This window comes from Anticarsia gemmatalis, chromosome 13 (assembly GCF_050436995.1).
Source record: "Anticarsia gemmatalis isolate Benzon Research Colony breed Stoneville strain chromosome 13, ilAntGemm2 primary, whole genome shotgun sequence".
Taxonomy (NCBI): Eukaryota; Metazoa; Arthropoda; class Insecta; order Lepidoptera; family Erebidae; genus Anticarsia; species Anticarsia gemmatalis.
This window is the reverse complement of record NC_134757.1, coordinates 7,553,413-7,697,591: the sequence shown is the minus strand read 5'-3', so window position 1 is coordinate 7,697,591 and position 144,179 is coordinate 7,553,413. Positions and strand designations below refer to the sequence as shown.

Sequence of the window (144,179 nt, the reverse complement as noted above, 5' to 3'; positions counted from 1 at the left end):
CATCACAGGTCAATAGACAGACTGACACACAAACGATTTATTAAAACTGTATGATTGGTTATCACTTTACACTCCCATCACACCTATAGCAATCATTATTAAATATATTTGCTTCACTATAAAACTCAATTTTAAATTATTATTCCGTATTTTTACTTTAAAACTAATAAAAACATATCGGTCAAATGTCGTTCCGTAAAGTTACAAAGGTTTTTTTTCATAATAGGTATATTTTACGTCTTGTACACCACCACGGGTTACCATGTGTACCGTAACGTATTAAATGATACTACTTGCTACGATCCCAATAAGGAACTGTAATTCATTCGAATAATGTTATATTATTGTACTTATTACCATTTAAAAGTAGTATAGAATAACGTCGTTCGCATTTACCTGGTTTCAAATGACTTATTAAAGCCAACGCAAAACGCCCATCTTTGTATTTTTAACGTCTAATTATAAAAATAGATCGCATTTGTACCTGCTGCGACTTCGACCTTTCCCAGCTTTTGAAGTGCTCTCCCCAAATTAATATAAATAGTAAGATAATTACAAACAAGCAGACTTTGGACTTCAGAATAATTATTGACGTTTTAATACAACAAACAAGTGAACAACAGGAATAACCGGGAATTCACACAATTATTTCCTTAAAATTTTTAAGGAAATATATTACTTAACAAACTGAGTTGCATGTCACGAAGTGTGAACAATATGAACATTTACGCACTCACGGTTTTCCCGTTCAGGTATACGTACGTAGATTGTTGGAATGGAATATTACACGTTATTAGAATTATAAAGTTTATTTATTTTATAGAGATACTTAGAAGACGTAGGGGGATGATTGCACCGCGGTCGGAGCGTGTGGAGCGTGGAGAGCGCGCGCCCGCCCATTTGCCGGCCCGCCCAGAGCTCACGCACCGGATATATAAGCGCGAGGCAGCCTTCCAGCGGCACAACGCACCACAACCACCGACACTCACGAGCTCTCTCATCCCCGACAACAAACGCTCACAGGCAAGTACTAATATATATTTATCATTCATTTTCTAAAACATTATTTCTTCTAACGTTTTGTATAATTTTTTGCGAAATAAAATAATTTGAAAATTTTGTTAGTAAAAAGTTTAAATTCGTAATAGTTCAAGTACGTTTTTTTGTCTTTAAATCCTTAGGTTAAAGAAATAACTTTATTTGAAAGCTTAATTTTTCAGTCTTAAATTGGATATTTAAATATTTTATGTTTAAATAAAAAGAGGACTAAATAAACTTCATTTAGAATTTTATATTCATAGTTTCAATTTCATTTAGGCACCGTATACAAAGTATACTTAGAAAATTTCACTACTGCAAAATAAATAACAGCATAGAACGTATATTACTCACAATATTGAAAAAGAAAATAAATATACGTAGTTTTAAGTACCAATGCTATTCAATATCGAGTCGAGTTTTCGCAACGTCTAAAAACTTTCTTAACTAACTGTTGCTTTCAACCGAACAAGGTTGAGCTTAAATATAAACAAGTGAATTACACGTGTGCCACTGGGCCCTCGTTACAAACCTCCGGCGACGATAACTTCCGCATCCGATAACAAGCCTTATTATCGTCAATGATCTGTCATTCTACTTTCTTTATTTTCCCTCTTAATTTAGTTATAATGAGGTTTAATATAACACGATTCCTTCCTTAAATTACTTGCTAATACGTAAAAAACCTGTTTTCGCTTGCCTTATATATTCATTGTAGATACATCTATTGACGATTTAATAAAACAATGTGATAAAAAATTTAATTATTGTCGTATACACACATTTTTTTGCAACGAATCAGCAGCTGAAAAAGCAAAGAATGCAGATATGAATTAATATTCTTCGCTTTGCTTTGCCCGAGTCACACGATAACATTCATAGAATAGATTAATTGTTCAATTTAATTATACAATATTGCATTTCAATACGACCATCTATTTTTCTATGTCGGAAATGAAGCATGAAATGATAGTTACTCTTGTCAAAGAAAGTGTTATCCTTCGTTTTGTCTTCCTCTCGGATGCTCGGAGTAGGTTTGTAGTGAAAAAATATTTAATTAAAAACCCGCTTCGTAATCAGTAAAGTACGGTACCGTCCTTTACTGATTAAAGGAAATGTTTTTATATCCGTTCTCATGGATAATTACAAGACAGAAAAGTTGTAAAACTGTGTAATATGCTCATGAAATAATTATGCAGTTGCCGTGTTCTGAACATTTCAAATGACTTTAGTAACAGGTGCAACAAAAACTCTTTAAATGTTTCCAAAATAAATCTATTATTATCTATTTGTAGAAAAACCTCGGCCACATTTCTAATATTATCTCTATATTTAGATTAAAAATTGCTTCATTCAAAGGCTTGATTGCTTACACGTGTAACGTTGCCACGTTTATTTTCTACTATCGAAAGTTCATCAATACACGGAATTAAGGCAACATGATTGATACAACTCTTTTCACGTCCAGCACATGACACTGAATGAAGATAGTTTGACCTCAATACAATATTTTTATGTCATATTTATTTGCTGGAAAACTTTATAGTAACAGAGCATAGGAAATCAAATTTTTAGTATGTGCGTTGATGTCTTTTTGGATTCATTGCTGTTTTTATAATAAAGACGTTAAATTTCACGGAACATAAGTCCTCATAGCTTCCTACAGCATTTGTATTATCTCAAATTTGATCCACACTTTAATATATTTGGCAGATTATTTACTGAACAATAAACTTATCTGCAATACGTCATCTTGAACACTTTTATTCACAAAACCGTTTTTTCTTTGACATACATTCCCTATTTTCATTTTCTATGAGACAGGTAATTCAAATTGCTTTGCTCATCTTCAATTACGTTATCCACAGACTCAATAATACTTTATTCAATATCGTAGGTATAAAACATATAGAGTTTAATGAAAAGAATGTATTTCAAACCGCACCTTTTATTACTGTCGTATCATAAAGCAAAAGTCGATGCAATTTTACATTATTGCATTTTATACGATCTCTGTGCGATCATTTTATTATTAGGTAACTAGTATCTGTCTAGCGACGTACTGACTTTCAGAGCTTTGAGATAATTACAATGAGTTATAGAAATATCGCCTATAAATCAAAATGCGTTCAATTTGCTCACTAGAATAATGATCGTACTTTTCGACGCATCAGCAAAAGGTATTTCGACAATTTATTGAATCTTAGCGATATTTTGGTATCATACGAAAACTCGAATATCAGATTGAAAGAATTGAGTTAGTCTGAATCAGTGGAACTTTCCTCGTCCTTATAGTGTCGAGGGAATTTATTAAGAGAGTTTAGTAAAGCTTCTAACAAAGTGTAACATTTAGTTAGCAACTGACCGCTACTAATAGAAGATATGCTTGTTCGTCGTAACACAGAGTATGCTATAAGTTTATGTTATGTTAGTAAGTTTTGAATGTTTGTGCAGGTGCAATGATGCGAAGTGCCGGCGGAGCGCTGGCCGTGGCCGTAGCCGCGCTGCTTGTCTGCTGCAGCGCCGACCCTCACCAGGTATGAACAATGAATAACAGAAGATTCTTATTTCCACTTCCTCCACAATTGCTATATCTTACCTACATTTAATCTCTATAATATTTTACCAGAGCAACACAAAAAGCTCGCCCTCATTAAAAAGAAAACATATCTCTTTTGTTTCCAAAACGCAAACGGTTAGCCATGCTCTCTTTTGTTAAAGCTCCTGTTATCAAGAATTTAAGGATTATCGTTGTACACGGCACAAAAAACACATTCATGAGAGTCGAAATTCTCTGACTTTTCAGCATTTATATTTTCATTTTAAGACAATTAAATAAGTAAAACATTGTGATTTCATATGATAATCAACCAGCACACATTCCTTTTCGCTCCTGTGAGAATACAACTTGAGAGGCAATAGTACCAATAGTTTTGAAATTATGCATATTGAGAATCGGACGGAAACAGTTCCCACTCAATTAGATTCTAGAGCCATTACTAGGGGCACTCAGACCAGCCAGCCGTTAAAATGGCATCATTTAGTCAAAGGAGATAACGAAATGTCCATTTGTTAAAATTGGTCTTTCTTATTGCTTCGCGTCATCTTTTACCGCGGGTCCGGTAATACCCCACAATCACAACCCTGTCAGAATCTTAATTGACGAAACAAATTACAAATGGTCGTCTCCCAACGAAAATATAATCGCAACTTAAGCTTCTAATTAAACACTAAACGTTTGGCAATCGAAGTCTATTTATAAAATGTTATAAATGAGACAATTCAAATTTTAGAAATGAACTGCCTGCTCTTGTAAGAATTATTTATAAGCGACCCTAATTTACGATAGAACAAAATGGTTAGTTTGTGTTATAGTAAGTCTAGTTTGAAATGTTTCTAATTGCTTTTTCACAAGTAATATTGAATACCACTGAGTATTACACAGCGTAATATTAAATGTTGTTTGTTGAAAGTGATTGTGAATGGGTTAGTGTACTTCAATCTTAGATACTTGAATAGTTATAGCAGTTTTCGAGTGAGGAATTAAAGGAACTTGTATTGAATAGTGCTATACTTGCCTCCGACATATTGCGCTATTCTTTGACAAAATTGTATTAAGTGTACTTGTCAGAATTGAGATACCAACTTCGTAATTTTATATAAAAATATTCTTTATAACTCAAATAGATCATCAAGATCACTTTCATAGGAATTATAGTGCTATCGGCTATACGGGCTTTTAAACGTTATAAAATAACCAAAGTAATTTGTTTACAAATCAGTATACTAGTATTTTAATATATTCTATTCAAATGTATACTATTTAGGTAATAGTCATCTAGGGCTCAATGGATAGTGTCTGAGAGCTTTTTTACTCATTGACCGCCTCTACTTATTCCACGCTCGTAGGTATTTCCCTGAGGAGTTCGACAGTGGTGTATTAAAACTAGTTTTCTTTACCCGTGCCATTTTAATATTATAATTACAATCACCACGTTATAGGTCTGTTGTATATGTACCCTAAGCGTCGGTTCAAATAGTTATAACATGTTAGTATTCATTGTAAATACTATTCTAGTTCAAGCCACATGTAGTAAACATGTTATTGAACAATCATTGGTTTGCCACCAGGAACAGGATGTAAGTGGCAGCGAGCACAACTCTGGGGAACGCTACGACGCCGCCGGTAAGTTTACTCTCTGACATTCGCACAGAAGTGCACACATCACGAACTTCGACACCGTTCAATATTAAATTTATACGCACACAGAATGTTAACACGGTGATACTATACCTGGCACGTCATTGCGCAAACTTTACCAACCACAACGGTAACTTGCAAGTAACACGATCAATATTGGATTAAACTCAAAGTACACATACTTACGTCATTTATCCGAATAATATAAACTTCGTACGAATAATTAATATACTTAATAAATTATTTAATCCATACTTTGATTGTGTAAAGCACCAAAACTTCGCACCGAACACAAAATCCCTACCACCAAAATTTTTTCGCACTGTTCAATCAATAACAAATGTAGAAAAACGTTATGCAATTTCACTCCACCAATGTATTCTTATGACGTTATAAAATTAGCACTCTGTTAAAAGGTATTCCTCACTTGCCTGCACACGTACCAACGATTAATACCCTCCACTGTGTTTTGTAAGTACAACGGAAACTGCACTTAGTTTAACAAAATCCTCCTTGCGCACTAATATTATTATGGTGATGGAATATTGCACCAATCACAATGTACGTCTCTGCACAAGATTGAATCACGACGCTTTTGTTCACGGTGATGTTGTTTCTTGCACATCGCGTGGTAAGTACGAATTTATTTTAATGCACAGTCATGTTTTATTTCAAACACTGTCATGCCTAAATATGCTTGAATTTAAGATTGCTCGAATTGTTACAGATTACAAACAAAGAGAAGAACTGGAGGATTTCGTACGCTTCCTCATGCAATACGAAAATAAGCTTGAAGGTCGTAGTGGTCTAAACGGTATCGGGGGTAGCACACTGCTTGGAAGGAACCTTAACGCTTACGGCGCCAGGAATGGCCTCGGTGGACTAGGGGGCAGCTCTCTCTTGGGTAGGGGCTTAGAATACGGACGAAACACTCACAACCTCGGGGGATCTGGATTGCTAGGAAGAAACTTAAACGGGCTCGGTGGTTCCAGCCTTCTGGGTCCGAACTTGGACTCGATCGGGGGTTCTACCCTTTTGGGCAGGGATCTCGAAGGAGGAAAAAGACTGCACTCTAGATTCATTGACTCCCTCGGCGGCGGCAACTTTGTTCGTAACTTGGACTCTATTGGTGGAGGGAATTTTGTAAGGAACCTAGACTCTATCGGAGGAGGGAACTTCGTAAGGAATCTGGATTCTATCGGCGGCAGTAACTTCGTCAAGAAAAACCTTGACCAGCTCGGCGGACCCAACCTTATCAAGAGGAACTTAGATTCTTTGGGCGGCGGCAATTTTGTTCGCAATCTTGATTCCATCGGTGGAGGAAACTTCGTCCGTCAACTGGACTCCATAGGAGGCGCTAACCTTGTTTAAATAAGGCATTACTACTAGCTATTTTACCCTCAGTAATATTTTCCCAAATTGTACAACGTAATAAAAATGTGATACCTCTATAACATTTTATTTATCCAATTCTGCCATTATTTATCATTTGGTGTTGAAGTTTTCAAATAAATACATTGCAATCTAGGCATTCCTGTTTTACTACCATTTACAATACGTATTTTTTGTGACTAAATAATTTATTTACTATGAGTTACTTCACCAGGTAAGCTAGACTAAAGTTGAATACATTAATATAGCATTTTCAATTCAATGTTTTCACTTGGTTAATTTATGTGATTCACATTTAGGCCACAAGACTCGGACCCTAGAGCCTCTGGGCGGCGGCAACCTGGTCCGTGAGGTGCGAGAGATCAGACACTCGGGATATGTGCCATATCTCATCTCCAGACGATACGATTTCGGCAGGTTGGTTCAGATTCTTTTTTTCATATTTTAATTTTTTTGGCCCGTGTCGTAACCTGGCAACAGAATTTAGTTGCACGGATCTTTTCAACATTCTAAAGGTCGTAGTCAAGTATAAAGTCATTACTATTTTCTTCAATAGCCAATCTACATTACCTATCGGGGGGTAGAATACTTGAAGACACGGACGTCCTGGCGCGATCGCGATTGACTTAGTGCAAAGTAGATAAACATAATAGTTGAACATGAACTATTACAGCAATAATACAATCTTCTACAATTACGGCTTAATAACTTTATTTGTAAATGCCTCAATCACCTTGTTCACATTTACTTTCTTAATATAAAATTCATAAACCTGATTAATCTTTTTTAAAAGAAAGATTAAACTAAATTAAACCTCCGCCTTTATAAAGCAAAGTCAATTAGTTTTCCGAGACTATTTGAAAGTGTAGTCAAAGTCAAAGGGTAATAAGGTAAGGTACTTGGCAGCAAAGCTTGCATGAATCTAAAATAAGCATTTGGCGGCAGTCCGTACGGAGGCAAGCGAGAGCCGTGGCCGTTGGCGCCGGTCGAGTATGGCGGATATTACGGAGATGGACTTCCCAAGCGCAATTTCGATGAAATCGACAGGTAATACTTACACTTTTTCTTCTCTTTAACTTCTTCATTGCGAGCCGTTTAGTTCAATATGTATAGATTAAATGCTAAACTCTACTAACTGTATGTACTTTCCTAACGCAACTTCCAATTTATGAAATAACATTTATAGTAGGTATTTTTATTTTTTGCTCGTACAATAAAAAGTAAAGAGGCGATGAAAGCCAGTTTCAAAATAAAACCGTGTTTGCACAGTTCGGTTCAGTTGACCGATACCGATAAAATTGCTTTGACATTTTATTTTAAAAATGTATAAATATGTCAGCGCCGTTCCTTTCATAATCAACATTCAATGCAATTAACGATACCTACCTGTCCAAGTACATATTATTACGTACGTATTATGACCATATATTGTTTTTATTACGCATTAGATTTTAAATCACGGTTGTGTATATATTTTTGTAAATGCTCGCGGCATGAAAACTTTTTACTGTGGACTTTAATTATTACGGGTATGACTGTGTAGTACGACTACGAGTAAAATATACAAATTGGATTACCTGCGAAAACTGCTTACTGTAGTAACCTCTATATACAAAGTTAATAAGGGAAAGGTAATTTGTTTCATGGAAAATAAAATTTGCGGTAATTAAACATTGTTAGGAAGTTGAAAGATTATAAAGTTATTAAAATGTTTTTTAGAAAATCATGTAAGCGACACGAGCATAATATTATAATTATATGTTTAGTGTAGTACCTGTATTTTTTACCACAAAGCTTCACAGTAGGCTTCATCACGCTACCAGCGGTATTTAAATAACTAAATATTTCCGTTCCACCTCCTTGAACAGCAAAACCACGGATTCCTTTTTTATGATGTTAAGTTACGTGTAAAAATCGTCCTAATTTGTCAGTTTTTAAATGGTACTAACTCGAACGCAAACATTTGGTTTAAATAGCATTTGATTTCTGTTACAAAATTCCTTGTAGACCAGTGGTTCCCAACCAGTGGACCGTGGAAGTCAAAATATGGTCCACGAATGATTTTAAAATTTTAAATTTTCCGGATGTTATTACACTTTGCAAGTAAAACGATCCTAATGTTATATTCATAACAGTCGTAGCCACGGTATCTTCGTTCTTACGCCGTAATACAATATACTTACATAGTGGTCCCTGCCAGCAAAAATAATATAAAAGTGGTCCCCGACTAAGAAAAGGTTGGGAGCCCCTGTTGTAGACTAATTATTTCGGAAAAGAGAAACAGACCATTTCTGGTTGTAATAGGTAGGTTGGTAGGCTGGTATGAAAAACAAAGCGTCTTAAATAAATGAGTGGAATAACACGATGTTTGTTCGTAGGTCTGGACTGGACACGTTTGTGAAGAAGCGCAACTTCGATGAGATCGACCGGTCATCAATGCCGTTCCCATACGCCACCAAGCGCTTCTACCACCTGTACGGAACCAACTACCTTGATCTTGATACCCCTGTGTAAGATGTGTTGACGACCCTAAGTACTGACACAACACAATGACATAATACTTTCAACACATTTTTCGTAAACAAAAGACTCTAACAAAGCTAATCTAAGAAAATTATATTATTTTTTTATAGCCAGTGTGAAATGGTTACATTTAGTTTGGTTAATGATCACTGAAGGCATATTTACTCAGGTATAAAGTGCTTTAAACAACATTAATCGATACAGTGTAATAGTTCATTGATTTTATATTGATAGCTTAAAGTTGAAACGTCTAGAACAGTCTCGTCATCAAGTTTTACAGACAGAAAGATATCCTAAAACAACACAGCTTTCATAGAAACGATATCTTAACATTCCGATTTTATAATAATATTAACTCTTACTCAACAGTTGAAATGATAAGTGTTGGCAAAGTTTTAACATATTCCTTGTGTTACAGTTCAAGCTTCGACAAGAAGAGGTACAGACCCGACTACCCCATGGACGAGATCGACCTCTCCCACTTCCCCATCGGGTCCAAGCGGTCCCAGGACAGCTACCCGCTGGTGCCACGCAATATACTCTAAACAACGGAAACAAGCTGCCGTCCTATTTCAATACTCTTTATCCTCACGTAGTCTCTGGAACTTTGTGATTGCCTAATAAAATATTTTGTTCAGTGTTACTTCATGTAATGGTCTTTGACTTGCTACAATACTAAAGTTCTTATTTTTCTAAAAAAAGTTTTAATGAGATCTCCAAGACTTTGTTCTGAAGTTTAAGGCTCACAAAACTTGACGGTCACACTCACGTGTTAACATTTCATCGTAGTATTTGTCTCATTGTTCACCAAAGATCTCGTTCCAGTTACATTGTTAGACTTAATATATTATGATATTGTACATTTCTCAGATATTGTAGATTATATTTAAAAATTAAGGAGGGAGAGGTTTAGATTCTTATCTAAATGTTATATCAGTATTATCTATTACCCTAGAATATTGAATTAAAATAAAATCGTACCTGTGAATTCAGTTTCTCAGTTGTTACTAAAAAAATATTATGTATTTATTTAAGTTAATTTGATTATAAATTATTATGGAATAAAATAAAAAGATTATGAATGTTCATGGTGGTTTAATTTCTCTGTACATTTATCTTACTGTGTCATGAAACATGAACCAAAATATAATTTTACACAAGTAAATATAATTAATGTTTAAGTTTGCCCTGCAAAATACATAAAGGATCCCTAATCTAGCTACGGCGGTTAGACAGGGGAGCAAAACAGCGGGTAATAACTCGCCGAGGGCTGTCAACACTCTATTTAACAAGCAAATAGCTTCCTAAACACATTATTTTTCTTTTAAACGCGTAAATGACAAAGATAAGCCATTCATTTTAACTCTTTAAATGTAACGCGACGTATGTTGTATCTAAGGCCTTATTTATTGCTTGAAAGAAAAACGTTTTAATATAATGTTGTCTTGTTAGAGGCTCGTAAAATTTTGTAACTGCCTGTAAGACGATATAAATTGGCAATACTCTCGACACGTACCTATGGTTTATGTAATTTAATTCAATAATTTTGTTATATAAGCCATTATTGTCACGAGTACCTAAAAAGTAGTATAGTTAGGAACAAAATCAATAAAATGAACACATCATGATCTCTGGTATCGGTCCCTTTCTAGAACCAGGATCGACGAAAATACAAAGAAATTTTTGAGTAAGGTTTACTCAAGATTTTTTTACACCCATAAAAAATTGCACTTGTTTCTCCCTCATACAAATACTAAGCGAGTGGTTAACAAGTGCTATGGCTGTGAGGGTTAAAATGAAAACATTTACCTGGTGTTTTCCGTCGCTGTGCTATTATATCGCTAATTTGACATCGGAATACATGACATTGCTAAATTAAATAAACATATACTATGACTTGTCTTCCGTTGTTACAAGAAACTCTTTGGCAATCGTAGTTCGTATCACGTTCTCTCTATGATTGAAGGTACTACCCACTTGCGTGCTGTTTATATAAAGCCCTAAAAGTAAACGTTTTACTGAAAAGTTCAGAAAATAAAATGGAATCGCCACCTTAAAAATAGCGTTCAAACCCGACCTTAAAAATAAAAAATCATTTTACGTTCAAAGAAATTGGAAACAATCATACGGAAAGTATAAGTGAATCAAAGCCGACGAAACGACTCATAAAAGTAAGGTGTGTCTCGAGTGTGCGACAAATGGCGATGACTAACGTTTCTAAGTAATTAAAGTTCGCGTTGTGTCGCCACGCAATCTAACTAAACAATCTAAACTGTGACAAATAGCCACCGCTACGGCCACATTCGATTAAAAACTCGGAGAACTACTTCCTGAGGTAAATCAACACTAAAACATTGCACGCCAGCGATCTATCTGTTCACTGCGTTTGCCGATCTCCACCGATATTCCTCAGTAAAGCATTGTAGAAAATGCTCAGTTAAAACTTTTCAAACCTTTATTTTTCTGGGTCTCTCGTTTGGTAATCTTATTTTTTAATTTAGGAATATTCTTTTTAGTGAACATTTCATATAATAAACTACGTAATTACATAGTACGTAGTACATAAAATCCTATCATTGTATGCATGTGCATAATAATATATTGTTTTCTGGCTTTTATAAAATAGTTTCGAAATGAATAAAAGTAAAGAATCATTCAATCACAGATTTGATGAATGAATCAGGCACAGAAATAAAGTGTTTTTGTATAAATATGTTGATTTGCAGCTCGATGAATTCTAGACTTGTAATTCCGCTACATCCCTGCAAAATTGAATGCAGCTTAGCGATGTTGAAACGGTTATATAAAAATGTAAAACAGGAAAATCGTTTACGCCGTTAAAATAACAGATTACCTGCATTTTTTATTCCGACAGCTAGTTTTATAAATTGCTATGAAAATAACTTTTACTCTCATAATTTTACGAATGTTTTAGAGACCCAAGATAATCGAAATAAAATCATAAAGACACATCTAGTTCTATGAATATATTGTAATTTACTAGTTTTATTAATTAGTGTTTAGGTTTTTTGACTTCGCAATGTTATGTGCCTTCATTACAATTTTAATATGAACGTGCATGTAAAGAGTAAACCAGCCTTGGTATGGACGAAATTGTTCGTTCTATTTACATAACTTCATACCCAATTATCATAATGAAAAGTTGAATCTGTCCGCTGGAAATCGATTCACACAAATAGATTTAACCAATTAATTTCACTTTATTAATTTGCATGTCAATAAGCTACTTACACTAATTAAATCCCTTTCATCCATTTTCCATTGATTGTCAAACAATACAAGACCTGGGACGGATACAAGCGAATAAACGATCGTTTACATTAGCGGTTGTGGTGGCATTGATCGTGCAATCAGTTGGTGTAATGATCAAATGAGACTATGGAGATAAGTTAATACATACAATATATTTATGTTTATGAGCAAATTCGCACATACAGTCAGATACGCTCTTCTGTAAGTCTGTCCTAAGTAGCTGTCTCTACCACTTATCGCAAAGTATTGTTGATTGTGGATCACTTTACCTATGCTTTAGGTAATAAAGGCAACATCGTACTAATGGTCCTAATAAAGTTTTTGAGGTTTAGACTGAACTGATTATAAAATTTGGTACACAGACAGACTGTTTATAGTCTAGATTTTATACCGAGATTTTTTTTCACGCGGATGAAGTCACGGGCACACCGTTGTATGTTATAATCATCAACCAAAAGAGAAACACGCATAAGGCACATTGACTATGTAATGTCAAATGTATTGGCTTGGATGCATAAATTAATGACAAAAATTGGCTGCTTAGCGAAATTTGCTGGATTCAGAAGGTTTCATAGGACCAGATAGGCCCAAGACTAACCATATAATTGTTTAAAGTCTGACAATAAAAATAAATACAATGTCAGTAAAAAATAAGATATTAGTATTCGAAACGACCGCTTTTTGGTTACGAACTTGCCCTATTTTTCACATAGCACTGTGTTTAGTTTATTTTATCATAGGTCAAACGATTCAATTGAATGATAGGCTCTTTAAATACAATTTTATCCCCTTCATGCCTTTGCATCTAATTAGGATCGCTAGTGCATTCACAAAGCGACAAAGCCTTATGGTTCGCTTAGCCTAACTCTAGCTCTAATAAGCGCACGTAGAATGACGTAGTTAGAGTGCACTAACGTAAATTTCGGGTAAAAAAGGCATTTTTTTAACAAAGCTTTATAGACGAGTCAATTTTTAAATAAATACACGAAACATGCATTGCATTGACTATGGGTGAAAATGGATGCCATATTTAGCAGTGCTTGTAATTTATCGGAATCAAAACGGCCTGAAATATCTAAGTAAGTATTACTACATAGGAATATGATATTCTACTTAATGATTAAAAGCAAAACGGTATGTAAGAATGCGGAAGGCTCAAAATGTCGGCATTTGCTAAGCTTCTGAACGGACCACTAAATATAAGCCGTAATCGGGGTATATGTATGAGGCTTTACCGACGTTACTATTGAAACTTTTAAGCATAAGTAATCTCACATTGTGTGTTATTTTGATTCGAGTTGGCCATAATAAAAGCCACCCACACGTACTCTAAAAATATAAGTTTGTTGTGTCCGTACAGATTAGATTTATATTTTGACAAACTTTAATTTAATGTGACTTGTTTTAGAAAAGTGTAGGTATAATTCAGGTCTATGTGAATTAATTAGTCGAAAGTTCATTAAGTAGGTGTCTATCTTCTATGTAAACGAACCTTGCCGGATAATATTTTTTATTGTGATCGTTATTTTCAAAATATTCAAATTCCGGCGAGCATGAGATCGGTGGCATACCTATTTATTTCCTTACTTGAATTTATTACTAATAAATAAGATTATTTTGCAGCACAGAACACAACTTATATAGTACAGAACTTATATAACTAAATATTTACATTAGATTATTAAAATTAAAACTATATATACACATTAACGAAAAAAAACAAAAATATAAAAAAATAATAAAGAATATAAAAGAAGGGAAGCGCGCTACGCGTCGTAGTACTCCTCCACATCGCTGTCTACCGGGAACGTTCCCAGAATTCTTGAATTCCTTACTTAATGTTTGTATGCAGTTTTAACATAAGATACCCAAAAGCCGAACAGAAACCCCCACGATAAAGGAATTAACCGGGTAAAATTTTGCTAATTTCTCGGACGAAGTCAGTGAAATAACACTAGTTAGGTATACAATATTCAGTTTAATTCCAATTCAAATAAAAATGGATGAACTTAGAAATGATTTGTTCAAAATTCTAGGTAATTCAACAGACGTATCTCGCATATAAGGTAATATTTGAAAATATTAAAGTTCAATACGAGGTCTGCCCCAGAGACTTACGTGGGTCGTACGCGAGCTAGATCTATTCGATACGGATAATCTCAGATGGCCTTTATTACTGCGACGACATATCGGTTCCTTTTAATACAACATAATTATACCACGTTCTTTAAAGGTAAAGCGATATTATCATCAATTATTTTTTTAATAGAGATTACAATACATATTATTTGATTTATATTGTTGTACCCAAAGGTGTAGGCAAAGTAGGTTTGCCAGATGGCCGGGATTTCCGGGATTGTCCCTAATTTTGTGTGTGGTTCCGTGTCCCGTAATTGTACTGTGGTCTAAATTCATTGTTATACAAAAAAATACTTGTTTTACTAAGCTACGATTCTACAATTTCTTTTTATTATTCCTACTTTATGTAGTCTCGGATCTGAGACCAAAAACTCTGATTCTATTCGTGTTGCTATTGACAAATATTCTGATATAAATAAGACGTGACCAATAGTACTTTACCCGACCCGGGGAACGAACACGAGACTGCATGATCAGCAATCGCAATTATTTCGATTTATATACGGCCCAAATATGCCCTTTAGAATAATGAACAATACTTATCAGAAATAGATTTTTGCACATATGATAGAAAGTCTACAATCAACTGAACCAACGATAGAATAAATTAATGTCGTAAACAAACCATTGGGCAAAACTTCTGCTACTCAATCGCATTGTTCATTAAATTGATTTGGCTAGCGTGTGAAATGAAGATATTTAGTTAATGTATTTGATTAGCACATAGACTACCTATTTTCCTCTTCATCTCGCAAAAATGTAGTTTCCCATAAGAGGACAGATTGAATTTAAAACGTACTGAAACATTTCTCACCCCCGGTTTCTGAGGTACATTTAGCGGTAGTTTATCCATTAAATTTTAAACTCATAAAAAAACGCTATTGAATAGATAAACTACCGCTCAATGTGCTCAGAAACCGGGCATCATATACATTCACTTAAATATTCTATACTTATAGCATTCGTGTTTTTAATTATATACTCTACTCTTAATGAATGAAGGCGGTTAAAAATGTCATATCTGTTACGCACTGCTAGGGAATTAATTAAAATAATACAAGTAATTTTATTACACATTCCTATTACGAAACACGTGTCATGAATATATCAGAATATTTAACAAGTCTATTCTATGGCTCCTTCGAGTAATTTTAAAAGCATACAATTTTCAGGGTTATTTTTATTTCTTTAAAAAATAACCGTTTTAGTTTTATATACCGCAATATGTTTAAGTTTCTACAAAAGCTTTAAAACCTTTTATTACTTCTCTGATGAAGATCTGGAAAATATTATCTAATGCGCCCATTCATCACAGTATTAAGCTCTCCAATACGGACGAAGGCTACATATAAATCCATTTCCGCGGCTCATAGGAACTAGTTAATAACAAGGATAAGCGTTATTTCATTACCGCGAGATCATTTTATAGAAATTTATCGAATGTCACATAATACCTGGTATCAAGGGCTGTTAAAACATACATGTCACTATGAATATCAAAATTCCCTGTTCTGTCATAAGCGTCTGGTAGATGACCTCAATATGAGCTGCTTATTATGCATCGTAAGTCCGAACTTGTTGCAAGGGACTTACACTTGATCTCGAGCTATCAATCATGAATTCAACGGTTAGATTGGATTTGGGTTCGCATAAATCCTGTCCACAAATTGCCTCCAACTTTGCCAAACTTTATTCAACAATGCGTGTAGAGCGTCAACTTTGAATCGAAATGTCGAAAGCAAACTCGAAAATTAGCGCCGGCCGATACGAGTAGATAGTCTTTGTGAGTGGTTTTTATTAAGGGACGATTGAAATTATTAGAGAAAGTTTTTTAATCAGGAATATAATATTGCAATTAAGTACTTAATAAAAGTTATTACGTTGTGATTTAATTACTTTAGTTAATCTTTTACTCGGGTTTTACATAAATGTTGACGTTTTAACGAGTAGGTTGACATTATGTAACGCAACAATAGATTAGTATCCAGTTGGCCGGGATTTATACATTGTCATATTATTTTCGTTTATTTCAACAAGAACTCCACGTTTTGTTAAAACATTTGTGTCTACAATTCTTTTAGAATAATAGCTTTCTAAATATTATACGTGCCCTTTTAATTTCTTGAAACTTTAGAATCCTTATTTAAGACGCCCTCAAGCGTTAATTGGAGCTAAATTGTAATCTTGCATGTCATAAATTGTCATATAAATCAGTGTAATAATTTCAAAATCCATGAATCACGTTAGTGATTTCTTGCAATGAGGTCAGATGCATAGTACTCTTAATCATGACTCGTATGACGAGATGTATGGATGTGAATGAAGCAAGGGAAGATTGTAAGGATCTATCCAAGTGGTGTTACTTGGTCTCTACCTACCCCTATGAGAAAATGACTATGTATGTAGGTTATGTATTACAATAACATCATAGTGTGATATACCAGACAATCAAGCTCGCCTCCATTACTCGATCGTCTATCTATTCAATTCAATCGACGTGCGATTCAATTGTTTTCAATAATATACACCGTCATGCTGGTGAATGGTTGCTACATACGATACACATAATATACACTACATATCGGCCATAGATGCATTATCACCGTGAGGCACCGACTCTAGCACAATGAGCCAATATACAACGTAATTATCAATCTATCAATCTCACACGCCACTTGCTTGCAATCAACTACAGTAAGTACGTACGTAGTTATCATGCAATCTGCATGTGCATTTGTATTTGTCTTGTAAACTTTTGCATTTTAGGCATGTAAATGAGTGATATAATAATGTTACAGTCATTCATCTAGAAGCTATTTTGAAAGGAAATAGGCCTCAATTATTAAATCATTTTCAAGTTCTACTGATTTATTTGGTGGAATTTGGATCTCAAAGCTTGCTACACATATATTCGGTTCCGCATTAATCGGCCTAGCCGGGCGGCAAAACCGAATATGTGTAGATGAACCTGAAAAAGTGAGTCTAGCGGGTTTTGTTGTTCGATGAATATTGCCGAACCGAACGTGTCTAACCAAATATGTGAGTAGCAAGTCCCTGTTTCTCAGGAACACACTACACGATATTAATTTTAATATTGTGCCTTTTATTAAGTCTTAAAACTTTGTAAACTTGTGAAATAATTAAAATATTTAAATTCCGTGGCTCTATTATTTATTACGCTTTAGCTCTGACATGTAACCACGGTAGAGCATTTAATTTCGAGTTTCATACTGTTAAGGACAAGATACATGCTCATTAAACATTATTATTACTCTTAATGAGGGTCTTGTTTCAACATAAGCATATTATTAAGTAAGGAAATTAGATATTTCAGAAAACATTTGAAATGAGAAACATATTTTTCCACGCTAGTATTGTTAAGGATAGGACTTATATTTCGAGTACTTAAAAACGTTCGATTTGTTTTTCCCATAGGAATAGTAAGATATATCACTTTTATAGTGAGTATTCGGTCTTTAAAATTCTTAAAGATTTTAAAACATTTTACGGTCATATACAGCCGTGATGCTTGAAATCTTTCTCAAATGGAGTCGCTGCTGGAATGTCTTCTTTATCTAAATATTTAAGGCACATTAAAGCGGTCGCTACGTGACCATCAATATTTAATGGTTTAATGGCTTTGACTGGCCTGAACAAAGTATTACAAATATCTATATATTTTTTTTTATCCGTGTCTGTCCCACTGCTGGGCAAGAGTCTCCTTCCAAACGAGGGAGGGATAAGGCCTTGAGTCTAGTAAATATAGACTCGCCGCTTGAAAAACAAATTAGGAAAATGTTGGTAAACTATAATGGGATCAAGTCAGAATATGAAAACTTGCAAACAAACACAATTGGGTGTTTAAGTGGTACTTTCCAGTTAAAATGGCATAAATCATGTACGTATCTTTCGAACAGATTGACATGATTCAATAAAATAAATGTTACAGCCGTTTCACCACTTCCGAGTTACAGTTGCTATCGACTATCGAGTAATTTTTTAAAGGTTATTATTTCTACATTTTCACTTTTTTACGAATTTAATCTGTAACTTGTGGATCTGGCACTTAATAATGAATATAATAATATGGGGTTTAGAAGGTAATAACTATTCGCAAACTTAAGCCCACTTTTAATAAGCGATCATAATTGCAAACTTCGTGATTTTATAAAAGGGACTTTATTCCAGTGGAAAGAACAGAAAACTTGTAATGTTTAATTCTCTGCTTATAGCAAAACCAGCGAGTACCATCTTTAAAAAAAATGAATCACATATTTTCATTGAAATTAATAACGTTTTCTAAACGACCAGCGGGAAGTCCCGGCTTCACACGGACCGCCAAATTTTTAGTAGGTTTTAGAACAGATCCTTATTTTTTCTTGCAATTAAAATAGCCTATATTAATCAATCAGCATTCAAATAATAAAAGAATTTTTAAAATCGGTCAAGCACTTTTTGAGCCAATTCATTACAAACATACATACTTATATACAAATCTCTTCTCTTTATAATATTAGTACCTATAGATAAAATATCCAGTTTTAATATTTCATCTCTTCTAGTACCTACATATATTTATGTCTACATATTTATATTTAGCTTTCAAGTTCAAGACAGTTATAGCTTTCTTTTTACGAATCCTATTGAGATTTATACGACATCGGAATCTTCTTGTATTATGTTACATTAGTTATACGTTTATATAAAACTCCCAACTGAGTTATTTTAAGCCTCCTATCCACTAATGGAAGTTTCACTTTGTTGTGTCAACAAAAAGTTACGTGGTGTTGCGAAACAAATTAAAACTACAAACATATTTTGGTTTTTAGAAACTTTACGTCAGAGATATTTTCTTATTGTTTTTGTTTATAAATATAGACAATTGTGTTGTCTGAGCTATAAAACATCGAGACGATAGATTGACTGGTGACTGTAAATAATAACCATGGTATGGTATGTTTCCTGCCTGCAATAAAGTAAAAAACATGAAGTAATAGTCAAACATAATGTTTTCTTTGTCTTTTATTAATGTTTTAGTAAAATATTTATCACTAGTAGCCCGGAATACGGTAGCCAGCCCGATATTTAGCAATAAATAACAAAGAACGAACATGGTTAATCGCAAAACGTGGGTTTATGTCATACACCTCTACTTATATCTTCGGTTCTAAAAGAAGGTATAAGGTATGTATGTCACCTAATGTTGAAATTCAAATTCATGGTCTGTCGATGGGTGACCATCTTATACATATCTAGTTCCCCCGTGATTCAGAAGGCACGTTAAATTGTGGGTCCCGGTTGTCATTTTCGAAGGTCTTTTACAGTCGTTAACAGTAGTCACAAGCTTGAAAGTCTGACAACCAGTCTTACCGAAGGGTATCGTGTTGTATCCCAGGTAACAGGGTTTTGGAGGTCAGATAGGCAGTCGCTCCATGTAAAACACTAGTATCCAGCTGCATCCGGTGAGACTGGAAGCCGACTCCGTCATAGTTTGGAACAAAGGCTAAGCAAATATATATACCTAATGTTTTCTGAGATACGTCAACCAGGTTAAAATACAATAATATAATTACCACGTAGTCTTAAAAGCCATCCCCGCTCTTGGAAGTAGCCAGGGACCTTATGCTTTTAAGTTTTGAGTAGTTGCATTACTTAACTAGTGGCCACATTACACATTAAAGCTCTCTCAAGACGAAAACGTGAGTCGCACTGACCTAGTTTTTCGGTCATTATGCAAATGTATGTCTAGTCTAGGCGAGTGCAATTATACAGGTGTTTGTTAGTGTTCGTTAATATTTTATTTTTTCTTAATGATCACTAAAAAAATATAAATATATAATGAATTTAACCCTACGTCCATTACCTAGTTCCTTTATCTGTTATGTCCAAATTGTCTAATGATATAATTATCATTACATACTGGCCCACCACTGCCTGGGCAAGGGTCTTCTCCTAGAACGAGGCAGCGATGAGGCCTTAAGGCCTTCCACCGTGCTGGCGAAATACGGGTTGGGAACATTGTGTTCTCTCAAAAACTGTTTTTATAAACCTTAAGGTTTCATCGTGATTTTTTCGTACACCGTTAGAAGTAGCGATAATAATTTATCAATAATTTGTTCTAAAAAAAATTGGAAGAAAGAAATACAAAGATTAAAAATCCTATAATCACCAAATGTTGTTTCTAATTGTTCCATGTTACATTATAACAAGTTGATGCCCATGTCAAAATGTGTGTTAAGATCCTCAATGTTTTTCCCAACATCTTTCTTAACTGACAACTAATTGGGTGGTCGACAACAGCGAAAATTCCCGAAGCCGACCATGTTCCGCATTCGTTAACTTTTCTTCGAGTCAAACTTAAAAGAAGCTTTCTTTTCCTTTTAACTTTCTCAAGATGTTTTTCTTAAAAGCGGTCCCGCACTTGACAATGAATTTTAAAGCATTATTTACCAAGTAGGCAAATAGGTATCTACAGATATTTTTTTCTTTTTTAAAATAATTCCACCATGTAGACAGTAGCCATAAACGACATCAGGCATATAGCTACTACATAATTTTTCATAAAGCTCTATATACCTTCTGATATTCTGAAATACATAAATTCTCCTGATATTCTTCTACCTATATAATAGTTTTTTATTAACTATGGAAATAATCTCTTCTGTAAGGCTTTATAATACAAAGATGACATAGAAATATAAAATGAATTTCCAAAGTTTATTTTCGTGTCAGTGTCCACATTATAAAGGATTGTACACCTTGAGATTGTTGCTTTTGCACGAAATTTAATTAATTTTCTCGACATTGTTTGGATCTTGTTATCTGGGTCGTAAAAATAAATTCTGTTCTAATAATGAGGTTTTAATATCTAGTCCAGTACTCTAGTACGTACCTAAGTCTGTATTCTTAAAAAAAAATATCGTGTTTATAAATCACTACGAATGACTACGATTCTAAGAATTAAACTTAGCTAATAATCACGCAAATTTCAAACGCAATATCAGTTCACTTTTACGTTCAACTTCTAGGAAAAATCTTATAACTCTTCCTGATAATTTTGTACCACTAATTACCACGATATTTGCAACACAGCAATTACTTTCTAAGTGTGGGATGACCTCCCACATAGTCGGATGATTACAATGACATGTCCGAGAGAGATGTCGGACACGTAAGAGCGACACGTTGAAATACTGCACTGCACGCCGAGACAAAGGAAAAAATTGCATTTTTTAAAACGCGTCAGCTGCAGGCCATGCTTGTTACCTTGTTACGAGCGTAACATGCTTTAAAGATGTAAAGCCACAAGAAAAGCCAATGCAAAAATTGTTAATTTATTTCTAGTGATAAATTTTCGCAGTCAAAATTTCATGATCATCACAAATACGAGTATATTTATAAGACTTTTTTTTTGACGGCCTCCGTGGCGCAGTGGTTAACGTGGTCACGATCCACTAATCATTGTTTCGGGTCTGGTCGTATTTTATGTCCGTTGTTTGAATGTTTGTAAAAGTCCCAGAGCAATTCTTAGAGCGAGGGTTGTCTTTATAAAAATATACTTTTACCCAATCCCTTATTTTTGTACAGTCCGGTAATTAGAAAGAAATACATCATTAAGTCTTACGGAGGTTTGTAATGTTAATAACAATGAATATTGTAAAGCGTGGTAAAAAGTTATGACAGTAAACATGTCTATCTCGTGAATACAAGAGCAATCTTAAGATATCATTATTTGAATTTGCCATTGAAACTGAACTGTTAGCCACAAACTAACCATTTTAACAGATTTCCAACAATAATTAAATATTTGACAAATGTAATCATGTACATATTCATGTTATATGCAATTATGTGAAGGTAATACTCAAATGTAGAAACAGGTTTCATGTCGATTCTAGCATAAGCGGAATCTATAAAGGATTCAACCACTTGTTACTTGTTGTTCCGGACAAGTGCAGAGATGCGAATACAACATGCTACGTAGGTACATCGCCCGCCATTTTATTTTATTTTAATTTTAACGAATTCGTTCCATCACGGTAACTCTAGCCCAGGAAATATTCAATTAATTTCGATTTTCACTTTCACGTGTTCCCGTTCCCAAAAACGGCTTATAAATAGTTTGGCGAAATATGTTACATACGAAACCTCATATTTGTAGATTCATTTTCTTCTAAAGATACGATAAGATACAGGTACATTCCATACGCACATTATGCCTATATACTTGTTCATAAAATCACTCGTTTTTCTCATAGGGCCTAAACGGAGACCAAAGAACACCACCTGCCACGATCCCAAACTTTTGCATCGTTTGCATTCATATATTTCGTCATACAGGATGTGAAAAATAAACACAGACTAAGTATATTAATAATGTAATGTCTTATTAAGTAAGACACAACATTATTAAATAAGCTTATCAAAATAATATAATGAAATAATTCTGTAATATCGAAACATTTTATTTATTCACTAAATCAAATGAATACACATTAATCGGCACAGTCAATAAAATACTCAGACATGAGAAATATATCATGTTACTATTCAGCAATATGTAAATACGTATTTACAAAGAATGTTTCAAAGAACCGAGGGCATCCTTAATTTGATTTGTTAGAGTTCGTCTCACTTACAGCAGCGATGCTACGATCCCTTAAGTTCAGTAGACGTGAGAGGGATGTACAAATTCACGGGGCTAAACACCGCGTAAGCTGTTATTTTTCTAGCTTAAACGATGTTATACATATTTTTAATAACTAAGCCATTTGTTGTTAAACGTACGTAGACAAAAATAATGCTTAAAAAAATCTGAGTAGTTATACATGGATGATGCTGTTTGTGCCATCAGAGACCATGAAGGGACTGAAGACTGTGGTGCTTTCTGAAGTCCAGAAAACAGTTGTGAAGATAAGCGTCTTAAAAATGGTATAACTTTTACCAAATCCGGTATGAAACTCATTGTATATCTTAGCGAAACATTAATAATTTCGCCTTACTCGATACAATGTCATTATAACTTTCCGCTGTGTGGTTTACGATGTTGGCGTAGAAGACACGTTTTGTCGCTTGTTTACTGTACGCAAACCATGCCTTTAATGAATTAAGAGAACGTCGAGTCTATGAGTATCAGTTAGTACTTATTATTCTGTGGTATCAGTAGTTAAGTATTTATGCAGAAAATGGTCCAACTTTCAGGTCAACGTTTAAAAGTGGTTATGTTTAGTATTGGAAACATCGATATAAAATTCCTGTCTCAAATATTGATTGTCGTTCAAAAATATCTTCCTTCATATTCTGTAACTAAGATTATTTACGACAATAAAATAAAAATTCCACCATTAAAAGTAAAACGCCAACAATACAAACAAATTGACATCATCAATTGAATTTTGAACCAAGTTGATTGCACGCGGTGTCATAAAGGGACAAATTGAACGATAAAGCTTGTAGAAGCAATAGAATAAGATAGACATTGGACGTGAAACAGCATTATTAAAAAAGTTTATTGTACCTAATGTAACGAACGGACAGAAGAAAGAACAACAAGAACATATTCTTATGAAGGGCACGAAACTTCAGTGCGTTCAACACATGTCACATGTGTGACTTCCTAAATAATTGGACGACCGGCGAGCTTTGTCTTAGACAAATTGATTAAGCACAAGACTGTTAGGGAAACGTGGTGAGGATTAAGCATTCTTTTCTTCTTTGTTGAGAACTTTTTAATTCGATTTTCGAAAGATATACAAAGTAAAACAACGGCTGAAGTATAATAAAATAATTTTGGTATAATACACCTACATATGTCAAATGGTACGATTTTCGGGTCATCAATTTGCGACTTAATTTTAAGTTTGTTATCCAAAAAAAACAATCCTGAACACTTTTATATAAAAAAGTTGACTTCAAAGTAGCTAGCAGAATAAAACGCGAGTCCAATTTGTAGGTAGGTATCTAGGTAGAAATATTTTGGATATTTTAACCAGACAGTTAGAGAGGTAAATCCCTAGACATATTTTAATGATTAATATTTCTTATTCACTCGGTTTCCTTCGCCCACGGAACAGGGCTGATCTTGCAAATTGTAAGCATTGTACGTGTAGTAGGTAGGTACGTTGTATTAGTTATAATTTATCTGGAATATCTATACTAATATAATAAAGCTGAAGAGTTTGTTTGTTTGTTTGTTTGTTTGTTTGTTTGTTTGAACGCGCTAATCTCAGGAACTACTGGTCCGATTTTAAAAATTCTTTCAGTATTAGATAGCCCATTTATCGAGGAAGGCTATAGGCTATATAACATCACGCTACGGTCATTAGGAGCGGAGTAGCAACGAAAAATGTAACAAAAACGGGGAACATTTTGACCCATTCTCTTAGGTGACGCAAGCGAAGTTGCGCGGGTCAGCTAGTAATATATAAAACTCTTCAATTACTTTACTCAGTCACGAGAGAGTTGGACTGATGGACAACGCAAAGCCGAAACTACTGAGCGTGAAAGATAGAAATTTGGTATGAAGATTCCTTAGGAAGTGAAGAGGGACACTAATAAAGGACTTCTGGAAATTCCGGAAGAAGGTCAAAATGGGGAACAGCACATAGTAAGTCGGTAACGCGCGAAAGAACTTGCGCGTATCTACATTCTAAACTCGCCCCTTCTGGACACGGTCATAAAGTCCTCTTTTAAAAATATTTTTGCAACGTACTTTTGAGTGCATAACTTTTACCGCCACCAACCCTGCACTAAATGCCGTGGGTTCGGTTTTATTCTATCAGTAATTAGATACCTCCTGACCAACAACCCAAACAACACTTTGAATAATTAGCCTAGATCTCTAAGGCATCAATCTTGACCCAACTTTGAAGTAAGTATATGGATAGATTCAGATGAGAAAGGGTAACTAACCAAATAATTCCAACTGCTATCGAGTACCTAATTTGAGTTAGTATCTGCCTTAACTTTAAAACTTTTGCGTTGCTTGTAGGTACAAGCAACGCAAAAGTTTAAAAGTTAAGGCACCTATGCAATAATGGAATAAATAACGGTTTTTTATCTTAAGAACTTTGTAGTTAAGCGGCGTTAGACGGGCTAAGACTAAGCATAGATTTTGGATTCACTTTTCGATTTCACATTCAATATTTCATGGTTGCGTAGAATGGTATCAGTTATCCTATCGGATTGCGAGAATGCTCAATGTAAATAAATAAAAATAGCGGGAATGTTGTTGAACGAATTGCAATCATAAAAGTTTTCTAGTTGTAAGTCTGTGAACAAACAGCTTCTTCAGCTCTGCTTAATCGCCGTGACATGCAACGTAATATGAACAAATTTATGTATCTCATGATACTGCAGTCATTAATATATAATGCCCGTTCTATTTAAAATCTTTTTTTTTTAAACCCAGTGGTTATCGTTAAGCCATTTTGATAATTCTTGATAGGTACTTTTGAAACTAACACGTATCAAAGCTATGGTTTAGCACCTCAACCTATTATTTTCCCTTAACAGTTTCCGAACGAAGCGTGGTTGGCATTGGCATTTTAATCGTATAACCCGTTCAAATTAATTTGACATGACTGACTTAAACGAAACTATCGGATCTCTCTTTCTCTCACGTTGTACACAAATAACTAGTAGCGCCACGGAGAGATTGTACACATGCCAACTTGTTAATACTTTACTTACTATATTTAACAGTATTATAGCAAATGGCATCGCGTGAAAATGACAGTTTGTTCTGTGAACGATAAAATTAATTCTAACGAATTAAAATAAAGGGATAATAAAATATTTTTGTAAGGATTGAAATCGAAATTTGCTCATAAACTTTTATAAATCGTATAGTGAAAATAAGTGAAAGAGAAAAAAATATTACTGAACTGAAATATCAGATGTTCTGTGATTGCTCTTGTGTTATCATTATTTTGTGTATGTTTAAAGTGCTGCTATTAAAATAGAGAAAATGACGGACAGTAGTACTGCAATTATGGCTTCTGCAAATGGATTGATAGACAAATCCAAAGAACTCCAGAAGGAGATTCTGATGGAAAAATTGAGGTCCAAAACATCACAGTTTAAAAACTTAACAGAAACATCCAAAGGGGTACGAATGGCTTTGCTGGTATGTATAAATGAATATTGTATTACTGTTATCACCAAATTTATTTACCATCAAGTTACAAGCACACTGGTTTTGTAATAAGCGACAAATAACTTTACTTACTTTTAGGCACAGGATGTTTGTATAACAATCTTGATAAGGCATACTAGGTAGTTGTTATGTTATGATGTGCAAAAGTTAAACTTATCAGGTGAATGCAGATATGTCTAATAAACCGATGAACCCATTTCCCTTGTGCTCCAGGGCTGTGACCTACTAGAACAAGTAGTCTTTTCCACAATGCTAGTCCAGTATTAGTTAAGAACTCGTTTTACTTCAACAACTGCTTTAAAAATGCTTCCTTATAAAACTCACACATATCCATGGGTCTACTGTTTGTGAAAACTAAATTACAACAATACAAGTAACCAAAAAAATTCTTAGGTTACATTACATGGTTTACACTGCATTACCACAGCTCAAACTTTGGAAAAAGCAGCTTTTATTTTTGCTTAGGATATACTCTTCTACTGAGACACGAACACATACCTGGCGCACTACAATATCAAAGCTTTAATAGTCTGTGGTGAGACTAATTACACATATTTTAGAATTTCATGACCAAAAAATCGAAAACCAAATCATTTATTCATTTCGGTCAAATCCTGAAATACCAATAACTCTAAGACCTTTGGAGTCTAAAATGTAATCTTGCCAAAGATTTAGCTATATTTGGCGCAGTGGTTTATGAGGTCACCTTTCTGTAATAACCATAGTGTTGCATGTGATGGGTTCGAATCCCACCTGGAACAAATATTTGTGTGTTGAGCATGAATATTTGTTCTGAGCCTGGTTGTAAATTTGTCTTCACAAGTATGTATTTAGAAGTACATATGATAACTATGTTTAAGTGAAGTGCTACTAACATAGTCTTAAGTTTTATTTACTAATAACAATATGATATACTTAATATATATGTTAGTTTGTAAGGTATCTATGAGCCATTGTAGCTTGAAAATAAAATGATTTATTATTATTATTATCAGTTGTCTGATTACTATAGTACTAGCTCTGCTTAGTTTCAAAGCAGATGACTGAGTGCAAGAGTATTTATAACTGTTGTTAATTATTTATTTAAATAAAGTTTTTGATATTTGCCTACAGGACAAGAGATGGGGAATCGACAGTGCAGATCGTATGATTTTACAAAAGTGCCTTGACAGTTTACAGCACTGCATCAAAATTAGTTCATTACAAAGTCTTATTGAAAGACTTGAGTGCTTATCTAGACAACTTGGGTTTGTAACACATTTAAATTTCAGTAGAACATATTATTTTGAATCAATCCCTTAATGAAAATACAAGTTTAATAGACAGTTTTCTACCTTGAGAATATAATTTACTTACCTGATATATAAAGTGACAGCTAATCTATGAAAACAACTGGTGGTGTTAAGATGTGGTAAAAAGGTAGTTTTGTATTCAGTATTACTAATAAATCCACTCTCAACCGCTCCAGCAACCACTAGGGGGCAGTATCGCCCACTTTAGGAACCTATGCATCAATGAAAATATTGAATCATCAGAGAATACTTTTTGCAATAATTTATTATTTTACTGGTGTAGGCATAGACACAGAGTGCCAATATTTTGATAAGTAATGCTTCTATAATGTTTCAGGCTGAAGTTTGTTGTGGGAACTTCAGGAGTGAATCTGTTCATATCATCGGACATGTTCTATTTAGAGATACTGGTGGAGTCTTCAGGAGCTGTGAAAGATGTCAAAATTCATCATGAAGGAAAAGTAAGTTGACAGTAGTTGATAAACTTGCATATCCAATATCATTTTTCAAAATATTTCTCTGATATGGGATATTTGACTTCTAACTGTCCTGGACTATCACTGAAAATAATGAAATGTGGATGTTTCCATACACCTTCTGCTTATTCCTTAAGATAAAACATCTGTAATGTTAAAATGTTATTTGAACAACCTTAATTTCCTTTTTAGATTGAACAACAAAGTTGTGAAGAGTTGGTGTCGTGCATATCTCGTGGGGATTTTGCTGATTTCACAGCACAGTTGGAGGGACTTACAGCTGTCTACCAACTTAATGCTGAGAAGAAAGTAAGATATAAGCAATATAATAGATGGTATTATGCACATAATTCTACTGTAAACTAGTCTTATATGCTATTAATATTGAAAGGTTCACACTTTACGATAACTTACTTGTTACCCGACATTTCGATTGAGTTACACTGGTCCTGGTCATTGGCAAGCACTAGATTATAGAATCTGCAGTAGAATTATGTGTACAAATCGTGACAGTTTAAAATATTGAGAATTTATTATGCAATTGATCTCAATAACTATAACTAAAGTTTCATTTCTTAAATCATAAATGTATCTTGCAGGTGAAATGCAAAGCATTCAGTGCTCTACAAAGTTTAGAAGAAGATCTGTGTACAATGAGAATGCTCCAGAGTTTCATCAAAGACCCATGGACACAAGTTCATAAAAGTCCTATTGGCTTTTTACAAAAACGGAGAGGAGGTATGTTTCAAAACTATACATATAAAATTACTTGTCCTAACTGACTGATAATCATCGCACAGCCTAAACTATAGAAGTTGGAATCATGATTTTTGGACAATGGGTGCCTTTTGTGATGTAGGCACCCATTAAGCAAGAATTTTTTAGTAATCCGCCCTTTAAAGGGTAAGGGGATCAAAGTTTGTATGGAAGATCGAAATTTTCTAGAAGTTTAGTAAAAATATATTACTAATAAACATAGTGCCTATTGAATGTTTGAAGAATAAGTATTGTGCTATATATCCAACACATGTAATACTGATAGATAAATATGAAAAAGTCAGTTAATACGCAATCTGTTATGTGTTGGTAAATTTGATCACTTTACTTCACATAAGCGAAGAGCGAAGTAGATAACTATTACATTGACGAAATGACATATCACACCTTTGCCTATATCTTCAGATTTAATAGGCATGGTAATATGCATGGATATCCTACTAATATTATAAATGCGAAAGTTTGTGAGAATGTATAGATGTATGTTACTCTTTCACGCAAGTACTACCGAACCGATTACAACGAAATGTGGTAGCTGAAGACCCAGCATAACACATAGGCTACTATCGCGGATTTCTCGAGGGATTGGGATTTACACGGGACGGGTTTCCACGCGGACGAAGCCGCTGGTGGCCTCTAGTAAAGAAATAACATTTTAATATATCCCTGTCATAAACTCTTTCAGGTCATGCAATGCGTCTCACGTATTTTGTATCACCATACGAGCTGTTAGACAAAGAGAAAGGTCTTCAACCATTAAGTACAGAGCTACTAACGACTGGCAAACCTTCAGCGTCGAGCGGTCTCGCGTCACTGGTCGCCCCTTCCCATACACCTATAGGACACTCGGCGACTGTTCTGTTAGAAGGTTCTGCGGCCAATAAACTACAGCTATCACCAATAATATCTAGGTCTGGAAAAGGGTAAGTTTTGTACCATAAATTCCAATGTTATGTCAATTATATATTATTATGTTGATGTGTTCTGTGGCATCTTTACTTTGTCATGGTAACATTACTCATACATTATTTAATTATAATATGTTAAAGTGTAATGATGAAGTGCTACTAAACCATGACTTTCATAAAAAATATGACTTATGATAAATTATGCATTTACCAAATATACATACACAGTAGAAAATACCTATATTTTTCAGTTGGTAAAGTTAATATGGCAAAGTAAAGAGGCCGCAGTTGACAGTACTAGTTTGGCCCTTTTTAAAACTAAGCACTCTACAACAAGAAACAAAAAACATTAAGTAACCATATTGGTTTTGTTTAAGAATAATTTCTATAGCAATTCCGTTACTGTTGGTCTTTCTTCTTTATCGTATGGTTAGTGGTCAACCTCGTGTCAAAGTTGTTCAAGCCGCCCGAAGGCCTTTGACGTGGCTTGACGACTGTTATCGTAGTCGATAACAACCGGGACTGACTTTTTACGTGCCCTCCGAAGCACGGAGACGCCACGTTCAAATACCACTATGCGGTCACCCATCTATGGAATGACCGCGCCAAGGGTTGTTTAACCCACAGATCGTTAACCGACCGGTTACTGTTAGTAATAAATTGTAAATATTATTTGTAGGGGTACTGGGCCGATATACGCTCCGCTAGTTCCACAGAACAGTGCGATGTTACCAGCTTGCTTCACACTCAAGTTATCCACGCCAACTCCCCTCTGCGCCGGACTTGCCAAGCTTATACATGCCACCACTGAGGTAAGATCCAAAAAATAATATAATTTTGGTTAATAATATACGTTTTATCAATATTAAAAAAAAACTCATTTGACATGCCTTTACTCAGTCAGTTATTTAGTCAGTCTATCCAGAACTGGTCAAGATTTTTTTGGACAATGAATTAAAACTATATTTATAAATTTCCCAACCCACACCACTAGGCTAGTGTAGTGAACCCCTCCCCCATTTCGGGGGACACTCTTGCCCAGCAGAGGGACATTAATGGGTTAAATATATTTTTATAAATTTATGATTATGTGTATTGTTTTCCTGATAAGTGTCCTACGTTTTTTTAGGTCGAAGTTGCTGGTGATTGGGCAAATGCGAAACCCATGTTGGGTTTAGTCGCTCAACAAGCTTACAACAGATTAACACCTGGAAAAAATATTGAATTGAATCTCAGCAAAGGACTTTTTGTGGTATGCACCATTTTCTCGAAATAGTTTTTTTGACTATATACTTAAATACTTAAATCAGATACTACTCAGATACATTTAATGTAAAAAAATATTTGTCTTCCTTACAACTATCTTAACAGTTTTGTAGCCAATGCGGCACTGTCGCACACAGTCACAGTCACAAAATCGATTTTGTGTTAAAATCCTGCAATGCGACCTCGCGAGCTTGCTTTTCTATATAATATTTTTATTATAATGGCAAAATTAGACTGTGAAATACAATGTTCGATCGCGTGTCAGAATCTCCCGGACCAGACGCAGTGCTACTTCCTGTGCGAGGCGCGCGGGCTGGAGGGCTGCGTGGTGACCAGCGTGCCCTTCACGCACCCGTCCCACGTGCCGCCGCTGCTGGCGTGCCTGCGACAGCAGCAGCTCTTCAACACGCTCATCGACAGCTGCGTGCGCACACAGTCCACCAAAGGTAACCTGACATCCTGCTGTCCTCGTAACCGTGTAAGCCGCAAACATTAAAAGTACACAAAAAATACGCAAGAGATTTTATTCTATTCAGCACACTTCTTTCCTCTAATGAGCCTCTCTTTCTATACGCCGTTTCGTACCGACGACCCGTACTAGCGTCATAGCCACAAGAAATAATTTAGAAAATATGAACTTTTAACGAGTTCGCGCGTGGTCGCCAGGTGTGGACCTGGAGAACGTGCTGATGTTCGAGGTGAGCGCGCTGTCGTGGCAGCACATCTGCGTGTCGCTGGAGCACCCCGGCGACGAGAGCATGGCCACGGTGGAGCTGGAGCTGAGCGAGCCCGCGGCGCCGCGCGCCTCCGTGTTCACGCTGGGCGCGGCGCCGGCGCCCACGGAGCACGTGGACGACTACATCACGCGCGTGCTGCAGGCCACGCACTCCATCCCCGTCACGCTCCGGTACCCGCCTGCTCATCTAGCGTAGCCCGGTATCATGGTTTAAACGATTTATCGAAAAGTTCTATCTAACGAGACGACTTCTTATGCAGGTCGCTCATTAAGATTTGGGAACGGGAAGCGGCCAGCAAGCAGTTAAACGGCGGCTACTCCGCTTTGGATCCAAATTTTAGCTGTGGCCTTGGGGGACTCGACCCGGGCGGTGACCACGTGAAGCACGAGCCCGGGTCGATGCACTCCCGGGCTATGTATCCCACCAACGTCAATCATCCGCATCAGGGAGGTAATTTGACTTTACTATAAAGTACGTCCTACACTGAGCCTCCTGTTGCGACTTTCTTAACGTGCACGTATTTATTTAACAGGAACGTATCTCTCGGAGCAACAGCATCACTTATCCGTGATGTGTCAAGATCCAGGCGCTGCGGATATCAAACCTCAGATTGAGGAGCGTAAATCCAAGAAAAGAAAATCCGAAGAGATGTGGTCATCTAGCCAGAAGAAAGGCAAACAGGGGATCACCGAGATGATGGACTCGGAGAGCGAGAGCGACAACTCCGATGAATACGTTAACGAAGATGAGAATACAGTTAATAGTAATTCTACGAATGAGGACGAGGGTCGCGAGTCTTCGGTGTCACAGAATGAGTTCGCGTCCGACATGGAGTTGTCTGCCATGGACGCGACCGATGCGCTCGGTGCACCCGATAATAGGACCTCGTCTGATATGGACAACTCGAACGATGGAGATGTTGATGATATTATCAGGTTTGTATTCGTATCAACCGTTCTCACTTTCCCGTGCACTGCTGTTCCAGTTCAAATGATCAAATACAGAAATAACAGGTTAATCTAGTGTCTGTTTCATCACGTCATTATATGTTTGTTGCAGGAATTCTTTTCAGAAGTCTGATCACAAAAGGCAAAAACTTAAAAGCAAAGATTCAGAGATCCGCTCGGGCCGAAGCTCGTCTTCCCTCCTCTTGGACTTGACTGAAGGTAAATCTTACATGCCATCTTCAGTTAGCATCACTCCAATAGGCACCAGTACCTCGAACCCCCCTAATGCTGGGTCAGGGTCCAGTATCACGTCGATGCTGTGTCTGGACCGACGCCCCGGTATTGAGATAATCCCCATCACAGCTGCGGCTCCGGCCGCTCTACCCAGCTCCATTACTATAACACCGATAACGTCATCACAGATGAAAAACCTTGATGACCGAATAAGGTCGGAGAAGAAATCCAGTAAATCCGGAGAAGAACGCAGCAAGGAGAAGAAAAAGAAACGAAGGAGAGACGACTCCATGGGACCACCTGAAAAAGTGCCCCCGAAGCAAGACCCGCTCACTAAACCTGTGTCGGTCAGCATCAAACCTACAGACGGCTCCCCTTTGCGTTCGACGTCCCCAAACTCGCTTATTAGAAAATTTAGTCCGAGCCCGACGCACGGCAGGTCCGTGTCAATCACTAAATCACCCAGTCCGAGCACTGTCAAGGGAATGGGGAAACCGTCCGGGACGTCCAGCCACCACAGCAGTCCGAGACATTCACCAGTTCAAAATAGTCCTAAACATCTGCCCGGTTACTCGAGTCCAAAAAACCACAGCATTTCTTCACCAAAACATAGTTCCTCAGGCTCGGGAAAGCCAAGCATGTCTGCTCTAAAATCAGCAACTAGCGGTTCTCCGTCTGGTAAATCAGGAACGACAGGGTATGATCTCACAAAAAAGATATCCAAAGATAGTTACGGATCGAGCTCGTTGACATCGAGGGATAAAGAAAAGAAACATTCCAGCCTATCTTTTTCCAGTTCCGATAGAAGTAGTCCTAAATTAAAAAACCCAATCAAATTGAAGCAGTTAGAAATCACCCCAGTATCTTGTGACAGTCCCGTGACTGAACCGCTCATATCTCCCCCCAATGTGGAGGTAAATAAATCTAACGCGCCGAGTCAGGCTCGCAACAGAAAAGGTTCTCTCAGCGCTGTGATAGATAAACTCAAATCCGCCCAACATTGTGGCACCGACACTGAAATAGGCTCCAAGTCTGGTAGCTCTTCCAGTAGCACCAGTAAGTACTCAGATTCAAAAAACAATATGACCAGTAGTAGTGGTAAAATTAGCGAAAGTAAAAACCAAGAGTATATGGTTAAACCGAGTTCAGACGGCATGAAAATCACAATAAATAAAACTAGAACCAAAGATTCATCTAGCAGTAGTTCTAAATTAAACTACAGCAGTTCTAGTTCCAGTAAGCAATCGTCGCCACAACTCACTCCGCCGAGCCAAGGGTCCCCCAAAACTCATACAGGATTGAAACCAGGAGTTATCAGTGGACCAGCATCGAAAAAGACTCAAGCTATGCAATCATCTAAATCAAGTAGCACTTCTTCGGGCTCCACGCCACCTAAAGCTAATATGAGCCCTTCGGATTCTTCTGGGTCGAGCAACCAAAACATGCCCAAAGTGCCTTACTCTAAATCATCGAGCACAAGTAGTACAGGAATTAACTTATCTAAGTCTGCTTCTAAATCTAGTTCAGGCTCACCCAAGAGTAGCAGCTCAGATCTAGCTAAAATAATAAGGGACCGTGAACGTGAAAAGGCTAGAACTAAACTCATGAGCAATTCAGAAAAATCAATATTCTCTTCTAAGTCTGAGCGCCACTCGAGCCCTAGTAGCTCTAGAGATGATGTCGACGGGGACAGGTTCAAAACCTCAAAGGACGCCAATTTTCTAGTAGAAGGCCTGATCAAACCACTCGATACGAGTAAGTTTCAAATACCGAAGTTAAAAAACCAGAACACCCCAGATAAAAACAGTCCGGCTTCCCAGTACGATAGTCGCTCTATGGTCAACGATTTCGCCCGCACATTAGAGCAAAGTAAATATCAGTTTCCCCATTTTGACAACCCAAACGCTAGATCAAGTGATTCTCTGCAAAAATCAGCGTACCCTTTAAACGTACCGAAACCTCTGCTGAATATGGGCAGCATGAGCCCTAAAACGTTACAACCAAATAAAACCGATCAATCGGATCGGCCTCTAGAGTTTTCGAAAGCCATATCAGATAGTATGTCTAAAGGAGAAAGCCCACAGAGAAATAAAGATGATACCAAAGACGGGTACCCCGCGTCCTTTCCTTTGATGCCTCTCGACTTCAAAACCGACATGGCAAAAGGATTTGTTGCGCCTAAAGGCAGCTCGGAGGACAGGAAAGGTGCCGACTCTTGCATGAAACCCCCCGCTAGCGGGTCGGTGGCACGCAGCGGCGCGACTACACCGCAGGAGGCGGCCGAGATGCTGTTAGATTTTTCGTCGTCGTCAGGAAGCAAGGTGTCAGGCATGGTGGCGGTGCGGCCCGTGTACCCGTCCTCGCCGGCGCTGGCGCTACAGCTGGCCAAGAGCCCTGCACCGTCGCCGCTGGTGGCGCCCTCCCCGCACTCCAACTCGCCGTGCATCACCGACGACGAGCTCATGGACGAGGCGCTGGTGGGGCCGGGCAAATGAGTACGCCTGTACCCGCGCAGCGCCTGCACGAATCGATACACCGCACCACTTGTAACTGCGTACAAACCATATAACTAAAGTTGTCATGTTGTTCTAATCGAGTGCTCGTTGACGATTCTCTTGTAATTTATTAAGATTTAATCGATATTTATTTATTAATTACTCTTAAATCTCTTATTGTAGAAACTTGTTTACCGTTTATAAATTGTTTCATAATTTAATGACTTGATATTATTTAAGTGTAAGAGAATACTATGTGATTCGAGTATATATTTTAGTAAACCGAAAAGCATATTTGTGTCATAGTTTACATATGTAATGTAAAAAGACGATTTTAATAGTCCATGTATTTGTTGTAAACGAAGGAACCACATAATACAACTGCCATGAGTATAATACAATTTAGTGTACAATATTTTCATAATATAAGTGATGCAGTTATAGAATGCGACAATTTACAATAATTGTAAATATATAAATTGATATAATACTATTGAAATAATTTCGTTGGTAAGGCAATTGTGCTTATGGTTAGATTTTGTAGAAATAAATACAATGGAAATCAATAAATAATTACGTTTATTTTTTATAAATGCAATACACCTAACCTATCATAATGAAATAATAAAATACAATAAATTAATAGAATCTTAGAGAGCTAGGACGATAAAACGAATAGTAAGGATAAACGAAGTGGAACCTTCTGTATGGAGAGTATGGATACCTATTAAATTGTCTTCGGATGGTGAACCGACGTCGAGGTTTTTGTTTTCTCTTAAACAGCGGAATTGGGGCGAACCCTTTGGCGGCTGCCATTATTTCATCGTTAATATTGTTCGCTAAAGCTGTTCTGTATAAGTAGTTTGTCATGGAGAATTCGTTTATATTACTTAGAGGCTCCGTATCCTCCAAAGGAGTAGTGTTTTCTTCAAGTACAATGTCCATTTCTCCATCGCCGTATGTCTGGGGTACATTTTTATCTAATGCTTCAATTTCCTCTTCGTTCTTCGATGTCGTTTCATCTTTGTCTAATAATACTTCAACGGGTTTAGCTTCTGATTCACTGTTTTCTGATAATGGGCAAGGTGGTTTCTCGTTGTTTGATGACTCGCTCGAAATAGGATTTGCGATGACACTAGCAAGCCCTAACGTCAATATTAAAAATAGTGTCTTCATTTTTTCTAAAAAAGAAACAAATGTTGTTGTTAGTTTAGAATATTATATGAAATGTGGATGGATGCCGATGACATGGTCTTATATTGCTGCACATCTAGGTCAAAGAAAGGTGTACAATAGTACAAATAAGTTAAATAAATATGAAACTTCGAGGAAAATTGTAACGTTATTCCCCAAAAATAAACCTACTTTGTATGTTAATTGTTTGTCTTGTGTAACTAAGTACGGTAACTCGATAAAATTAGCTCTGAATCATCCACAATGCTGAGTAAACATGGCTAAATATAATATTTTATTTTAACATTATTTAATATAATTTAAACGTTTATAAGTAAAGCAGACATTTAAAGCTAACAATAACATATAGACATATAAAGCTAATAATATCTAGAACAGGTTAATTTCTTTTAACCTACACACATTAAACAAATTACAGTACTAAAGACAAACTAGATTTGTCGAGCGTTTTAATTACCATAACACTCTTAATTGTAATTATTATTTAAGGTAGGTACTCTCCTTACATTATATCGAAGTGTAACAAAAACTTTAGACCCTGAACGTAAGAACGCGTGTATTGTACAACCCTAGTTAAGCTCCGTTAATATTTACTTCAAATACTCACATAATAGCCCGAGTATGCATGATGACATGGAATTCTCTGAGGGTGGTTTGCCCTTCTTTGTCCAACTTGATTTCTTTTCTGAGCCAAGTAGTTTCTTCTTTGAGCCCTTGCTCTTTCATTTCGTTCCCGCAAAGCTTTCATAGCAAAGCGGGGTAGGAACGTATTTTGTGATTCTGCCGTTTCCATCATATCAGCTTCACTTTCTAATGCGACACTCTTCGATTCTTCCAAAGGTTTAGACGAAACCAGAACAAAGAAAAGAAGAACTAAACAAAGAGTTTTGTAAAACATTGTGATGACTTAAATTAAATTGGAAATATAAGAGGCTAACTGAAGCTGTGATGGCTTATCCCCGTATATCCATTTCCGAGTGAGTGGTCATGTTTTATAGGGACGGTAATGAACGTCATACGAGTATGACACACATCTGGTGCATCTGTTTACCCTACGGAGGTATTTTAGGAAATGTAACGGGTCATACGGCCGGTTCCAATTATCACGTCCTCGACTCACATTCATAGCCTGACAAACTGTTAGACCCACATTGTACTAACGGATTCTGTGACCCTGTGTGATTTGTTTACGTCCTATTCATTTAGTAAACAATAAGATTTTTCTACATAATAATACTACGAAACTAAGGTGAAAGGAGACCATGCATTTTGGGCCTTTTTTAAAGTGCCGACCAACAAAAAATAATGGCATATATCGATATAGCTTATCGGTTCACAATGACAAGTGCTTCAGATAGTGAATTCCAGCAATATCCCAGCACCTTCAGAAATAAATAAATGTTTGAATATGACGAACTTCAAACTTGTATAACTTAGGTCAAAGCGATCCTACAACGTTTGTGCCATAATCTCTATCGATATTATATTATGCCTATATTTTTGTTGACTTTTTAAAAACAGGCTTAAAAACGTATGGAGCCTGAATGATCTCCTTTGTCTTTCAAACCTCTTTAACAAATTCTGTCACCAATTTAAGTCTAAGTTATTACTTAAGACGCAAGTTTGTAAATAGGTCCAGACGACATACTTGCAATTGCAATGTTTTATGACGTCAATCCAATAGTAAATAACAAACATGGAATTAATACAGAAACGCAATGCATTTTGTAAGCAATTAACTTGGAAACTGCTACTGCAACATTATGCACCGGCGCATTACAAGTGAGAGGTGCCTTATTAATACGACACACGACTACACAAGTAGGTACGTGTTAGACTAATAAGAAGTTATAGCCACAATAGTTATTTTATTTGTAACAGTTTCCAAAAGTTTATACCTATCTCTAATTGTTTACCAAATGTCTAAATCATAGTCTACATTTCTACATGATTTATTATGCTGTAACTGTAAGCATAATTTACTTGCCGCCGGCTATGCACATTTTTCTAGTGATATGAAAAAATATTTTTGATATATCTCGACCCGCGGGTCTAGTTGACAGAAGGCTGTGTAGTATGCATTTAATCAAGGAATGGACAACAGTAGTTCCATTCTCTACTACTATCTACTAACGACAACCGGTTTGTCATCGAGAAATATTGTATAAAAACTGATCAGCGCCTCTGACGGGCGTCGTAGGAACTATTTTGGCAGTACATTCTGAATGTTAAACCTTCGATACTCGTCAGTACCGACTACCGACTGTACAGAATCGCGCTAAAGAAATAGATAAGTTAAAACAAAATATGTATGTCATTTATATTCTTATTTACTTACGTTTAACACAATTCGGAGAGAGCAGACGTGTTATCAAACAGTTTCCGTATACAAAACATGTTAACCTAATTATTTTTACAGCTGATAAGCATTCACTAGGTCAACTTCGTAGACGTATTCTCATGGACAGGGAAACACCTGCTGTAAAATACGTTTGTTTTAGTGTTTTGTAACGAAAATCTGGTTTAAATCAAGATATTTGTAGCCAGAGACGATACACAAAGTGAGAGTGAGAATGTGGTCTTATTTATTGCTTATTCATCAAATTATTTATGTTGTTCTGGGTAGGCGACTTACAAAGTGTTACTCGCATTGAATTTAATTTGAGGAACCATAATTTTCACCTCCGCGTCAAAAGATTTCTAATGGAAAAAGGATACCAAAGTTCGTAAGCTATCTGTTCGCTTTAGGCACTTTTTGTTTGAAAGAGCTACTAGTTCTAACAGACAGACAAACAAAGTTATCTTTTTATTATATTAGTTAGGTAATCCATGTAGCTACCAAACTATGCCAACCGAATATGTCAATGAAAATCTCATACTAAATTGGCTCCACTATGAATATGAGCAGTCGATGATTTACATATCAGTCACTGTCAAGGTGTCTGTGAGTCATGAGGTCATGTCATGACTACATGACGCAGTAAACATAAACACACATAAAACACTTATAACGTATTCCACCTAAACAAATATGGAATTCTTGAAATATCAATATAATCGCAATAAAATTGTTTACACAACACTTCGTAAATCTACATAATGCAAATAAATGGCATTGAATACGTAAACATTTAAATTTAATGTTAGGATTATTAATTGAGCTAAATTAAACCCTGAAAACAAAACAATAAATATGTATAAATGTTGTGATGGAGGGAGTTATAAATTCCAGAAGGGCGTATGTCTCATTTTCTTGGATCTATCTTATGCCTTTCTTTTTCTAAAGTGCGTCATATCTCGTTCAATTGCTAATTATTAGGCAAACTGTCCCATTCCACATTTCCTTCCTAGGAAGTAGTTACGTATTATGCTTTTCTTAAATCGATGTACCCATCTAGGACACTGTAGTATTTTGTGTCATTCGGTCCGTGGCTGAAATAGACCAAAATTAAATGAATAGAAATACTGTTGCTGTTACCGTTATAAACGCTAATTAATTGCTAAATTCGTAAGACGCATGCTAGTTTAGTTGGTTCTGTTCTTTCATCGGACGGTTCAATGTTCAGGCTGGTCACTAGGTACCTAAAGTAACAGAGTGATATGGTCTTAATACTTCTAATTACTGGACACAAACTGTGACTTTTAATAAATTAGTAGCTTAAATACTCTGAGAGTAGACCTTCCTCTTACCGTCATTTTAAAGCGAACCTAACTCAGCTCAAAGCCAAAGGTATATTCATTTGATGATAAATTTTACAGTCACTGCGGGACTTTTTATCAATTACACACTGCACGTGAATGAGTTTGCACTCGAAGATGTTCATGATGATTAATAATAATCATTTATGAGAACTAAGTAGGTACTCTATCGAGTGTCCAAGCACTTGGTATATAGTATCATCACTAATTAGTCCGTTACCTATCACACCTGGCCTATGTACCATGGTGTTCGAAGGTGGGCAAAGCTGGGCTTCGTTTTTCTTATTTTGTGACGGATTTCAATGTGTCAAGTATGTAGCTAGTAGCTACCCATAATATCCCCTATAACGATATTTTCGTTCACCGTTGGAACGAGCGATAATTATTTCTAATACACACTCAACATCGAAAAGACATTGGCGTGTGCCTCGGGTTCGAACCTGCAATCACTTGCGTGGGAGGTACCAACTTATGCTACTCGGCCATCACTAGCATTATTGATACTCGTCTATTGTTTACGATTATAACGATATTTTCCCTCACCGTTGAAGTTTTACCCTTGTAAGTATATAATATTTTATGGAACCAGCATCTACAAGGGTATCACTATTAATTTTGTTATTAATATACCTACTTGATAAATGATAAAGCTATATAAAAAAATAACATCTACAAAATTCAGACGAGATGAATGATGAATGAAGCAAAAGAAGTGCGCACGGGTCGTAGCAAGTCGCATTCTTTGATCTCGTTCTTATTCGTGGGAATCTATGAGAAAAAGGCGAGATTTTATGTATGTAGTAAAATAAAAGTAAAGTACCTAAGATAAGCAATAATAATCAAGATCAATATTGCAAGTCATATGACGTTGACATTCAATACCAGTTATCTGATTTCGTTCATGCATTATTACAAACAGAGCAAAAATTTATCTTCAGTCCTCGATTTGGTAGTGTCGAATCTTACCTAATCCATATACCTACCTACCTATCTATTATGTATGCTTGAGTTATATGAAGATGGTGTCGGAAAAGAAAATTAATCAAACAATAACGTTTCTGAGAAAATGAACTAAATTCGTTGCCACTCTATACAAAACGCACTTATTCTATAGTATGATGTTGTAATCCTTTAAAACAATACTGAGTAGCACTTAAATCAGTGTGTTTTTTGCCAGTGTTTAAGAAATCTTAAATCTTTAAGATTTAAATTACTGAAATCACCTACTTACATACGTATTTTCGGAACTGTCGCCCGTTTGCCCTAATGTGATGATTCACACTGCAGTCTGTGTTCTACAAAACAAAACACGACAACGTTAAGATACATTATGAAAGAGAGGCGTTGCCAACCAACATTTGGGAAGTCTCACAAAAAGAAATAACAGCGTGACTGCCTACAAGTAAGATGTAACATACGTAACTAACTAGAACTTGTTTATTACGACTACAACAAATTATGCAGTGCTGCTGAGTATAATCCAAACTGTTCCAAACTCTGAGAACCGTATTGTTTAAGTTACATTAAAGCGCGATACACACAGAACACCGGTGCGTGTTAGACGCGGGTCGGGAGTCATGGCCCTAGATGCGTTGAAAAGAAGGATATAGGTATAAATCGTCATTTAATCTTCATTACCATACCTAATTATATTACTATAAAACTAGTTTTCTCGCCGCGTCTGTCTGCTTGTCTGTTCACGTTTAACTTAAAATCTACTAAACGGATTTTCATGCAGTTCTCATTGACTGGAAGTTTTTCTCAATAACTTCAATGTATAACGTGTTCCGGTTGACCAATCGTATCACGGGCGAAGTCGGGCCGCAAGTAAACTATAGAATGAACTTTATTTTCATCACATCTCGTGTCGCCACATAAACATACAGGCCACGTGAGGCCATTATGTCTCGTAGAAGTCATTTGATTGAATCGAAGTAAACACGTGCTCTTTATGATCACGAGGAAGCGCATTAAACATTGTTTTCACACCCAATAGAAAAATTATTGGAACAAAAGGTAATGGTCATAATTTTTATAACTTGCCCTTGCATAAAATATTTACGAGATAATGAGTTCTAAGTTATTACTTAAACTTACGGCCCCTTATATCCGTTAAATAGGTAGTTATATATTATTATCTGTAATTGTTGTTTCTAATCTATGATTGTGAATACCTCGGGTCATGCTCCTTAACATACCCATTGTTATCTTAGTATTTACTTCTCACGATTATTAATTTTCCTTTGGCCGCTAATGATTATTATGTAATTTGGTGCAGTAGACATAGGTACTATGCATATTACAAATAATACATTTCACGCCTGTTATCCCCACGTTTCAATGGCAACTTATTTTTCCATTTACCGGACACATTTCCAAACTTCTCCCTTGAGAAATATTCTGAAATAAATAATTAAGTACCTCGCTCGGTCCGGGAATCGAAACCGAGGCCTTATGATCAGCAGTCGGATACACTTGCAACCGCACCCCAAAAGCAGTCTGCTTATGAAAATGTGATGTTTTTGTTGAAAAGTTGTTCACGAATTTACCACATCCCCTTTATATTTTTCTTATAACCTGTGAGTACATATGCCAAAAGTACGTACATTCTAGATACCTACGTACATATTTTTTTAATGCTGATAAAGCAAATATTTTTTTTAATTTGTAAAAAAGACACCAACGAAATTGGGAACCTACTTTTTGTACTAAAGCATACAATGTTGACTATTCAGTAAATATATTTTCAGAAATGAATGTCACAATATTGTCACGGAAATAGAGAAAATACCTGTATTGTATATGGCGGTGCTATTAATCGTTTACCTATTTGTTTTTTATTATTAGATCAGTATCATGCGTTTCCTTGTTCCGTAAATATTCACATCGAACTGTTTTCCTGAGCCAGGCATACATGAGCCAATTAAAATAGAGATATATTTACACCAAGCTAATTGCTCACCGACGCGACAGTAAAATAGCCAGTCTTACTACTATAATATCACTTGTATGCAGCTGTATGTATAAAATGTACATAGCTATGTATGTATGTTCCATTATTCGGCCAAAACGACCCAACCAATTTCGATAACATTTGGCAGGCTGATAGATGAAAACAGGAATAAGTCCTCAGGAAGGTCATGGGCTAAGATAGATTGTTTTTTTTTTTAACTCGGTTTGTTTTAAATAACTTTAGTGTATGTCTGTTTTTCTTTTTAAATTTTATTCAGAAAAATAATCTATGGGTGAAGTTCTGTTTAAAGTGACCGACCAATTACTTTTATTATAATAATCAATAGCGAAGTGGCCAGCTATGAGTACTTTACTACTTATCATCGTCATCCTAGCCTTTCTTCCAACTATGTTGGAATCAACAAGTACTGTACTACTAACACTGAAAAATCATCGTAAACTTGTACCTTTAAATTATTTATCCTCAGGAAATTCGAAGATAAGAAGAATTTATATTCAAAAAATTGCGAAGGTTACGACATCTAGTAAAGCATAGAAAAATACGCACACGCTTATTTACTACCTAGTGAATCCAGTTCACTAAACCCGTTAGAGATGTCGCTAACAATGTGTCTACAGCTTTTGGCCCAAGTCAAAAACATATCCAAGGTCATGGCAGGTTCGACGGTTTATCATTTATGTCTCGTAACTTTCACTCACTGTAGGCAGGTATCATAGAGAGCTTGTACAGTCAGCTCCAAAAGTAGCTGAACAACTTCACATTTTCAAAACCTCTGTGTTACGTAACTTTCCTAAGTACCTTACTGATCAAAATCAGGTAGAGTGAGTAAGAATTAAACATTTCAATCAATGGCAAATGTTTTTTCCAGGGAAAAATGTGCACACTTCAGTATATAGGGTTTCAAAAGATTGAGTATGATCAGCTACTTTTGGAGCTGACTGTAGACAAAACAGCAATGTGTAGTCGCATCGTAGTATTAACTTACGCCAACGTACCAAAACCGTGGAATGGACGGAATCATGACACAGCAATTTACGTTGCAGTTTTCTAGATTCGCACATATAGGTATGTATTGTGCAAACTCTCTTTGCAACCTCCGTCTCTGTACCGGAATCGGCATTTGTTAAGTGTTGAGTCTTATAATGTCAAGGTCATAGGTGTATAACATTCATTCGCTCCTTGTCTAGTCTACCTTCCATTATCTGTCGTAAAACTCCTACTTCTGCTTAGCTGATATTGAGTAGGTACTGAAGTCATAGAAGTTAATATTTTAGGTAGGTACCTGTCACTATTTATGTATGCACCTTGTCTATTTGCATTGTTCCTTTTTTCTTCCTATTTCATCCAGAACATTAGATATGAATATAATACTTATATAGATACCTAAGTAATCAATTGCTTGAAGATTAAAAAGTGTGTCTACATCGGTACTTTTATTATATATTTGTAAACAGCGATAGCGATAAAAGCTCTATGTATTTCCGGTAAGCTAATGCGTGTAGAGTTACAAGTACAAATATCACGTGTTCTACATATTCATTACCACGGCGTTATCTGCGTCAATTATGTACTTAAGGGATACATGATACCGATTTTATATTCAGTAAGATAAGTGGTAGCAGTACTGAGTTCTGAAATTTCCTGAAACTGAAATCGTTAGAGCTTCCAGTTTGTACGCACTTCATTGTTTGTGGCGTGCTCCTATTCAAGGTTTGTGAAGTTCATTGATTGATGTTGACGTATGAGGTGGCAGGCACAGGCGGGCGCGTGGTCGGTCGTCGGACGTCGGACGCTCGGCACTCGAGGCTCGAGACGTGCTCGCTGGCGGCACTCGGCACTACGTCGACGGTTCACCCGCTCCGCGCTCCTAGTCGTTGGCAAACGTCGGACCGAGCGGTTGCACAGTCCCCGCTTTCCTACTCACTCACTATCGATCGTTTTCATTCACAATGTTTTTAACGTAATCTAACAAACATATGATACAAACCGGCCTTTTTGGTGCTACAATAAACACGCCGTTAATACAAAGTATGCTTTTTACGAGATAGTTTATTAAAATATCTCCCGTTGTTACCAGACTTTCTAAGTTCAAGTGAGGACTTTTTAACATTTTAGAACAGTATTATATTTTGTAAGACTTTTTGCTATTTGTGATCAAATATTCAACATGAAGGATAAGAAAAAAGGGTAAGTTATACACTTATTTATAAGTTTATTTAATTAATAATAATGACACTTCATAGGCCGGTGAATTAATATTTTGAATGGATAACCTCTACTGTTGTCGGGTTATTGTTCTAGTTGTTTTATGCAGAACAACATTTTTGAATGGCGTTATGTTACGGTGTTAAGTTTGTGCTGAACTTTATTTCCCTTATTATGCATTAAATATTTTAAGTGTTGATATAATTAACAATATAGCAACAAGTTGTAAATAATACATCGAATTAGAATAGTTATGTATATTATGCACCTCACGCGGTGAAACAATAGGTAGGTACCCATACCTACCTTATTAACTCTTTTCAAATTGTAACGATACAGTTGCAGTGTTCTTTTCTAATTAAAAAGCGACATAAATTCGTTTAAGCATTCGACCCTATGACATTTACCCACTTGAGTATAGAGTTGCTGAACAAATACTGTATGTGTATTGCGTACAGTAGTCAATCAGCTCATGTCACTATGATGATAAAGAAAATCAATTTCATGACGTGGTTTATTTGAGCGTTATGCAAAATTGATATTCAATGATTGAATTTCAAATGAATAAAATATAATAAATTGATATTTTATTTTTTGCTGCTTTTAACACAAAAATTGTAAAGTTTTCGGTAAGATTATGAATCTCGCAAGATTTTCTTACCAGCTCTACCTTCAAGTACCTTCCGAACTGGTACAATAGTTAATTGTAACTTTGACAATCAGAAGTGTCAACGATACTTGACCTACATTATTAGATATTTTGTTTTAGATTACACTTGTAATGATGATGTGCTGAAATACGCTGAAGTTTTACATAAACGAGATAATTAACACATTAAATACTTCGTTTGATAAACAGTAGTTTACAATTCTAAAATTAATATTATGCAAATAAGATTTTTATTTCAAGTTTAGTTTTTTTCATTGCCATTTTAAGGTCATGGGTATATTTAATTATAACTACGTACCTACATAGTCATTCTACAAAAGCATTTCTAGTATTGCAACTTTCATACATAAGTATGAAACTGAAACACTGAAAGAAAGTTTTTATATTAAATAGAAACTTTTAATTCACGGGCATCCAAGTGCAAACGAGGTGAATCTTCTTTTCTTGTTAAATTTTTTGTTTGTGAGTTCAATACGTGTAAAAAACTTATTTAGAAACAAAAACTTGTTGTCAGGAAATCCTTATTACGATTTAGTTTAGCAATGCGCAAATCACCTTGTCGTAATTCGTAACATTAAAAATTTAACACAAACAATACCTTCTGAAAATTAAATATGGCGTAATCTCGGTATTAGTAGGTACTCAAGGAGGTAGAGTTCGCAAACATCAAACGTATAAGAGAGAGATGAAGATGCCTTAGTCTCATCGTGCCTTTGGTGTAAAAACATAATTGTCCAACCCATTTTAACAAACATTACTTTTGGGTGCAAATGTTTATTTGTGTACTACGTAATTCATTGGCGGCGATAAATTTTAATTAAACACAACTATTACGAAATATTTTAATGAAGAATGATTTAACAACCTTTAATTCAACTTGTAAGACTAAAACTCCAAGACATTCAGCTACATGTAATTTATTCGTAGACATTAATGTTCAGTTAAAATGCTCTGTACAATATTTTGACAAAATAAAACACATGACTAAACGACATGACAATTACATACAAGTAAAACTGCTGTTTTTCATACCTCTTCAATGTCATGAACACAATTGTTATAATATTTGTGTTACACATGAAATAAAAGTATGCGAATTGACTTATGATACTTTTGTGTAGGTGTTTTACGTTTGTATAGGCGACTAGCAGACCCGCGCAACTTCGGTTGCGTCACATAAGAGAATCATAATTTTCCCCGTATTTGTAACATTTTTCACTGGTACTCTGCTCCTATTGGTCGTAGCGTGATGATATATAGCCTACAGCCTTTCTCGATAAATGGGCTATCTAACACTGAAAGAATTTTTCAAATCGGACCAGTAGTTCCCGAGATTAGCGCGTTCATACAAACAATCAAACAAACAAACTCTTCAGCTTTATAATATTAGTATAGATTTATGTTTGTTAAGTTGATTTTCACCTATACAAACATATTATCTTAAAACTAAAGAAGAACGTTGACGAATTTATCAATTCGTATTAGTTTCAATTCTACGCTAACTAACACAAGCTACTACCAAAATTATTATAATAGGATACGGCAATTAACGACAACACGCATTTTACCTTGGAATGCCTGACGTTTCGGCGCAGGTTAAACTGGCCGTGATCGCAGACCAACTTAAACACTTTTCTAATATTTATGTAAATAAATTAGAAACATTAGTAACTATTTGAGGATCGCAATAACGATTCTCTGGAAAATTGAACCTCTCTTCGATTCTGCATTATTACTAGGTTTAAATGATAAAAAAACAATTTGAAAATATTATGCAATATTGCACCGGGAGTCTAGTACCTAATATTTGTGAAGCTCTAGTTTTTCCCGTCAGCAACTATGTAAGTATTATGCGGAAAATCAACGTAAAAGTCGGCGCCATATTGACCTACTAGCTAACACGTTTATAGGTCGTATTCTCAACGTCCTTGTCTAAAAACAACGTCTCAGCAATCACGTGTACAAATGGGGAAACTTTATTCTAAATATTGTATAAGAAAACTGCCAAAAATAGATGTCATTGCTTTAATAGTCGTCATTGACTATGCTGGCCAAAGGAGGACGATTTTTGCAACCCAAAACAGATTTTGCAATTCTTTATAGTGCACAGCTTTTACCCGCGACTTCGTCCGCCACCTTAATTTTCCCATTATGCGTAATTTTTCCGGGTAAAAAGTAGCCTATTTGCTTTGTCGGGTTTCGAAATATCTCCATACCAATTTTCAGGCAAATTGGTTCAGTAGTTTAGGTGTGATTAAAAGTAACAGACAGACCGAGTTACTTTCGCATTTATAATATTAGTATGGAAGTATGGATAATGCCAGACGTTCCCATTTTTTTCACTTCAGCTTATATACCTTATCTTTAAAAAAAATGCTGTGCCGACTATGAGATAGGGCCAACACAAAGAAAACAAACATGAAAGAAAAGCGAGCTATTTGCTAAATTTTTTACTCTCCTCAAACATAATAAAATAACAATAACATCGGGAGAAAATAAAAGAATCGTTATCTTAGTTAAATATTGTGAAATAAAACATTAATTGTTTATCATATATACGCACGTATAACTTTATATGCTTGTATGTCATATTTTGATAATGAAATTCATCAAAGTGAGATCAATGATGATCATATCTTAGATAGGAAATAAATCTTATTTTGCAATAGATGAATCACATCCAGATATTGAGAGGAAAACTGATAAATTAGGTATGTTTATTTTATCACTATGATTGTATCTATATCATGCAGTGATTCGTAAGAAAAACGAAGTGCTTGTTATCTATGTGCTTGTATGGTACGTTTTCAACTTTTTCATATCCCTAAGTATATGAAAAATCGGACACTAGTTAAATGTATTTCGAAAAAAATGACTTGTAGACCGAGTTTGGAATATTAATCTAAGATAAACAGACTCGTAAATATTATGAGATCTTTAATAGCCTAAATATCATACTTTAATTCAAGTAATCCCAAGATACCTATTTACTATTTACATATTTAGTTTTTTAAACCCGTGACTGTCCCACTGCTGGGCAAAGATTTCCTGACGCACGAGCGAGGGGTTAGGCTTGAGTCCACCACGCTGGTCAGGTTGATCAGGAACTTTGCATGCCCTCAAGGAATGTCTTAAAGAACTTTTTCACATGCAAGGTTCCATCACGATATTTTCACTCACTGTTAGAGCAAGTGATAACTATGCCTATACTAATTAATTATTTTATTGTATGTATACCTAATACTAAAATATTTGTAACGCGTATTTAGATTGCAATAATAAATGCTTAGACAACTCAAGACAAACCAGTTTCGATGTCAAGGTTTTTAAAACTACATTTTACCAATAATGTAATTGAACGTTTCACAACCGATGCATGACAGACACTAAATACATATTAGCGTAAAAATAACCAATGAAATTAGCGATCTGGTCGCGCTGTAGGTAAAGATTTCTGTTTTAGTGCTGTGCGGTAGAGGGTACAAACTCCAAAAAAAAACAAAAATATAGGACTAACTAGACTTGCAAACTGAGCGGAACCTATTGAATAAAAACATAAAGTGGCTCTTTGATAGTTTGCTTCAACACTTGCACAGTAAATGTCTGATAAGCTATCTAATGGTTATCCAAAAGTGTTAAAACCGGCCCTTAGTAATTTAATTCCCATACTCACTTGTGAGTAGGGTTGCCAACTGTATACTAAATCATGTAAGCGTAATCTGTGATCTATCACATTCATCAGTATCAAGTTATCAACTTCTTTTAAAAAATGTTTACTCTACCTACTTTTATCTACTTAAATGATTGTCTATTTTATAAGTCCGTACTTCAAAATACTCTATCTTAGATAGATAGAGTTTTTTTATTGTTGTTATAAAATTGTAAAGTTTGTATGTTAAGAACTACTGGCGCGAATTGAAAAAATATTTTAGTGTTGGATAGCCTATTTGTTGAGGGAGGCTATAGGCTATATAACATCACACTATGACCAATAGGAGCACCAGCAGAGTACCAGTATTTTTTTTTACAAAAACGTGAAAAATTATGACCTATTCTCTCTTATGTGACGCAAGCGAAATTGTGTGGGTGAGCCTCTGTTTCGTCGAATAATATTTGGCAACCCTACTTGTGAGACAGACAATTTTATTCATAACAGTGTTCCCTACACGTGATTGTTCTCTCTTGCCCATGAGTATGAGACGATGAGTTGATGACAATATAAAGTTGTTGGATAACAACAAAGGATAGCCTGCCCTTGGGAATAGAATAAACCATTGATTTATTGCTATGGTAAATCGTTAAAATATTTACCTACATAGATTAATTATATTTCGTTGTTTATTACACTTTTATTATATTCGCCTATTGTTATTCTAAGTATAATAATTAAAAAACTTTTTATGTGGATTTAGAGACAGATTAATAAAAGTATTTTTATGTCCAGATTACAGTGGCATTACGCATTTAGGCCAACGAAATTCGATACATTCCAGATTTTTAAATAGTCCTTAAAATTGCAATGACTACATAAACATGACACAAACCGCGAATTAGCCGTTATTGTAAATAACGTTATCCTCGTTTACCTTTACTAACGTAATGATCGCGACAACAAATATATACATCTATGATATTTAATTAACTGCTCATATGATTGAAGTGAGTAATTTAATTGAAGTCCAAAAAAAAATGTTACAGAATTCCAAGAGCCTTATGGATTAGCTAGGCAATTTATCTGCTAGATAAAGTGTCAACATATTCTCGAGAGAACAAGAGAAGCAAGACACAAAAATAAATAAATACATCAAATCTATACTAATATTATATAGCTGAAGAGTTTGTTTGTTTGAACGCGCTAATCTCAGGAACTACTGGTCCAACTTGAAAAATTATTTCAGTGTTAGATAGCCCATTTATCGAGGAAGGCTATAGGCTTCGACCAATAGGAGCAGAGTACCAGTAAAAAATGTTACAAAAACGGGGAATATTTTGACTCATTCTCTCTTATGTGACGCAAGCAAAGTTGCGCGAATCAGCTAGTTTTATCTCTAAACCCCAATTGTTCTTAAATACAAACTTGCACTTACAGCAACTGTGCTTCAACGTGACTTAAATCCTAGCAAACCAAGTAAAATATCACGTCTGCAATGTATGTACAATACAGTATGGGTTCGGTAGTCATAAAGAAATAAATCTCTGACATACAATAGTTCACAGTCATTGAAAATGACGGCACAATAATACTGTTATTGTAAACTTGCGAGGTACCACCCCTATTACGTAATCCACGTGTAGCCATCCATTGTAAGTAGTTACTCTATGTTAAATTTTAAAATACGGATATTCCCTGAATAGACATGTTTTCCAGGAAAATAACCAAATTCGAATTGGTCCGTCAGTAGGATAAGACGCGTATTTTTTTCATCAAGGAACAATATAAAGCGGCTAAGTTAAAAGCATTATGGTTACGGAGTAGGGGCCAATGACGTCACGTTGTAGTACATTTTCTACTATACTGTGACGTCAAGCGACTTTGTAACTTCGCGGTAATCATTTGATTTTGTACATAAAGAAAAATACGTCATTGATATTTTTGCAATCTACCAGACGAACTAAAAAATATAAATTAGTCATCATCCCTATTGTCTTCATCAGTACAAGGTCGTAAGCAGGGCATCCATGTGAACTAAAACAATCATGTAAAGAGAATATATCAATAGGTACATACACGCACATATTTTTAAAGCAAACGTTGTCAAAATCAAGATCAAAAATAAAATCATTTACCCCCGGTTTCTGAGTATATTTAGCGGTAGTTTATCTGTTCAATAGCGTTTTAACTCATACAAAAAAAACGCTACTGAATATGGTTATTAATTTAGGTCAAATGCTAACACTTATGATAGTCAATGATACAGAGAGTGAATTTACCGCCAGTTCGGAAGGTAGGGCCAATGAGAAGAGCTGGTAAGAAACTCCTGGCCATCGATTAAGCTTTGAAGGTTACCATTTAACCGGTTTTGATGAAAGTTGGCAGGAGACAGTCCCCGCGTCGAAAATTTAGCTATATTTTTAACACGCGGCAGGACCGCAAATATTTTTGTAAATAGGTTAATGTAGAGTTTACCTCAACATTTTTAACATTTCTAGGCATTGATTCCGATTTGTAAGACGTTGGTTGATACGATTAGTAAGTTATCAAGTTAATTCATATGCTTTAATCTTTATTATTATCTTAAAATGTAATATTTCCATTCAGTATGTGTAGAGAGACCACAAACGTGGTGCTATGCAATTGTCTATTGTTTGTCGACTGTAGATCTCAGAACACAAATCTGTCGATGGGTTTCCACTTGGCTAATATTGCGAAATTATTCATTTAGTGGTCAACCTAGTGTCAATGTAGTTCAAACCGCCCGAAAGGCCTTTGACATGGCTTAAGGACTGTTATCTTTATAAACAACCGGGACCGACTTTGACGTGCCCTCCGAACTAAGGAGACGCTCAGCTCAAATTCCAATACGCGGTCCCCCATCTACGGAATGGGCGCGCCAAGGGCTACTTAACTAACAAATCATTAACCGTCCGGGCAGTGCAACTAGCTATGAGCGCCTATTTTGCGACATAATAAAATGTAACCAAGGGCCATGACATTTAGCGTTGTATGTATAACATACATTGTATGTATAAATTAGACGTGTGTGTGAGTTTATTTAGTGTCCTTGTCTTCATGACATGAATTACTTTGTAACTATTCATGATTATCCTTATGTAATATAATGTTTTTTTTTTGACTCGTTGAGTCAGTAGGTATGTAGTAACTTCAAGAGTACAAAACAAACGAACCGCAACTTGCAAAAACTTAAAAGCCCCAAAATAACATAGTGAAGTGATTGTGAAGAAATATATCTAAAACTCTCCACATGATACCAACTCGCACTTGACCTGTTTTAATAGATGCTGTTCTATAAATCTCATTTCAGAACATCACACTTCATGCTCCAATAAGACTGATACAATCCTAATTAAATGTACATTAAAACTATTAGGTAGAGATGTGGGCCGATTTGTACTGAAAGCGTATTCACTTTGTTTTTAAGTGATTGTTCGTACGTCTGTGAAATAATTTAGTGATACAAGTCTGGTTAAAATATAAAAACTCGCAAACAGTAACATGCGAAGTACACGACCATGCGATCGCCCTACTCGACCGCAGTCACTCCCGTCCAAATTACGCACTATGAACACACCCCAAACGACCTTAATTAAATAAATTAATTTTGCTACACCATTTCTTATTTATACGTCTTCTATCAAGATATATTTTCCCTAATAAGACCCATTTTATCAGCATAGACCGCGCTATTTGCACTTACGAGTCAGCGAAAACTAGGTAATATTACAGCAATATCAAAGCACGGCATGTGCACCTATGAACAAGATTAAACAGTTGCAAGTTTCAACAAGTGAATACTATCAATTACCAAGGGTAAGGGTTACTTTGATAACAAAAGTTTTATTTACATCGCGCCAGTCGCTTCACTGTTCCATAGGGACAAGACGTAAAGAAGGGCTTTGAAAAATGTGACAAGTTCCACAATGGCTGTGACTATTTGTTGTTGTTATTGCTATTGCCGTCCACATTTTAAAGTCCGGAGAATACAAAGGTAAGTGAATTGTGTTTTAAATTCATCAAAACTGAACACAGACTTTGACGTGTGAAGACTAGGAACTTTTTGATTACAATTTAATATTGTTATTCAAATAATCGTAATTACTTATTATGATGCTTTATGTGTCACTTACCCCCGGTTTCTGAGGTACATTAGCGGTAGTTTATCTATTCAATGGCGTTTAAACTTATACAAAAAGAAGCTATTGAATAGATAAACTACCGGTAAATGTACTGAGAAACCGGGGGTTAATCCTATTCTATTACATAAGTATAACAGTTGAGGTCCTAATAAATCGCTTAGTAACATATTTTAATGTCAGATACATTAAATAATTCATATGTCCGTGGACTTAATGTAAATAAGACTTCCTTTATTACATAGTAGTACTGTCGATACAAACCGGTCCTTATCTTACCTACAAGAGTTGTGTACGTTTATACTTAGACCCGCAGTCTTTATTCATAACGTGTACTGATGAACTTTGATTCATTTTCACGTACTTGTTTACAATTTGATTTGATCTTACTAAGTTATCTGTTTGATAAATTATGTAGAGGTGCTCTTTATTAAATAAAAAACTCCCGCTCTAAGAATGGCTCTTGTGTCGCGGGAACTTTTTGCAGACATACAAACAACGGACACAGAGTACAAACAGTCCCGACACAACTATTTGTGCGATCGCACAAACAATAAATCAGGGTGAATCGAACCCACGACCACTCGACGGACTGGTAGCGGCGTGACGACCACCTTAATCACAGCGCCACGGATCTTTGCTTGTCTAACCCCACGATCTCTCGTGTGAAAATGTTTCGCGTTATAATTATTCCATTTGATAGAGCAAGAGTTCTTAACATTAAAATCCTTGCCGACGTTTTACGATACTCCTTGAATACACATTTCATTTCATACCTAAGTACAAAAAGCCATTAAAACTGAGTTATTGGTTAAGAAAACGAAGTTAATAGCGCAATAAACCGCATCTCATAGTTTATCTTAAGTATTTAAAAACGCCTGCTTTTAAAGTCTAGAACGATTCGTATCTACTCAAGTATTAAAATCTGTCAGAGAAGCTCAAAGAAAGTATTTTTATAATGTAATGTGGTTAAAGTACCATTGCTTCAAAATTATTTTTACTGCTGAAGGTTAAATTTATTTTGCTAAGTTAATATTAATTGCATTAACAACAGAAATATTAACAGGAACATTAGTATTAGCGCGGTTTTCAAGATTTTAAAGCACAAAATTAATCTGATCCGCACGGTCAGTTTCAGTCAGTTTCTTCAGTCCTTGCTAAACATATTATTATTTTAAAACAAGCAGAACAGTTTACGCTTTTCAGTTCCACTCCCTCTCAACAAATTAGTTAACTTTGAGACGAGAACAACAACCGTTTTCCGTATATAATTAAAATAAAAATATACGTGAGGTATCCAAAATCTATACAAATGTATTCAATATTGTACGTTTTTTTCGAGTCGTATATCCTTTAATCGAAAATAGCGAATTAGGTTTATGAGCGATAATTCATTGAGAAATAACATTAGGTAGTACGTATTTATAAGTTTTATGTATTCAATCAGCTTTAAAAAATATTTACGTTCAAAGTCAACCAGTGACGTGTGCAATATCTGAACTCTGCACCGTAATTTATTTCCAGATAAGTCAAATATAATTATCATCAGCTGTTTGCTACGTATTAACACATATGTAATTTGCACCGAACATTTTTGTATGAGTTGTAAATAGAAACGTCCGAATAGATCGAGAATAGATTGTTATCAATGCAGTTTTTTTAATGTAGCAACTCAGAGTAAATAAAAAAAACTTTTGAAAAAAAGCTGTTGGTCCCTTCCTAGATGCGGTAGACTGGCCTTGTGTGAGTACTTGTCAGTAGTTATAAAAATAAATTAATCTTTTACCGTCCTAGTCAGGGCATTATTTAATTATACTTCCGAAATGAAGGAGGAGTTGGGCCTCGAGTCCAACACGTTGACCAAGTGCTGGGGACTTGGTATTCTTTCAAGAACTATGTTAAACTTTTAGACGTGTAAGGTTTCATCGTGATGATTTTCTTACAGCTAAAAACAAGTGATAGTTATATCTAACACACATAGCTGCAAAGATTCATAGGGGTATTGTCTCGGCTACAACCGCACTGCATACAATATGGTCCACTCAGCTATCACTGCTTCAATACTAGTATTAATATGTTTATTATCCTTGCAGTGATGGAGCCCACGAGGCAATGTTGGGAGAAGGCCAGGTGCCACAGATCGTCAGCGAGGACAAAGAGACGAAGAAGCAAGATGAGTACGAGGCGCTACAAAGTTTTCTTCGCAGCATCAGCTCCACAGCCACGCTGCCACCTTACGTTAAAGGAGAAACATATTCTTCGACAAAAGGTGTTTTTAACCAGGTACTTATATTTTTATAATATAAATTCAATATGTATATGATCTATGTATTTGGTAGAGATAGCACTTAACTCTTTCAATTCATCACTAGTATTTTCTAAAGATTTTCTCCCCTAACTATGTATTTTCCAGTTCGTAATCATGAAACTACTGATGTGAAATCCATATTTAGAGTTCATGATGACCGTAGAATTATTAAGAAACGTACAAATGAGCCGAGCAGACAAGGCGGCTAGTATACGATTCGATACGGGTAACTCGTAACGAAAATATCGCTATTGTGGGTAACGGTACGGCACATTGAAAACACACCGCAGAAGACAAAATAATAAAAAAACAGGGCCCCACTTGATTCTACATTATTTCTTGTATATAATCTGAATACACATACATAACTCAAATGTAACTGACTGACCTAGTGATCTATACAGGCACAGCCCAAACCACTGGACGGATCGGGCTGAAATTTGGCATGCAAATAGATATTATGACGTAGGCATCCGCTTAGATGGAAAACAATAAGGATTTTGACCAATTCTATCCCCAAGGGGAAACAATAAGGAATGAAAGTTTGATTGAAAATTCTGTCCTAAGTCACAAACTACGCGGAAGCAGAAGGAAGACTGAAGCTAATGCTCCATAACCCGATATTCAAATACTATGAACTTATAGGCCAATGTACAGCATTATTAATCTATTCTATGTAAAAAACAGTACGAACCAGTCATCAAAAGATAATTCGTAATTACCAAATAATAGTTCCGTAATTCGTTTATCAATAGCTGTTCAAACTATACGGGTGGATAACCAGGGAAAAACCCAGTGCCTGATGTCATTGTGATAAATTTATGTTCATGTGTCATAATAATATGATTTCAGCTTTAAACACTCATTACCAGATTTTCACAAACATGATGCGCTATTTAATATATCTACCCAGTAGTATACCAAAATATGCAGAAAAACATTTATACGCCTAAAGGATTTACTACACCCCTTTTCTTTGATCATGTTTAAGTCCAGAATCTTATGAGCTAAATACTGTTACGTCCAGCATTGGACACCGTAGACATACTCGTATATGTATAAAAAAATCTTTAGTTACCCATCGTGAAAGATATTTTGAGAAAAATGAAAAATTTAACTACCAAATTCTTACAAATGTAGCAGCACATTTTAACAGAGCAACTACTTAGCTACCGAGCAAGCACTTTTTAAATTACGATATTTAGTTATGAATTAGCTGAAATTTAACATAGGTATATCTCCATCGGTACATCACGTTCTTACGTTTAAGGAGCTATATACTCGTATATAAATATATAAAAAAATCGCTTGAGGTGTGAGTATTTCTAATATAGGAATTACCAATATTGGAATCTATTTGGGCATGAGATCAACCGAAATGACATTTGTTAGGTTTTCTCATTACTTGGATGGTCTCCAGACTCGGCACGTGACGTCATGATGACGTAACCTAGTAAGATCACAAGTTCACTTTCTCTCCTTCGTATTGACGAATTCGCGGTGGTATGCGAAATAACTGTATTTGTATTTATGTTATTTTTAAACTACGTGTGGGTGTTGCAGACAGTCTGTTGTTACAAGAACGTCTCTTTTCAAATATGTATGTGGGTACTATCAGTAACTGACAAGAAACAAATTGTTTCTACAGAACAACTCGCGTGGTGTTTTTCAACACAAATTATGAAGCGTTGTAAATGTATTTGCTATGGACGGCAAACAAGATTTCTTTTTACGGTCACGTAAGTAGGTGTATATTTTTGCAGATTATGGCAGAAAAACAAGTTCCAAATAACAATTACAAGTAGTATTAAAGTTCTGTTCTATAATGACGCTATGACTGTGCAGAAGGCAGATATATATTGTGCGCCAATCATTTGCCGCTGCGGTTGACATTCAATTAAATGGACGTAGTAACTGCAATCACCTTATCGTGTGTTCCTTCACTTAACTCAACCAGATACCCGTAACGAGATGTTTTGACCAATTACACAACTGTTCGCATATCATCATGAGTATTACTTATGTTTGCCTTTTTATGAGCCTAATGTAGATTTAGCTTTGCATAATACCCAATTTAATTGCATAAGTATCCAAGATAAAAGAGATACTTTTCGGATTATAGGATTGTGTTAGCCTGTTATCATAGGACGTTTAAACATATTAACGAAGAAGACCCAAAATACTTTACCAAACACGTAATCTTACCGAATATTTTCGACTACAATAGAAAAAATATAAAGCTCCCGAAATAGACACCTCATTTATCTACTTAGATTCTAATTATTGTAACTTCGAAAACTAAATGAAACCCTCTATGAGTGAAACAATCAATGGCGCCTGTATTGTCGCGTCGCCCAAACACGTTTTATCTTCGTTCAGTATAGAATATGCTATAAGAACATATCTTACATGTATAGGAATCCAGAATCCCCGACATAATGGCGACATCATCCTCATAACTTGGAAACGCCAAATAGATACGTACATAAATATAATATTTGTAGATGTTTACCTCCCACATATATAGCCAACGTGTTACACTACGAGCTGTCTGTTCTAAAGACAAGTGACCTACATCAGGTACCTGTTGTGGCTTGCCTGGAACATTACTTTTATTAAAAAACCTCAAACATTGTGACAGCTCGCCGGACATCTTAGCAATTAGGATGACTCGACGTTAGCAAACATGATTTGATCCCAATTACATAAATTGCTTGTTACGAGTACTTATATGTTGTTATAGCTACAATGACAAGCGCTTTAGCGATATTGGTGGGCACTTATACGTAATACGGGTGTACAGTTTCATGGTTTTCGATTAATTGCCTTCAGTGAAGTAGAGGCCTCGTAATTGGTAAGAGGAATGCGTGTCGCGGGTCATTACATCGCTTGGATTGGAATACTATGCTATGTGAGCGTTATTACCCTCAGTTATACGTACTATACTGTCATTAACTAATGAATATACTTACATATATTAAAGTTAGCTAATATTTAAAACACATTTCAATGTAGATGTCCAATCACACTAACACACTTCGTTGTTAAGAAATAATTTGTCTATATATTATTTTCCGTCCATAATCAAAATTTTTGCCAATTCAGATTTATAAAGATTCTTCATTTTCGGTGACTATTTTAATAAATGCAGCAATTGATATGAAGGTCAGCAACACTAGCTTACATAATCGGTGTAAGTATACAACGTCTGAATAAAATTCGATTAGCCCCAAACTACGACTAGTCTTTAACAACACACCATACATAAATAATAAATTATGCCACTACATATTATAAAACAAAGCCCTCCAGATTTTCCGTTTTCAATAAAGAGTGATGCATGAGAAAGGTTTTAGTCTACTTATGATTTGTTAAGGTATTGTTAAAACTGCCTGAAGTATTATGATTGTTGAAGATGCGTTACGATACGGTGCTCTAATTTCCGTGAAAACAAAGTATACAAGGACCAGTAGTTTAAATACTCAAATGTATATAAGTCCAAAATAGACAAAGCCAAGTGTAACCTGATAACTAAACAAATAGAAATACTTGTTATAGAGTACATAAAGATAAAGAGTATTATCTCATCCCACTAATATTTGTGCTGGTATGGATCATCAAATCTACAATATGCCTGACCTAGCGTTAAGCAGGTAACCAATGTGGTCAAAAAAACAATGTAAAAATATAGTAGTACTGCGAAATTATGTAACCAATAACTGTTTTAGTAATAAAAATGTGTCTCTTTGTTATTATATGGAGTTATTCAAGTCATTGTGCAAGAGACGTTGTTAAAAGTCGGCATGAGTCGGAATCGCGTGCGACGAGTTCAATTATTAAAAACAATCAACACACGGATGAGGCATTACATTTAATTTAATTAGAACATGTCTCAATAATAGCCCGAAGTTTTGTAACGTGCCCGATATATGGCAATAGCCGCTTTTTACATGGGATTACTATTGTTTAATGGCGAAACCTAGGGGTATTTCAAACCCCCCATTCTACACCTTTGGGTATAACATGCGCGACATTTTTGATTGCATAAATACCCAATGCCCGAATTCCAAATTCACCAGATAGTCAAAACGTGAAAGGAGACTTTAGACCCAAACATTCTATTATGAATACATAATGTATATCGTGGCCTTCGTATATACTATTCATTATAATATTTTCCAATCAGGTATTAATTAATATGCGCACAAATATTGTGAGAAGTTTTTTTGTAACATATAAAATGTCCCACTGCTGGGCAAGGGTCTCTTGACATTTCCCAAACTAGGGAAGGGTTAGGCCTTGAGTCCACGACGATAGCCTTCAAGACAATGTATAAGCTAACTTTAGGCATGCAAGGCTTCATCACGAAGAAGAAGTTTTAACATAGATAATGAGTTAGAGATCTATATAATCAAAAGACGCAGTTAATTTAATAGCCAGTTGTCATAGCATTGACTAACATTGACTTTGGCAACACTTTGTCTACATTTTTACAACATTAGATCTCTTCAAGTCGATATTGAAAACAAAAAAAAACACTTTAGAGAAAGATACATACATTAACTACGGTGACGACATAATATCGCGAATATTTTTTCATAATCCCTGAATATATCAAATTCAAATAAAGAAGGTTGTCACGTGTTGTTCACCCAAAACTTTAGTATTTAAATCGTATTACAATTGGTAATGTTATTTCAGTGCCTAATCACATGCGCGGTGTTGATCCTCGCTGCTGGAGCTGGTCATCCTATTGGCTTCTCCGCCGTCGCCTTGCCGCAGCTCAGGGTCGAGAACAGCTCCATGAGGATAGACGATGAAATGGGCTCTTGGATAGGTAAGTTATTCCACAAACATCAAAAAATTAAGACTTATAAGACGAGTCCCACCGCCAGTGAGCATTTTTCAAGATCTTTCGAAAATAATTCCAATACCGTACTTAGTTTTTAAACTTAACTTCCACTAGATATTTGTGGCTTTCCTCATCATTTTGTTGATTTTAGGCAAATGCATGAACAAAATATGTAAATTATGCTCATAAAACTGTCTGTAGATTAATTATACTGAACAAAATATAACAACACACGTACTTAGCAATGTATCGACGATAATAAGACGCCAATTATGGTGGTCGAAAATGCCAACGTGTTTGTGGTGAAGAAGGTACAAATAATATGCTTATAATCAGTATAAACAGTTATGTTTACAACCCAGTGTCAAGCCATGAATACTGGAGACACAATAAAGTTCAATAATACGCCACATGAAACCAGAATGCCAGTTTAATGAGTTGAAAGTTCATATTGTAAAGTAACCCAGTGTTCCGTACACCTTGCCACTGGAAATTTTCCATTTTACCTACTTTTATTGTATGTTGACTTGATATAAAAGCAAATGGCTTTGTGCTAGTTAACTTTAAGTATGAAAACATATTTTCCGCTAACTTCAACTTGGAGGATAGTATAGGTTTGTAATGTTTAGAACCTCTCTATACTTATACTAAACTTATACTTATAATAAATCTGTAGAGAGGTCAATTCTGTACATTGAATATATTTAAAAATAAACAATGGGGCATGTTAAGAAACGGATACTGATACCGAATCTGCAATGTATTTAATGAGGCATTTTTATTTTTAAATGGGATTGAATATGCGTGGACGTTGTGTTAAGTGTAGTTTTTACATGTGAGCATGTTACTATTTAGGTACAAATTAGACTTGCATGCTTATTTGGTAGACATCTCACCGTTAGATCATGACTCCTGTAATAGGTATTTTGAATTACAGAATAATGAACACAACTACTAATTAGGTAAATATATTTATACGTACGCTGTATTAATCAAATTATTACCGGGACCAGGAGTATACATGCTATTACACAATATTGCGACATTGCGATTACAAACTAAATGTTAATAATATAGATTATAAAATACAGAAGCAACTTTATTTAAATTGTATTAAAAAATGAATTATGTATGAATTGGAAAATGATAAAATTTTATCACATCTGTCTTCTGTTATAAAAAGCATACATCATATTATAATTATTATAATGCTGAAAACCATAAAAGGAAATACATAAAAGATAATCAAACCTTTTTTTGAGAATCAAAATAAAATGCTGAATGTGCCTAACAAATATAAAAAAACCTACTTTTACATGCATTACGTATACACATACGATGTCACGATGTTAAAGCCTGTGAGCTGCTGAGTCACTTATGGCAACATACAAAGCAAGAAAGGTAACTATAGTCCGACAACTTTGTAAAGAGCCTTGGCAGGCACGTTTTGTCTAGATTATCGCTAACAGTTTTGTAAAATTCCAAAATAAAGTAGCTGTATCAAACAGGCTACTGTCAGCTGTATAAGCCGGTGGGTCACCTATGTTCAAAATTCAGGTTTTTGTACCTCCGCCAGCATCGAACCTCGCTTACAAGGCTCTCTACTAAATTCTAAACGAGTCGCAGTAAGAAAACAGTCTGAACGTTTAAACCTGGAATTCTCGCTAACCTTACATATTAATACTTATCATTAGCCGGCTTCGTTTTCCTTAACATTTTACACCACTGGGACGACAATGATGCATGAGGCTGTCTTTATTTAAAAGGTTTCTAAAGTCTTACATAATTATTACAAACATGGCGTAATTTTAAACAATAAATTTTATTTTGATGGGCATTTTGAGCATCCCTCGCAGTCATTCGTTTATAAATAGTAAGCTTAGGTAAAAATCGATATTACGCCATATTTATTGCTCATACTCATAACATAAGTATTTATACGTATTTTTATTTTGTACTTAGTATAAGTAGGTTATAGGTAGTTGTTCATTTGTTTTGCAGTATGAGTACTTTTGCTTTATTATTAACTAGATGTTTAAAATAAAATCAGTTTTGTATTCTTCGGAACCGTTTGTTTTATGCCTGCAAGTTGGATCTTAAAATTCTACAGTCTAAAATTGACTTTCTTCGCGTAATAAAACCTCTACGGTAACGATATTTCATGAAACTAAAGAGATCCGTTAGGTGGTGAAAGCAGAACAAACTCACTTTCTTATGGAATATTTTTCATTACTTAGGCAACAGTAAATACCTACTCAGTTACAAGTAGATAAAAACGTGAAGAAATTTATTTTTATTTCAGTATCTATTCATTGGATTTAACATAATGTTAATTAACAGAATATTATTGAAAAATACATCGAGTATTCACATGATAGTTTATGTTCATCCGTTTTATTTCGCTCGAATTTTGGGATATTCTTATCAATAATAATAAATTTAACCTGTCAACGTCCCACTGCTGCGCACGAGTGTCCTCCGGTAATGAGGGAGGGGTAAGGCTTTGCGTCCACCACGCTGGCCAAATGCCGGTTGGTGATTTATCAATAACTTAACTTAATAAGCGTACTAATATTAATAAAAAAAAAGTACAGCTAACCGTCTTACTATAATATTTTGCTTATTAAGGACTGTTGGAATTTGCTATGATACGTTTCAATGCACCGAAACAAGGCTAAAATAAGGCAAGGTTGACCAAAACTAGTGACAAGGTGTTTGATAGCCATCTTCTTACCTTTTTTTTATTCTGCTCACTCAGAATATAAACCCATCTAAGGCCAAAAATCAATGCCACTGATATCAAAGTCAAGTTAATCGAAGTAACAAAATGTATTTTATTGCCTTTTTAAATTGGTGAATTCAGTTCAATGCGATATAACATTTAACGTTTAAAAAGACAATGAGCCCATTTTTTCTAGACGTATGTTAATCTCTCACACAAATATAGCTAGTTTGACCAGGTTTTTTGTTTTCACAACTTTGAATACAAATAATGAGTTTTATTTTTGTTAGACGATCATCTCTGTAGCACGTGTACACATACTTACTTATATTGTTACATCACGTGCGGTAATTACCGGTTATTTCAAGAGTTTTGTTAAGAACTTTGTAAAATACTTAAAGAAACTGTCGCAAATTCAATTAGCTTCGTTATAAACCATATTTATTTTGTGTAACTATGGGAAAAAGGCATCATATTATGTACGTATGTGACTCCAAAACATATGCTATATTAAGTACTATTACAACTATTATTTAGTACTATTTTCAAACGTAAATATATCGAATCATAATTTCCATCTAGCACACTAACTAAGTCATCGATAATAGCAGAGCACTTCCAATAATACGATGGATATTATATTTTATTTTTACCTCAATTAAAAAGGCAAGACCTAGACACTAGGTCCTAGAGTTCTACTAAAACCCTGATAGCAAGTATTCAGTTAAATACCCCTTTTAAATATAAAGACTCCGTGCAGTGTATTTAGATTTCGGCTTAACAAGTACGCTTATAAAATGACCTCATAAACGAAAATAAACCAAAGGTTGTTTTGAATCCTCAGCTGTCTGTCAATTTTTAATCAAATTTTCAGTTTGTTATAATTGACGACCATCCTTTACATAATAATATTAATATGTATAATTTTAGTGACGTTTTTTTTTCGAAATATGATAGGTGCAGAGCTGTTCGTCACCAGCACTTTACAATAATTGATAGCCACTTGAACTCGTTGAAACTATGAAATAAACAATGTCATTATAACATTGATTTATCGTAGTGACTTGCATGAACACCCGATTTGTCCTGCATTAAAAATTCACTATCCATTTAGTTTAAATCCGGTCCAGCAGTTTTTTTTATAGTTTCCTTGTAATTTGATTTATTTACGTCCCACAATAGTGACGAACTTGCAAACCATTCCTAATGAATTTGATTGTTTCTTGAGTTCGTTCCGATTAATTGATTCGATAAGTATTTTGACCGTATCTAAAACAGCAAAACGGTTTCAATTTAACAGAAATAACTGACCTGCTTGTACATGGGCGCTGTTTATGTTATTTGTATTATCTATGATTACACCTTTATTAAACGAAAACAAGAAAGAAGCTACTGTTTTGCAAGTTTATGCGTATAATTTATGTAACTAATAGTCATAGCTGCATAAAAAAAATGTTTTATCGTTTAAGTGACTTACCCGCAAATACCTAACGATGCATTTAAGAAATAGGTTTTGTATAGAAAATATTTTTTACCACGGGAAATTTAAACCGATAACGCTAAAACACCTACATTCCTCTATATATTTATTAGTTTGTTAACCTTTTTTGTGGTTATAAGAACGTTTTTATTTAACCAAATTAAAAATAAAAACTGTTTAATAGGATATCAAAATGGCTTAAGTAAATGGGGTTCGTAATATTTGCAATAAATATTTTATTTTAAATACGAGCCGAATTAGATCAGCTGGCTTTAGTCCTGACACTCGAATTTAATTTCGAGTCGGATTCGAGATAATATTAAAATTTTCTTTAAAATGAAAACTAACAAACGATCAGACCTTGATTTAAAATTAACATTATAGCATATATTTGATACTAGCTGACCCACGCAACTTCGTTTGCGTCACTTAAGAGAATTAGTCAAAATTTTCCCCGTTTTTGTAACATTTTTCGTTGCTACTCTGCTCCTAATGACTGTAGCGTGATGTTATAGAGCCTATAGCCTTCTTCGATAACTGGGCTATCTAACACTGAAATAATTTTTCAAATCGGACCAGTAGCTCCTGAGATTAGCGCGTTCAAAGAAACAAACAAACTCCTCAGCTTTATAATATTAGTATAGATAAGATGGAATCCAACATAAAGGAACGAATTCGAGAGTCTAGAGTCGCGAAATCCTATACTAGTATTAACAAACGGCAAGCTATCGAGAAATGTTGTATGAAAATCTGAACAGCGCTTCAAGCAGGTGTCGTGGTACTATTCTTACAGCACATTTTTAATGTCTAACTCTAGTACCGACTGTAGAGATTTGTGATACTTTTTTTTTTTTTTTTTTTTTATTAACCTATACTGTCCCATTGTTGGGCAAAGGTCTCCCCCAAACTCCTCCACCGGTCTCTATCCTCAGCCATCTCTTGCCACCCTTCCAGATAGGTGTCCAAATCGTCACGCCAACGTTTCCTCGGCCTGCCTCGCCGTCGTCGTCGACCTTCAGGCATCCATTTTGTGACGATACTTGCCCACCTATCTGGATGCATCCGAACAACATGACCCGCCCAATCCCACTTAAGTTTGGCAGCTTTATTGCCAACATCCGCGACTCCTGTTTTTGAGCGTATTACGGTGTTACGTATGCGGTCTGCGAGTTTTAGGCCTAATACGCTCCGCTCGATAGCTCTTTGGCAAACCTTGAGTTTAGACTTCTGAGTCTCGGTCAAGGACCAGGTTTGAGCACCGTAAGTTAGGACAGGTAAGATACACATGTCGATGAGTCTACGTTTATGTACCATCGCAAGGTCGCCCTTGAGTAACGTCTTCATGGACCAGTAGCTCTTCCAGGCGTTATCGACTCGACGTTCGATACTTATTTATAATACTTATACTTGTGATACTTATCTATACTAATATTATAAAGCTGGAGAGTTTGTTTGTTTGAACCCGCTAATCTCAGGAACTACGGGTTCGATTTGAAAAAAATCTTTCAGTGTTAGATAACCTATTTATCGAGGAAGGCTATAGGCTATATATCATCACGCTACGACCAATAGGAGCAGAGTACCAGTAAAAAATGTTACTAAAATGGGGAAAATTATGACCCATTCCCTCTTATGTGACGCAAGCGAGGTTGCGCGGGTCAGCTAGTATATATTTTATACTTATGGAGACTATAGTAACTGAGACTAGAAGTGTCCATTGAGTTGTTATTAGTTATTGTTATTTTGCGTCTCACGTGTGAACTTGACGAATTCATTACGAATGTTTTTATTAAAACAAATGCTATTTTAATTGGGTATAAACACCAATGAACACTCATTAAAGACAATCGACTTACTAAACACTTATGTTAAAAACTCTCATCATTGAGTGCTGGAAACGGGCATTCGCAAATAGACTTGAATTTAAATTTGTTTATTGATGTGTTTGTATGTTGTCACATTTATTTGATGCTAGCTGACCCGCGCAACTTCGCTTGCGTCTCATAAGAGAGAAAAGGTCATAATTTCCCCCGGTTTTGTATTTTTTTTTACTGGTACTCTGCTCCTATTGGTCGTAGTGTGATGTTATAAAGCCTAAAGCCTTCCTTGATAAATGTTCTATTCAACACAAAAATATTTTTTCAATTCGAGCCAGTAGTTCCTGAGATTAGCGCGTTCAAACAAACAAACAAATAAACATTTCAGCTTTATAATATTAGTATAGATATTGAATCATCAGTAACCCAATTCATGAAATGACTAATCGAGTATCATGCCTGCATTATCAGTACCTCCCTACTTTTTGCGTGGTTACGGACCGAAATTAAAAGTGGGATGACCTATGTTTATGTTATAGGTACCTACCTATCTATCATACAAATTGTAAATTTCATATAGGTAAATTAATATCATAGGCAATAGGCATAACAGTTTGTGCTTTTGGTGGATAATGATGATAATGATTTGTGCTATCCGCGAAGGAAATCATAGAATACACTACCGTAATAAGCCACCTGCACGCAATAGATAGTTTGATGTGAATGCTGAATGCTTTGTCCTACAAAACAAACACACTTATTATTTCCTTAACATCTAGTTTGCTGCAAGGGATTTCCAACATAAAATAAAATATGCGATAGGTTTACCTGCCTGGAAAGGGAATAAGAGGAGTTAGTCAGTGGTTTTAAAATAAGTAGTTACAGAGTTTAAAAGCCTTACTACCCTTTCGTTGTTCTCTATTTACCTACCTATATTGTAAAGGCAAGCAAGTAATAATAAACTTGAAATAAATGATACATTATAAGGATGGTTATTTTTCTTAGGTTACCCATTTACCATTTTTCCCTGTAAAATATCGCAAGGATAACCGATAGCCTTACTTCTTTTCACCATATTGTTAGACTTGAAAATAGTCGTGTAGGTAATCAAACTCCTTTTATCGCACGCCTTAGTCGTTATCAGTGTTTAACATTCGCGTAAACTTTAGAAAATCTAAACACGACCATATCTCGAGATGCACACGTGGCGCCACGTGGTACATTGAAAGGTGATGATCTTAGATGATAGGCTCTCTCACTGTTGCGTATCGACCTTTAATACCATAAATCTCGATTCAAACGACGTAGAGGTCATCTCGTCTTTCACTCTCTTCATACATGATATAAAAATATCTAATTGCGAGCATGTGCCCACGACTTAGACGGCGTAGAATAATCCGTTAAATAGTATTATGTGGTAATCCAGGTAATATCAAGCTGTATACCAAATTTCACTAGAGCCCTTTCAATAAGGTAGTCAGTTGAAGAAACGTAAAGGCGTAACAAAAATCATTACAAACTAAAAAAGTGTTAAATATAAATGACTTTAATCGGACCCTACTCATTTGATCACAACAATTGAACGGCATACTACTTGCAAATAAGAATCCCTTGCTAAATAATATAAAAATGAAAAATTACTGGTTTCAAAAATCATTGTAATAATTTTCTTCTCCGGTCAAACGCTGCAATCATTTATAGTACAACGACACCTAATCGATCAAAATAAACCATAGTAACAGGATCAGATTGCTTCGATTTTCAATCACCATTTTTCCTCCATGTTAAGAGCACTAACTAATTTTCATTCGCAATTTTTGCAAACAAAATGAAGTACATAGCTGTATTATTGTTGTTGATAAATGTGTTTAACGTCACGATTCTATATGTTGGAGGTGTAATGTCGACGACAGACATTGATGTACCGTGCCGGTACTAAATGCGAACATAATACAACCAACAAGGCATGACAGACACATTAACTAAAATGTAGTCACAACTTATGACACGTGCGAACAATGGTTGTTGTAAACCGCTTATCCACTCGTCTATGATATTATGCTACTTACCTACTTATTGTGTTGCTCGTGGTCAAACTAGTGTCAAAGTTGTTCAAGCCACTCGAAGGCTTCTGACGTGGCTTAACGACTGTTGATTAACAACGATCGGGACCGAATTTTTACGTGCCCTCCTAAGCACGGAGATGCTTAGTTCAAATACCACTATGCCGTCACCCATCAATTAAAGACCGCGCCAAAGTTTAAACCTTAGATCTTTTACCGACGAGAGATCGCAACTGGCTATTGGCGCCAGGATATAAAAAATTCTACGTTAAAACTGTAAGAAATCGAAATTAATTACACTATTCATCTATTGTGAAGTCCTTCTACCCTATTGCTTGCGATTTGGCTGTAGGTAGTTACTTTAGCAATTGTTTTGTTTGTTAGTTTGCGTTATGTTATCAGTAAATCCACCGTTTTCCTCTTGTCGTTGCTGCTCTACCTCTATTCGTGCCATGAATTAAGGATTTCATTAATGCTTCCTCGGCTATGCGTTATATTTTTTTACTACTTTGTTAGATAAACATACATATTATACAACCTATAAAATGAACTGCAGGTATTTTAATTTTATCGGTTTAAATTCAAACAAAGCGCTTAGTTTACAGATGTTTAAGAGCTATTCAGAGGATTTAGGAATACGTTGAACTGAAGACAAGCGAGAGATACTTTTCGATCAATCACAAACCCGTTTATAATGTTGAAGCCCTCGCTGTCAGTCGAATGAATGCCACAAGTTCAATGTCTCTACTTAATACGACGCGACGCTCTCACACTCCAGACCCAAATGAAGAAGACAACGACACCATAAGAATATTATCATAGTATTCTATTAATTTCGTATATTAAATCTCATGCAAATTTACAAAAAATTGCGTAAGACGCTTCTAAATTCCAAATCTGTTAAATGTGACGGTCGCAAATTAAATAAATTATTTCGTTTCTTACGGTTCGCTCGATGCAAAAAGCAAAGATCAAAGTTCAAAGTCTAATCTCGAATGACAACCTACCTAAATAAGAATACCTTACATTGTTGTTTAATACTTACATGTACTTACCTATTATTAAGAGTACATAAAATGAACTTAGTTTCTTGGACTCTATATCACTGTACAGTTGTACACCTTATAATGGTGAAGGTGTTTGAAAAACAAAGTATCCTGTATGAATTAGAACATCACTGTCATCAGAATCTAGCATTCTGAATTATCGGACTACGTCGAATACCTAATACTTTTTTATTGTTGCAGCTAGTATTCACTCAGCAGCAACGCCTCTGGGCTCAATGCTGTCAGGTCCGATCATGGAGGCTATTGGAAGGAAACGCACACTGCAGACGTGCACATTGCCTCTCATAGTAGGCTGGATTATCATAGGAACAGCAACACATCACGCCTTGCTCCTGTTAGGGAGAATCGTATGCGGTTTTGCTGTAGGCATTATGGCAGCTCCTTCACAGGTAATATTAATTGATCACAAATAATTACTCTAGACATTCAAATAGCCAACTCAAACCAATAAAATTAAATGCATAACCTATACTCGCACTTCGACAAGCACCATGCATAAATCCTAATTAAGTTATTACTGTTATATACTTTTTTATTGATCTAAGCTTGTGAGTATAGACTGTCTCTACATAATACATATTAAATAACCGCTTATCGCCATTGTAAGCGGTTCTCATTTACAAATAGTGTTTACAGTAAGAAAATATTTGAAAAACTGTTGTTGTTTCAGGTGTATTTGGGTGAAATTTCGGAGCCAAGATTACGTGGGTTGCTAATAGGCACTCCGTTTGTTGCATACTCGCTGGGTGTGCTATATGTATACGCTTTGGGAGGCCAGTTGCCGTGGCGGTCGGTGGCACACTTGTCCATTGTGCTGCCAGCACTTGCCTTCGTCGCTCTGTGCCTGTCACCGGAGAGCCCCACATGGCTGGCACGCCAGGGCCGCTTCCACGATGCCATGGCCGCTATGGCGCGCCTGCGCGGTGACCCCGATACTGTGAGTATTGCAATTTGATAACATGTAAATACACTAATAAAAAGGTCATTAATACAATTAATATTTAATCTATTCTGAGCATCGATCTTTCAGTCGGCACAATTCAGTTAAAGGATTATACGCAAATAAGCAGACACTTACACGATGCAATAGGGAATTTAGCTATTCTTTAAATACCTAATACGAATTTACACTTTTTTCTGAGTCCAATATTACAGCGATAAATTAACTTGAAGAGTCACATGATGTCAGCTATACTTATTTATTTTAAATAAGTAGATATAAGACGCTCTTACGTTATTAGTCTTCTCTACTTTTAATGTAACTTAGTTACCTATTTATAACATAAAATTGTATTTTCATTATTCTGAAGTCATCTCTGTTAAGTAGGTATTTAGCTATTCGGCCACCATTTTTTGAAACGATGATACCTACCAGAGAATAACAATATGTGGTAGTCTATTATCTGTACGTGGTTACATTCCTAGGTAATGGATACTCGTAACTATATGTTTTTATGTGCCTAGTCGTCGTGATTTAGCAGATAACATTCACCTTATACAATGATACATAATCTGTGTGAGACATGATATATAATAAGTAGCTAACTGGCTACTGAACTGTTATCTCACGTACATTATAGGTACTGCTTTGTGACCCATACAAAAGTCACAACAACTTACTACATAGTAGATGCTGTCAAGCAGCTCGAACAACTTCGCTACATCATATAATAATGAACGATGTCTAGATCCGCTTGGAAAGTATTGCAGGGTACGACATCGAAACTATTTGCCTTTGGCCAATTAATATAGGAAAATTAATCATTAAAAACCCTTTAATCTCCCCGGTAGGTACCTATATGTCAATAACCAATGACATTGGAAACACGTGAAGAGATAAATTTTCAAGAATTTTCAAAGTATCTACAGTAAAGTATACTAAAGTCACCTGAAGGCCAGAATATATAATATGTAATATCTTGTCTTAACGAGGGGAAAGGCGCTGACAATTGATGTTAGCTGTCAACAAAGAGTACAAGTCTATTTAACTATTCATAGGTACATGTACAGTCAGCTCCAAAAGTAACTGATCATACTGAATCTGTTAAAACCCTATATACGGAAGTGTGCACATTATTCCCTGGAAAAAACATTTGCCATTGATTGAAATGTTTAATTCTAACTCATTATACCTAATTTTGATTAGTTATTTATTAAAGTTACGTAACACAGAGGTTTTGAATGATTGAGTATGATCTACAGCTACTGCTACTTTTGGAGCTTATAGTCAGCTCTATCAACGATAAAGAACAATGTACGAATACGTTGGTATACCTACCAATACACCGCAGATATCTAGATACGGACTCGGACTACATATTTTAAAGTTTAAGAAAAATCGTCCCGTCTTCTTCCGAATTAAAAAGTTTTTTTACTCAAAACCTTTCACAGGAATCGCTAAAATTCATTTGGCACTAACTTTGTTGAGGCAAGTTGCCTGTAACAGATGTGATATGTACTTTATATTTTGGAAATGGTGGGTAAATAGCCTCAAGCAGGAAGTAATAAATAGAAGATAGAAAATAATGTAGATATATATCATAGTGTAAATCAATAGATAAGATGAATCTTTCTAAGATATTATGCAGCTACACGCGTCGCCTATCGGAAAAAGATTATTCGTAACAGATTATACATCTCAAAACGAGGTGAGAATGATCTAACATCTCTGAATCATATTTAGCTACTCTTTATGAAAAGTCTAAAACACATTCTAGTATGGTACCACGGTGTGGTGACGTCACAGTTTCGTATTTCCGTTGGTATCAAATGAGTGCCTAATAAAATGTTTGAATTTTTTACGAAAAATAATATAGCCTGAGCATGTTAGACGAACCTTTTAACTGTACTAGTTTAATATTTTTGAATTTATTGTGGAACGTAAAACTTAACGAATTTTGAAAAACTAGGTACCTATAACAACATGTAAACAGAAAAACTACAAAGAACAGAGTTGTTGCTGTTAAATGCTAATACAAACACATCGATTAGATAAGGAAAATCGATCGGTGTATAGGTACATAATTTACCGACTTAGCTCTTTAATAATTCACGCTTAGACTTTACGTTGACCACTCGAATCGTTTCTGCACGCTGGTAATTTAAAACCCTAAGCTTTGTATGCTCATCACAGAATATATAATAGGTAGGTGAGTGCACGTGCCTAATGCGTGAATTAAATTAGGTAAGGTTTGATTTAATGCTTAACTTTTGATTAAGAATAAACACGTTGGAGCATATTCATAAAAATGTCTCTGTTGCTTATGTAAAAATGAGATATGTTCGAAATATCTCTCTTAATATCAATTAAAGATTTGTGATATGTCTACGCTCACATTAACTTGGAATAGAACTTGCTATATTCTAAGGTTACCAACATCACAGAGAATGGCAAAAATTTACAAATAAAGTCCACCTGCCACTGTACATATACGGAAGGAAAAATAAATATGTGGTAGGTACAATAATCTTATTTTATTTCCCTACACAAACAATCCTTGACATAATGACCGGAACTGCTGGGCACGAACTTTATTATATAGCACGTTTATACCCATGTCGAAAGGCGCACATGTCCAAGTAATTTTATTTCTGCGAAATGACCTCTTAATGAGCTCAACGAGGAAGGAGGCACATGACAATTGATATGTAGTTTTCTCGAACACGCGCGACGCCATCAGATTCATACAATCAACATGCAGTGGAAGTATAGCTGTTATTAAAACTGGAATTACTTCGCGTGTAGAGGGTTCGATTGCTACTACTATGAATAATATGACCACATTTATCATAAATTTTATGAGAATATTTTTTTCATTTTGTCATTATAGCCTCGCTATCAGAAATCTTTTATTCGTTTTCGCCTGTAAAAAAATGTTTTGTCCTTTTTGAGATGTCATTTGCTTAATCTCGTAAGAAGAACTTTCTAGTCCTAAAAATAACCCTTATTGATTAAGTTGCATTCAGAGATTACAAACTACGGTATATAATGTTTGGGTAACCATCTTCAATGCCTATGCAGCGAGTTCTGTATTATATGTGATTGCTTGCAAATTGATCGAGTACCAGCTGAGACCAAGCTACCTGCTACTACTAAGCTCAGTGGGTACACTGAGATTTTCTGTCAAGAAAGTGATCAGATTTCGGAGATTGAAATATGAGATCATAGACTTCCGTGACTCGGGGAGTCTGACAAGCTGTCAATCTTTATCTCTCGCCTGACTGATAATTTAAACAACACGTTTTAAGTCATATATAGGTATTAGATAAAAATACGTCCTAATCTAGTGAGCGTCGTCTTTAAAAATGCTATGTTGTATTTAATTACAGGCCCAGCGTGAACTCCACGAACTAATATCAGCTCGGGAAAAAGAAAAGGCGCGCGGAGAAGAGAAAATAAAGTTCTTCGCGACAGTAACACGAGCACCCGTACTGAAACCACTGTTACTTATCAATGCGTTCAATATACTACAAATATTGTCCGGCAGCTACGTGGTTATTTTCTACGCAGTTGACATCGTTGAAGCCTCTGGAGGCTCCCTGCAGCCTACTGTAAGTTGTAACGCAACTACCTACCTACGTTCTGTGATTACTACTATGTGTGACATATGACGCTTTGACTGCCTCTGTGGCGCGGTCGGCAGTATACGACTGCCGCGCAGAGATCTCGGGTTTGAATTCCGAGTCGGGCGGAATTTTAGGTAATTGAAGTCCTAGACCTCCGTGCCTCGAAGCGTCGGTCGTAGTTCTCACTGGTCGCGTGGGTTTCCCTCCCATCGGACTATGAGAGTGAGGGAATAGAAAGTATACCTATGTATTGTGGACACAAAGTCTTGCACCGTTGGCCGGTTTCAATGAAATTTGCCGCCGTAGCCGGATATCGACTAGTAGGTCATTATTACTACTATGTCTGACATAAAAATCTACTATACCTACCTACTTGGGCACTAATAAATAAATAAATAAATGTAACCCATTACTGTCCCACTGCTGGGCAAGGGTCTCCTCCCGTAATGGGGGGAGGGGTTAGGCCTTGAGTCCACCACGCTGGCCAAGTGCGGGTTGGGGACTTTGCATGCCCTCAATAAATGTATTAAACAAATTTTTAGGCATGCAAGGTTTCCTCACGATGTTTTCCTTCACCGTTGGAGCATGTGATAATTATTTCTAATACACACATAACTTCGAAAAGTCATTGGTGTGTTGCCCCGGGTTCGAACCTGCGACCACTTGCGTGGGAGGTGTCAACTCATACCACTCGGCTATCACTGCTCTAATGATCAAAATTAATCGATGAACTAAATATTCGTTACTGTTGATCTGTGGATATACACATTATACACGTTGTTTTAATACCTACTCTATATTTTTTTCTCCTACAGATGGCTGCGAATGCGACTGCCATGGTACGTCTGGGTGTCACAGTACTGGCCTGCGTGTTGCTATTAAGAATTACTCGTCGAGCGCTGGTGTTGGTGTCAGGTGCAGGTACCGCCGTGTGCACACTAGCACTCGCGTTCATCCTCTCCCAGGGGCCCGGCTCGGGCATCACTCCCCCAACACTTATACTCGGCTACGTCGCCTTCAACACCCTAGGATTCTTTCTTCTACCTGGACTCATGATCGGAGAACTTCTACCGACAAAGGTTCGCGGACTCTGCGGTGGCTACATATTCTGCCTCTTCAACTCCGTACTCTTCGGTTTCACAAAACTTTACCCGGTCATGGCGAATAGCATTGGTATTGCGGGAGTTTTCGGACTATTCGGTGCTTCCGCTGCTCTAGCTACTATCGTACTATTCCTTCTGCTACCGGAGACGAAAGGAAAGTCTCTACTCCAAATAGAACAGTATTACCAAAAGTCTAACATCCTGTGGATATCACGTAAAAAACCACAGGAAAGCCAAAGGGTCTGAAATGGATTGTTAACTTATTTTGTTGTACTTAAGTTTTCGTTAACTTACAAAAATGCTAATAAATTATTGTAACTATTCAGTTACAGTAGGAAGTAGGGACGTCAAATGACAAAGAACTTGATTGACTTTTACGTTATAAAAATGTCATTATTATGTAGTACACATGATATTATATGTATTACTTACATATACTTATGAATATTTTTACAAATTTAGTAATCAAAACATTTGTGGTACATAATTTCCCTGAAGCTTATAAAAAGGTAATATCTGTGATAAAAATGTTAAACCAAATCATATTTCCTATCATTAAATATATATTATTGATCAACAGCAGTGTTTTGTAGAAGCCCTTAAAAAAAGACAAATGACAATATACCTTTAACAGTTATGTCTAGGTCAGGTAATAAATATAAAACCATTCTCTATAATGAATAAATATACCTAATTGTACATACAATATAAAGTATGTAAGTATGTATAGAATGCATTTATGCTAAAAGCATTATATTTTTATTATATATTCTTTACCGTTGAATATGCATAACTATTTTAAGTAGACACCAAATATAAAGTGATATTTGATACGTATGTGACTATATATTGTGCCTGTGATGTGATGCACTTGATGCGTGTTAATAATCTCAATAAATAAATAAAAAACCAGTTTAATATTACGTAAGTAGTTTAATTCTTAAATCGTTAATACATAAAACTGACATGCCTTTTTCTAATATTTTACATACGTGGTAAACATTTGGAACGTTGCAGCAGTTGGTATAAAATACCATTAATATTGCTATGAGAGATTCTTATCTGTGATTTACATAAATGACCGCTATTGAGATATCCTTGCTGGCACTATGTTTTCAATAATAATATTTGATAATATTCAGTGGTTTGTAAAAAGAAATTAACTTAAATTAAATATAACAATAGCCTCCTATATTTACAATACATATTATATGATACTAGTTTGGGGTAAAGTCAGTGAGGAAAACATTGTATGACATTTATTACATTAGCATGTAAAACATTATTATTTTGCTAAGTATTAGTTTAAGATCAGTTATTTTTCTATTGCCACATAGAAAATTCCAAATTGTGATATAAATAAACCATTGAAATAGAATTGTGTATTTTTTTGACTATCAGAAAGTCATAATGACAGTTTTAATGCCTTTTTAAATAAAACTTTGTCATCATATATTATTCCAAGATTTTAGAAAATCTATATTAGGTAGGTATATACATTTTTTCACACCAAGGCAATGTTGTAGTACAACCTATATCTCCTAAATCTATGTCTCAGCAAAATAATACATTAGGTCCCAGTGGTCTCCAATTAAGACAACAAGCACTACACAATATAAATGCAGCTTCAACAAGAATAGATAACAACATGAAATTACACTGTAGCACACTCATTAACACTGTCACTGTCACTGAGGTCATGTACAGACTTGTTCGTGGGAGCGCGCGGCGCTCGGCGCGGGCGCTAGGGGGCGCGGGCGCGGGCGGGTCACGACGAGTCGGGCAGGCGCTGGTACAGGTGCGGCCGCGAGGCGCAGCCCGGGCACACGTGCAGCGTACTCGTCACCACGCTCTCGCACTCCCAGCAGTAGAACTCGTGACATCGGGTACATCGAAATATCTAACAAAAAAAAGATACGTAGATTATAAACATGTATTTGATAGTTTTTTTTCTATTATTCATTCACGGTTATTGATATTGCGTGTCATATTTCGTTGGTCCGATTGCGAGACGTAACAAAATTTAGATAGTTAATGTCAACACTGCCCACCGAATCCAAAAAACAGGTTAGATTAGTAGAGTAAGAGTGACGCGGGTCAGCAGCGACGGCAACAGCTGCAGCTAGTATATAAATAATATATACTAGCACACAACACATATAGCGTAACATAGACTCACTTGTTTATCTGTATCTGTGAATGTTCTGAGACAAGCAAAACAATACTGGGCTTGTCCTTCATTGGCTATCTCTTCATAATGTTCTACAGGAAACAAATGGTGATATGACCTGAAAAATAAATTATATGAAATCATACACTTCATCATACACACAGTTATATAATAGTTAACAGACAAGTGTTGGGTACTCTATCCTACAGATGTGACAGGAAATGTATGACAATAACTGCTATAATTCCATCACCATCACAACATGAAAACTAATACTGATTCGTAAATAGTGCAATTACTAATTGGGGTACAGAAGCAGAAAAGAAAAAGCAATAAATTTAATATATATTACCTAGCGAGATGAGGAGCAGATGCCAATGTAAGCCCACAGGTGCGGCACTGAGCAGGCAACGAGCAGTACTTGCTGCGACACTGAGGGCACAGGTGGCCCTCTCCACCCACTCCCTCACCCTCCTCCAAATGACTGCAACCAATATCCATCATAAAGTACAAATTATATCACAACTTAACATTAATCTGGTTAAATAGGGTAGTTGCCTACCAGTCAAATCAGCTACTTATGAAATGTCAAAAACACATTTTAGTATAGAAATACCACGTAGTGACGTCTCTATATCATTTTTTCGTTGATATCAAATGAGTGTCTAAAAAAATGTTTCAGTCTGTAATAATTATAATTTCAACATTATTTACGGAAGAAGCTACATAGCCTGAGCATTTTAGATGAACCTTTTACGAGTACGAATTTAATAATTTTTCGTTAAGCCAGGCAACTACCCTATTATAATATTTATGTGTAATGCCTCGACACATTACGATTATAATCACGCACTTACCACATGCATACGGTTATAGGCGGGTCTGCATTACTAGCCGGGTCGGAAGAGTTAGTCGGCGGAGCGGAGTGCGGGAAACCCATCTTCACCAGGCCCGCGTCAAGTGCCCGGGCTCGCGGCGGTGGACTTGTAGAGTCTAATAGTAGAGAGCGATAGTGGACGTCGTCAAGAACAACCTACAATAAATATAAGCTTATTTTAGTGAGAGTTTACAAGTATAAAAGATTATAAAAATCAGCTCTACCAGACTTCAATAAGAGAACTCTTATCAATGCAGTAACTATTATTAGCCTACCAACACACTCCAGTATATACTATACTTGAGTGAGTTGATAGAGACCCACACGCTATGTTTGGATGGTAAAGGAATACAAAATTTACAATGTCACTCACACACTGACTTATGCAGTGGATGGTGCCTTACTTTAGCCATACACAAATTAATTATTAATTGTATAATATTAGAAATTAGCATGCATAAGGTCTTAAGTGAGATCGAAAACACAGGTTACAACAGTTGTATTGTCTAACTCGATCAAAGCATTAGTTTAACAAATCGGGTACCTATTGTTGCTTAAATTTTCAAGCACCTCATTCACATTGCATTATAATATCATGTGTTTATGAGAGCTTAGAATAGATAATTATTTATCATACTCTAGATCCACTATGCATGCATGGACACCCTGCTCTGCTTATGAAAAACAATATAGAACAAAAAAAGCAATATGTATACAAAAAGTCACACTCACTCCATATTCGCCGCCTGTGTCTTGACATAACTTTTTGCAGATCCTTACTTCAGCAGCTAAACCGATTACTGAACATCTAATGCCTTCAGTTTTCAAAGACTGAAAATAATTATAACAAAACAATTTATCAAGGGACCTTCTTCTTTAGATGCTGATGCATTGGATTAAATTTTTTTGTTGGTAATATACAATTTATTTGAAATAATTATCACTTGCTTTAATAGTGGAGGAAAACATCGTGATGAAACCTAGCATGCCTAAAATTTGTTTAATACATTTAATGAGGGCATGCAAAGTCCCCAATTCAAACTTAGCCTGAGTGGTGGATTCAAGGCCTAATCTCTCCCTTGTTATAGCGAAGACTACTGGCCAGCAGTGGGACAGTAACAGGTTAAAAAAGAACATTTAATTTCTCACCTGAATTGTTGTATTGATATCACCAGGATCACATGTTGTAAGAGAGGCAAAGAGTACCAGCAGTTCTCTAGAAGCATGACCAGGGAGTGGCTTCAAGACACGAAGAGCTAACTCTAGGGTGTTTTGTAAAGATGGCTCACCAGTCAGTGACATCTCTGACAATCTGCAAAAAGTTTTATTTTTATAAATGATTCATAAAGAAATATGAAAGTGTGTTTGTTATGTTTCTTTTACAGCAAATCAGACTTAGAAAGGTGACTGAAGAAAAGGACACAGGTACTAAATAACAACCAAAATGTGGATTTAGATGTTAATAATTATAGTTCTCTAGCAATTAAGGTCTTTGGTCAGCCTATCTTTCAGCTCACTTTTGCATTTTGATGACTGGAAAACTGAAATGGTCATTTCTACTCTGCAAGCTTTACATACCCTTGTAAGGCTTTAATATGTTTCCTAATGTTGCCTGAAAGTTCTGTAATCTTCTCTGCTCTCTTATTTTTCATGAGAATTAATCCAAGTTGACTTAAAGGATTTTGATCAAAATATTCCTCTACAAACTTCTCAAGGAGCTGTAATCAAAAAAGGACTAGATTAAATTTATTTATAACATTTAAACATGGACTCTTTGTTAAAAGTCATAAGTTTCAGAGTTTCAAAGTCAAAGTAAAGACCTATAGAAATGGAAAACTTACCTTCAAGGTACACAGAAATCGAGAAGGCTTAAGGTCTTGGGAGTTCATAGCATCTGAGCAGTCCACTGCTACCAGCAAGTGCCTCATCATGCCCAGCCTCACGGGTCCTCGACGAGGGACCACGGCTTTGCGTGCCGCCTTTTGGGCGAACTCCGCCACGAGACCCGCCACCAAACCATCCTTATCCTCTTTTATGGCCTCCCTAAAAAAAGGTCAATATGTAATCAAATGCTCCAAAAAAAAAATTTACTAGATGAATACACAACAATAAATGTATTTCATTGAAATACAAGTAATCCTTTATTTTATAATTAATTACGAAACTTACCAAGTTTTTTCATAACCTGTTTCCCACCGGTATTCTTTAGTATCTTGCTCGTCGTCAGCCATTATAGATATTTTGTAGTTAAAACCGAAAGTAATTACACAAATTACTCAGAAAGTGCAAACTATCAGTAAAACGCTTATGCCCTTGCCTCAATTTCTGAATCGATTTATATTTGTATCATGTTATGTAGTTTACTATTTAGTTTGACAAGTAACTGAATTGACAGAGAAACAAATTGTCAACTGTCAAGTGATGACAACTGCAAGGTGTCAAATTAAGATATTTTTTTTATTCCGTTTTACGGGATGTTAAGTACATATTGTCGAGCTGGGTTAGTAATTTGCTCCTATTGTTCAAAAACAAATCGGTATTTCTGGAAGGACTAACCAATTATGTACATTTATAGTCAAATGTTATTACGCGTTAAAAGATGTACAACAAACTCTTCACTAGTCTTCACTTATTCGCACCGTACTCGTGTACGTTAAAGCATTTTTCCGTCCATGCTGCCCGCATAACTTAAAGCCGCGTTTTCACTTGGCGACATGTCGCAGATACTTATCGCTCGACATTCACGTAGTTGTCTCTGCAAAAGTTGTGGGACAATGTCCCGCGACATATGACTTGTTCACATTGGCCAGTCGCGACCAGTATGTCGCCCGAGGAGGTAGTGTTGTTCACACACTACTGCCATTTTTAGAACACAAAGCGACACACGTTCTCACTACTCAAAGCCTGTCCGGCGACTGTCGCGCGACACGGGAGTCGCGCATGTCGACGCTCAGCGAGCGTCGACTTGCGACCTGTCCCGCGACACGTAAATGTCCCCTGCGATGTCGGGCGATATCGCGCGCGACGTCGCCCGACACGTAGAATTGATGTCGAGCGACAGAGTCGCGGGACAAATGTCCCTTAGTGAAAACGCGGCTTAAATATTATGTTGTCGCATTGCTCGGAACGGGATTCAACCAAATTACCGTGATAGACCGTGAACTGTGAAGATACCCACCCAGAAAGCGGTGTGACAGCATTTTCAGTAGTCAGCACTATTTGAAGGCAAACTTATTCAGAACGTCTTGTTTCACTTATCTTTTTTTGAGTTACATAAATAAATAAATTTATAAATAGTGTTCCATCAATAGTATTTAATCTTAACTGTATAAATAAATATATTTACTTTTTGTAAATGTATTAGGAAATACAGTGCCTAGTGTCACTTAATTAGATAATAGTAGGAATTAGTTATTATATTCCCATCTCTTCCTACTCCAATAGAAGATCCAGGGAGGGCTGGTAACTCCCCAGTTGTGTTAGATATGTATTTATAAAAATTCCCATAGTTCCTATAATGCAGCAGAACAAAATATACCTAAAATGCTATAAAACTACTGTGTTCTGCATAATTGTTTTGGATGTTAGGTCATTCATAATATTCTGAAAGGTAGGTGACTATACCACAGTATGGTACAAGCTGTTGCATACTACAAAAGTATCAATCTGCAGATTGCTGCTTTTTGCTGTCCCATATCAAAATAGCTTTCTCAAAACTTTTATATAGTACAACAGATTTTTCTTAAGACTTATTTTTCTTCAGACCCAAAGATTATAAAACTTATTATTGTCTCTATCGAAGAGAGAATTGCCCGAGTACTGAAAACTGCCTCTGGAATGTGGTTCTATTAATATGTCTAATGTTAAAAAATAAAGTTCACAGTACAAATTACGAATTCAGTTTTATTAACTTAGTGTGGTGATGTATGCTTTGTTAGTTACTATTCTCTTTTTTGGCTCTTCAGTATTTAAGAATAAGAAAGAAGTGAAACACTGAAATAAATCATAAAAAAATACAATGATACATTTAGAAATTTATTATTGGGTCTTACTAACATAAAAATACAAAAATAGTTTAAAATAAGTATAGATCCTCACAATAACTATTTGCAAATCAAGTCATGAGATTTTCATTCAAGGTGGCAAATACTAACTTAAGCATAAATGTATCTTTTATTTATTGTGTAATTGATGCAGATACTATACAAATAAATAAAATGAGCCTTAGAGTAACCACAATAGTCTAGTGTGTGAATAATAATTAGATCAAATGGCTTTACGTTTACTGGAATCTCTATATTAATAAAGTTATTATTGTTGAATTATTTACAGTTTATCCATAATACTTCAACTATATAATATTTCAACAATACTAGTAACTATGAACTAACTTGCCATGCCATGCTGCAGAAAACTATCTCAGATATTGGTGCACAGTCAATAACTATGTTCACAGTCTCAATGAAATGTTACATTATTCTTATATGTCTATATTATTAATGAATCAGTAATAAAAATCCACTGCAAAAAATAACTTTTATCATGTCCTCACAAATAGTTTTCTGTAGCTTGGCAACATGATACAAATGCACAAATAGTTCATCAATAATAGGCTGTATTGACAATTGTCTGCATTCATTCTGTAGCCGCCATAGCTCTTGCTTGTGCTCTTACTCGTTTGTCATACTCTAGCCGATTTTGGCTGCAAAAATAATATTGTTATTAAATCATTGTATATTATGTCAAAATAACTTCCAAGTTACAGTCAGTAATTAGCTTACCAGTAGATTGTATAAGCTTCAGCTTGTGCAGGATCTTTAACATTGGGTTCATTAAGTAAATCTTGAATACCAAGTAGAATCTGTTTAATTGTGATAGCTGGACGCCAATCTTTTTCTTCATCTAGGAGTGACAAACAAACTGTTCCTGATGGGTAAACATTAGGATGGAACAAAGGCGGTTCAAACTTGCATTTAGGTGGACTAGAAGGATAGTCGTCTTTGAAAATCATACGCAGTTTGTATAATCCACCTTCCCATGGTGTCTGTAAACATCAAAAAAAAATTGCAATGTAAAATAAAGTTTATTGAACTTGATGTATCTGTTTTCAAGGTACTGATTCATAGGTCAAGTTACGAAATGTTCTAGAATTACTAACCCCCTTTTTTCCAGGAATGGCACATTCCCATGTCATCAGATTCAAAGAACCATCAGGATTTTTCATAGGTCTAGCCACAAATCCCTGAAACACATAATTTAATCAGAAACCTGACCATATGATGAAAAAACAGCGCAATCCCATGACAAAAGTCGTGTAGCTTACAAAGGGATGGTCCTTGCGCCAGGCTTTTCTTTCTTCGGCTAAACGTGCACTTGCTATACCCGACATTGTCTGCAATTAAATACAATGACTGTCAACCTATGTTAACCGATAACTGCACACACACTTATCGAATTATTCTCACCCCGCAACGATAAATATAAAGAAATAATATGAAAAAATAAATTATACGGCGCGAAGCGTCCCACGAAGTAATTAACTGCACAGATAGAAAAAGATACTAAAAAATAGAGTTGTCGTAGTGTCGAAAAATATAAATTACTATTCGATTTATTAGTCAAAGTAATCGATAAATGGTGTTCATTATAATAAATAACTTAATATACTCGTCGACATTTTATTATTAACGTTAATTAAAACCTAATACAGTTAACTATTGAGGAAATTATTCATATCCACTTATATTGGTATTCATTCACCTATTACGATGAAATTGTACATGTGATTTAAAAAATAATTTATCTGAATTGTTAGATTGTATGAAATGTAGTTTAGAATCTAATTAAACGGATAAACGAGACTTTGACTTAAACTAGCAATTACATTTCTGCTAGTATCAACAATCCTAATCGATTCTAAACCTATAATTATTACAATTGCATCTCTATTAATCTACTACTTATCCAAACTATCCAATATAGTAAGTTATGTCTATGAAATAGTGTTCGATCATGCTAAAAATCTATGGTCTTTGATTGAGAAATTTATTTGAATTTAGAAAATGTTTGAAAAAAATACTCTCTCTAGTACCTAGTCATTGTGCCTATAATGCCAGCTCTAGACGCTGAAGTATACTTGCAGAAAGGGATTTTTGATAGTATCTGTTTAAACTTGAGTGGATTCAATCCAAACGATTATTATCGGTTTAACAACATGCGAACCACACATGTATTTTAATACTTACTATCAATTACATTTTTATTTCGGATCGGATGCATTTGTATCGATGCACTCACAACTTTTGAAATTGTACAAGTCCAGACTGGTGCAAGAATTATTATAATAATTAAACAACAGAAAATAATTAGTTAACAAACATAGGTAGGTAATAAATAGTATTAGGAATTTATTTTAATTGAAAGAAGGCAAAATTTCGATCAAATAGCATCTACCGTATATTTACCGCGTGGCCAGGACGCGGAGGTACCGCGTCCTGGCCACTTTATGGTGACCGGATCGGAACACCGTCAGGTTTTTAGTCGGTATGCCCAAAATTCAAAACCGGCACGTCCGGAAGGAGAGCCCGACAGACCCGCTTCCTCCCTGGAGCTGGACATGCAGTAATGCATTCTCCTGACGCAAAAAAAAACCTATCCTACCTATAATTGTAAACCTTAAGTTTCTCATCGCGTTTAAGACCCGTTAGCAATTTTGTATTACGAGTGGCGAGGTAATGTATGCGACTGCCGCGCAAGAGGTCTCGGGTTCGAATCCTGGGTCGGGCCAAAAAGTCTTTTCTGTGGTTTTCTGTAAAGAAATTTTCAGAGATTGCCCAGAGTCAGGAATTAAGGTCATACCGGGTTATGAGAGTGAAGGAATAGAGAGTCTACCTGTGTATTGTGTACACGCTTGGACACTATAAACAAAGTCCTGCACAGATGGCCAGTTTCAATGAAACTGTATGACTGACATTACCAACTGTAAGGTAATTTTTTTTCGATTGACTATAATAGCTTCCACAGAGAACTATAATTTACATAGCTTCATTTAAAACGGCCCGTCCAGTGCGTTGGAATCGAAGCGTATGGACAGTAAGAATTTGCTGTTCTGTATTAACCATGGAAGTAGTAGTATTAACTTATATGGTAGGTACTGCTTCCACCGGATCGGAATTTCGTCGCCACAGAAATTAATACAAAGTTCTAGTCCAAATTGATAAATCCTGAGCGTACGCTTCCATTCCGACGCACTGAACGCGCAGCTTTTTTCTACGTTTTACTCACGATAGTCAATAATGATGGATCTTGATGGGCACAACACAACGATTCGTCAAACACATAGGTAGTTTGTTTGCCTTTTTTGTGTCTGGTTGTTTATGACGATCGATAATAATTGTGTTTGTTGAACCTATTTTACTATCATCAACATATTTTGTCGCACCCGTACGTGGCCAAAACGCGGGGTTTATTCTCTTACATTTTGTCAGTCATCAAAATAATCAGAGTTGAAAGTAGGTAGGTATAATACTTATAATAAGATTGAGTATGTAACGAAGGATTGTTAAACTAGGTATATTCTTAACAGTTTATTTCTATACAGTAAGTACCCAGCGCATGAAACGATCTTCCAGATTAAGCTGTGTTGCCAAGGTTAGTCTGTAGATGGGTGACCACGTTATACTTACCGAATCCCTCCGTGTTTCGGAAGACACGTTAAATTGTGGCCCAGCTGTAATTTTTAAAGATCATTGACAGTCGTTATCAGCCGTCAGAAGCTTGAAAGTCTGACAACCAGTCTTACCAAGGGATATCGTGTTAAAACTCAGGTTTCGGAGGTCAGATAGGGCTAGTCGCTTTATGTCAAGTACTTGTATCCAGCTGCATCCGGTGAGACTCGAAGCCGACTCCAACTCAGTTGAAAGAAATTCTAGGCTCATGATGACGTACCTAAGTTACTTATTAAGCGACTTGTCTTAATATTGACCCTAGAATACGTGCACATGATCTAGCTTATTGCAATATCACTTTTGTTATACTTTGTTATAAGTACCCGTTTTGTAAACAGAGACTCAACTTTCGCTGATAATAATATTAGTCCCATGTAATATCCCTATTATTGATGCGAGCATATTATAATATTGCCATTTACCGAGCATGTTACCAAATTCCGGGATACAATTGAGAAATATTATAATTTAATAAAAATCAATAGTACCTTGCCCGACTAGGGAGTCGAACACAGGACCTTATAATCAGCAGTCGGACACACTGCCGACCGCTACACAGAGATGATGTACCTACATACTAATCGCAAATATTTTTTATGATCATTTTAATATTATGTGTTTCCACTAACTATGGTTTATACAGGAAACAATTGAAATTAGTGAGTGGGTATAGACGTCGCCAAACAACTTGAACATAATTTGCTGTATTAGAAAGTAAACAGAATGTAGAGCCAGTGCAGAAGACACTTGGTTGGTTGTTATACCAGTCGGGTGGTCGAAGCTGAAACGCCCTCGCCTTTGCTTAACACTATTATGTCCGATGGATGAGGGCGGCCCAGGACCGGTCCTATTGGCGCTCGATGGGGGAGGCCTTTGTCCAGCAGTGGACGATTCCCAGCTGAGATGATGATGATGATGATGATTATACCTAAACTGACCTAAAAATTGTTCACTAAGATGTAGCGAAATTGTTTAAGTGGTTTGGCGGCACCTATACTTTACATGCTCTATTCTAGACTCTACAGTCCATGATTCTTTACAAACCTCGTAGAGGTAGTAAAAATGTCAGCCGATTACGAGGTCTCAGGCTATATGCCCGAGTCAGCCAGTATTATGCTAAGTAGGTAACCTACTTATTATAGGTTCTCCTAACTTGTCCGAACTCCCCATGTGACTGACTTCGTAACAATAAATGTGGGTTATTATATACTTATACCTCACACAGCTTTAGGTATAATAACAGACGAGATGACATTAAAATATAAAGCGGAGTAAGCAATCACTCAATGATATGCTTAGAATAGAAATTAAAATAGAACATCGTCCGTATCTACCTACATAATTTGCAAAAATCTGACTGAATTTGAATACTTGACCTATAATATTCAGTGCTACTTAAGGACTAATAGACAGATATAGACATATATATTTATTGCACCATAAAACTGTGTACCTACATAAGTTATTACAATTTAATAGTAGGTAGTTCATACACTGTCCAACAGTTACCCGTTTTGGGTGTTGCAATTTTACGGGTATGTAGGTATATTTAGTTATTACATACCTACCTATATTTTATTAAACTATTTATCTATTACAATATTATAAAAGCATCCGTAATAAAGCCGATTTGCCTTATTAGGACAAATCTATCAGCTTGCGAAAATATTTTAAATCGGTTCAGCCGTTTTCAATTTTCATGTGAAAATAGGAACAAACCAAAAGATACCTATGCCCACATTTTCCTATAGGTACCTATTGCTTTTTAGTACCTACCTAAAATTTCATTATAACATTACAAGCAAAATGCTAAGTACTTAGCATTTTGCTTGTACTAGAATACCGTGTTTTTATAATCTTTATCACTTAATGTATTAAATAAAGGCTTCAATAGCTTACGTTGGCATTAATAAAATGTTTGCAGCCATGTTTTACTACTCTAACCTGGCAATGAAACACTTTTCATACATATTTAAATTATTTTTGTCATTAATTTTATGCTAAAATGCTTTTGTAAGGACTTTATAGGCATATAGATAATTTATCGAGCATTTAACGTATTCATTGACGAATAGCGATAGGTTTTTGTTAATTATATTGCTGAATCTTTATTGCCTAACTTATTTTCTTAATATTAAGAGATTTCGGTGTATAGTGTCGGCAAAATATGTTTGTCGGTCAAAGTGACGGCCAACTATATAACGGCAGGTATGTTTTGGTACACTTATATTGGACTAGTTGATGATTGGTTGAAATGTATAAAATGCCACGTTGCTATTGGTTGATAGTTTCCAATCGTGCCATTGAGAACATAGAATGTCGGCGTACACTAGGTGGCGTCCCATGCGTGTCGGCGAAACGTTTTTTATCCTCATTAAACATTCGATTGTTGATGTGATTTGTTCCGTTTTGCGTTGTATTCTCTGAAAAGTTTCATTATTTTTAGAAAAAAATATTGTTTTGGTGAGTGACGTTGTCTGGGTCATTTAATAATTTATCTAAAATTGAATGAAAATATCGTCTTATATACAAATAATTGCTTGTTTACATATCAAATACAACAAAAGCGTCTAAATTTATCGCTACGATGGCAGTGTAATTCAATGAGCGTCGATTTGTGTCACGGGAGTTCAAATATTTTATTTTTATTCGATTTTGTTTTAAGCTCGCCTAGAATTATTCACCTCGTGGCTTAGTCTTATTACTTGTTGGATATAAAATTGTGAAACAATGCATACTCAAGCACCAAGATATTAAGCATTTTTTATCTTAGTGAGTTGGCGGGAATGCCGGTTTACTTAGGATAAGGTTATCTAATGTCTGAAGTGAATACTGGAGTTGATAGAAGGAAAATAATTATAGCATGATTTGTGATTGTGATGTCTATGATATTGTAGATTGAAATCCGTGACAATGACTTCGGTAGAAGAAGGTGAGACACCACCCGAGGAAGTGCCGGCGGGAAATCCAGATGAACTTGCAAAAAACCCAACAGCTCTCAAAGGTACATAAACTTTAATTTAATAACCATGTCCGAAATGTTGCTATAACTTGTATTATATTAAAGTTCCAGATAGTGGCACTCATGTATTGACTGTTTGCATGTCAAGTCATTGTTTACTTACATTCCTACAAAAGAAGAACACTCATAAATTAAGAAAATTCTTTGCAATAACTCCTTCATGTAACTTCCATAAAGTATTATACTTTTTTTTTCTTCCACAGAGGCACATGAGCAGATGGCTACTTTAGATGTATTAGTATGTGGACTGTGCCACTCAGCATTTCATTTTGTTGAGGAATTTAAGGAGCACAAAGATGCCAACAACTGCTCAGGAAAGTCTCCTGTTAGAGATAGTGTAAGCATTTTCAGAATAATATTATAATAATTACAATATGGTTTTTTCTATAAAATTTATAATTGTGTCCTTATAATAGCATTTTGTTATTAAAGTTAGGTTGTTGCTTAAATATTATGTTTCCAGTATTCTATATTACAAATATTTTTATTTAAGAGTTATGTTTAATATTGATAGGTAATGTTTATATTTACATCAATAAGACATTGTTACATTTTAGATTAAATTGCGTTGCACATATAACAAAGCCTGTTTTTCTATAGAATGAAAGTAAAGCCCAAGTGTGGGCTTTTCTGCTGTGGAAATGTTCATCAGTGAGAGATGGGTCCACAGTGAACACAGACAATAGCTGGAAGCTGTACCAACAGTGGTGTCGCATGCCAGAAGCACAGCGCACAGCGTGGATCACTGCTGGCTCTAATGTCCAAGCGCTGTCTAAATTTGCTCATGCTAAAGTTGTAAGTATTTCTATTTTAACTATTATAGTTTCCCTTAATTAAATGTTTACACAATGTTAATATCCTCTCTATAAAAATATTTGGATAATTATCTATTGCATGTATGTAACATTATTCTGATATAATATGGACTGTAATTCAGATGTTGCTCTCATGTAAATATGGTAAATATAACCTTTTTTTTATTCTGTCATTATAGTAATAATATCAAATTAACAAAATAATTCCACTTATGTGCAGATGGAGGTAAAGACTGAAGATCAACTAGTTCCTGTACAAACACCAGTCCAGACTGAGGTTAAGAGACGCGGTAGACCAAGAAAAATACCTAAACCAGTATGTATTGACAAACATGAAAATTGCACTTATCATTTGATCACATCATCGGTCCATAACACTCAGTACTAACTCAATATTGCAGGAGGACTCAGAAACACAGCCCTCGGGCGAGGACAGTGATGATATTGTTAAAGCTAGCCCTGGACTGAAGGGTATTAATAAAGTACCATTAACCTATGTTAACAAAAATAAGGTACATACAAGTTTTTTTTTAATTAGTTTCAATTGGTGTCAAAGAAACTTTAGCATGAAACCTAGATTAACACATTATGAAATATTACTTCAGTCCAATAGGAAATTCAGATGTGTCTTTATAGATCACATGAAATGATTCCGTCTGTGCGTGTCGCCGTGAATACAAATAATTTTATTTGAAACAGTTAAACGGCCACCAAAGAGCTCTATTACAGATTTATAGCATCAGACCCGAGATTGTCCCGGTCCATAATTTCAATGAGAAGAAAAGAGAGGTGTTCACTTGACGTCGCCACGATAGCAACAAATGAGTGAGGCGTAATGATATAGACAAAAGGTCGGTCCGCAGGAGCTGAGCGAGTCGGTGCGCAACGCGCAGGAGCGCGTGCCGCCCGAGGAGCGCATCGCGCGCCGCACGGAGCGCGGCGAGGCGGAGGCGGGCGAGTACGTGGTGGAGAAGATCCTGGCCAAGCGCTTTAACCCGCGCCGCAAGCAGTACGAGTACCTGCTCAAGTGGGAGGGCTATCCACAGTCAGTATGCGCCGCCTTTGTGTCGTCTCGTCCGTGCATCCCGCTCTACCGCTCGACCGTTTACTAAATCTTCCGTCTCGTTGTTATAGTGAACAGAATACCTGGGAGCCCGTGGAAAACATGGAGACGTGTAAGCATTTGTTGGAAGCGTTCGAGAAACAATTAGCGCGTCAGAAAGAATTGAAGGCGCTCAGAGCTCAGCAACAACAACAGCAACATCCAGTGCAGGTGAAATATATTGTTTTTTTTTGGCTGACTCCTTTTATACTATTGAATATTTGATTAATTATGTTATTTGTTTGATAGGTAAAGCAAATGAGTACGCCTTTACCGCAAGTCGTTAAGCAAGTGGTAAAGAAAGAGAGCCCAGCGATGACACCTTCTGGGTAAGTAAGATAGAATATGTAGATAAAAAATCTTTTTACAAACATAGGGCAACAATTCATAAATCGTTATTACATAATACGAGGAAAAGTAATAGTTTCTTGTAGATATTTGCAAATTTTCTGGAATTATTTTCTATTGATAACCAACGCAATTAGAAATTTAGCGATCAGATGCGAAGAAATTAAGTCTTGGCTTTTTAACATATTAAATTATTTAAAAAGTAAGTGGGGCGTATGGTGCATAATTATTATTAATGGTTTATAGGCGTCTTCAACGTACAAGCAAGGTACGTGCACTGGATCAAGTGAAAGCGTGGTGTGGTGCGGACGATGGCGAGCCTGTTGCTAAGAAAGTTAAGAAGGAACTTTCAAGTGAAGATGATGACTATTCAGACCAGGATTCAACAAAAGGTATGTAGGTCAAGTATAGTCATTTTAAGCTTTTCTCTATGTTAAAAGGATTCCGATATTCAATGGATATAATTTAAAATACAAAAAGGATTTAAACTCACTTGTAACTTACTTATTACGACTGTCTCTAATAACAATGCAAGGCCCAGTACTTATCATCTTATATAAATAAAGTAAACATTTCAGCTGACAAGAAATTGCTGAATGGACAATCGTCACCAAAGTCCTCTCTGGACCCTGAGCTGGTGAAATCACTCGGCCTCGGTGGGAAAGGCATGCCGAACATAAAGGGCGTCATTAAAGTCGACCCTAAACATATGCCTAACCTTACAACAGGTATTTAGTGTTGTGTGTTCAAGGAATTGCGTAGATGTACGTGCTGGCTTTGCTTTTAACATTATCTTGTGATAATTGTAAATCTTTTCTGTCAGGTGTGTATATAATGTCGAAGAGTTCAGGAATTATGAAGATTGACTCGCCAGGCAAATTGGGACCAGGTCTGAATATAGATCAGGATGTTATTAGGAAACAAATTATGGCTGCTAAGCAGGTAAAATATATTTATAAGAAACAGTGTAATATATATGGTAAACAATAATATAGCAATCCACCCAAATTAATGAATGATTTTGTTACAGAAAAAATTAGAGGAAGCTAAAAAGACATCACCAGTGCGTACTCCTGTTGCGTCACAGGTAAGACAGGTAATTGTTGTTAGGTAGATAAAATTAAATGCGTTTACCCTCTTAAAAATATGTCTCTTACGAAGAGAGCTTAATATAAACCACAAGGACAGTTAGTTACTAACGTTTATTATACTGTTTAAAAGGAACCCAGCTGCCATAATTGTTATTGTTATGATTTTAATTTGTTTTGATTAACGTCCCATTTTCTTGAATCTCCGAAATTGGTCCCGTAGCTGGTATTATGCTGTACTTACTCCATGTGATCATCATTCATGCAAGTTATCTATACATACAAAATTACTTCTCATTATATTGATAATAAAAATCTAATGCATAGACGAAGCTGGGGTACATATTATTGTAATTTTATATTAATTGCAGATTAAAAAAACCTACGGCTCGGGAGGGCAACAAGTGACAGAGAAAACTATAATAACTCCATCTGGACAAAAGATTATTCAACGAACGATACAAAGGCCCTCCGGGCAGGGTGAGGGCAAATCGCCCGTTACCATCCTTAACAAGAAACTAGCTCAGGTAAGAGAATTATTAAATCGTTCTCGCCGGTACATTCACAGCGACCGATGAGTCGGGAACTCGTAGATTTCACTGAAGTAAAAAAACGTCGTCGTTTCGTAAACAGGGCGACAGCTTACTTCGGCGCGGAGGGTCGGGTCGAGGTCGCGGGCGCGGCGGTTACGCCGTCGCCACGGCCGGCGGGAACATCGTGCGGATACGCGAGAACAAGACGCCCGTCAGCTTCGACTTCGAGCAGTCGGACGCGTCGTCGGACACGTCGGACGGCATCGAGGACCCGTTCCCGGCCGCGCTGGGCCCGCTGCCGCCCGCGTCCCCGCCGCGCGCGCTCACGCTGTGCCCCGCCAGCGGCCGGCGCCTGGCGCGCGCCGAGGGCGAGCCCACGCCGCCGCCCACGCCGTCGCCGCCGCCGCCGCCCGCCACGCCGCCGCCCGCGCCCGCGCACGCCGCCATGCTCATGAAGGTGGAGATGTCGCCGGGCGGCACCACGGGCATGCTGGTGCAGGGCGACGCCGCGCAGCCCTCGCTGCCCGTGCTCACTGACGAGGACGGCGTGAGTGGATCGCGATTATATCTGTTTTAATGGAGCTCGACTCGGTCGTTCGCGTCTGTATCGTTGTCGAATTGCGTTTCAGACCGAGGTGAAGGTCGAAGCGAGCGCGGTGAAACAGCTGCTGGAGGGCGGCGTCGTAGGCGAGGACGGTGAAGAAGTGGGCCTCCTCCACGCGGGACACACTCCTATCATGATCAGAGGGGAGGACGGCGTGCTGTACCAGGTAGAGTCTTAACGATATCATATTATTATTGTGATCGATTGACTTACCGCGATCTCGTCGAAATTAATTATATTATTATTACGCGTATCTGTTTACAAAAATTTGGTCGTCTCTTAACTAGGTGGCCGGAGAGAACGAAGCCGGTCAAACGTTGTTAGTGGCGGCCGAGGGAGTGGAAGGCGCCGTGGAAGGTGTCGAAGGTGCCGTCGAAGGAGAGGGTGACGTAGTATACGTGACGAGAGAAGACGGACAGGTCCGTATAGCCGTAAACGCATCGTAGATCTATTCGAAGTAAACACTTCAGTACATAATGTATATTAATCGTGGGATCGTCGTCGCAGGACGTGCTGGCGATCGACCCGTCGCAGCTGGCGCAGCTCATGCCGGGCGGCGAGCCGGCGCCCACGCTGCAGCAGGTGGCCGTGCAGGTGGAGGGCGAGCCCGGCGAGGACGCCACGCAGGTCATCGCGCAGCTGCTGCAGGCCGACCTGCCCTCGCCCGGTAATACACGGAACTACTATCATCTATGTAGTAAGTTTGCATATTCATTGCACAAACTCATCGACTCGTTTATGTGTTTTCAGGCGGCACGAGAAGAGTGGTGCTTATGTTACCCGACGGAAGCTTAACTATGACCGAATTGGATAAAGATCAATATGAATCGATAACGGAGGCCAGTAAAGCTCAGGAATAACTAAAGTCACATATAATCTTGAGGAATAATTTATAACGAAAATGCTATGACAATTAAAACAGTCTCCATCCATATTGGTCCTTTTAGTCTACCGTGACTATGTGGACATTATGTTGATCTGTATATTATAATAATATAGTGTAGGCTGTGTAGCTTCCAAATGACTTCTAAGTGTTCTCAATTACTGCTAAATATCACGGCATTTCTGATATGATTTTATTTTTTATAAACAAGTGAATGCTTATTAATGATATGACATTTTATTATAATATTTTAATATGAGCTGTAGTAGTACATCAACACAGTACGCTATGTGCTTGATGGTATAGACGACGATTGATTTAAATAACGTTAATAGATATTTGCTGCAGCATCAGGGCCAATTTAAGGTCTCAATAAATGCAAAAATAAATGTTATAACAATATGCAAATATAAATAAACGATTATTAAATCTTAATAACGACTTCTGTTTCATATATATTCTATCGCTAGTCGACAGAAAAAATTGTTTGATGATTTTGGCAATGTGTTAAAAAAACTATTAAAACTACAAAGGTATTCCCGGATATAGTTATTTCTGAATGGAATTATGAACTTTATGGCCAGTTTCACCACTTCTGAATAAGTATTGGCTAGTTTTTCAGGTGGAATTTAGCTATTATTTTCAAACATTTGTTGTCACTTTATCTAATAAGATAAATTATTTGATAGTCTGATGTTTACCCATAAGTGGTGAAACTGGCCCTTATTATAATATGTAACTTATACGTTGACCTGTAGCGGCTGTAGCATATTTTAAATTGTTATTAGTCTGTCAGACATATTAGGCTTAGGTTAAAGAAGTGGCCTATCTGAATGATTGATATGCTACTAATCTTTAGTTTAACTAGAGAATGTGTAATCCTAAACAAGACTGCCATGATGTTGTAAATATTATTATAGCAGTTAAAGTTTAGGAAATATAGAATTTGCCACTCTGCCCCAATTTGTTACTTATGTGCTAGTTTACAGGCTGAACATTTTGTATTACCTTTCAAGAGAAGATTTTTTGTTGCATAGATAAAAAAATACTATCATGGACTTCACTTACTACTAGTTTTTAATTATTTTATTGTATATAGTGCTATAGTGAAAATTGATGGGAATGATGTCTAAACCCTGACTTCCTTCTTACTCTTTTGTGTTATTAAAATACTTTAAATACTGTCGAACAAGAGTATTTTAACAGTTTAAAAAAATTATGTTAAGGGTCACAGTCACAGCTTATGGATAAGTGTCGGTTGACCTACCCGATTGATAAGCTAAATGAAGAATGCTTTAAGTTCTATCTGTTGAAATAATCAATACGTACTCAGAACTGCTGAAATTAGCCAGCATATGTAAGTAGTAATTTTTTATGTGTCATTTTGGAGATGAGCATAACAGATAGACGATATAAAGTGCGGCACGGATACTGTTGCGTGAAAACCGTTTGTTTTTCCTCATTTTTAAAACCGGTTACCATGCCAATAAAAAGGAACAAACATCAATAATTGACAATGCATTCAATTCAATTTAATAGACCTTGTACTCGCCCATGTATTACATGTCCAATGTCGGCGAATGGGTTCTTATTATGCTATTGCTAAATATTTAAGAAAGTGGTAAGTCTCCGACAGAGTTTTAGGAAGGTGGATGTGAGTACCGGGCCGATGAATAGCAGTTGTTGCCTCGTAACTAAACAACCTTATTCAATACCCATCTTAAGATAAAAGCCGATTATTAATAATATGTACATTACGACGACGCACGAGTCTATAAATTTTATATTCGCTCGCTTGTGAGCGTGATTACGAACACTTAATAAAAAAAATTGAACCACAAATCTTACCCGCCTGTTCAATTTATTTTAAAATGGTGCAGAATAAAATGTCCTCTTAAAATTAGTTACACTTAGAAAGCCCACACATTAGTGTGTAAGAAATACGGTATAATATAGTTTTCTTTATTTTAATTTTGTATTATAATATAACTATTATTAAATATCATATAATAAAACATTGCATCTTTTATTATTGTCAGTCATAGCTAGAACTTTGAACATAATATAGAATTTTATTAACGTTTTGTTTCATAAACTTTAGTCATATTATTCTCGGGTAGTTTTTTTTAAATCTCAGCATGATGCTGGCGGTGAAAACCAGTCACTTTCAAGAGTACTTGTGTTTTAACGTGCCTTACGAAACACGGAGGAACTCGATATGTATAAGATGGTCACCCATCCACAGATGAACCTGGGCAAGCGTGGCTTTACCTCCGAGATCTATCCGCGCGGCTGTTGTTAACTAAGCCACGTGCTCGTCTCATAGATTCAGACCAAGATAAAAGGAAAAAAGTTACTTAAGCATAGTAGCATACCAGCCTGCTTAGTCAGCATATTATGTAGTATTGCATATTATTTCATCGAAAAAACATCTTACGGTGATCGAAATGATTAATTCCAACTAATTCTACCTGGTGTTGTTCATGTCATGGTTTTGTCCATGTCTTGAAAATATGAAGATATAAAGCGACTTATGGAGCTGACTACATGGTCACAACAAGTGCTCTCGAGCGGGAGGGTACACAGCAGGTCTTGAGAGCGGTCACGATATAAGGTTAAGTTACTGACACAAAAGTATGATAGCGAATTTATTTAAAGGTTAAAGCAAAGTGGTTAAGAATTAAGGTAGTGGTATAAAAACTCGATAGGTACCTTTTGTTTCCTTACGGTATTATTATATTAAAGCAGTACCCAACCGAAATTATTTCGGTACCGAAAAATTCAGGTGATGTTTCTTTATCGAATAATTTAGGTATCGTAGAAAATAACGATACCATTATTTAGCGATACCTAAAATCGATTGGTGTGAAATTTACGAAATGTATTAATAATTTTTATTAAATAGTATCGATTCTGATAAGTATCGAAACTTAATTTTTATGACATGACAGTCATACATAAGTGTCAACTGTGACAGTTGACGCGACCCTGCCATAATGACATTCTTGAGCAACAAAACTTTACAAAACGTTATTTTGTTATAAATAAATAGTTGTTTTGTTGCTTTTGCTTATCGTAAGCCAATTATTATAATGCTAAACCTCAATATAATTATATAAATTGTGCTGTCATTTGAAGGTATGAGGAGTACTTCGTAGTCAACATTTTAACCACGGTAAAAATGTACTCTACCTCTATTTACAAAGCACAGCACACTACACAGGAGAAAATAGTTGCTTAGCAGTCGAAGAAACACGACTTATTAATATTTTTTTTATAAATCGGACTTATTACTCTGTTATTGGCGGAATTACGCACAAATCCAAGATCAACAAAAAGCTAAACAAATAAAAGGACAGACTTAGTACCTACCTACTTAATAAAACGGCAAGATGCGTATAAAGTAAAAGATTAGGTGAAGCGTTTTGAGATGAGTATAACATAAATAAATCTTTTTCCGTGTTAATTTATTATTGAGACTTTTTATACATTTTTGCTATTATTGCATGCAGGAGTAGAGGTACACTTTTCCGGCCATATTCGATTCGAGTGTAGCTATGATTGTGCTAGTGTAAGAAAAAACATAGATTCACTGTACGAAATGGAAAACATTAGCTGTACCTTTTATTTTGAAAACACTACCATAACCCGCAAAAGACTTTTTGAAGAAGCTTTACTGGGTGCCAGACAGGGAAAAGTCTTATATATACTGAGTGAAGTATTAAATGAATTACCACAGTTATCACAAGAACTGAATTCATTCAATAAAAATTATATGAAAATGATAACATTCTTATATGTAAAGAGCATAGATGCATTAATTGAGAGTATTTCTACTTTGCCTGATTGGCAAAATGTTCCTTCAACTATAATTTTAGATGACTTAAGTGCATACTGTAATAAAATTCATCTTCAAAATGCATGTGGAGCAGTTGCTTTACTTTTAGACACTGCTAAAAGTTGTTCTGAGTCATCTAACACAATGACTAAATTACTGATATCAGTGCCCAGAGAAAGTGTGGGTGATGATTATTGCAACCTGTTACAAGAACTTTACTGTAAAAGCACAAATATAATTAAATAAATGTATTGAAATACTTTTTATCTGATGTATCATTTTATTTTAAATAGGTAGTTGCATAAAAATTGCACAACTATGCTTATTCTTGTTTCAGAATCCAATTTTGTTAACAATAACTGCAATGCTAACTTCAGTTTCTAAAACACAATGAGCATTATCTCTGAGGTTAAGCCACACTTGCCGAGGTTATTCTGTGGATGGGAAACCATCTTATAATATATTAAATTGTGGGTCCCAGCTGTAATTTTCAAAGATTTTTGACAGTGGTTAACAGCAGTAAGAAGCTTGAAAGTCTGACAAACAGTCTTACTGAAGGGGATTGTTTATAGCCCAAGTAACTGGGTTGTGGCAGTCCATGTAAAATACTGATATTCAGACATTGGAAGTATGACTAGGTGAATAAATAATGAGCATTATAATAGTGATTTAAAGCATTCTCTAATAACTAAATTCTTCCATTGTTTTGTTGTACCTTTTGTATTATTTTTTATCATTTTACATAAAAACCCAGGGAATGAATCTTTTTTGTATCAAAAACCACCAAATTGTTAAGATCTTTATTTACAAGGTACCAACATATGGAGCATACTTACAGGAATGAATATGATTGTTTATACAGAGCATTTCACATATCATCTGAATTTCAATATTATATATAACAAAAAGAACACAAATATCGAAAACAGAAACAAATAAAATATATAATAATTGTGATTTCCTTTGCCCAATTTTAGAACTCTCCCCATTGTTTTTCCCAGAAAACCTGAACTCCTGTCCACATCGTCGTCAAGTCCACGTATCAATTTTTCCTGATATCGTACTTCATTTCCCAGCTCTATGGAAATATCTTTCAAAGATGATATTTTATCACTGAGCTCTCCTGCCATGCGTTCGTTTTCGGATTCCAAAGCATCTTCGGTCGCCACTCTAGGAACTGGTTGGTAGTGATACCCATCTCGAGCCCGTCGCATACTGCTTCGACCTGCCGTTTTGCTGATAGGTATTTAAAATATTAATCGACAAAATGTTGGTCTAATGGGTCACAAAAATAATCCTGATAACTTTTGTGATTCCGTCAAAACTTTTAATTTTAATTATAGTCACAGTTCAAATGCCTTATTATCCTTATGATGTCGCAACAATGAAATCATCAAAGTTTATTCAATAGTATAAATTGTATTAAAAGAATTGTATCAGATTTTTCCCAAACATTACGTACTACTATGACAGGTATGACGTTCATTTGACATTTGACAAATCATCACTTGAGACGTCACCTGAACGATATATGATTTTAATTTCCATTCATTCTCATTCATTGATCTCAGCAGCAGGGCTTCATTAGCCTGTGGTCGTAGGATAAAAATCTGAATAATTAATGATTATGTACATACTTACCTTTAATTCTGTATAAGATTCATTAATATTTCAATTAAGAGGTGGAAAATTCAAAATGTCACGGACTTGTTGAATAAGTACTTGTAATGTATCTTATTCGAACGAATACTACGGTAATATAGACACGCGGCAGCGTGTCAAGCCAAGTTCAAGCAAAGGAACTGGCTGGACGTCGCTAAATGTAATATTAAATATTACACGAACCATTTGGTGCCACTTTTTATAACTCAAAACCTATTTAACGTCAACACATGAAACTATGTGTGTTGAATAGATCTCGCATTTTAAATAACAACACTTGATATAGGTATCCAATAAAACATAGAAATAGAGTTTTATACTTGTTCATAACGTTATGTCGTTTCTATAAATACACATTTGGATTTCGTACAGAAGTTGGCATTCATAAGATCTCCATTTTTTTAGCGTTGAAGCCTACTACACCAAGGCATAGATTTTGTATTGAACTTGGCTTTCCTTTTTAATATTTATGTTTTTGGTGTGTAGCTGTGGGTAGGTGCGTTTTATTGAATATTAGCTATACTGACACTCTAAAACATTTCTGTAGGTATTTTTTTAATAATACTGCGGATGGTTTTTGATTTAGACAAGAAATAAAGATCTGTGCTTATATTCAACGGTAGACATTAAATGAAAAATTCACACGAACGCTTTATCTGTTGCCAAACTACCAGGAAGAAAGTTTTACAGTCAGCTACTATTACGACATTTACCAAATCTGGGGGCACGGAAGTGCCCCCGCAAGTCGAGCAAAAAAAAGCGGCACGGCCGTACCATCCTTTTCTCGAAGCAATTCGGGCTATTTTTGATAAGAATATTACCAGTACTACTATCAACGTAATTATGCGACCCAGCTAGTAATAGAATAGCTAGATAGTCATCCCGAAATACGAAAGAAGTATTTTTTTAAAGTTATTTTGCATTCTTTACAATGGAGCAGGAAATGACGCCTCAAAAATACGATGCCGGAGGTGAGGAATTGTCTGCAAGACTTCATTACTACTAAGTAGTAATTAAGACATAGTTAATATATGCTCTAGCTAACGCGTTATGCGTAAAGCTACCAAGCTACGCGGCTTAACACGTTCGCTGCCCCCGACGCGTATTACGAAACGCACATACGCGTCGGGGGCAGCGAACGTGTTAACAGACTTTTGACGTTCTCAGGTACACATCAATGAATATTATGTATGTGGGAGAGAATATTAAAACATAAAATAAAAATAAGACTTCAAAGTACATACACATTTTATTTCAGTATATGTACATTGCAATGATCTTCTTCATTATAAAACAAAGAGCAGATATTCTTACATAAATTTCAGATAGGCATACACACTACCATGCATTTTGGGGAATGTATTGCACGAATATTTTAACACTAAATGATTCTTCATGTCTAAAACAAGATAAGAAATTACATACAATTATAATTTTGCATTGAAATAATTATTTTTAACGTATTTCTCGTCGGAAACATATTAATATAAGTTTATTCTTTATCCTTCGATTAGAAAAGAGGTAATACATGACTTCACCATCTCATGGCACATGTTACATTATTAGGTAATGTTTATATCACAATATATGGATAAAAACAGTAAAAACCCCCAAAACATACAGTATTGTATTAAACAATGAAAACATTAAAACTGTCACAAATGTCAATTACATACACATTTTATGTACATAATTTTACACTAGCATAATATTATAAATTTACATTGAACTAATCAATAAATCAGTCAATTAGTATAATACAACAACATACTCGATACCTTACACCTCGGCATGTTAGCAGAACAGTTATATTCAGTCATTAACACATTATAGTATATAGATAGTACCCTCAAGCTTGCATGGGACTCAACCGGAGAACACGTCATGAATTGTGGTATACAAGTTCAGAAAAGTAGTTTTTTTGTATAAAGCTATTTGTCACATTACATCGTAATATATTACATTAAGTCGTATTACATTTAAATAATTTTAATAACTACGCACAAAGATCCAATTAAATTCAAATATATTTCCTCTAAATAGCTGAATCCTCTGAGATATTATGTGATGTTTAATTTTTTTATAATTATAATACATTAATAATTAATACATTATACAGCAGAAACTTGGTTTTTAGATATTAGCCTCAACATTTTCAAATTGAAATATATTTGCTTTATTTACACCGGTGGCAGATAACCCAATTTAATTTCAGATCTGAACATAAACCGCAGCAAACTAGCGAGGGAGGGGAACAATAACGACAGTCAACCGTAACGATCGCTCAAAAGATCACAAGTAAACGTACTTCTATACATAAAATAATGGATCCAAATTAACAATTATTTATACAAAATAACAATATTTATAATCGTACAACGAAGATTTAGGATCGTCCGACGGCAACGTCGGCACTCGCTAAGTCTGCGCGCTCGATACACTCGCGGCGGGCGCGGCGCGTCGTCAGATGTGCACGGGCACGTGCAGCAGCAGCGCGTCGCGCCGCGAGAACTCCAGCGAGCACATCTCGCACTTGAACGGGCCGCCCGCCTCCGCACCCGCGCCCGCCCCCGCGCCCGCCGCGGGCGACGCGGAGCGCGAGCGGATGGCGCGCAGGTCGTCGGCGGGGTGGCGCGGCGGGCGGCGCGCGCGGGCCACGCGGCGCGCGCGGCTCGCGGGCGGCGCGGCGGGCGCGGCGGGCGGCGCGGCCCGCGTGCGGCGCAGCGAGCGCTCCTCGGTGTGGATCATGCGCGGGCGCGGCGGCGGCGAGGCGCGGCGCCGGCGCCGGGGCGCGGGCGAGGCGGGCGACGCGGGGGACGGCGGCGCCTCCACGTCGGACGCGGGCGAGGGCGAGCGCGAGGCGGGCGGAGGCGTCGGCGACTGGCCCCACTCACGCGCCGAGGGCGGCGACTGCTCGGTTTTTAATTTTCGCCTCCTCTTGTACTTCCGTGGCCCCGTCTGAAACATTTTTTTATCTTAAAAACTTTACGAAGTGTTATTTTTATAACGAATAAAATTACGAGGCGTCGTTTTTAACTTGAAATTATTTACTACGGCATTTTAAAGTATATTGTTATGTCTATTTGCCACGGCGAATGGTACCTGTGGCTGTCGTTTGAGCGCGGTGTTAGCGTCGCAGTGTTGTATCAAATGCTGGACGAGCTCTGCGCTCGAATGCAGCGTCCGGCCGCATACCACGCAGCAATAAGCAGGGCCCCCTAAACAAATACAATAAATAGCTAAATAAATTACAAGAATGCGTTTCACTTTACTTTTTGCATTAGTTAAAACTTTTATATCTTTCCATCACTGTTAGGTCGAATACCAGGATATTATATAATTTAGTTTGAGTGTAGCTGACGATGCGGGCTATGACACAAAACTGCGATTCGACGTCGTATCGTGCGAATCGATTCGCGATATGAATGCGAATGAGCGATATCTCTAAAAAGGTAAGGGGACACATCGGATCACAGCAAATTTGCGTCGCAGCTTTCAGCGTTACGAATTCGCATCGCACCGATTCCCGGTTTACTGGCTACGTTGTAGGCCATTTTGTTATCCTGGGAACAGGGTCGGGTAAGCCGTTCCAAAGCGCAGAAGATCCAACAAGTGGGCGGGGCACGTACCGTTGGCGCGGCGGTCGGGCGCGGAGTGGTGCGAGCGCACGTGCTCGCGCAGCACCACGCGCTGGTTGAAGGCGCGCGGACACACCGCACACGCGTACGGCTTCTCGCCTGCAATTTACATTCTGATTATCTAATAGCCGACTCACTGTGTGTATGCCGAAACAATTCCCGGGGACCGAAGTTTGAGTCAGAATAATGGGTTGAAAATAACATTGGTGGTTTTATTAATACATTAATAATAATAGTCATAAAATATGATGGTATTAAATAAATAAATGATAATGTTAAGAATCTGGATGTTAAAACAAAAAGCGAGAACTGGAATTTCTGCGCCAATTTTTTTTAATGTTTTTGTTAAAGCTTTTTTTAACCTGTATGAATCCTTTCGTGTTTCCGTAGGGTGCCGCCGTCCGCGAAGGCTTTCCAACAGAATCGACACGCGTACGGTCGCTCGCCTGTGTGGATGCGAATGTGGATTTGTTGCGAGCTCCGTGACCCGAATACCTTACCTGTAAAGTTGATTTCAAAATTAACATATCGATTATAGATCGTCAAAAATATTGCCACGACGAAATGATATCTTGTATAACATGATGAATTAACACGAAAAACATACCGCACACTCTGCATGGGAATTGTCGTGAATTACTCGATATCGAGGTATTATTTCGACCTCTAGACGTTCTCTTTAACCTGCAAAAGAAGAACACCAATATTTATACGCGTGGTTTGTGACTTAGGACATATTTTTTCATACAATCTTTCATCGTCTATTTTATACCCTTGGAGGTAGATTGATCAAGACCCTTTCTTAGCGGATGACTACGTCATAACGCCTACCTGCATGCCAAATTTCAGCCTGATCCGTCCAGTGGTTTGGGCTGTTTGTTGATAGATCATTATGTCAGTCAGTCAGTCAGTCACCTTTGAGTTATATTTATTTAGGTGTAGGATACAGCGCTATATGTCCATTGTATAAGCAGTCAGCTGGGCTATATACCGTAGTTTCGGGAGCTATGTTGTATATGTAATGTTATCAATAGTGCGTTTGTTGGGAAAAGTTCGATCTTCAGTTTTCACGAAGAAAAGTACTACAAAATTACAACAACGTAGTACAGCGTACTCGCGGTTGCGACTGTTTCAAAAGTTCACTAAAAGGACTCGCACAAACAAATTGTCGAGCCCCGATTCGGATACTCGCTCGTCCGCATATCGCACGGAGCTCGAGGGTGGTGAGCCGGCTCACTCCCGATATCATCGAATTCGTTCGAGTCGGATCCTGGATAACGTCAAATCGTACTTTAAATTTTAAGACGGCACACTCGAAGGTCGCGTCGCGTCGGCTCGAAACGAAAGCGATCCGAATCGAACGATCCGATCGGTCTCTCTCTAACTCGACCGTACGCACGACCACGCGCTCGCTCGTAATCTTAGAGGACGATTCGACTTCGACTCGAATCGATTCGTCGGTCGGATCGATTCGGAGGCGTATTCCTGGGCCCGGTGGGCTACAGACCTGGCGTGGTCGTGGCGGCGGCGCGGCGCGGGGCGCTCGGCGTGGTCCTCGGCGTGCGCCAGCAGCCCCAGCGCGTCGCTGAAGCTCTCCCCGCACGTGTCGCACGCGTGGCCCGCGCCGCCACCCTCCGCGCCGCCCGCCTCGCTCCAGCGCGCGCCGTCCGCCCGCTTGTAGCTGCGCACACACCACACTGTACCACTGTTCGCTGACTCCGCACCCGCTGATACTTAAACTATCGCTTTCTATCACCTAGATCAGTGGTTCTCAACCGGTGGTCCGAAGTCAAAATGTGGTACGCAAATGACTATAAAACTTAAAATATTCTGGATGATTAATACACTTTATCTTTAATATACTAACATAGTGGTCCCTGCTAACAACAATAGTATAAAAGTGGTCCCGAGCTAAGAAAAGGTTGGGAACCCCTGACCTAGATGATACCTACTCTTGTTGTTTTTACTGTGAGCGATGAATTGCCACCGATTATTGCTTTATTTTTTGTTCAAAGGAGTAGATCTTCGACCGCGTCGACCGTTCAAATGAGACAGGGTCGAGATAGACTGTAGGCAGTAGGCTGACGTATGAAAGTACTTCCCCTGCGCGTTCATATAAACTTAAATCTTATTACTTAATCTTATTAACTTATAAACTTTGATTTTTTTATTTGTCACCGTCCATGGAACACGACATTAATTCAAAAAGAAATAAATACTTCTTGCGATTTTATGTACGCATATTTGGTGTATGTAAGGTACCTCGTGGCTTAGTTAACAACAGCCGCGCGGATCGATCTCTGAGGTTAAGCTACGCTTGCCGAGGTTGTTCTGTGGATGGGTGACCATCTTATACATATCGAGTTCCTCCGTGTTTCGGAAGGCACGTTAAATTGTGGGTCCCGGCTGTCAATTTCGAAGATCTTTGACAGTCGTTAACAGTAGTCAGAAGCTTGAAAGTCTGACAACCAGTCTTACCGAAGAATATCGTGTTATAACCCAGGTAACTGGGTTGTGGAGGTCAGATAGGCAGTCGCTCCATGTAAAACACTGGTATTCAGCTGCATCCGGTGAGACTGGAAGCCGACTCCAACATAGTTTGGAAAAAAGGCTAAGCCATGATGATAAGGTACCTGTGCGCGGCGGCCACGTGTCTCCGCAGCAGGTCGGCCCGCTGGAAGGCGACGCCGCAGTCCTGACAGAACAGCTCGGGGCCGCGCATCGTGTCGTACACCGCCCGCTCCGAGCCGCCTCCGCCACCGCCACCGCCGCCATGAGACAGCGGCGATAACCGGAATTCCATGTCGTCGCCTGTTAGTATAACATTTTAACATAAATTATAATATAACCAGGCGCTGAATCTGGTTCTGTCGTTTTTCCTAAAACTTACGACCGTATATTTAGTGCTCTTGAATAAACATGGATTATTAATTTATTATTTTAAAATGACAACAAAATTACGTCTACATCCACCCGTCACCAATAATGCGTTTCACGGAATGTCTGTATCGCGGCAGGAGGTCGTCAGTTTTCCGTTTAGTCGGAGAAGAGTATAGAAATAGTGTAGGAGCGGTGACCTGAGTCGGAGTCGTCATAGTCGGCGTGGGTCGGCTCGGTCTTGGGCGGCAGGTGCGGGTGTCGCTGCTGCGTGTGCTGCGCCAGCGCCTCGCGCGACCAGCACAGCTCGCCGCACGCGCCGCACTCCACGGGCGAGTCGCCGCCGTGCACCTGCACACACGAGCGTTAGCGAGCGCCGCGCGCGCCGGGGGGGCGGGGGGCGGGCGCGGCGCGGACGTACCCTGGCGTGCGACTGCAGCGCCTTCTCCCGGGCGAAGCCGACGCCGCAGTGGCGGCACACGAAGGGGCGGCTGGGGTCGGCGGGCGGCGGCGGCGGCTCGGGCTCGGAGGGCGGCGACGGCGGCGACGGCGGCGGCCGCGCCGGGCTGCGCGCGCGCCGCGACCACTGCTGCGTGCGCGCCGACGTCATGTGCTCCCACACGCCGTTCTGTGCAGCCGGACATTATAGATGGCGCCTTACCGAGGGCGGCTCTCTTACGCGCGAATGTAGCGATCGAAAGCTTAAAAGAAAAGGACTCGCTCACCTCTACTGGCTCGGGATTCTTTTTCCGTCTACCTCGCTTTTTCTTTGGTTTAACGATTTGATTATTGTCTAGGAGTTCTGCTGGAAAAAAAGATAACTCTTGTCAGGGATCCGTAGTTTAACTTGCACGATTTCAGTCAGTGTCACTCACCATAATCTATGGTATCGGGATTGTCCGGGACGAAGGCGTGGACTTTGAGATGATTCATGAGATCGCACTTGCGAACGTAACGTACGCCGCAAAGGTTGCAAGCGTGCGGTCTATCGTTCTGATGTGCGACCATATGATTCATTAGGGCCGCTTTTTTCCGAAACCGTCGGGAACAGAAATCGCATGGCCACGGCCTCATTGCTGTGTATTCATCCTAAAAAACCATCATAGTATTAATTATCTCAATATTTGTTTGTAATAACAAAGACACAAACATAATTATGGATAGATACATTTTTCATTTATATCAATGTCCATGGCACTAAAATCCACATAAGTATATCCAAGAACAACTTACATTATGTTTTTATTTTCTCAAGCTAGCCTGACAAGTAAGATATTAAATAATCCATACTAATATTATAAATGCGAAAGTAACTCTGTCTGTCTGTCTGTCTGTCTGTCTGTCTGTCTGCTACTCAATCACGCCTAAACTACTGAACCAATTTGCATGAAATTTGGTATGGAGATAGTTTGATACCCGAGAAAGGACATAGGCTACTTTTTACCCCGGGAAAATGACGCATTTCCCGGGAAAATTCAAGTTTCGCCACCGGAGTCGCGAATAATCAATATTATAATGACATTGAATTAACAAAATTCCGTTGTCATGGCAACAGTTTTAATGGCGGATATGCTTTAGCGCGAGTTATATGAGATATAAACAATAAACAATTTTGAGAATATTTTTCGTGAAAAAAAGCATATTTTGTTGTTAAGGAATAATTAAGCTTTGTAAAAAAAAAACATTCACGCGAGCGGAGCCGCACGGGTCAGCTAGTGTTTTATAACTTATAACACCATTAAAATGATACATACCTGATCAGTTGGTAAAGGAACATCTAGATCATTTTCCTCTTTAATATCTACTATTGATGGATGTGCTAAATGTTCCAAGGAAACTTCCACTCTGAAACAAAAGATATGTCTTGGATTGTATGATGAATGCACTACAATTAATCTTTTGGTGTGACTACACATTTAGCAGAGGTTTAACATGGTCACCTATCAGTAAAATCTGAAGCTCCATGTGTGATGGGTTTATTTCCCACTCACAACAAATATTTGCGTGATGAGCAATTATATTATATCTCTATTAGGAAAATTCCCATCAACTATAGAAATAAATAAGTTTAAGGGTTAAGTTGTGCCTCAAATGCAAGTGGCAGCACAACAATAACTTTTACAAGATATGTGTGTATTTGAAACAGATATCAATTGTTTCAATAGTGAAGAAAAACACTGTGATGCAAACTGAGAGTTCCCCAAAACAGTTCTTGTAAGTCTGCAAAGTCCCCAACCCCCACTAGGCCAGGTGGTGTACTCAAGGCTTAAGCCCTCCCCAATTATGAGAGGAGACCCAGTAATAGGACATTAATAGGTTAAATTAAATTAAATGTGCAAAAGATTAGAATGAAAATGTTACCTCTCTTGTCCACCGGGAATGACCCAGTCATCTGTGATGACTTCTTCAGTGACACACTCTACATTGGGATCATCGGCCAGCTCAGCTGTCTCAGTATAACCACCCACTACGTCTTGTGCCAAGTACATCAAGTTCTCTGCAGCCATTTGGTCCGTGTTAGCTATCATCTCTTCTTCTGTCTGTGCATAGATTTGTTTTGCTAACGTAAACTGGCATGATAAGTAAATGAATTTAGTAAGATTGCAAAATGTTATCCATAAAAGAATCTTACATCATAAAGTCTTACAAACCATTACAAAGCTTAAATACTAAAGAAGGGTAATAACATACATCAACCCCATGTAGTAGAGCTACTAAAGAATGCCACTTACATCAATCTCTAATCCATCGAAATTCATACATCTTGCTTTACATTCATATCAATGTCTGTACAATGTACATTATCACACATATCCTATTGAAAGAAAATCACCAAAAAGTATGTGTTCTACTTTTTTACAATGTTGTTTTGATGCACTTTAGTACATGTCCAGTCATTGTTTATTTTGAAAACTGAATATTTGATAGTTATTCCAACTTTAATGAATCTGGTTACTTAATAATATTAAGTCAAATAAATTTGCAGATATTAGTCAAACTGGGAATTATTGACTGTCACATCTGCCTTTTCTAACTAATTTAAGTGCTGGAATACTAAATTGGTAGTTGCATAACTCTGGAGCTTAAGAAAGTTCTCAAATGATAAAGCTTCATTTTGAACCTCTTGTAGTTATTAGCATTTATAAATGGTAATAAAGGTATCCTTACCATGTTAGAATATGAGGCACCCTGTACATTTTCCAGACCCGTTATCACCTCTTCTGATTCCACATTTGGATCATGCTACAAATATTTTTATGTAAATTCAATTATCACATGTGAAATACAGTATAACAAACTTAGAGAAGTGATATTAGACAAAGTACAGTAAAATGTTACCTTAACTTCAACTTCCTCCCATTGGAGGTTGAAGTCTACTCCTTCCCCATCCATCTTTATTTTATGTATTCACTCCATTTTCAGCATGACTGATGTGTGTCCCTAAAAAAATATTTAGAAATGATCATTTGCAAAACATTCAATTATTAACATATTGTTCACTGTAACAGCCTTTTCTGGCTAACATTTTCTAATTAGTTGACTTTATTCATATAATATAAAACAAACCGCTCAAATTTTCAAATAGACTAAATAATTTATCCAGTTTTAGTTTTTTATTTCTATTTGGTGATATAGTATAATTCATTCCTGTCAATTATTTTATACATCGTAAAACATCCTTCAATCAAAACATCAACATAACCTTATCATATTTCTATGTTTCAATAATAATAAAAGTGCTAGAATTCGCAAAGTCACACCCAGTGCTAATTACAGATTAGTTTCCTCGGAAGAAAATCTAATAATAAAGACGTAAAGCCGAAACAAAAATGGTGTCAACTAGTAAAGATGTAAAAAAAAACGCTTAGGTTATCCTGTCAAAAAAGAAGGTTAGATATGAAAAACAACTCTACAACCTGGCATTTTAGATTTTTTTAAATACAACAGCACAGCTATAACTCAAATCCTTACACTCAGTATTTTAATCGCAGTTACTTTACATATCTATACGTTTACATGACGCAATCATAAAACTTTATCGATAGTTCATCATCGATGAAAACAATAATATAACCAAAGTCATTATCATTTTTATGAAAGTACTAACCTGGATAGTAAGTAGCATTAATAGACTGATCGTTTTTAGTCCTAAATAGCACGGAAAGTATAATAATTTTCTATTGTTTGGTTATCAGACAAATGGCTATCTTCCATTTCCATTCCAACCACACCATAGACAAACAAACGCTTTAACTCTCGCTAGTTTAGCCACGAATTCTTGAATAAAATAAATTTTGTCTTGTGTGTCTTCATTTTGCCTTATCACCTTCATTAATGAGTAAATTTAATTTATTTATTATGCATTAACTGCTGTCTTCAGTATGCTATTGTGTTAAATAAATTAAATCTAAAGTATTAGCTAGGTAGGTAGCTAGGCAAAAACATTGTGGGCTGTAACAAAAAGCTAGGCGTGCTGATATTATTTTAAGCAACTATAGACAGTAAAAATGAATTTTCATTATTTTGGGATGAATAAGTAGAAGTAAATAAACTATCGAGAATACCTAGGTTAATAGACACTTGTCAATATAAAATGTGATGTTCTAGGAGTCTTAAATTCTATTAATTATACCTACATTAATTATTCTCCGCCATTTAGCTGTATGCGTGGACTAACGTAACTAAGGAGTATAATTTACTTTTATTTAACAATTCAATAAGTTTTTTTTGGTGTAATGTCGTTATGAAAAGTGAGGATATTTACATCCCTTGTAATTGCGGTCATGAGACATTGATCGTGATAACAAAACTAGTCTTAATCTAACTAAACCGACCATTAAAGCATTGTAATAAAATTTATATAGGTACCTACCTATTCTTACAGTTTTAAGTTGGACCATAGACATTAATAGACAATTTAAAGAGGAATATGTCATTTGACGTGGGTTTACCTGAGTTTGACATTGACAACTTGTAATTGAACCAAAATATAGCTTGAGTACTTGAGTACATAAAATAATAACATTATTTCTGTTAGTTTTGGGTGTAATGTTTTAAATTGACGATAATGGCGCAAGAATTAAAAGAACTTTGCCATTTACTATTCCCTGATGGCAATGAAGGTATACTGTCTGCTACTTATGTACTTATTATGAACCTGATAATTTGTATTATATTTCATGATACTTTTAAATACAACAAGTAGACTACCAACCACATTAAAAATATTCAAATACTCATAACAACTTGTTCATAAACCATGTATTAGCACAAATATAAAGATAATAATGTCCTCCTTTTTTTATATTGTCCAAGTGTGTGCACAATACACAGGTACACTCTCTATTCCCTGCTCATATAACCCGGTGGGACAGATAACCGGCACGACGAGTGAGAGGTCAGGCGAAGGACCGACGGTTTTACGTGCTCTCCGAGGCAAGGAGGTGGGTAAAGTTTAGTATATGGACCATATACTAAACTTTTACCACGGAGGTCCATGACCTCAACTTCCTGACTCCGGGCAGTCTCTGAGGAATTCTTAACAGAAAATCTCAGAAAATACTTTTTGGCCCAACCCAGGATTCGAACCCGGGGCCCTCTTGTGCGGCAGTCGCTTACACTACCCACTGCAGTCATTAATAAATATATAAGTCCAATATAAAGATACAGGTATGTTAATATATTGAATTTACAGAAAATGCAGAGTACTTCAATGAGATTACTGACTACATTAAGAAGTTGGGGTCACAAAACTGGGAACATATTCGCAAAGAACCAGAGAGACTGACAGAGGAAATGAAACAGCTTACAGAACAAACCCAAGAATTGGCTTTTACTAACTATAAAACATTTGTGGAGACAGCTGAAATTTCTCATACTATTATTAATGACCTGGCCAAATCTAAAGACTCATTATCATCATTTCTTGATAATACTCCTAATTTTCTACAAGAATGTGAAAAATTTTCTCAAATTGCTGGTAACATTGTCAAAGAGAAAAGGTGAGGGAAATGAGCACTCTTCCTAACATACTTACAAAACACAATATACAATAGAAAGTAACTACAGTATCAGTTTTCTTTTTCAGTCGTTATAGCACAATAAGAAACCAAAGTGACAAATTGCTTGAGCTTTTGGAGTTACCATCTCTAATGAGAGAGGCACTCAATGCAGAGGACTATGAAAGTGCTTTGGATATTTTCACCTTTGTCCGTAATTTATCTAAACGATATTCTGAAATACCTGTAGTGCAGGTAATTAATTTATTTTTCACTATGTTTTGTTTAGTTTATGTAATATATACATTGCATAACCTATTTTCTCGCAATGTTATGAAAATGAACTGATATATCTGCCTTTTTTAGTATTTGGGTGATACTGGAAAGTATTTTATTTATTTACATGACGTTTTGGCCTTGACTACCTTTAATTTTCAAGAGCTTGGAGTGCCATTGCATTATATTATTATGTCTAAAAGTCTTCAGTTAAAAATAATTAATCCTGAGAAGTTCTGAATGTGCTCAATAAGCAAATACACTAACCACAACTTTTACAATTATTTTTCCATTTTAGAACACAACATCTGAAATAATGACCCTGTGGTTTGAAACCCTTTACCACCTCTTTAACCAATTGCGTTATGATTTGCCACTACCTCAGTGTTTGCAAGTAAGTTTGTTTACTCTATTTAGTATGGGAATAATCCTTTTCGCTGTTTACATTGGAACATATAAAATTTAAAAATTGCATTTTTTTAATATTTAATAAATAACAATTTGAAATTTTGATGTTTTTTAAAATAGATAGACCTATTCTAAAATATTAGCATTACACTATTTTATGTTGTTTTTAGATATTGGGTTATCTCCGTAGAGCCAATACAGTGTACAGATCTACTGATGATGATGAAAGTAGTTTGTACACCGGCAACATCAAAACAAGTTCTTCTGGTGATGGACTACACCTGCATTTTTTGAAAGCAAGAAATGCCTGGTTTGAAAAGGCCTTGGAAGATGCAAAGAATACTGAAAGTATGGTATCAAAACTATATTATTTATTTGGAATACCAATAGCCACTTAAGTTTATAAAATCTAATACTTATTTTATTGCAGCATCACAAAGATTACCTAGAAGAATAGTTGAGCTACACAGGATTCATCTCTTTAATGTGCTAACTCAACATAAGTCTATATTTTTATCAGACTCTCAAGAATCTAAGATAAAAGATGATGAATTAAATGGCACTAGTGCTTTATCATGCTGGTTAAAATTGAAGGTAAATGAAAATTCTTATAGCAAAACCAACTCAAAATGGTTTATTTGTATTATGTTTACATGTTTTATAAAACCAAAACTGTTACAGGTTGAAATGTTTGCTCATATCCTAAATCAAGACTTACCAAAAGAGGATGAAGCAAGTTTTGAGTCTCTTCTAAACCAGTGCATGTATCTGTGTTTATCTTTCGGGAGAGTTGGGGCAGATATGAGATGCGTATTGACGCCCTTATTTAGAAATAACATTTTAACACAATTTCATTATGGTCTGGAGAAAGCTGATAGCCAATTTGAACATCAGATGCGTTCATATAAAGTGCCTAGTATTAAAAATGTTCCTCGTCCAATTAATGAGAGTATTACAACAGGTCCTCCAGAGAACCTATTGGATTATTATCCATTAGCTGAGTATTGCAATGGAATGCTAACAGTCTTGAACTCTATGAGAGTTACTGCTCCATTGAATATTGTAAAAGAAGTATATAATGCTTTCAGAGAATCTTTTAATAAGGCTGTTCAAGTGCTGTTGACATTTTACTATAGAGAGCAACAGAGTTTCACAGATATTGAAAAAAAGAATTTTGTGTCATTATGTGTGTGCTTCACTGAAGACCTAGTGCCCTATATTGCAAAATGTCTTTCTCAATCATTTCCTTCTACACAGATTGCCGAATTATTGGGTGTCACTCTAACTGTTCTACAAGAGAGCAATATTTTGTACATAGATCAAAATACAGTGTGTGAGCCATTGAATTGTGTGACAGGTATCACTGTAAACTAAGAGCACTATTATATTATTATAATGTATGGAAAACCATGGAAGTTTATGTTATTTAAAATAAACGCAATGAATACAAAAGAGAAACTTTTATTCTATAAAAAGTAAGTGATGATTATTGCATCTTATATGATATTTAAGGCACAGCCTTCTTAAAATCTATACATATAGTAAAACATAGTATTAAACATGTTGGAATGTTTATTTTTCATGTAAACCTGTTACGTTTAATTCTCGATTTACCATCTTCATTTCTAGACACCTCATAGAAGTGTGTGACCTTATCAATTTGACCTAAAGACTCTATGAACTCTCTGTCATGTGTGATAATGACAAACATGAAGTTCTTTTGCAACATTCGCTCCTGCACAATCTCTCCAAGAGCCATACATAAACTTTTAATGTTTTCTTGATCCAAATTTGTAGTAGGTTCATCTAATGCTAATACTCCAAATCTAAAAGAACAAAACATGATGATGATTTTAGTAACTAGTTCTAAAAGTTTAAAACTATTTAATTCAACTAACAATATGGATGTTTATATATTCAAATTTACCTTGAGCTAAACGTTTCTGCAAGTGCTAGCCTTATTATAAGACAAGCGAGAACCTTTTGGCCTGCACTACATCTGCCGCGCATGTCGATCTCAATTCCGTTTTTACACTGGACAACCCTGCAGAAGTAATATATTATGATAGTTAATTCGGTACCAATTTACGAATTTTAAATTATTATTGTTCCATTACAAGTGTACTAGTTGATCCTCGTGGCTACTTTCGTATGTCATAAAGTGTACTATGTTCCCCTGATATTCAACTAGCTCCATGTTAAATTACATTAAAACGGGAGGGTAGAAAACAGGGTCACAGGTTTAGTTATGAAAGAGTTATATAGGCATTAGACATTAGCATTTACAACATTAGTATGAAATCTAATAGCTTTAGACAGAGATAGGTGGTTGATAATAATAATAAATTATAATGTTTTAGATTTAAATTATAAAAAGCTAGTTAAGATTACCTGTATTCATATTTGCACCGTTCTGAGTCTGCATTCATAGACCCTTCTGCTTTGATGGCAATATAATCAATATCATTGCCACTGTATATTTTGCTCCAAAGTTCTCTGGAATAGTTAAGGAAAAATATAAAGATTGACCCGAATCGTATCTTAGGAAAGTTGTAGAACTGAGACATAATATAATAGTTAGTATATAATATAATAATATATGCCTATAGTATATATAATAGGCGCCTTTACATACACGCTATTTCGCACGTGAAACCACAAAGGAAAGAGTGCGCGCCGCGCTCATCTGTGAAGCCCGCGGAGAAAACGTGAGCGAAGAGCGCGCCGTCTGTGTGTGTAAAGGCACCTACTATGTGATTATCACAGATGCTTCTCACATTCAAAGTATGACGGCCTCTGTCGCGGTGTTAAGGCGGAAATACATTATTTAAACTCGACGCGAAGCAACGTGTGAACACCTGATAAGCATTGTGCACATTACCAACATGTGTCGCCACGACATAGTAGTAATTTCTAAATATGTGAGCTGGCAGCAGTGGAAGTGTACAATTAAGTTCCATGGATTTAATAAATAACGACTCAGAGAAGACTTTCGTGTCGGATGTTTATAGTGTGATTATGGTCTATAGAAAAAAATACATTTGATTCGATTTCGATTCGTCGCGTTATAATGTTTCTGCCTTTAAGATCGTCTCGCCATTACCTGCCAGGAGGCCGTTGATTTGATTCCCACATTAAGCAAATATTTGTGTGATCCACATTATCCGCGATAAGATTTTAGTGCGGAGATGATTTTTGGAGTCTTTTCAATAATAGAAAAATACAATAAAAATTACCTTATGATAAGATTAATGCTCTCCATTTTTTTCTTATGGTATTCCATGAGGCAGTTTTGAAGCACCATCGAGTACTCTTTCACATCTTTATCTAACATTTTTGTCACGTGCAACTCGTAAAACCGTTCCCGATATTGCTTATCCGTATCTTTGCTAAGGGCTGTTTTCAAATCTGCTTTTTGTTTTTTTAACGTAACCTGTTGGTAAATCAATAAATTAACAGTTCAGCGATAAGTAAGTTTAAAGTCAGATAAATATAAATTAATACTCGTATTTCAACAAACCCACTTAGCAGATTTCTTGAACCCATCTAGTGGGTTGCTGGCACCGAAAGTGTTAATGTAAAAAAAACAAATAATGTAATGTAACAAAGTATATTTCACCTGAAGTGTGCGCAATACACCATCAGTTTCGGACTTCTCGCCAGTCAACTTTTTGTAACTCTGATATAACGAATCCTTTTCAGTTAGAATATCTCTATTAACTGTGCTAAGTTTCTCATTGATTTCCACATCCTCTTTTTCGGCATCAGTGATGTCCTTTTGTATGTTTCTCAATTTTAAATTATCGTCTAATTCTCTCTTGTAAATCTGTAAGTAACACTCTCTTTAGATACCTTATTAGGAATAATTTTGGCACCACATTTCATACAAAATATTAGAAATTGTTATCAATACATACAATATGTCCATCTTCACATAATAAACAGAAATAAGTTAGCATCTAAATTTAATAAATATATAACTGGTATGGATAGTTCCCACTATCTATTGTTAAGTCTTAAGTCATGGCAACATTATTTACTTAATTAGATATTTGATCACATTAAAAAAAAATATACAACAGCTGATCATTGTGAACGTTTGCCGTTGCCTAGGACGAGGCAAAAATTATAAAATTTATAATGGAGTGGAATATAAAATAGAGAGTATAAATGTGCTCTACTAGCAGCATTCTGACCTCCTCTTTTGTGATTTCGTCTTTTAAACTTTCAATTCGTTTAGTTATGGCTTGTCTGTCGATTTGAATTTGTTTTAGTTTTTCTTCCAGCTTCTTTATCGCCTCCTCTTTTTTGGACTTTTCCAACGGAATGTTTCTTTCCAAGTGCTGTCTTATATCAGTGTCAATTGACTTGACTTTGTCGAAGGCAATTGTAACTTTTATTATTTCAGCATTTTTAAGTTCCTCGTTACCCCTGTAGAAAATTTAATCAATGCTAAAGATATGATACACATTGACCTATTCTTTCTTAATTAAACACACATAAGTGCAAAATTTAATATGTTGCGGCAACGTTTTATTCTTACCTGTTCTTCTTAACAACATTAGCTTTCGCCTGTTCCTTCTCTGCTAGCTGTTCTTCCAAAGGTGTTAGAGCAGTTCTTAATTCCACCAGTTCTAATTCAAACTTCTCTCTATCAGACTCCAATTGTTTCTTTGTCTCTTGAAGGTTATAAATTTCTTGCACCTGTAATGCAGTACCAATACTGTTTATATTTATATTGTGATAGAATTAAAATATGTATATAGTATAGTCAGGAATAAGGTATTGTTACATAAATTCTCATAGTGTTTACGACTTTTAACATTTTAGCCATAATAGTTTAAGAACTTTAACATTAATTAATATTACCATAGACAATATAGACATATAAGCTTTTACCACTTACCTTTTTCTGCAAATTCAGACATTCTTCTTTTAGTTTGTTCTTCTTAGTTGCAAGTTCCTGAATCTTTTTATTATGTGCATTCAATGTTTTTTGAGAATCCTTGATTTTCGTCTTGAGATCGTTAATCTTTTGTTTCAAATCCTTCTGCTTGGCAATTGCATCATCCAATGTCATATCTGACTCAGTTTCTGTACATTGGGCTTTTATTGATTCAAACTGAAAATGGATAAGAAACAAATTCCTCACTACATAAAGAAAGCGTCAAATAAAGTATTAGTATAGTTTTTGTCTTAAGTGAAAAGAGTCAACATAATTACTACATTAAAGGTTTTTATTATTATGTATAGTGCGTCTTACTTCTTTAGTACATGTTTTGATTTCTTGAACATAACGATCTAGTAATGGCATATCTCCTTGAACTTGTTTGACTATCTGAAGCTTTTGTTCTGGTTCTATCAAAGACTTTGTTAATTCTTCCACTGATTCTGTCAGCGAATTTATTTGCTGAAATAGAGATAAAACAATTATCGGGTGTATGGGTTTATTTCCAATTAATCATTAAACTGAGCTACTCAATGTTATACCGTTTCAACAGCATTAAGTTGTTTAGTTAATTCAGGCTTTTCTTTCTCCTTGAATAAGTTTATTTTCTCATTCAAAGACTTCATACTGAGTAGATCATCCTTCTTTGCTGATTCTTTAGACAATTCTGCCGATACTCTTTCTAGTTGTGTTGGCACAGTCATTACTTTAGTGTTGAGTTGCGTTATGAGATCCGTAACCTGAAATAGCAAAGTTGTTTATTTGTAAAGAAAAATTACTTCTGTAGTGGTTACTCGCTTAGTAGTCACACTTTGCGTCAGCATTCGTGAATTTAATTATAAGATACTAGCTGACTCGCGCAACTTCGCTTGCGACGCATAAGAGAGAATGGGTCATATTTCTCCCCGTTTTTGTAACATTTTTTATTGGTACTCTGCTCCTGTTGGTCGTAGCGTGATGTTATATAGCCTTCCTCAATAAATAGGCTACCTAACAGTAAAAGAATATTTCAATTCGCACCAGTAGTTCTCGAGATTAGCGCGTTCGAACAAACAAAACAAAACTCTTAGCTTTATAATATTAGTATAGATTTAATGATATTATTTAAATCTCTTCTCATCTCTTTAAAGGCACAGGGAACAGTTAGAGAGCTTTTCGGAAAATTTAATTTATTCAAATGGTTTATTTGTCTGGTATTTTATACAAAGAGGTAAGTAATGCATACAAATTCAATTTCTTGAACTTTTTAGTTACTTACATACCAGTCTTGTTGGTAAGAACAATATTGCTGGAAATTAACTTACCTCAGAGTCATTGTCGAACCCACGGTTACATAGAGGACAGCAGTTATTATCTTTTAACTGAGATTCGTACTTCTTAATAAGAAACATTGAAGATTGTAGCACATTGTGGTCATCCTGTAATATTTAAAAAGGGGTGTTATCAAAAGTTAAACTCCTATGTGAGTCTGTGGCAATGCACCTGGACGATTGTGGTGAACAAATATTCGATTGCGGATTCTTTTCCTTCAAAGTTATATTCTTAGGTTGGGGCCTGATCCATAGATTTTTTTAAAAGATATATAATATGAGGGGCTGTTACAGCAATGTCTTTATAATACAGTCGTCCACATTCGTTGGACTCGCTTAAATAAAAGTTCGTAAGTTTTTTTTGTAACACGTTAAGCTATTTAATAATTATTGATATTTAATCTAACCTGTAGCTTTTCCACGTTGGCGCACACTTTGATCAATGTGTTTTCGTAAGATTGCGTGCCACACACTTTGTAGAGCTTTTCCTCCGCCTTTTCATGTTCCAAGCTTCGTTCTTTTAGATTATTGCGCACATACTTTCGTTCCTCCTCAAGTTTAGTTATCTGTTGAATGTCATGATAAATATTAAATAACAGTTTTGTACTTTTTAGACGATACAAACAAAAGTATGCAGTACAATTTACTCAATACTTTAGACCATCATGTAGTTTTTATCTTATATCATTATGATAAAAACTGCATGAAAATCCGTTTAAAGTTTTTGTGTCTATGGCGAATAGACAGAGAAACGAAATGAGGGTCTTAGTACTATAATTCAGATATGTCATAGTAGTAGAAATAACAAAAAATCTCGTCAACTTTTTAAAAATAATTCTATTAAAATAACCTTTTTTGATGGCAGTTTGATATTGCTTGAAGGCTTGAGAGAAAAAGTGTTCCTGGTATAAAGTGTAAATGGTAAATGTACATTATTATTTACTTACCTCAGTGTTCTTCTCGCTCAAACTCTGTTTGATGGTGCTAACTTCATTGTTTAGGGTTACTTCCACCCTTTTCAAAGATGAAACAAAGTCTTTTTCAGGCATACTGCCCAACAGCTGTGTTAAATCAGACCTGTGCTTGTTTTTCAGAGTCGAAAACTGTTTCTCTTTCTGTTTAAGAATTTCTTCCTTCCCTTGCAGCTCTTTCAGCTTGGCACTTTGCTTTTGCAATACTGAAATCTAATAAATGGGGTCAAGTTTTTTTAATGAGCCAATGTCTGTCTGCTGACATATTAACAGGCTACTGAAAATTCTCTCAAATTATTATAGCTAAATCAAACCACCTTTTTATCAATTTCATCCAGCTCTTGATCAAAGGTATCCATTTGTTTTTCGTCTTCATTTATTTTTTGCTGACATTCTTCAGTGTTTAGCTCTTTATCTACTTCATTGTATTGTCTGCAATATAATGTATTTATTAACTATACAAATTATTTGTTATCTACATAAAAATTGTTGAGTGTCATTTTCATAAAATTGATTCTTAAAACCAGTATTATCAAAGCCCAGTGAAATTACTAAATGTACTCCTGGCCAATATACGGCCATGTTGGTCAGTTTAATTTAAGTTTAGATAATAAAAAATACCGGCTTGGGACTTTCTTTACAGTGTACAAGTATATGCATTATTATGCATAATACACAGATACACTCTATTCTCTTGCTCTCATAGCACGGTGGAAAGGATAACTGACTCGACCAGTGGGAGATCAGGCGCAGAACTGACGGATTTACGTGCTCTGGGAGCGACAGATGACTACAAACCTCAACTTCCTAACTTCAGGCAATCCACTAAGCATTTCTAGACAAAAAAAACTGGTGAAATCATTTTTAGCCCAACCTAGGATTTAAACCCAAAATACGAGTAAGTCAAAAGAGTAGTATTTATGTCTAAGTTAGTTTTATAGTGAATCTGGTCTTATTATACTTATATAAAATTAATATTTGTTTGGTAATAAAGAACAAGATTGCATTACTTACTCTTCAGCAGTCTGAAATCGTTTCTCTGCTGCCTCCAGTCGTACTTTGGAATCATTGGCAGATGAAATATCTCTATCCAACTTCACAACTTCCCTTTTATTCTTAGCAATGTCTGACGACTTACTATTTATTTGTTGTTTATGGCTAGCCTAAAACCAAGAAAAGTTATGTGACCACTCTACTTATAGAAATAACAAAAAATCATGTTTATTAAAAAATATTTCAAATACATTTGAATATGATGTCAGGCCTGGAAGGTCTCGGCATTTCAAGGCATCCTTAAAGCTGCAACACACATGATTCGAGTACATGTCGCGCAGAGCTGTCAAATACTCGAATCAAGCGCTCGAATGTTTGTCATTAGGCAGAAGAAACCTGCCTGACAAGGAGCGACTTTTCCTTCGGCGTGCTCAAGACGTCGTGCCTATAGATGTATCTGGACAACACTGAGGTGTTGTAAAGTATTCATTGCCCAAGACAGCTTAGACATGTTACATGATAAGCTGATAACTTAACTCTCTTGGTGTTCAAAACTGCTTAAGAGGGTGAAATATCGAGCATTAATGCCTACTTTTTTTTCCCATTTCTGTCCCACTGCTGGCCAAGGGTCTCCTCCCAAACGAGGAAGGGGTTAGGCCTTGACTCCACCATCGTGATGTTTTCCTAACAATTAGAGGAAGTGATTATTATGTCTAATACACACATATCTTCGAAGTTATTGGTGTGTTGCTTCGGGTTCGAACCGTCCACCGTGGGAGGTGCCATCTTATACCATTTGGCTATTGGCTAAGTTGATTATGGAAGATTGAATAAAAGTGAACAATAAAACATACAAGAGCATCTCTGCATTCATCAAGCAAAGCTTGTTTCTCCTTTTCCTCTTGATCCCCAGCAGATTTGAGTTCAGCCAGTTCTTGTTTCAGAGCTTGGATTTTGTCTACAATTGCACCCATTGCTGTTTCTGCCTCTTCATTAGATGCAATTGCTGGCAAGTCTTCAATACCTATAAAAATTTAAAATTGTAATATAAAATTTATTTTGATTTTTTTATGTTATTTATCTGGTTAGATACAATTTAAAATAAAGTGATTGTTTCTGAGGAGCAAACAATAGCTTATCCACCTGCTGATCATGAAAACTCAGGTTCGATTTTGGGGTCTGACAAAGTTCTATTGATCTTTTCTCAATTTTATCGGAACATTTCTCAGCACTAGGCAATAGTTTGGTATTGCATACGGTATTATAACACAGGACTATGTTAGTGGCTAAATGTGAGTCTATTTTGACACCTCTGTCTACACCAGTATCTTAGGTGTTTTATTATTATGTTTTTTTTTTTTTTGATATTATTATGTTTATAGTGAACAGATAAACTTACCAGCTACTTTGGCAACATTTCCGATCATTTCATTTCTCTCAACAATTTTCTTTTCATTTTGACTGTCTAACAAAGACAGTTTCTCGAGCTTTATCTTATTGGAACCAATCTCATCTGCTACTCTCTGCTCTTCATCATTGAACTTCGAGATTTTTGTATATGACTCCTTTAATTCCTTATGTTTGGCTTTCATAGTAGTGTCATAATTTGCTAAAATTTAATCAAATATAATAAATAAATAATTTTAACCTCCAAGTCTCCTCCCATAATGAGAGAGTGATTAGCCCTTGAGTCCACCACACTGGCCAATTGCAGTTTAGGGACCTTGCATACCTTCAAGAACTGTTCTAAAAAAACTCTCAGGCATGCAAGGTAGTATCACAATGTTTTCCTTCACCTTTCACACAAGTGAAAATGATTTCTAGATAACTTCAAAAATTCATTGGTGTGTTGCCTCAGGATCAAACCTGCAACTACTTACGTGGGAGGTACTAACTCATATTAATGCTATTACAAATTGTATAACATTGTCTCAGAAAAAATGTATAGTTTTAGTTATTTTTTTTTTAGTATTTTTTTTGAAAATTTTTAGTTATTACCAAATGCTCAAATCAAATACTTGAATTTCCATATTTATAACATAATAATAGTGAAAAGCAAACTCACTAATCTTTTCCTGTAACTGTGGCAAAGTACCCTCAAACATATTCTTTATGTCATTTTTTAAGCTTTCTTCTTGCTTACGGCATTGTTCTAATCTGCAATTACAAATATGCATAGTAACTATAATATAAAAACATTATTTACTAAAACATAAATGTATTTTTTACATAAATTACATACTTCACTTTTAGCTCTGCTAATTTTTTGTCACAAGTTGTAACAGCATTTTCCACAGATTTGATGCTTGATATCTTTTCTTCAATGGGTTTTATGTCTTTGAGAATTTCACACAATTTCAATTCAGTTTCTGATATGGTTGTTTCTGTGTTAATAACATCTAACTTTTTATTGTCAAGTTCTTTTTTTTGTTCTTCTAATGCAGCAACTCGCACAGCTGTGAAAAAATATGAATAATATCAAATCAAAGCTCTCTTTTCTAATGCTCCTGACATATGAGTAGACTCCATTTTCATTGATAAGTATTGGTGTTTAAAATTGGGACAATTTTTTTTTCTCATTGATAGCAAAAACAATTTATACAGGTTCTAACTTACTAAGTAGTTTGATATCTGTTGCATAGGTCTTCCTTATTTTCTTCAGTTTGTCAAAACAGTTACTATACTTATCAGAATCAAATATTTCATCAAATCGTTCTTTCACTTTTTTGCCTTCGTCTAGAGGCCAACCAGACTCCTCTTGATGACAAAATATTACTGTGTTTAAAATGGCTTTAGACACACCTGAAAATAATCAAATAGCTAGTAAATATTAAATAATCATATTACAAATTATAATAAAATGTAATAACTTGTTGCATAGAGATGTAGAGTAATATTCAACTAACCCAGCTCGTCATGTAGAACAGCATCCAAATCAGCACATCTTTTAGAAATGTCTTTTGTTTTGCCACTTTCATTGGTTATTGATAGTAGAGAATCAAGTGTACGAAAAGTTGCTTTCTTTTTCTGTAATATTACTTTCATTGATCTTGACACTTCCATATTTTGATTCTTTGCATTAATTAGCTGAAATACGTAGTATTTATTGAATAGTTATTATTAATTCAAAGTAATTAAGATAATATGTACATTTTTGTTTAGGTATATTCTAAACAAAAATGTACATTTTATCTTAAGTTACCACTTTTATAAACTTACTCAAAGATTTTTACGTCTTAACTGGCGAAATTTAAAAAGTAGGCTTAATAGTAAGTAAATTATAACATAAAACAAACCTTGAGTTTAATTTGTGCAAGAACTTCCGTAGTCCTGTTGACTTTGGGGTCGTGCACAAAACAGTCATTGTGTCCAATACCGGGCGGCATCTGTGATGTAATCGCGTACCGAAGAGCCTCGATAATCGTAGTTTTACCACAACCATTTTGCCCCAAGATGAGAGTCAGAGGACTTTCAAATGATATAGCTTGTTCATCTGAGTCGTCAGGACCGAAACTTCGTATACCTCGAATCGCCAATGATTTAACTACCGCCATAGTAAATCTAGTGAACTAGAGATATTACGACAAAAGAGGCAAAATCACCATCAAACTTGTTTCACTTTGATTGTAAATTGATGAAAATTATAGAAATGACAGACCGCGTTCACCACCGGGGAAGCCGCCAAGCCGAGCCGGTTCAATTTCGGTTCGAATTGTGATTGACGTTGACAAGTTTGACAATAGATAGACAGAACTATTTGACATCAGACAAGACAAAACCAATCCATAGGCAAATTGGTGTGTTTATAAAATCCATTTTACGGAGTTAATTCTTAAGAAGATTTGGTTGTATTTACTAATAATTTTATTTTAATGTATTGATATCCACTTTAGGAAATTACTTGGTGTGAAATGAATGATACGGTTATGACTGATTCTCTGGCGCGGTGAATCTAATTGTTGAAAATGGTGTTCCAGACCCGATTCCCCGGCGAGCAAAGTGTTTAGTCTTTTCTTACGCATAATGTTACGATAACAATATTGCCCAAAAAATATTCAAGTGAAGTATGTATCTCACATCTCAGGCATTTTATAAGTCTAATCGATTTCAAATAGTCTATGAAGGATGGCGGTTAGGTAGGATATTGTCTATGTCGTCAGCTTGTCAGTCATTGTTTGTCAGTTTATTGTGTGTATTTTGTATTTAGTTTGTGTTTTTGATGTAGGAATGTACAGGTATTGTGAAATATTGTGTCCAAGAAAAAAATAGTTTCTATAAACTTATTATGTTCTGAATTTGTAATGTAAAAGAGTAATGGTCGACTTTGTCTCACAGAAGTTCTTTCATACTGTCGCATCGTGACTCTCTGACTGCCCGCTTTGTGTAACGTTATACTCTTGTTCATGTAAGTAATTGTATATTATAAATACCTGGATGTTGGTTTATATTTCAGTTGTCGGTTCTATTGTAGTAACATAGGTTTTATTTCATAGCACTAGGTGATAAATAGGTAGGTAGCTTTTGTTATACCAACTACAAGTAGTAAGTAGATGTAACGTCGAAGATCATGTATTGTTAAGATCTTTATAGAGCACGCAGCTCTGTTTCATCCGGTCATACCGCAAAGGCTAACAGTTGCTCATATTGACATTGTTCTGTTCAAAGTGACCTTGTAAATATTGATTGACATTGAATAAATCAAAACATACCTCCTTTTCTTTACTATAAAGGCACCTATTATGTTATTGTTCTGTGCATTGCTCGTCTTCTACTGAATATTATAATTTTATATGCAAAAGTCTATCAAATGTTCACAGCTAGACACATTATCATTGATAATGTGAGAACCAAATCAAACCACTCGATTGCCAAAAAAAGTGCTTGTTTTTAGTCAATCTATATGATTAAAGCCAGAGAACCATAAAAAATACTATTTTAAAATATCTGGAAATTTTATCCTAGTCCACCCTTAGCTAGACTCCAACCCTATTTTAGATTGTACTCTTTTTAAGCATTTTTATCTTTTGCCTGATGCCTTTAGAACTAATGTAAAAATGAATCAATTTTGTCAAATTTATTTAGATTACTTATTTTCATCACTTAGATTTTATATAACAGTTTGTAGGGGTTGGATAGTCAGAAGTTATTTTCTTTCTATATAATAAACCTAGACATAGATAGGCACAAAATATTGTGCACAGTGATCACATGATAGAATGCTACCTTGTTATTGATTAAAAGTAGTTTCAAGATATAATTATTTGTCGAATTAAATTGTAATATTTGAGTGCAGGGTAAAACCAAGGGTAAAGTTAAATAAAAAAATAGTTAACCCTTAAACTTAAGAAAAAATCTGTACTCATAACTACCTAAGATATTTTTTATAACAATAATAAATCAATAAAAAAAATATCCTAGCATTAAACATGAACTGTCAAAAAGATCATAAAATGAATGGACAGAGCAAAAAATCCTGTGTTAAAATATAAGAAAAACTTGCAGTTTGACTGAGTGACCTTTTAGTTGAAATAATAAGTTACAAGGTTACATATCAGATTTTCTCTTGTTCAAGTAAGCAAATAATAATTTTGAACAGATGTATTTCTATTTTATATCATACTAGCTGACCTGGCATACATTGTTTTGCCATATAAATTATAAGTTCTATTGTAGTAAAAAAAAGCTACCTAACTGATTGTAAATTTCTAAGGATGTGTGGGATTTTTTAAAATCAAAATAGAGTGAAAACATTACAAAGTATGTGTACATTAGACCAAAAAAGACAAAATGATGATAGAAGGGTAATAATTTTGGGTTGAATGGTTTTTTGGCCACATTTTAGGGAAAGTAAAAAAATAATTAAATGAAAGGAGTGGGAGACCCTTATCACCTAGGGGTATGAAAAATAGATAGTAACCGATAATATGCATATAAAATTTGGTAAAAAAAAGTAACTTCATTTCAGGGGATTAAGGTAACTCACATTGTGCTACGAGAAATTTATGTATAAGATGACTATTATGTTTTAATGAAGTAGATAGAAATCAAAGATAGACTAATCAGTATAGTCAAACTTACATCAAGCAATTTGTCTTGATGTCACTACAGGTATATTAATGTAGGTATTTTTTTGCAGGAAATCTAAATACTAAACCACCATGGCATCAACAACTGTTATAGAAACTGTTACAATAACCAGGCCACTAAAGGTAAGTGACTATTAATACAATAGTTATAAATGTTACCCATTATTGCCCACCTTCAGAGTCCCTCCCATAATGAGGAAGGGATGAGGCCAGGAGTATACCACATTTGCCAAGTGTGGTTTGGTGCTAACCTTTAAGAGTTATGTTAGGATTATAAAATATTATTTTATTTCCTAATTTGACAATTGGATAGTTGACTGGACTAACGAAAAATTATTAAACTTGTGCTTATAAAGCTTTCATCTAAAATGCCCAAGGTATTTTTTTTTTAACCCATTACTGTCCCACTGCTGGGCAAGGGTCTCCTCCCGTAATGAGGGAGGGTTTTAGGCCTTGAGTCCACCACGCTGGCCAAGTGCTGGTTGGGGACTTTGCATGCCCTCAATAAATGTATTAAACAAATTTTAGGCATGCAAGGTATTACTTTTCGCAAATCCATAATGATGAAATTGTCATCATTAAAGACTAAAACATTTTATTAGGCACATATTTGATACCATCATACCAACGAAAGTACGAAACTGTGACGTCGCTACACCATATTTCTATACAAAAATGTGTTTTTGACATTTCTTAAAGAGTAGCTGAAATGACTGAACAGTCAAGTACCGTATTATTCAAGTGCAATCAATGGTGTACCTATTACCCATGCTTAAACCCTTGATTACTGGTTTTTCGGCGAATGCTTTAACCACTTGACCATCTTTTACTGCACTGCAAAACTGGAGTATTTTAGTAGGTGATCCCCCCCCCCCTCCTCTTTAAGAGATTCAATTAGAACATAAAATACCGCCTACACAACACAAACCTAAAATCTGATACTGATTGACTATGTTACGTAATAAAAATGTGCAATAATACACATGACTCATATAATAAAAACAGTCGTTGATTGGTCGACGGTGCAGCGTGAGCGCACGTCCCACTTTCATGTTGAGTGTAGTTAAAAGTATAGTAAGTAGGTACTCAGGTACTTACTTATACATTAATTGTTTATATAATCTGCAAATGTAATAAATAAATCGAAAAACATGGTAACTACGAAGCAAATAATTATTTGCAGAATAATATCCCATCGCTGTAATTTGTTTTAGTTCTTCAAACACTGCTAACGTAGTGCGTTACACATTGCAGTACCATAAAGTGGATTATGTCCCAGCACTTATTTAATATTTATCATTCTTGATCCTGTTTAAAAAGCATTTACTCGACGTATATGGAGGAATACCGACAAGTGCACGAAGCCTAGTATTGGATTAGCGGTCGTAGCTAGTACACCGTTAGTAAAGATTGGTGTCGTGATGCAAACGCACGGTAACTTGACAGCGAGCTATCTTTGGCAACCGGGCGAATTTGCCCGGCGCATGCTGGGAGAGAGGCCGTCTCCAGTCCCGCCTACGAGAGAATTGTGGCCTCCTCCACCTCAACAACCTCTTAGTATTAGTACGTTACACATTGCCTATCTACAAGATGAACCCTTACCGAGACGAGCGGCGACGCTGCCTTGTGAAGCATTCGCAGCGGCACCTTACGAGCACGAGCATATTAAACCTCGCGTATGTACCGTCGGCACGAATACGGAGCCTGCGCCATCAATATTATCCCGTTTAAGAGGTTTTATGAAACGACAAGACCATGAACCAGACAAAACAATAATATCAAGTTGCCCACCTACTGGCCGTCTTACTGCTGTACCAATAGAGACCACTTTTGAAATTAAAGAAGAAGAAAACTCTGCGCGACGTGCTTTTAACGGTATAAAGAAGGCAATCACAGGAGTTAAATATCGAGTTGCTCCTGGTTCTGAAGCTGTAGAGAGTCCAAAGATTGTCTATGATATGCCCAAACCTGGCGATCGAATGACTACAACTTTTGGAGCGGAAGAAAAGAAACGAGGCTGGTGTAGGTTGCCGTCGCATGCAGCGTGCACTCGACGAATGCGTGCATTTAGTGATTGGTGTAGACGACGACCGCGACGCCCGCCCAGGCGTCAACCTCAACTACCACGGCTGCAAATCACTCAGGTGTGAAGATGAAGGACCGTCGTAGCTGGATTGCAATTAGCTAACGCTTTGTCAGATCAAAAATAATAATCCAGTCTGGAAAGATTTATTCTAACAACTGACGAATATGTAAAACGATGGTATATACCGCTAAGCGATAATTGTGTACGTTTTGTAGAAACAGAATTTTAAGTAGAATTTTTGGCTAATAAATGTGTTTCCATAATCTGTGTTTTGTTGGCGCACGAACGGGGCGGTAGGAACGAGGGTTGAGAGGGGGACATTGGGCGGGCGGCAGTCCCGCGTTAGGCGCCGCGTCGCCCGGTCCTACCGCCCAAGTAGCCGAAACCCGCCCTCACAGCGTACTATCGTGTATTGTCATTTACACCCTTCAAACGAATCCTTTATTATATACCCTAGTGGTGTGATTAAAACGTTTGTAGCCATCCAAAAGATTTCTACTAGTTTGTATAAGGTGATGTGAACGTATTGTGTGAAGACACAAAACCGGCGCGACCCAATGCGCAAAACCTCACAAATGTTACCGAAAACTAGGCCGTAAAAATATTCCACATTTTATGTGTATTTAATGAGTTGTTGCTAATGGCAATCTGTATGACGTGCCGTACTTTGACGATATTGTTTGTTATAAAAATTAAACTATATTAGTTATTTCAGGAAAATTTTCAGTCATACTGTATTCATAGAAAAAAGCACTTCAGTAGTTTTGTATGCTAAAATGAAAAAAAATATGTGGCCTGAGGTATCGATTATCTAGTTGATTGTTTTTTGTTTAGCAAAAACATATATTATATCGATGGGCCAGAAATGTTATTGATCTTCTTTAAATTACTATGAACTATTAACTGGGATCCAAGAAATATGGAATGAATGGGATATACAATTATCTATCTATTTCTTTTACTCGCGAAATAGGTATATAAATTCTGAATAATATTCCTGGGTGTTTTTACAAGAAGAAAGAATTTTGGAGTTCTCACATATTTTAATAAAAAACCTACTATTACTATAAATGCGAATGTTTGTGAGGATAGATATATTTGTTTGTTACTCTTCCATGAAAAACTACTGAACAGATTTTAATGAAATTTGATACACAGATAGTTTATAACCTAGACTAACACAGGATACTTTCTATCTCGGGATATAATATCGGGATCGATACGATTTAAATCATGTACCTATAATTATTTTTAACATTATATATTATTATGAAGTGATGAATTACAAGTAGGCCAGGCTACCTAAAGTAACATTAAATTGAAAGAATCGAATACCTAATAATATAATTAAGTATCAAATTATAAGTAAGTATTTAAATGTCTAACCTTTTATCGTTGTTTATCTCACATCTGAAACTGCTGAGGCTAGAAACTTGATAAGTTGCAAAAGGTTTTTATTGAATTGACTATGAATGAAGTGTAGTCTAAAAATAACTTGAAAATAGTTTCCGTTGTTGTCGCATATCGTGTCTTTAGTATGTCGAATAAAGTACGGAGATTGTTCAAATTGTGAAGCAGACCGACAGACTATTTTAGCCATAATCTAACCTAATTTGTGCGATATACAGGGTGTCCCAAAACTCAACGATAATCCGAAACAGGATGAAAGGCCAAGTCATACCGGTTATAGGAAAAATAAAAAAAAAATCCATATCACTTAGTTTAGCAATAATAGACACTTTTCAAAAAGTTGAAATTCCACACCCTTGGTCGCATTTTCAAGTCCTGTGATCACCAATGTCACAATTTCGCTGTGTTTTTTTGAATTTCGTGATCTTAATTAAATATGCTATTAATCGTATAACAAATTAATGCACAAAACATTGTTAATTTAATAAAAAAAGTTAAGTTTTAGTGAGTCATCTTTCTCAAAAATATCGTTAGTCAACTTTGACGCTTCATACTGAAAAAAAAATGTACTACACTACACTATTATTTTTCCTATAACCGGTATGACTTGGCCTTTCATCCTGTCTCGGATTATCGTTGAGTTTTGGGACACCCTGTATATACATACTCATATAAACTACCGAGGCACATTGTAATCAAAACGAGGTTATATCTTCCATCCCTGTAAAAAATATAAAAAGCACAAAAAACAATACCTGCCACACATAGCTTACTCGCAATTTTAGCAGTGCTTATTCATAGCTCGTTGCACCACTATTTTAGTTGTACCGGTTTTGTCTGAGCAATGAAGCTTTAATTGTCCTCGTATTTTACCCTTTGTGTAGGTTTTGACAGTATGCTTTTAATTAAAGTTTTACTTTTTTACTATGCGTCAAAACTACCTACATGTAGAACTGACGTAGATAATCTAATATGTAAAATTCTCGCGTCACAGTTTTCGTTGCCATACTCCTCCGAAACGGATTGACCGATTCTCATGAAATTTGGTGAGCATATTGAGTAGGCCTGAGAATCGGCCAACATCTATTTTTCACACCTCTAAGTAACACTATTTTTTTTTATTTTATATGGCTAAACAACTTTTGCCGGGTCAGCTAGTAATATATAAAAGCTTTACCAACAATCAATATGTATTATGTTCTGTTAGTTTAAAAATTAGGTTCAAATTTGTTCAATGATAAGTCCTGAATATTCACCCTTAATAAACTTGGGCATAAGACAAATTGTTAAAACCATCCTTAACAAATGTTTTACCATATTAACATTTACAAAAAAACATGTTTCACAATTGGGTGGTTTGCGGTGTTACTTCCCTTTCACTCTTTTAATGTCGAGACTGTGTATTCGACTTTCACGTTCGTATTTTACGGGACATTTATAAATAATTGATTGTGAGTCATCATTCTCACATGACTAAGTTTGTCTATATTTCTGTTACTTCCGGAGTTACGAACAATAACAAATACATTCATATTTCTAGACAAGCGCGTTTTGTTTATTCTTAAATGTTTGGTTTTCTAAATGTAAACATAAACCTAAATGAGATCGTAGAAATGATCCAATCTGTTTTTCTTCAAAACATTGTGGAGGCAATGAACAAACCTGAGCTGTTTTTTCATAAACATCGGTAGCTTGCGTCTGTTACACTGACCTGCTACACTTCCGTGTAAATTGTGATTCTTACAAATTAATGTAATTTAACAATAAATTCATAAAGAACTCAACATTTCTTGAGTTTATAAGGATTAGTGAAACATATACACTGAGTGATCGAAACAGATCTACGTCAATACCAATAAGTATCCAAATAAAAACAAGTCTTGCCAGTCGTTTGCCTGTATCACGGAACAAAATGACAACGTACATAAATGGTATTGTCCAACGGCACTGTAGCTTGCAGGCGACCTCATTCGCCACACTCTCGTCCCCTAAAACGCAGGGCTGTGCGAGTGTTTTGACCTATATTCAGATTACAGCCAAAGTATTTATGCAAAGGAATTGTGATATATATTACACAAATAAATTATCCATACCATACCTAATACCATAGGAGAAACCCGTACTATATAGAAAAGATCTTCTCTACCACTGAAAAGAGTAAGTTTAGTAAGGGTAGTTAAGTAAGGGTTGATAACACATATACATATATGTTTACAATAAAACTTGTCGCGAAATATTGACGTCAGGGCTATGTAGATACATTGTATAAGTGAGTATACTGAGTATACATATTATACAGATTTTCCCAGCATTTGCGATATTTGACCACTGTTTACTTTGTTCCCGAACTTTGAGTTAAGATATTCTTGATTGATTGTTAGTTTCATACTACACAGTTTCATAACGGGACGCGAATATAAGCAACAAAAATTGTCCTTGTTCGATTCGGTATTTATAAAGTTGTAAAACATTATTAATGCTGGATTAAGGAAAGTATTAAGTTTGAAACGATGGAAAGACATTTATTTTGAACAGAGTAGTTTAGATTATACCTAATTCAAATGAAATAAACCTCTTGTACAGTCGATAGCGATAGGCGCTTATAGATACTTTCTTGCTGTTTGACATGACATTGTATTCATTTAAAAGCATCTCGTTATCTTTATCACTAGTAGCCCGCGACTTCGTCCACGTTGCTAAAGTCCTGGTGTTAAAAGTAGGTTATATAGGTATAAGGTTATAACCTATCTTTATATCAAATTCCATCAATAGTTGTTCGGGAATTTTGGCATGATTGAGTAACCAACAATCGTTGAAATCTTTTAAAAATGATTTAGCCAAGAAAGTAAATTTAAAAGGTTTTACCGAATTCGAAGGCATATTAATGGTTTGTATTTATTTATATATGAACATTTTGTGGACTGCTCGATCTCATTCGATTCTTTTCGTTGACACAATCAATCACTTTTCAATCAGTAGCTTCCTTAACCGTGGGGACAGGGGAAAATTTCTGTATTGTGTCTGCAACTCCGCTGACATTGATTGATTGAACGGGTATCCTCGGTATTTGCTTGTCACCTGAAAACTATCCCGTTTAAAGCCAGTGAAGTTGCGATACAAACTTCAAATGATTATATTTTAACTTTAACTCAATATTTCAGTTTTTATTTCTAATTTACAAGGTTTGTTTATGGAAAAGAGCTATTAAAACCTGTAAACTCTATTGTGAATGAAATAACTGTATAGTGGAAATCTGTCGCGAGGGTGATAGGTCTTCAGTGTGCAACGAAAAGTGTTTGTGCGTGTTTAATTGAGGCTCATGGTGTGATGTGTTGAGGCTGGGCACGGATTCACGTGTTGTGGTGGCGGGTCGGTAGCGAGCGCATGCAGGGGCGCGCGGGCGAAGGCCCGAGCGGGCTCCGCTCACACCCGCGCGCCCTCCCGCCGCCTGTCTTACCACCACCGCCACAGTTCGCCACTGATCAAGACGAGATGCCTGCCAATCAAATTGCACAGGTTATTACAAAATAATAAGGATAACTTTTCACTATTAACACTAACTAATTCTTAACTAGAATAATTATATTATATTAAATGAAAAGCAAAGGTTCGCGTCGGAGATTGTTGAGAGAAATTGCTTTCTACCATGCTTCTATTGGTATTACTATCATACCAGGGTTCTAAAATTCCCTGAATCGACTCTGAAGTTTAGCCGTGTCAGCATAATAGGTAATAGGCTAACTTATAAAGCATAGGTAAGCATGGAAAGCATCTATAAGTGCCACCAAACAACTTGAACAATTTGGCTTCATCTTAATGTACGAATGTTAGGTTCGCTAGGAAAGAAATGCAAGACGGCGAGGCCTATTAACCCGATTGATATATCAACTAATCTAGCGTAATCTGCACATGGTTTACGCTATATTTGCCTTCTGCTACTGGAGTGTGTGTACAAGATTTTTAATTGGTGGTAACTATTTAAATATTAATTATTTTGTTGTGAGTAAAGTAACGAATATAGATTCTAGTAGACGGTTAAAGGTACAGAACTTAATGTCGGGTATCAATGCGTTTACGTTGGCTAAATACCTACGTTACGTCGCATCGTCTAGTCTAAACTTAAAGTTTCCCATACTATCTATATATGAGCCTTTCCTAATGTGTTTATAGTCTACGTTACATGTTTACAATATTTATTATATAGAGGCTGAGTTCAAACAATTCAACATTTATGTTGTAGTGTCATCATACTCATGACATAATGTATGATGTGTAAACTTAAGTACCTAGACTAAGACTACCGTTTGTGTTCTGTAAATGGAAATCATAGCGGGGTCCATTTTGCATTTAGGTCAATGTTGCACGTATTTAAAAGTAAAAATTGGATAGATGTACAGTTTATTCTCTTGTTTTTTTATTGAACGTAGCTGTGAGTTGATTGCTTCTCGACAATTAAGTTTTTGCACTTGTAATAAGATTTTGTTGGATTCTGAAACGTTGCATTTGTCATTCGGTTCTGAGCAATCATTACACGTTGAAAGCGTACGGCTTGAAATCTTTTATTTAATGGTCTTCTTGTCATTTATCTACATATTATGACTCCCCTCTTTTTCGAATGACCGGAAGCACAGTGCTACTCTCTTAAATTGAATGAATGAAATATCTTTTGATGACAACCCAGACGGACGTACGATTTGTTTGACCCTTCTATAGGGTTTTGTGTACATAACAATTACGCGTGACTTGTATTCCACGGATTACATTAGAAATGTTTTTAAGATTATCTTATTATCGATACTTTGGAAAAGTAGTCGCGGTAACAGGAGTATTGGTGGGGTTGTGTCGTGTAAAGTGGGCTCGTAGACTCGTGGAGTCTGCGAGGCGGGTCGTCGTCGTCTCTAACAGCTGATGGCGGTCCCCGCGGCCCCGAGCGCCGTCGGGGATTGCGATCGATGACCGCACCCCGCGCTCGCCCTCACCTCACCTCTAGACACCCACCCGTCTCACTTTCCCACTTTTCTTTCCTTCAAATGTACGAGTAGGTACCAGCACCCTGGTACCTACTTCAACGCACACTCGTGCCGCGTGTTTCGGCTTGTACTTATTGCGTCTTATTTCTGTCACGAACTTTATGGATCTGTATATTTTATCAATGGTCCAAATCATACTGTTTTGAGAATTATACGCATATATTTAGCCACTAAACTTTTCACAGAATACTAACATTACCTACTGTGACTGGTCTTTTAATAAAATGCTCATCTATACATATTAATATTTGTTACTTTTAAAGGTTCCGTGGCCAAAGGGTAAAAACGGGATCCTTTAATAAGACTGCTGTCTGTCTGTCTCCAGGCTGTATCTCGTGAACTGTGAAAGTCAGAGTTGATTGATTGTTTTGGTTTTACCGCTTTAACACCTATTAAAAATCGGAATAAAATAAATATACATATGGTGGCTCCTATACACCAAACGGGATTGTTTTAAAAAATAGGATTATTAGAGACGTGAATGGTAAGGAACACTTCTTGCGCGAGTCCAAAATGTACTTGGCCGGTTTTTATTTAACACGGGCCAACATTTTTTATTTATTTAAAATTATGATACGTCACAATAATAATTAAAACTTGGCTAGCGGTATCATTGTTGGTATTTTCTAGCTTTTGACTAAAAACATAGATTTGCTGAGATATCCACAACAATGACACAACACGTTGATAGTTTCCTTTTGAATAGGCTTCGACTGTCTTAATGAGACCTCTGCTATAACACTCAACAATGAATAAGTCCAGTTTTCTTTAACCCATGACTTTCTTTTTGATGTTAGGAAACACACGTTCTAACACACACGGCTCGTGAATAGGCGACCATTTACGTGAGAGGTGCCAGTGTATACCTCGGCTATTACTGCGTCAAATTAACAAAAATAAATTATAAGGAATTACATTATAGCTATTTTTTTACCTTTATTCATTTTAAAATAAAATAAAAATGATGATATAACATAACTTATTGGCGTATTGTTTCTGTAGCTCTACATTACCGTGACTAATAAATCTATATAATTTGGCATTTTTATTCCTTGTCAAATATTATAATACCTATTTGTAAACAGATAAGCATGTTTATTTGTGCCTTTTTCGTCTATTGTTCAGCAAAGTCATTCAATTTCACCCTAGGCGAGAGAGATCCGAGATTTAGGAACTCAGTCATTATTTCACAGTCGTCCAGAAATAAATTCACGATAACAATGTACCTATATGTTACTGCAAAAGCCCGAACGGTGGTAAATCCTAAGATTTTCCGGTATAACCTAAGATTTACCAACTCGCAATGGTAAAAGTCTGAACATATATACCTGCTAATGACTCTTAAGATATGTTTGTGTATACTTAAGGCATCTATCCCATCAAAATTTAGCCAAAGTTTGGCAATGACATATGTAGATATACACCAGTCACCACTAAAAATATTTTTAAAACGATTTGTTACAATGTGTTTTAACTTGAATATGTTAATTACTTTTCAGGTCATCGCCCTAATATGCGGGTTGTTGGTGGTTATCCTGATGGTCCTGGGCTTAGCGTCGGCAGACTGGCTGATGGCGGCCGGCTGGCGGCAGGGCCTTTTCATGCACTGTATAGATCCCGAAGCGCCTACGCCGCTGCCCTTTGATATAACCGCTCAGCCGGGGTGCTACGCCGCTAGACCCGCACCCTATATAAAGTCAGTATATTATTATGTTTTTTATAGTAAACCTGTTTTTATTTTCCCAATGAATTAAGCAAAGTCCATGATTCATTGTTATGTATCTTTTGAATACCCAAGTCCTACGTCCTTCAATAAAATTATTTAATAACAAGTAGACTAATTGTCAATAGTAAACTCTCTAATTTTTGAATTTAATAATTCATGCATAAAGATACTTATAGTAGTAACTAGAGGCCGCCCGCGACTTCGTCCGCGTGGAAACCCTTCCTATGTAAATCCCGATCCCACGGGTACTCCGGAATAAAAAGGTTTTGTGTTATTCTGGGTCTTCAGCTACCAAATTTCATAGTAATTGGTTCAGTAGTATTTGCGTGAAAGAGTGCCTCTATTAAACCTTCACTATTCGCTTGGTTGTCAGAGCGGCGGCGGGTCTGTGTGTGGCAACTCTGGCCGCGGATGTATGCGGCGCACTGCTCACCGGCCTGGGCTTGCGGTCTGCCGACCATCGCACCAAATTCCGGTACTACAGGTTCGCAGTGCTCGCCATGTCGCTGGCATGTAAGTATTACAGGCATATTTTTATAGTAAAACTAGCTGACCCGCGCAACTTCGCTTGCGTCACATAAGAGAGAAGGGGTCATAATTTGCCCCGTTTTTGTAACATTTTTGATGATATGCCTATAGCCTTCCTCGATAAATGGGCTATCTAACCCTGAAATAATTTTTCAAATCAGACCCGTGGTTCCTGAGATTAGCGCGTTCAAACAAACAAACAAACTCGTCAGCTTTATAATATTAGTGTAGATTAGTATAGATTTTCGATCATTTGATTTGGCTCCTGCCATCTCGTTTATGGTGAGTCATTGCTCGGTTATTCTTGTTAAAAAATACTGTCTATACTATTAATTATACTATTTGTCATCTTGAGTAAATGAATAGCGTGGTAAGATACAGGAGATGATTGCCTGAAAAGTAGATGACTCTGTCTGCGACTTTTCAGGTTTTTCCACTTACAGAATGATTCCTGGGGTTAAAATTCGATTTGCTAAGGTTAAAAATAAAAGGTAAATAAATATCTCACTAACTAACTACTAATAATAATTCTTTCGCGTTTGTAATCTTATTAAGATGGCCACTACCGGTGAGTCCAGGTGAGCCGAACTGGTTTGCCGTCCAATTATTATTACGGACAACAGAAAATATACCAATCTTTTCACTGTCAACGTTCTTACATAATTCATTAGAGAACAAAGGCCAACTAGTATATTAGTATGCATTTTATGAGATTATGTATAAATATTAAGTGTTTTCTTTTCAGTAATGTGCATTTTAATAGCACTTGTGATCTATCCAGTGTGTTTTGCTGCAGAATTAAATCTCGGTGAGTAGATAGATATTTATTATATTTATATTTCTCAAAACGTCAAAATTCTACCGTGAATTTCAGCCTAGGTATTCTTGAAAAAAATATCTATTAGTATTTTTTGTAAAGTGGCATATAAATTAGGACCAGCAGTTTGGGATATGAGCTGCTTACAGACAAAGGTACCGCACATATTTTTATTTATAACATGATTTTAATAAAACTTGCAGTTTTATTAGCGTTTCTAGTTTTTTAAACGTTAAATCTATTGTAATGTCCCCTAGCATATCAGGCAATGCCGGGCAATTTGATTGAAACCGGCCAACGGTGCGGGATCTTGTTTATAGTGTCCAAGTGTGTGCGCAATACACTATACCTTCAGTCTCATAGGCTATAGCCCGGTGGGATGGATGAATACCCGACATGATTAGTGAGAAATTAGGCGCAAGACCGGTCCGTGCTCTCCGAGGCGCGGAAAAAAAACATAATATCTTATTATCGTTTGATTTTCAGGCAACAGATCAGTATGGGAGTTTGGTTGGGCTTACGGCGTGGGATGGGGTGCCGCTATATTTTTATTCGGTGCCGTCGTCCTGCTGTTGTGCGATAAGGAGAGTGAAGAACTCTACTACAAAGAGCGAAAAGTGAGTACCTTTTATGCTTCTGTCTCACAGAACCCTTCGGGCTTACCGCTTTTCCTACCTCTTTACGTTTTCAGTCAAACATCGAAAGTAAATTATTTAGTTTCGGGCTAGTCGATCCAGGAGAAGCATCGGATCGTAATACACGTAAGCTAAGTGGGAGTTTCGGCGCAGGTGGTGAGCGCCGAGGGCGGGGCGCGCCCCTAGGGCCGCGGGCGCCTGCCCGACCTGGTGCCGTGAGGCGCGCGCGCTGGCTAGCGCGCCGCCGCCCGCAGTCCCCGCCGCGCGCTGGATCTGAGGCGCGCGCCTGAGCCGTCCTAGCGCCTCCGCCTCTCCCGCCGACCCGAGGTGCAGCCGCCGCTTTTACTCTCACTCTATCATAGTACTCGGCCTGATGACTCGTCCTGAACCGTTCCCGTAGTGCCGATGGATGCGTAGTCGTCGCTAGACTCGATTCGTCCGATGTTTTGCTACTTTCGGTGTGAGTGCTATGATCCCGTGTGTAGAATTCTGTTTTATTTTTGTTATTTTATTTACTTTCTCGATGTTATCGTTTCGATGTAACCGATAGATCTGAATTTGTGACGTTCGTTTCGATGAGAACGAAGCTTTCCGTAGAAGTCGAAGCGCCTCTGCCGGAAATGTATTTTGTGATGTATAGTTTTTAACGTTAACGTTACTGTAGGGCGGCGCTACTCCGCAGCCGGATTCCCGGCCGAACGGACACGTTCAGATTTGTGAGTGTACGTGCGTACCTCGAATGTAATCCGTTCCAAAGAGCGTTACGGTTATTTATTTGTTTTAATTTATTAATTTGTCCTTAGTTATGTGTGTAAATATTAGATTTACGTTTACGGCTTGTGTTGCATCGCCGGTGGGCGGGCGCGGGGCGCGGGGCAGTGCGCGGACTAGCGGCACGGCGCGGCACCCGGGCAGGCGACCCACTCGGACTGTTCCGCTCGACGCTCGCTCAAATGTATCCGTATCGCGTACTAATCTGCGTCTTTTGTAATGCGAACTCGTATCTGTAGTGTTAGTGCACGAATAGTGTAAGTGAGTGTGCGGTGTTCGAGCGCGGGACCTCCCGCGGCTCGGACGCTTGACGATGTCGGGCTATGACTACTGACCTATATAAAGGAATTAAATATGTTTTGATTAAAGTTACCCTTTAGTACGATAAACTTCATATTATTGAGAATCTATTTTATTAATGATTGTATAACATAGAAATTAATCTTGTCTATAGATATTGATTGATATTGTAATTGACATTAATTTCTTTATTTTTTCCTTTTGGAATAACATTGAATCTCCATCGTTTTTGAATCTCATTAACTACCTAATATATGTGGAATTGAAATTGTTTGAAAGTTGTATTTTTTAAGATTTCTGTGAAATGGAAAGAAACAATTAATTTATGGATCGATGTAATGTTAATACTTGATAGCAGTAATATGTGTAAGTGTAATATGATGTAAACATTGTTATAATGCCGTGTGGTGTGTGCTCCGGACTGCTCCGTGACACGTGGAAATTATAACCTTGTGCATTACTCATTATATATTATGTTCTCTTGGTCGTGGCTTTAATTTTATTATAATTATGTCATTTATGTCATGTTTGCCTATTTTTTTATTCGAATATCATCATACTTAAAATACGCATATTGAATACAAACACGAATGTTTGAATGTATATTTGTTTAGTGTAAGCTGTGGCCTGCATTATGTATTTAATGATAAAGTCATTGTTTTTTGTGATAGGCAGTCATTTGTGTTCGCTGATGTGATCGTTGCAAGCTCGCACCTTCATGTCAACAAGTTTTGAGGCAATTTGCAGCTTTTAGTAGTTGAATGATTTTTTTGTATTATTAAACCTACAGTCCATAAAATCTTATAAGTGTAAAAATCTTATAAGTGTAAAAAATCCCTCATATTATCCACCTAATGTTATAATACATTGCGTTTACAAGATATCTAAAATAATAACCGACTGCCTTTATTTATTTAAGCAAAATTTTGATCGTAAAATAGAAGCTTATCTATTTTTATTTACATGATTGAATCTCAATACCGAGTAGGCTTTTAGTTTTGAAATGTTTGGCAGTTATTGATACTGCTATAATCATTTTTATCATGAGATAAATCACACTGCCATTTATAAATAATATACTATACGGTTTTTCTTTGTAGTCATACTATTTTTACTGTAGTTGTAATGTATAACGTTAAATTATTGAAATTTTCTAATGTAAGTGTTACATTTGACTTAGGAAACTATACCTAACCCCCTTCGTAATTAATATCGATTGAATATAGCTACTTAATTTTATGCACCTTAAACAGTACTTGAACACCTTGCATTGTTTGGACTATCATAGTATTAGAATTTATTCAAAATGTAAAATAATATCAATTTTCACACAGTTTAAGTATTTGTAAAAAACGAGAGTCTGTGCAACTTTGGCTGATGAATGTAGTTTTAACTTATCTTGGCCTTTACAAACGTGTGTACAGAGGATTCATAGTTGAAGACATATTGTAATGAATGAAGAGGCAGGGGTTAATGAAATTAATACTGTTAATGATCTGTGTTTATTAACATTGTTATTTTCATATATTGTGTTTGAATTACGAAATATAAAAACTTACTCTATAAAGCTGAAATGTATAAAGTAATATGAGCTGAAATATTTTAAAGTTTCTAACTTACTAAAATTATTATCATAATTTAGCGAACTATAATCCTACAACCTACTGCATCGCCCCTGCCTCCAATGTTTTTTGTTCGTTATCACTAATTGGTTTATTTTAATAATTAGTATTAAAACAATGATTTGAAAGTTGATTCCGAGACATGAATGACGCCCCGCTTATGACATAGTACACACGTTTGAAATGGTTCGAATATAACATGTTACTTATTTTATTTACTCAACCGGGTAATTATTACTATCACTTTTTTGCCGAGCAAGCAAGAGTGCTCTAGTAAATCTACTACCTACTATTATATTTCCTCAATGAATCTCGATACAATTGATTGCAGTTGTTCAAGTACATCCGTCATGAAGAATCTATTTCCTTAGCCAAATTATTATGAGTCATATCAAATGAGATTGAATAAAGTAACTAGTAATTAATATACTTTTGTATTATTTCTCTCTCGTTCCAGCTCTGTATTTGTAAATGCTGGGTGTGTGTCTTCACAAATGAAACTACTCCAGTTATTAACTATACAGTAGAAGTGTTGACTAAGGTCCAGGCCACACGGTGCGGTGCGGCTCCGGCGCGGCGCCTGGGCTGTGCAGCAACGGTTTTTTACATATATAAATATTTGGCATGTCATGTCGTACGTCTGCCACCGCTACGGCGCCGCACCGCACTACTCCGCACCGCGCGGGCGGCCA

At 36.2% G+C, this 144,179-nt stretch overlaps 11 protein-coding genes across 25 annotated transcripts; 6 read left to right on the top strand and 5 right to left on the bottom strand.

Moving 5' to 3' along the window:
• Positions 1–850: 850 nt before the first annotated feature.
• LOC142977861 (orcokinin peptides) lies at positions 851–10,240 on the top strand. Of its 2 annotated transcripts, XM_076121977.1 has the most exons (9): positions 851–1,023; positions 3,493–3,575; positions 5,170–5,224; positions 5,967–6,215; positions 6,345–6,524; positions 6,931–7,048; positions 7,577–7,678; positions 9,010–9,141; positions 9,573–10,240. In XM_076121977.1, the coding sequence occupies exons 2-9, from the start codon at positions 3,498–3,500 to the stop codon at positions 9,697–9,699; spliced, it is 1,041 nt and encodes a 346-aa protein (XP_075978092.1). In that variant the 5' UTR covers positions 851–1,023; positions 3,493–3,497; the 3' UTR covers positions 9,700–10,240. The 2 variants fall into 2 exon arrangements, with proteins under 2 accessions (XP_075978092.1, XP_075978091.1); XM_076121976.1 differs by lacking the exons at positions 5,967–6,215; positions 6,345–6,524 and having other exon boundaries at positions 853–1,023.
• A 16,042-nt stretch (positions 10,241–26,282) lies between these two features.
• On the top strand, positions 26,283–36,440 carry MED1 (Mediator complex subunit 1). Its single transcript, XM_076121460.1, has 13 exons — positions 26,283–26,693; positions 27,837–27,970; positions 28,353–28,476; positions 28,684–28,800; positions 29,091–29,229; positions 29,954–30,191; positions 30,856–30,988; positions 31,306–31,428; positions 31,708–31,888; positions 32,109–32,349; positions 32,439–32,629; positions 32,712–33,114; positions 33,239–36,440. The coding sequence occupies exons 1-13, from the start codon at positions 26,535–26,537 to the stop codon at positions 35,853–35,855; spliced, it is 4,800 nt and encodes a 1,599-aa protein (XP_075977575.1). The 5' UTR covers positions 26,283–26,534; the 3' UTR covers positions 35,856–36,440.
• A 9,071-nt stretch (positions 36,441–45,511) lies between these two features.
• On the top strand, positions 45,512–77,310 carry LOC142977555 (facilitated trehalose transporter Tret1-like). Of its 2 annotated transcripts, none has more exons than XM_076121503.1 (7): positions 45,512–45,909; positions 56,503–56,692; positions 61,419–61,554; positions 70,899–71,107; positions 71,389–71,655; positions 75,048–75,269; positions 76,100–77,310. In XM_076121503.1, the coding sequence occupies exons 1-7, from the start codon at positions 45,890–45,892 to the stop codon at positions 76,631–76,633; spliced, it is 1,578 nt and encodes a 525-aa protein (XP_075977618.1). In that variant the 5' UTR covers positions 45,512–45,889; the 3' UTR covers positions 76,634–77,310. The 2 variants fall into 2 exon arrangements, with proteins under 2 accessions (XP_075977618.1, XP_075977617.1); XM_076121502.1 differs by lacking the exon at positions 45,512–45,909 and adding an exon at positions 54,164–54,264.
• On the bottom strand, positions 77,301–81,843 carry Ssl1 (general transcription factor IIH subunit 2 Ssl1). Its single transcript, XM_076121504.1, has 9 exons — positions 81,604–81,843; positions 81,276–81,477; positions 81,013–81,152; positions 80,584–80,746; positions 80,167–80,265; positions 79,415–79,590; positions 78,910–79,041; positions 78,567–78,675; positions 77,301–78,287 (listed from the first exon to the last, which is right to left on the bottom strand). Exons 1-9 carry the CDS (start codon positions 81,663–81,665, stop codon positions 78,156–78,158), a joined length of 1,215 nt encoding a protein of 404 aa, XP_075977619.1. The 5' UTR covers positions 81,666–81,843; the 3' UTR covers positions 77,301–78,155.
• A 1,590-nt stretch (positions 81,844–83,433) lies between these two features.
• lwr (ubiquitin conjugating enzyme lesswright) lies at positions 83,434–84,995 on the bottom strand. The gene is made up of 5 exons (XM_076121921.1): positions 84,900–84,995; positions 84,758–84,826; positions 84,593–84,676; positions 84,216–84,478; positions 83,434–84,136 (listed from the first exon to the last, which is right to left on the bottom strand). Exons 2-5 carry the CDS (start codon positions 84,821–84,823, stop codon positions 84,070–84,072), a joined length of 480 nt encoding a protein of 159 aa, XP_075978036.1. The 5' UTR covers positions 84,824–84,826; positions 84,900–84,995; the 3' UTR covers positions 83,434–84,069.
• Positions 84,996–89,534: 4,539 nt separating this feature from the next.
• Chro (chromodomain-containing protein chromator) lies at positions 89,535–97,594 on the top strand. 7 transcript variants are annotated; one of them, XM_076121336.1, is made up of 19 exons: positions 89,535–89,624; positions 90,059–90,165; positions 90,387–90,520; positions 90,784–90,978; positions 91,219–91,314; positions 91,400–91,510; positions 91,862–92,043; positions 92,133–92,271; positions 92,350–92,429; positions 92,695–92,840; positions 93,027–93,176; positions 93,272–93,390; positions 93,479–93,535; positions 93,908–94,063; positions 94,170–94,616; positions 94,699–94,839; positions 94,961–95,092; positions 95,181–95,340; positions 95,424–97,594. In XM_076121336.1, exons 2-19 carry the CDS (start codon positions 90,075–90,077, stop codon positions 95,531–95,533), a joined length of 2,646 nt encoding a protein of 881 aa, XP_075977451.1. In that variant the 5' UTR covers positions 89,535–89,624; positions 90,059–90,074; the 3' UTR covers positions 95,534–97,594. The 7 variants fall into 7 exon arrangements, with proteins under 7 accessions (XP_075977451.1, XP_075977448.1, XP_075977453.1 ...); XM_076121333.1 differs by having other exon boundaries at positions 93,479–93,544; XM_076121335.1 differs by lacking the exon at positions 89,535–89,624 and adding an exon at positions 89,693–89,933 and having other exon boundaries at positions 93,479–93,544.
• Positions 97,595–100,180: 2,586 nt separating this feature from the next.
• Positions 100,181–100,879, bottom strand: Bet1 (blocked early in transport 1). The gene has a single exon (XM_076121340.1). The coding sequence runs from the start codon at positions 100,606–100,608 to the stop codon at positions 100,270–100,272; it is 339 nt and encodes a 112-aa protein (XP_075977455.1). The 5' UTR covers positions 100,609–100,879; the 3' UTR covers positions 100,181–100,269.
• Positions 100,880–102,274: 1,395 nt separating this feature from the next.
• On the bottom strand, positions 102,275–111,837 carry LOC142977644 (uncharacterized). 4 transcript variants are annotated; one of them, XM_076121703.1, is made up of 16 exons: positions 111,680–111,837; positions 110,911–111,012; positions 110,740–110,814; positions 109,933–110,141; positions 109,326–109,416; positions 108,447–108,660; positions 108,297–108,376; positions 107,993–108,199; positions 107,772–107,922; positions 107,328–107,505; positions 106,202–106,375; positions 105,302–105,378; positions 105,057–105,194; positions 104,686–104,793; positions 104,159–104,274; positions 102,275–104,014 (listed from the first exon to the last, which is right to left on the bottom strand). In XM_076121703.1, the coding sequence occupies exons 2-16, from the start codon at positions 110,962–110,964 to the stop codon at positions 103,520–103,522; spliced, it is 2,367 nt and encodes a 788-aa protein (XP_075977818.1). In that variant the 5' UTR covers positions 110,965–111,012; positions 111,680–111,837; the 3' UTR covers positions 102,275–103,519. The 4 variants fall into 4 exon arrangements, with proteins under 4 accessions (XP_075977818.1, XP_075977819.1, XP_075977820.1 ...); XM_076121704.1 differs by having other exon boundaries at positions 108,297–108,373; XM_076121705.1 differs by having other exon boundaries at positions 109,933–110,111.
• A 681-nt stretch (positions 111,838–112,518) lies between these two features.
• Positions 112,519–115,723, top strand: Cog8 (conserved oligomeric Golgi complex subunit 8). Its single transcript, XM_076121584.1, has 7 exons — positions 112,519–112,694; positions 113,267–113,573; positions 113,660–113,825; positions 114,145–114,240; positions 114,425–114,602; positions 114,685–114,848; positions 114,936–115,723. The coding sequence occupies exons 1-7, from the start codon at positions 112,640–112,642 to the stop codon at positions 115,626–115,628; spliced, it is 1,659 nt and encodes a 552-aa protein (XP_075977699.1). The 5' UTR covers positions 112,519–112,639; the 3' UTR covers positions 115,629–115,723.
• rad50 (DNA repair protein rad50) lies at positions 115,700–126,215 on the bottom strand. The gene is made up of 22 exons (XM_076121583.1): positions 125,773–126,215; positions 125,383–125,563; positions 125,093–125,278; positions 124,719–124,932; positions 124,542–124,633; positions 123,876–124,085; positions 123,331–123,500; positions 122,498–122,646; positions 121,801–121,915; positions 121,460–121,696; positions 120,920–121,078; positions 120,507–120,620; positions 119,745–119,942; positions 119,518–119,664; positions 119,161–119,376; positions 118,798–118,958; positions 118,451–118,685; positions 117,874–118,080; positions 117,491–117,687; positions 116,646–116,750; positions 116,182–116,298; positions 115,700–116,080 (listed from the first exon to the last, which is right to left on the bottom strand). Exons 1-22 carry the CDS (start codon positions 126,028–126,030, stop codon positions 115,834–115,836), a joined length of 3,915 nt encoding a protein of 1,304 aa, XP_075977698.1. The 5' UTR covers positions 126,031–126,215; the 3' UTR covers positions 115,700–115,833.
• Positions 126,216–126,623: 408 nt separating this feature from the next.
• Positions 126,624–143,914, top strand: LOC142977496 (transmembrane protein 47). 4 transcript variants are annotated; one of them, XM_076121403.1, is made up of 8 exons: positions 126,624–126,711; positions 126,812–126,881; positions 128,613–128,685; positions 138,588–138,784; positions 139,188–139,327; positions 140,088–140,150; positions 140,646–140,776; positions 140,948–143,914. In XM_076121403.1, exons 3-8 carry the CDS (start codon positions 128,635–128,637, stop codon positions 140,978–140,980), a joined length of 615 nt encoding a protein of 204 aa, XP_075977518.1. In that variant the 5' UTR covers positions 126,624–126,711; positions 126,812–126,881; positions 128,613–128,634; the 3' UTR covers positions 140,981–143,914. The 4 variants fall into 4 exon arrangements, with proteins under 4 accessions (XP_075977518.1, XP_075977517.1, XP_075977515.1 ...); XM_076121402.1 differs by having other exon boundaries at positions 126,628–126,881; XM_076121401.1 differs by lacking the exons at positions 126,624–126,711; positions 126,812–126,881; positions 128,613–128,685 and adding exons at positions 130,565–131,160; positions 135,220–135,574.
• The last annotated feature ends 265 nt before the right edge of the window (positions 143,915–144,179 follow it).

Coding starts and splice junctions, on each gene's coding strand:
- LOC142977861 (XM_076121977.1), top strand. CDS start 3,498: ATGATGCGAAGTGCCGGCGGAGCGCTGGCCGTGGCCGTAGCCGCGCTG. Junction 6,525..6,930: donor CTTAGATTCTTTGGGCGGCG/GCAATTTTGTTC, acceptor ATTCACATTTAG/GCCACAAGACTCGGACCCTA. Junction 7,679..9,009: donor AATTTCGATGAAATCGACAG/GTAATACTTACA, acceptor GTTTGTTCGTAG/GTCTGGACTGGACACGTTTG.
- MED1 (XM_076121460.1), top strand. CDS start 26,535: ATGACGGACAGTAGTACTGCAATTATGGCTTCTGCAAATGGATTGATA. Junction 28,477..28,683: donor AAATTCATCATGAAGGAAAA/GTAAGTTGACAG, acceptor TTTCCTTTTTAG/ATTGAACAACAAAGTTGTGA. Junction 29,230..29,953: donor TTTACAAAAACGGAGAGGAG/GTATGTTTCAAA, acceptor AAACTCTTTCAG/GTCATGCAATGCGTCTCACG.
- LOC142977555 (XM_076121502.1), top strand. CDS start 54,197: ATGGCTGTGACTATTTGTTGTTGTTATTGCTATTGCCGTCCACATTTT. Junction 54,265..56,502: donor AAAGTCCGGAGAATACAAAG/GTAAGTGAATTG, acceptor TTATCCTTGCAG/TGATGGAGCCCACGAGGCAA. Junction 75,270..76,099: donor GAGGCTCCCTGCAGCCTACT/GTAAGTTGTAAC, acceptor TTTCTCCTACAG/ATGGCTGCGAATGCGACTGC.
- Ssl1 (XM_076121504.1), bottom strand. CDS start 81,665: ATGGCTGACGACGAGCAAGATACTAAAGAATACCGGTGGGAAACAGGT. Junction 81,153..81,275: donor GATTTCTGTGTACCTTGAAG/GTAAGTTTTCCA, acceptor TTTTGATTACAG/CTCCTTGAGAAGTTTGTAGA. Junction 80,266..80,583: donor ATATCAATACAACAATTCAG/GTGAGAAATTAA, acceptor AATTATTTTCAG/TCTTTGAAAACTGAAGGCAT.
- lwr (XM_076121921.1), bottom strand. CDS start 84,823: ATGTCGGGTATAGCAAGTGCACGTTTAGCCGAAGAAAGAAAAGCCTGG. Junction 84,677..84,757: donor GGCGCAAGGACCATCCCTTT/GTAAGCTACACG, acceptor TATGTGTTTCAG/GGATTTGTGGCTAGACCTAT. Junction 84,137..84,215: donor GAAGCTTATACAATCTACTG/GTAAGCTAATTA, acceptor TTATTTTTGCAG/CCAAAATCGGCTAGAGTATG.
- Chro (XM_076121333.1), top strand. CDS start 90,075: ATGACTTCGGTAGAAGAAGGTGAGACACCACCCGAGGAAGTGCCGGCG. Junction 93,545..93,907: donor TTGCGTCACAGGTAAGACAG/GTAATTGTTGTT, acceptor TATTAATTGCAG/ATTAAAAAAACCTACGGCTC. Junction 94,840..94,960: donor AGGACGGCGTGCTGTACCAG/GTAGAGTCTTAA, acceptor TCTCTTAACTAG/GTGGCCGGAGAGAACGAAGC.
- Bet1 (XM_076121340.1), bottom strand. CDS start 100,608: ATGCGACGGGCTCGAGATGGGTATCACTACCAACCAGTTCCTAGAGTG.
- LOC142977644 (XM_076121703.1), bottom strand. CDS start 110,964: ATGGATGGGGAAGGAGTAGACTTCAACCTCCAATGGGAGGAAGTTGAA. Junction 107,923..107,992: donor CGCTGCAGTCGCACGCCAGG/GTACGTCCGCGC, acceptor TCGTGTGTGCAG/GTGCACGGCGGCGACTCGCC. Junction 104,794..105,056: donor ACACGAAAGGATTCATACAG/GTTAAAAAAAGC, acceptor TGTAAATTGCAG/GCGAGAAGCCGTACGCGTGT.
- Cog8 (XM_076121584.1), top strand. CDS start 112,640: ATGGCGCAAGAATTAAAAGAACTTTGCCATTTACTATTCCCTGATGGC. Junction 113,826..114,144: donor CTGAAATACCTGTAGTGCAG/GTAATTAATTTA, acceptor TTTCCATTTTAG/AACACAACATCTGAAATAAT. Junction 114,241..114,424: donor CACTACCTCAGTGTTTGCAA/GTAAGTTTGTTT, acceptor TGTTGTTTTTAG/ATATTGGGTTATCTCCGTAG.
- rad50 (XM_076121583.1), bottom strand. CDS start 126,030: ATGGCGGTAGTTAAATCATTGGCGATTCGAGGTATACGAAGTTTCGGT. Junction 121,079..121,459: donor TGAGCGAGAAGAACACTGAG/GTAAGTAAATAA, acceptor GACATTCAACAG/ATAACTAAACTTGAGGAGGA. Junction 116,299..116,645: donor CGGTGCAAATATGAATACAG/GTAATCTTAACT, acceptor TTACTTCTGCAG/GGTTGTCCAGTGTAAAAACG.
- LOC142977496 (XM_076121400.1), top strand. CDS start 129,984: ATGCAAACGCACGGTAACTTGACAGCGAGCTATCTTTGGCAACCGGGC. Junction 139,328..140,087: donor GCTCGCCATGTCGCTGGCAT/GTAAGTATTACA, acceptor TTTTCTTTTCAG/TAATGTGCATTTTAATAGCA. Junction 140,777..140,947: donor TCTACTACAAAGAGCGAAAA/GTGAGTACCTTT, acceptor GTTTCGGCGCAG/GTGGTGAGCGCCGAGGGCGG.